The 121,538-nt window shown below is 43.7% G+C and overlaps 9 protein-coding genes and 1 long non-coding RNA gene across 15 annotated transcripts; 4 read left to right on the top strand and 6 right to left on the bottom strand.

The window, feature by feature from the left end:
* Positions 1 to 18,216: 18,216 nt before the first annotated feature.
* LOC118278604 (uncharacterized) lies at positions 18,217 to 23,650 on the bottom strand. Its single transcript, XM_035597892.2, has one exon. The coding sequence runs from the start codon at positions 23,608 to 23,610 to the stop codon at positions 22,168 to 22,170; it is 1,443 nt and encodes a 480-aa protein (XP_035453785.2). The 5' UTR covers positions 23,611 to 23,650; the 3' UTR covers positions 18,217 to 22,167.
* Positions 18,217 to 23,776, bottom strand: LOC118274893 (uncharacterized). Its single transcript, XR_004783525.2, has 2 exons — positions 23,648 to 23,776; positions 18,217 to 18,341 (listed from the first exon to the last, which is right to left on the bottom strand). It is a non-coding gene; the product is annotated as an uncharacterized LOC118274893 (long non-coding RNA).
* An 11,841-nt stretch (positions 23,777 to 35,617) lies between these two features.
* Positions 35,618 to 38,288, bottom strand: LOC118281889 (uncharacterized). The gene is made up of 3 exons (XM_035602659.2): positions 38,122 to 38,288; positions 36,271 to 36,372; positions 35,618 to 36,192 (listed from the first exon to the last, which is right to left on the bottom strand). The coding sequence occupies exons 1-3, from the start codon at positions 38,239 to 38,241 to the stop codon at positions 35,848 to 35,850; spliced, it is 567 nt and encodes a 188-aa protein (XP_035458552.2). The 5' UTR covers positions 38,242 to 38,288; the 3' UTR covers positions 35,618 to 35,847.
* A 7,750-nt stretch (positions 38,289 to 46,038) lies between these two features.
* On the top strand, positions 46,039 to 61,467 carry LOC118281890 (uncharacterized). 5 transcript variants are annotated; one of them, XM_035602661.2, is made up of 8 exons: positions 46,039 to 46,246; positions 57,526 to 57,788; positions 58,585 to 58,689; positions 58,879 to 59,148; positions 59,335 to 59,537; positions 59,614 to 59,692; positions 59,949 to 60,071; positions 60,930 to 61,467. In XM_035602661.2, exons 1-8 carry the CDS (start codon positions 46,054 to 46,056, stop codon positions 61,170 to 61,172), a joined length of 1,479 nt encoding a protein of 492 aa, XP_035458554.2. In that variant the 5' UTR covers positions 46,039 to 46,053; the 3' UTR covers positions 61,173 to 61,467. The 5 variants fall into 5 exon arrangements, with proteins under 5 accessions (XP_035458554.2, XP_035458556.2, XP_035458555.2 ...); XM_050700217.1 differs by lacking the exon at positions 46,039 to 46,246 and adding an exon at positions 46,449 to 46,730; XM_050700216.1 differs by lacking the exon at positions 46,039 to 46,246 and adding an exon at positions 55,100 to 55,116.
* A 2,517-nt stretch (positions 61,468 to 63,984) lies between these two features.
* LOC118278081 (actin-related protein 10) lies at positions 63,985 to 68,187 on the top strand. Its single transcript, XM_050700076.1, is given in 7 exon segments — positions 63,985 to 64,391; positions 65,590 to 65,742; positions 65,813 to 65,921; positions 66,369 to 66,477; positions 66,571 to 66,714; positions 67,417 to 67,677; positions 67,680 to 68,187. Coding segments are annotated over 7 exon segments (1,134 nt in total). The 5' UTR covers positions 63,985 to 64,314; the 3' UTR covers positions 67,961 to 68,187.
* Positions 68,188 to 69,539: 1,352 nt separating this feature from the next.
* On the top strand, positions 69,540 to 71,096 carry LOC118277932 (small glutamine-rich tetratricopeptide repeat-containing protein beta). Its single transcript, XM_035596954.2, has one exon. The coding sequence runs from the start codon at positions 69,680 to 69,682 to the stop codon at positions 70,553 to 70,555; it is 876 nt and encodes a 291-aa protein (XP_035452847.1). The 5' UTR covers positions 69,540 to 69,679; the 3' UTR covers positions 70,556 to 71,096.
* A 2,517-nt stretch (positions 71,097 to 73,613) lies between these two features.
* On the bottom strand, positions 73,614 to 88,372 carry LOC118278304 (EH domain-containing protein 3). The gene is made up of 3 exons (XM_035597537.2): positions 86,983 to 88,372; positions 76,029 to 76,199; positions 73,614 to 74,777 (listed from the first exon to the last, which is right to left on the bottom strand). The coding sequence occupies exons 1-3, from the start codon at positions 88,205 to 88,207 to the stop codon at positions 74,575 to 74,577; spliced, it is 1,599 nt and encodes a 532-aa protein (XP_035453430.1). The 5' UTR covers positions 88,208 to 88,372; the 3' UTR covers positions 73,614 to 74,574.
* A 542-nt stretch (positions 88,373 to 88,914) lies between these two features.
* On the top strand, positions 88,915 to 89,747 carry LOC118278303 (diphthamide biosynthesis protein 3). Its single transcript, XM_035597536.2, has 3 exons — positions 88,915 to 89,128; positions 89,281 to 89,355; positions 89,560 to 89,747. The coding sequence occupies exons 1-3, from the start codon at positions 89,021 to 89,023 to the stop codon at positions 89,626 to 89,628; spliced, it is 252 nt and encodes an 83-aa protein (XP_035453429.1). The 5' UTR covers positions 88,915 to 89,020; the 3' UTR covers positions 89,629 to 89,747.
* Positions 89,748 to 90,047: 300 nt separating this feature from the next.
* On the bottom strand, positions 90,048 to 95,407 carry LOC118278302 (arfaptin-2). Its single transcript, XM_035597535.2, has 6 exons — positions 95,131 to 95,407; positions 94,855 to 94,985; positions 93,651 to 93,812; positions 93,107 to 93,428; positions 91,885 to 92,035; positions 90,048 to 91,783 (listed from the first exon to the last, which is right to left on the bottom strand). The coding sequence occupies exons 1-6, from the start codon at positions 95,139 to 95,141 to the stop codon at positions 91,550 to 91,552; spliced, it is 1,011 nt and encodes a 336-aa protein (XP_035453428.1). The 5' UTR covers positions 95,142 to 95,407; the 3' UTR covers positions 90,048 to 91,549.
* An 831-nt stretch (positions 95,408 to 96,238) lies between these two features.
* On the bottom strand, positions 96,239 to 117,826 carry LOC118278082 (prostacyclin receptor). Of its 2 annotated transcripts, none has more exons than XM_035597149.2 (7): positions 117,619 to 117,826; positions 111,471 to 111,941; positions 109,274 to 109,450; positions 104,684 to 104,861; positions 104,057 to 104,301; positions 101,208 to 101,396; positions 96,239 to 98,336 (listed from the first exon to the last, which is right to left on the bottom strand). In XM_035597149.2, exons 2-7 carry the CDS (start codon positions 111,783 to 111,785, stop codon positions 98,187 to 98,189), a joined length of 1,254 nt encoding a protein of 417 aa, XP_035453042.2. In that variant the 5' UTR covers positions 111,786 to 111,941; positions 117,619 to 117,826; the 3' UTR covers positions 96,239 to 98,186. The 2 variants fall into 2 exon arrangements, with proteins under 2 accessions (XP_035453042.2, XP_035453043.2); XM_035597150.2 differs by having other exon boundaries at positions 111,471 to 111,936.
* Between the last annotated feature and the right edge of the window lie 3,712 nt (positions 117,827 to 121,538).

The raw sequence follows: 121,538 nt of genomic DNA, 5'->3' as shown, positions 1-121,538 counted from the left end.
CCTAACCCAACCTAACCTAACCTAACCTAACCTAACCTAACCTAACCTAACCTAACCTAACCTAACCTAACCTAACCTAACCTAACCTAACCTAACCTAACCTAACCTAACCTAACCTAACCTAACCTAACCTAACCTAACCTAACCTAACCTAACCTAACCTAACCTAACCTAACCTAACCTAACCTAACCTAACCTAACCTAACCTAACCTAACCTAACCTAACCTAACCTAACCTAACCTAACCTAACCTAACCTAACCTAACCTAACCTAACCTAACCTAACCTAACCTAACCTAACCTAACCTAACCTAACCTAACCTAACCTAACCTAACCTAACCTAACCTAACCTAACCTAACCTAACCTAACCTAACCTAACCTAACCTAACCTAACCTAACCTAACCTAACCTAACCTAACCTAACCTAACCTAACCTAACCTAACCTAACCTAACCTAACCTAACCTAACCTAACCTAACCTAACCTAACCTAACCTAACCTAACCTAACCTAACCTAACCTAACCTAACCTAACCTAACCTAACCTAACCTAACCTAACCTAACCTAACCTAACCTAACCTAACCTAACCTAACCTAACCTAACCTAACCTAACCTAACCTAACCTAACCTAACCTAACCTAACCTAACCTAACCTAACCTAACCTAACCTAACCTAACCTAACCTAACCTAACCTAACCTAACCTAACCTAACCTAACCTAACCTAACCTAACCTAACCTAACCTAACCTAACCTAACCTAACCTAACCCAACCTAACCTAACCTAACCTAACCTAACCTAACCTAACCTAACCTAACCTAACCTAACCTAACCTAACCTAACCTAACCTAACCTAACCTAACCTAACCTAACCTAACCTAACCTAACCTAACCTAACCTAACCTAACCTAACCTAACCTAACCTAACCTAACCTAACCTAACCTAACCTAACCTAACCTAACCTAACCTAACCTAACCTAACCTAACCTAACCTAACCTAACCTAACCTAACCTAACCTAACCTAACCTAACCTAACCTAACCTAACCTAACCTAACCTAACCTAACCTAACCTAACCTAACCTAACCTAACCTAACCTAACCTAACCTAACCTAACCTAACCTAACCTAACCTAACCTAACCTAACCTAACCTAACCTAACCTAACCTAACCTAACCTAACCTAACCTAACCTAACCTAACCTAACCTAACCTAACCTAACCTAACCTAACCTAACCTAACCTAACCTAACCTAACCTAACCTAACCTAACCTAACCTAACCTAACCTAACCTAACCTAACCTAACCTAACCTAACCTAACCTAACCTAACCTAACCTAACCTAACCTAACCTAACCTAACCTAACCTAACCTAACCTAACCTAACCTAACCTAACCTAACCTAACCTAACCTAACCTAACCTAACCTAACCTAACCTAACCTAACCTAACCTAACCTAACCTAACCTAACCTAACCTAACCTAACCTAACCTAACCTAACCTAACCTAACCTAACCTAACCTAACCTAACCTAACCTAACCTAACCTAACCTAACCTAACCTAACCTAACCTAACCTAACCTAACCTAACCTAACCTAACCTAACCTAACCTAACCTAACCTAACCTAACCTAACCTAACCTAACCTAACCTAACCTAACCTAACCTAACCTAACCTAACCTAACCTAACCTAACCTAACCTAACCTAACCTAACCTAACCTAACCTAACCTAACCTAACCTAACCTAACCTAACCTAACCTAACCTAACCTAACCTAACCTAACCTAACCTAACCTAACCTAACCTAACCTAACCTAACCTAACCTAACCTAACCTAACCTAACCTAACCTAACCTAACCTAACCTAACCTAACCTAACCTAACCTAACCTAACCTAACCTAACCTAACCTAACCTAACCTAACCTAACCTAACCTAACCTAACCTAACCTAACCTAACCTAACCTAACCTAACCTAACCTAACCTAACCTAACCTAACCTAACCTAACCTAACCTAACCTAACCTAACCTAACCTAACCTAACCTAACCTAACCTAACCTAACCTAACCTAACCTAACCTAACCTAACCTAACCTAACCTAACCTAACCTAACCTAACCTAACCTAACCTAACCTAACCTAACCTAACCTAACCTAACCTAACCTAACCTAACCTAACCTAACCTAACCTAACCTAACCTAACCTAACCTAACCTAACCTAACCTAACCTAACCTAACCTAACCTAACCTAACCTAACCTAACCTAACCTAACCTAACCTAACCTAACCTAACCTAACCTAACCTAACCTAACCTAACCTAACCTAACCTAACCTAACCTAACCTAACCTAACCTAACCTAACCTAACCTAACCTAACCTAACCTAACCTAACCTAACCTAACCTAACCTAACCTAACCTAACCTAACCTAACCTAACCTAACCTAACCTAACCTAACCTAACCTAACCTAACCTAACCTAACCTAACCTAACCTAACCTAACCTAACCTAACCTAACCTAACCTAACCTAACCTAACCTAACCTAACCTAACCTAACCTAACCTAACCTAACCTAACCTAACCTAACCTAACCTAACCTAACCTAACCTAACCTAACCTAACCTAACCTAACCTAACCTAACCTAACCTAACCTAACCTAACCTAACCTAACCTAACCTAACCTAACCTAACCTAACCTAACCTAACCTAACCTAACCTAACCTAACCTAACCTAACCTAACCTAACCTAACCTAACCTAACCTAACCTAACCTAACCTAACCTAACCTAACCTAACCTAACCTAACCTAACCTAACCTAACCTAACCTAACCTAACCTAACCTAACCTAACCTAACCTAACCTAACCTAACCTAACCTAACCTAACCTAACCTAACCTAACCTAACCTAACCTAACCTAACCTAACCTAACCTAACCTAACCTAACCTAACCTAACCTAACCTAACCTAACCTAACCTAACCTAACCTAACCTAACCTAACCTAACCTAACCTAACCTAACCTAACCTAACCTAACCTAACCTAACCTAACCTAACCTAACCTAACCTAACCTAACCTAACCTAACCTAACCTAACCTAACCTAACCTAACCTAACCTAACCTAACCTAACCTAACCTAACCTAACCTAACCTAACCTAACCTAACCTAACCTAACCTAACCTAACCTAACCTAACCTAACCTAACCTAACCTAACCTAACCTAACCTAACCTAACCTAACCTAACCTAACCTAACCTAACCTAACCTAACCTAACCTTTTTTTTTTTTTTTTTTTTTTTTTTTGACCCTGGGAAAAATACTTTATGTATCGTCCTCCCGTCGGGGGACGGGAGGGATATGTGGGACTCTCCGGTCGAAGCCGGCATACCCACTAAAAAACCCAGGAGCACACCCGCATCGCCAGTTAGGGGGTCTGGGAGACCGGCTGAACCTTTACTACCAGAACCCCCTCGGCGGAGCCCACCTGTGGTGGCAGGCCATTACAAGCCCCTCCCCAGCATGGGAAAGGGGCATCGGGAACGGTCGTGTGCCAACCGCTCCCGTCCCGCGAGAGGTGAGTAGTGCAATGCAGGTGTAGGCGCCCCCGCGCCTAGCACCCGCTACTCACCCCCGGGAGGGAGAAGACGGTTGTATTATCGTCTTCTCCTGCCGACTCTTCTTCGTCGGAGCGCTGGAGCGAGGGCGTCTTCCTCTCGCTCACGCTCCGCCACCTCCTTCTGCGATATTACGCACTCGCAGAAAGAGGCGACCGCCGCCCATGCCTCCTCACTCCCCAGCATAGCGCGAACAATGGAAGGGAGCGAGAGGTCTGCTCCGACCGCCGCAACCAAATTCTGCCGCGGCTCGGACCACGATGGGCACTCCTCCAGAGTATGCCGCACCGTGTCCGCTGTTGCGCCACAGTGGTGGCACGACGGGCTCTCCTCCCGCCCGATGCGGTGCAGGTATGAGCCAAAGCAGCCATGGCCTGTCATCACCTGCACCAGGCGGAAGGAGAGGAAACCAAACGGCCGCTCGAGCCAAGCCTGGAGGACTGGCCCGATGGCGTCCAGCGTTCGTCTGCCAAAGGCAGCAGCGGCAAGGTCGTCCGCCCAATGGACGACTATGGCCTCCTTGGCCTCCTGCCGCACGGCCTCCCTCACCTCATGAGCCGGGTGCTCTCCGCGCGCCCTCCGCTCTGCCGTCCAATCATAGACTCTGGCGAGCACCCACGCCTCCAGCTCCCACGGAGGTGTGCCCGCCAGTGCGCATGCCGCCGCGAAGCCCACTGTGCGGTAGGCCCGCGCCACCCGCTGAGCGATAGCCCTTTGGGGCACACGAAGGGCGGTGGCATTCTCCCTTCTGTGTAGGGAGTCCGCCCAAATCGGAGCCCCATAAAGGGCCATGCTCCTGAGAATGCCGGCGTACAAACGCCGGCATCGCGCGCTGGGCCCCCCAGATTTGGCATAAGCCACGAGAGGGCATTCGCTGTTCTTAAAAGGCGCTTGGACAGCTCGGCAAAGTGCGGGCCGAAACGCCACCTGCTATCTAGAATGAGGCCCAGATATTTTATCTGGCCCTCTACGGCGACCCTGGTGCCGTCCACATAGATGTGGGCGTCGGGAGGGGGGCGCTGCCTCGGGCCGTGGAAGAACACGGCCTCGGTTTTGTGCAGCGCCACCGTCAGCCCCAGGCGGTGGATCCTGTTGGCAACCAGGGAGCCGCCCGCTGATGCCAGGTTGGCCGCCGTCGTGAAGCCCCCGCGGGCAGTGAGGAGAGTGTCATCCGCGTAACATATGACACTCGTCCCGCGGAGGAGCGTTCCCCGCAGGAGCCAGTCGAAACCAACGTTCCATAGGAGGGGTCCTAACACTGACCCCTGCGGAACGCCGGACTCCACGACGTAGCGCCGAACCTCTCCGTCTCTGTCGACAAGGACGACAGCCCTGTCTGCCAAGTAATCGGCCAGTAGGCTCCGAAGGTACCTAACCTGAGGCACCCCGTGGAATCGGAGCGCCTCAATGATGGTTGAATGGGGGATGGAGTTGAACGCGTTGGCTATATCAAACGACACAGCCAACAGTCCATCCCCTTCTTCCACGGCCTCCTTGACCTGGCCCTTGAGACGGGTCAGGGCATCTATTGTCGACCGCTGGGCTCGAAAACCGAACTGAGCGTCGGAGAGATCCGGTCCAACGTTGGCAAGATGGCGGTTGAGGCGGGCAGCTATGATCCCCTCGAACATTTTTCCGACCTCATCGAGCAGAACGATGGGCCGGTATGCCGAGGGGGAGTCCGCCGGGCGTCCGTCTTTGCGCAGCAGGCAAAGTTGCCCTCCTTCCAGGGTTTCGGAACCTCCCCGTTGCGAGACACGCGCTGAAGAGGTCCCGAAACCGCTCCTCCATTTGGGAGGCGGCAATGGCCACCACCCTTGCGGGGACACCGTCAGGGCCGGGAACCTAACCTAACCTAACCTAACCTAACCTAACCTAACCTAACCTAACCTAACCTAACCTAACCTAACCTAACCTAACCTAACCTAACCTGACCTAACCTGACCTAACCTGACCTAACCTGACCTAACCTGACCTAACCTGACCTAACCTGACCTAACCTGACCTAACCTGACCTAACCTGACCTAACCTGACCTAACCTGACCTAACCTGACCTAACCTGACCTAACCTGACCTAACCTGACCTAACCTGACCTAACCTGACCTAACCTGACCTAACCTGACCTAACCTGACCTAACCTGACCTAACCTGACCTAACCTGACCTAACCTGACCTAACCTGACCTAACCTGACCTAACCTGACCTAACCTGACCTAACCTGACCTAACCTGACCTAACCTGACCTAACCTGACCTAACCTGACCTAACCTGACCTAACCTGACCTAACCTGACCTAACCTGACCTAACCTGACCTAACCTAACCTAACCTAACCTAACCTAACCTAACCTAACCTAACCTAACCTAACCTAACCTAACCTAACCTAACCTAACCTAACCTGACCTAACCTGACCTAACCTGACCTAACCTGACCTAACCTGACCTAACCTGACCTAACCTGACCTAACCTGACCTAACCTGACCTAACCTGACCTAACCTGACCTAACCTGACCTAACCTGACCTAACCTGACCTAACCTGACCTAACCTGACCTAACCTGACCTAACCTGACCTAACCTGACCTAACCTGACCTAACCTGACCTAACCTGACCTAACCTGACCTAACCTGACCTAACCTGACCTAACCTGACCTAACCTGACCTAACCTGACCTAACCTGACCTAACCTGACCTAACCTGACCTAACCTGACCTAACCTGACCTAACCTGACCTAACCTGACCTAACCTGACCTAACCTGACCTAACCTGACCTAACCTGACCTAACCTGACCTAACCTGACCTAACCTGACCTAACCTGACCTAACCTGACCTAACCTGACCTAACCTGACCTAACCTGACCTAACCTGACCTAACCTGACCTAACCTGACCTAACCTGACCTAACCTGACCTAACCTGACCTAACCTGACCTAACCTGACCTAACCTGACCTAACCTGACCTAACCTGACCTAACCTGACCTAACCTGACCTAACCTGACCTAACCTGACCTAACCTGACCTAACCTATGCAATTTTGACAAATGTTATTTTGATAGATGTCATTGTGACAGATATTATTATGACCGAATTCATTTTGACAAATGCCAACAGACGTCATTTTGACAGAGGTCATGTTGACAGATATCGTTTTGACCAATGTAATTTTGACAGATATCGTAAGTGACCCGGTTTTGGTCACTTTAAGAATTTTGTCGACTTTGAGGCTTTCTTAACTTATAGTTTTTGTTTTCACGAACATATTACTTGTAAAAAGTCATTTAACTTGTATTAACCTTGCCTAAGAAAACCCCTTTTTTAAAGAACGTCCAAAAGAAAAATAACTGTATAAAAAAGAAAAAAAGGGAGTTTGTGCCATTTTAAAAATACTATAAAAGTAATCAAAATTTATTAATTAAATTGAACATTTTACAAACAATGATTTTTATTTAGTTTGGAAAATATAAAATATTATTACTTCACTTTAATTTAACTTACAAATAAAGAGATCAACATTTATATGACGTTGGTAAAAGCTGCAAAGTAAACTGACCTTCCCTTTGTGTGAAGGCAATTTATTGCATCTCTGAAAATGAAAAATATGTATTTGTTGATATGTAAAGCCAAAAAAAAAAAGCCACTATAAAATAAAGGAGAAGAAGTGGGGTGTCTATGTACTCCAGTTTTGGCCAGCCATGTGGCCAAAGATGTTGATATGAAACATTAGTGGCCACCTTCTAAAAACCTCACTTTAGAAACATATGGCGACAAAACAACTTTAGTTTCACTTAGACAATATATTCTTCATGTAGTATTAACATAAACATCCAAACAATAAGCAAAGATTTAAAAAATAAAAACGAAATCCTCACCCGCTCGCCTTAGCCTTTTTGTTAAGATCTTAACAATTTCACCCTCAACTAAAAAGAATGACTTGTTGCATCGAAGTGAAGTTTGACACATTAAAGCTGCCAACGGTATCAGTGTCTCTAATATTCAATATTTTAAATAATGTACATCACAGAGTAATTTATTTGTCCATGCCTTAGTTATAAATATTTGAAGGCCCAAATGGCCACAAAGGGGTCTACCTTTATTAGCAGAATTTTTTTGGTCATAATTTTATTTTGCATAACAACGCATGGCAGAAACTTCATTTCGCAGAAAATCATTTGGTATACTATCATTTGTAATACATTAAAAACGCATAATTTTGTAAATCAGAAACATCTTTAGGCATAAATTGATACGCATAATAATTGAAAGGTAGAACCATCATATTGCAGAATATTCACTGTCAGAATCGTCTTTTGGCATAAATTTCATAACCATAATAATTAAAAAGTAGAACCATCATATCTCAGAATGTTCACAGTTAGAATCGTCTTTTGGCATACTTTTAATATCCATAATAATTGAAAGACTCATCTATCACGCAAGCATGCAGCATGCAAGCAAGCAAACAAGCAAGCAACATGCAAGCAAACTCACTATCGCAACTTCGGCTTGTTGGCCGGCTTCACCGGCCAGCCTCAGCTGCGGCGGCTCGCTCGTAGCCGCCTGCTCCTCAGCCCGCGGGCCACCTCGCCCCTCCGCGCCTACGCGATTTTAAATTGCACTCTAGGGGTAGGACAGATAAGACTACGTGCAGTCGGTTTTGCAGCGATTCGGTCCTGTCACTTCACTAACTTTTATTCTACCATCTTCTTAATATACCAAGTGAAATTATGCCAAACAATCGTCGCTCTAAATAAACGTTATGTGAAACAAAATTATGCAAAATTAAGCTTTGCCAAACGTAATTATGCCAAATAAAATTCTACCATCTTAAAAGTATGCCTTTGTAAATTCGGACATATAAATATTCGACAAAACAATAATTATATTAAATGATTTTTATGCCATATGTATATTCGTTTAAAGAAGATTCTGCCAAGTGTGTTATGCTAAACAAATTTCGGAGCATTAAAATTCTACCAGATAGAGGGAACCCGCCACAAAGGGGTCGATGGCCACAACCGGGTCACTTGCCCTACATTTTAGGAGATGTAATGTGACAATGTCATTCAGACAGATTGCAGTGTAACAGTGGTTATATTGACTGCGGACTTTAAAAAACACATTAAGGTTCTAAAACCATTTTTCGTCAAAATCTATTGTTTGAAAGATAGACGCTTCCAAAGTGATGTCGTTGCAAAAAAGTATCCCCACCTCCTCGCCCTCTAACTTTAAAAATAGGAGTAAGAAGCTTAAAAAAAAATTACATGCAGTAGATTTCAATGGAAACATTAAACGAAAATTGGTTTGAACGAGATATTATTATTAGTTTATAAGAAATAATACATATTCAAAAAACGCAAATATACAATGTGATAGGGGTGAGACTTCTAACCCGTTAAGGCTGAGTACTACATCTAATTTTATCGACAAAAAAAAATATGGGGTGTTGAACCCCTCCCCCTAAAAATTGTATGCGTCGTGATATCAAAGATTGTATGCGTCGTAGAAACGACAAACGGTGGCTAACTAATTCATTACTTTTTTAATATGTTTGATAATGTTTTGGTGATAATAAAAATCATTTCTGAATTATTTTACCGAAAAAATCACTATTTTTCAATATTTTCTATTGGGAGTTCAAATCCCCATTTTTTTTTGTCGGTTAAATTAGATGTAGTACTCAGCCTTAGCGGGTTAGAAGACCCACCCTTATCACATTGTATAACTTTGTCGTTTATACAAACACTATTTCCCCCCCCCCCGCTGACCCCGCAGCGAACGGTTGTGTTGTAATTAGCTCCGTGAAAATAAATACAGAAAAGTGTTTCCCGAAGTAATATTGCAAGACAAGTGCTTTAAAGCTAACCTTAGACTGTAATACAAGTGCGAACTAAACCTTACACGGACAAACAAAGTGCAAGTGAGCATAATTTGCTAAAAAGTTTAATTTTACTTCGAACAAAGAAAGACATAAACCAGTGATTGTGATTGTGAAGTACCCACTGACAAAATTATAAATTAAAGTACCAATGACATAACCACAAATTGATCTACATACAGTGCGTTAATTTCAACCTCGATGCGTGTGGCAAAGTAGCGCTACTACAAACAGTGCGACCTGCCAAGCAGCAAGTCGCTAGTTCAAACCCGGCCTGCAACCAAAACTTTTTGAACATTTTATTTTTGTTTTTTCTTTTTTTCTGAACTGATGCACAGTGTTAACGTGCTCGTATTCCTTTTAGCCGGAGTTATAAATATAAATTAACTTTTTATAATCAGTTTTACCAAATAAAATCACCAGAAACAGTAAGCTACGAAAACAACAAGGGATTATTGATAAATAATAATTGTCATAATAATAAATAAATTAATTAATTCTCCCACGCCGTCCATCCGTGTGTCATAATTACTCTCTCTGCACGCCATTGACTGTCATAGTAATCATCAAAAATGGATAAGTCACTCTCGGAGTCTAATCTAACCGGGAAAAGCTCGGATGAGAATCTTCTTACGCCACCCAACTTTGTCTCCCAACGTGGCAAAAGACGAAGAGAGGATGACCTTGACGTACTTAAAGAAGACATGATTGCAATGATAAAATCGATGTTATTGGTGCAGGAAAATGAGCTCAAAAAATCACCCCAACGCTTATGGACATAAAACAGACCAACTCAAACATAGAAAACTCTGTGGCTTACCTTACTGCGCAGAATGAAGAATTTAAAAAGAAAATAGAACGAATGGAGATACAAGCGAAAGAAGACAGGGAGTATATAACCGTCCTGGAGGAAAAGGTTGAAGACCTGCAGCGAGGCAGTCGCAAATGTAGCATCGAAATAAAAAATGTCCCTAAGCAGCAAAAAGAAACTAAAGAAGACTTGATTAATATGTCGACGCTGGAAAGGCAAAATGTATTAAGCGCCACTTTGGTCGAAAATGAGTTATATATACCGTTGGAATCGCCTGATTTTTCTCTTTCGAATGGTCTATGTCACGCCTTAATTTGAGCACTTTGATGGCGGTTAATACACCGGTGATTTTAGACTTTTTCGTATATTTTTTTGTTTTAAATCCATTCATTTTTTTACTTTGGCTCATAAAGCGTACATGATAGTAACAAACTATTGATAAGTCATTTATACCTGCTTAAGTTTACAACAAGATTGGTTTTAAAACTCTTTACCTTTCCATTTTTATAAAAAATAACGCAATAAAACATTTTACAGATTGCCAATTATTTTAAAATCTAAACATAAGTCAATTTACTTGTAAATAAAATATATGTTTTTTGCGTTTAAAACATTTTACTTTTCTGCATGTTACAATTATTTGGACGTTAAAACAATTTTATCGAAAACATTTTATTACTAAAATGGTCGATAATACAATTTTACCTGAAGCTATTCTAATGTGTTTGTAGCACTTAAATTAATTTACCTAATGTAAAATTAATTGCATTTGTGAGTTAACCCTCCCAAAAAAGATTGATAAATACCAAACTATGGTGGTTAGACGGTAGTTCAAGACTGTCATTCACCGAGACCGCGGCTGTTAATCAGGGCCGAGAGCGTTGCGCGGGCGCTTCAGTCACCCATGCGCTGTCGACGAGGGAGTTCACGCTCGCTGTCGCAATACACTGTTCGTAAATATGAGGAGTACCTTAGTTTGCAAACGTGTAATGCCAAAAAGAATTTACCAGATATTGATATAGAAGATGTTGAATATACTTAGATATTTTTAATTTTCCAAAATGTGATTATTTTTTAATATTATATCGTCACGCTCTTTATCCCCGAAGGGATTGGCAGAGGTGCACATTATTGCACGTAACGCCACTGTATAATGTACATCCACTTTTCACAATTTATGTTGTAAGTCCCATGTAATAGGTGAGCCTATTGCCATACATCGGACACATTTCTAGATTCCATGCTATTACTGAGAAATTTTCGAAAAACCGAAAAAAGCCCAGCAATACTTCGCCCAACCCGGGAATTGCCCTTGCCCAGCAATCGCACTTGCAACCACTCGGCCAACGAGGCAGTCATTATTTTAATATTATAAGATTAAGTGAGATTATATTTTACACTTATAAGATGAATACTGATACAGAAGATGTTGATGAAATTTTATGTTATCTATGTCTTGAATATGTTTCCAAAGTCTGATTATTTTTCATTTTGTATTTGATTAGTATAAGTCTAAGTACAAGTGTACCTATTAACTTGTGATATCTGATCTCTACTAGGTATACTTAAAAGTATTGCCTTTCCATGTTCCGTACCAAAATGGCAAAAAACGAAACCCTTATAGATTCTTCATGACTGTCTATCCAATAGTCCGTCCGTCCGTATGTCACAGCCATTTGTTTCCAAAACTGTTGGGCCTACATAGTTGAAACTTTGTAGGTTGATGTAATCTGGTAACCGCTATTTGGATTTCGAATAACAATTAATAAATTAAAAGGGGCACCCCATACATGGAACTGATTCAAAAAGTTTTAACCTATTCGTGATGGGTGTCTATCGATAGGACTTTAAAAAAGACATTAAGGTTCCTAAACAACTTTTCGTCAAAATCAATTGTTTGAAAGATAGACGTTTCCAAAGTGGAAAAATGAGTGTCCCCCTCTAACATTTAAAATATGGGAGGGACAAAACTAAAAAAAAAAAATATGCTGTAAATTTCATTTGAAACTTTCAAAGAAAATTGGTTTGAACGAGATATCATTATTACTTTTTAAGAAATAATAATAATAGAACTCGTCCGTGAACGGTGGCGGTGTGTCCTGCATGGGCTGAGCACCGCCAAGTCCTCAGGGTTGTGGTCGGCGACGGCGACCTCTCGCGCCCGGCACTGGTTCAGGCCATGGTGCGGAGCGAGAGGGACTGGGATGCCGTCTCCTCTTTCTGCGAAGCAGTCATGCTAGCTCAGGAGGAGGCGGGGCGCGTGAGAGAACAAACCTCCTCACGCCCCAGCCGTCGCAAGAGACACTCTGGGCGTCGGGGATCGCGGGACGATCTCCGGCCACCGTAAGTACGGGTCTGCGGACGGCGAGCAAGGGTAGCTCGCCGTCCGACCAGAACCAGACCCGTGCGTGCGAAATGTATCCGTTCCAATATCGGATCATCTTGAGCTTCTGGGCGTAACTTTATCGCTTACACTAAACTTCGGCTCTTGTATAGAGTCGAAGGCGCATCTGGCTGGTAGAAAGTTGGGTATCCTCTGGTGGGTGAGACGGCACTTCACACCGAAACAACTGCTGAGCCTGTACCAAGCGCAGGTTCGGTCATGTATGGAGTACTGTTCTCACCTTTGGGACGGCTCGGCTAAATGCCAGATCAATGCTCTAGAAAACATCGAAAAGCGTACCAAGAAGCTCATCAATGATGATGCGCTTGTAGAGGCTCGGCTTCAAAGCCTTGAACACAGGCGCAAGGTTGCAAGCCTTTCCGTTTTTTACCAGATACATTTCGGAGAGTGTGCGGGGAATTGCACAACTTGATTCCCCCGAGTCCTTTCCATTATCGAACCACAAGACAATCGGCGAGGCGTCACCGTTTCATGGTAGATATCCCACCCACTCGCACGAAGCGCTTCACTCCAAACTTCCATGTGCGAACTGTTAGGGAGTGGGACTCTTTGCCGGAGTCTGTGTTTCCTGATGGGTATAACCTGGGTGTTTTCAAGGCCCGAGTGAATAGGTTGGTTATGGGCAGACGTGCTCCATCGTAGGCCGCGTCATCACTTACCACCAGGCAAGATAGCGGCTAAACGTCGACCCATCAAACGTAATAAAAAAGTGCATTTTCAAAAAACGCAAATATAACTTTCTCGTTCATACAAACACTATGTATAACGAAGTTATTTTATAAGTTTTATATTATGCCATCTACTTGCTGCTACGGAACCCCTCATGGGCGAGTCTGACTCGTACTTGGCCGGTTTTTAAGACTGATTGATCTCAGAAGTATGTGGTTTATAATTTTTCTTTATTTTACGATGAAAAGTCCTTTTAAATAATATTTTTGCGTTATTTAGTTTTACCCGTAACTTCCATTATTCATTAATATCTATATATATATAAAACTCTTCCGTTACTGAGTGACTGACTGACTGACTGACTGACTGACAGACAACGCACAGTCGAAACTACTGGTCGTAGACAGCTGAAATTTGGAATGTAGGTTCCTTGGGATATGTAGGGGAGCACTAAGAAAGGATTTTTGGAAATTCAACCCCCAAGGGGGGAAAAGGGGTAAAAACGTTTCTATGAAAAATCTTATTCCTTGGGTTTATAAACTTGAAACTTGGCATGAACACGTACATAGGCAAGTAAATATGTTTGACATTATAAGTTTTTTCAAACCTGTAAATTTGAGGTTTGCCCTTGATTTCCCTGGAATACCATCATCAGATCCTGACTAGGTAACAACGGGACCAACTTGAAAGTATACTCTACCGAACAAAAAAATAATCACGTAAATCGGTCCATAAATCTCGACGTAATCGGTATTCAAGATTTCAGCCTGTGGAAGAAAAAGCCCTGTCGAGATCATTAAAAAACGCTATATATAACCGAATTACACGTGGGCGAAGCCGCGGGCGGAAAGCTAGTTGTGAGATAATACTTAAAGCCCAGCGAAAACTTTAGCTTAATGCAAGATAAGACATTTTAGTTTTCATGGTCTGACTTGACCGGGTCTGATAAAACATTTTACTTAGACGTGTTAGTATGCTGTACAGAATATAACACATTTTTCTAGCTCAATTTTTGCAGCTTTTTGTTCGTTAAAACATGTTTTACCTGGACACGGTGAGTACGGTTAACTGACTTAAGTCAATTTTACCTAACCAAGATTATGGCCTGCATTGTATTAACTCCAAAATCTTGGACACCAAGATACCTAGATTATTTTCTATTATTACATTTCATAGTAAACGTTATTCGTAATAACTATTTTGAGTTTCAAAGAAAAAGCTCCAGTAATTAATTAGTTATGATTTTTTTGCAAAATTTGAAACTTCAAATCGCTCTACTGTACAATTCACTTAATGGCGGTTAATACATTTTGCCTTTCCAGCGTCGATGTTTCTTAGCTTAACTAAAACTGTAAACTGTGAGACTAAGAAATCTGACATACGAGATGTTTACAGAGTAAAGGGAAAGAATCAAGGAATGACGAATACCCCTATTATAGTGGAAATCTCTTCAACTCTTCTAAAAACCGATATAATAAAATCGTGTAAAACTTACAACACCAAATATAAAGGCAAGCTATGTGCTAATCACCTAGGTATTAAGACAGACACTCCCATTTATGTCTCAGAACAGCTTACAGCTAAAGGAGCACGACTACACTTCTTAGCACGAGATCTTGTTAAGACAAAGGGATACAAGTATTGCTGGACTGCCTACGGTAAAATTTATGTGAAAAAACAGGATGAATCACCGACTCACGTTATAAAATCTGAATCTCAAATTCAAGCTTTAATGCGAGAGATATGACTCAAGAAGAGGTATCTTTGCAACATTTTACAGACCGTATCTATGCTTGGATGGACAGTGAATTGTAATATTGTACTAGATATAAGTCATTCAGTCAGTCTTATTTTAACTTGCCTAAAATCAACCTATTTTTTAAATAACTTAATCGATGTAACATTTTTAATTTGCGTACACACCACACTTACATTAAAATTACATACACATCATGTTTTTTACAATACACAGAAACACACATTCACTCTTACATACATCATTCTATCATCAACACTATTTACATACACCCAGCGTACTTATGTACTTTCCAAAAACGTAATAAATATTGTAAAGGCGAATGGCAGGGTTGTATGGGAGTTTCGTACAGCAAAAAATTTTCGTGTTCCCGAATATTTTTGGCTTTAATTGGTAGTAAACATGATTGGAAAGCCCTATAAAAATTCTCAGATTTTTAGAAGTTGGGAGATAAGAGATATAACCAGTTTTATGTTTGAGGTTAGGTTTGTCTATGGTCAATGGAAATATTCTGTAAATATGGATATTTTACAAGATTTTCATATTATTTATATGGTAGAATTTACATATAGTAGGTATGGGCTTGTAGAGAAGCTTGTTGTTAATAATATCAAAAGCACAGGTCAATCGCCAAGGTTAAGCAACCCTTGCCGACTTTGGTGTGTGGATGGGTGACCATCATAGCAAGTCTCCTTCGTGTTTCGGAAGGAGAAAGAGTAGGAAGATAAGAAGTGACTTAATGGAACATTTATCTTATAATAAAGTAAGCTACTATCATCATTGTGTAGAGTTTGTTTCGCATTGGCATTGTATTTCGTTGAGTGAGTGAGGTTACCGGAGGCGCAACTACCCCTTCCCTAACAACCCTTAAATTCCGAACCCCCAAAAGGCCAGCAACGCACTTCTAACGCCTCAGGTGTACATGGGCGTCGGCGATTGCTTACCATCAGATGATCCGTCTGCTCGTTTACCAACTTATGCATGCATAAAAAAGGTACTTACCTAGTATAACTCCGAAACTCGACTTTTGACCTTAATTGTAGTACTTACTTTAGTAAGTTTATTGAGTTTGAGAATATTTATCTATAGAAGGGTGTCTCATTACTATTGAGAGTGGTCCCAACATTACTCATTGTCCTTTATCATGTGAAAGCACATAAACATTGTTTTAGTGAAAAATAATATAGGAAGTTAATTAAATGACATGACAATTTACCCATTCAGTAGAATGTTTAGGAGTGACCTATGTCAAGCAGCAATCTGCAATAGTTTGATAATGATTAAGTGCTGATGGAGTTTTGAGTGTAGGTAAATAAAGCAACTTAGTTTTTGTAGGAATACATTTACTTTATTTTCTTATAATTACTTGATTGATTCTTAATATTACTTCATCCAAGAAAGAGGCAGGTCGGGTCATACCCTCATAGCAAGCATAACTCAAATGCCAAAGAATGCTCATAATATGTGAGCAGCATCCCACTGTTCTTAAACCTACAATACAATTACAGCAATCACTTTTGATTGTGTCCCGGCTATTCATATTTGTTTCTGCAACTATGAAAACAAAATAAGTTCTAGGAGAAGAGTGGCAGGGCTTTATTTTAGCTTGAAGCAACATAGACTATCTGGAACATAGAAGCTCAAATTGCATACCTGGCCCCAGCAAACTTCACAAACTTAATTCATGGAAGGTGTCTGTAAATAAATAATATTCATGTTATTCAAAATTAAGCATTTATATATGATAGATGTAAATTGCGCAAAACATGACCAGGCTAGAGAATAAATCTCAACACACAATGATTGGTTTTTAACGAAGACCTTTCCAAAAATACTAAATATATTTATTGTTCACTGGAGTAGAGAATGGAAAGACCAGTATCCTTTTGTGGTTAGTAGAGCCAACATCATTAGTGTCTTACATTTAGCAACATAAAATTGTAATTGCTCTTTGCATTGCGTTTTTAGAAGCTAATTACTATAAATATATTATTTCATATTATTATATAACTGCTGGTGCTCCAACAAACAAGCAGTGTTGTTGGGAGTAAGACTTTGACCACATGCAGCACACATCAGTTCAGAATTATCACTTTCCTGCTGATTAGGTTCAATGGATTGAATATTTTCATTTAGTGAAGTATCCTTAGTTCTCACATCTTAACCAACACCGCACACAAGCTTTATCTTCAGGATGAAGCTAAAATAAATAATATAAATAAAGAAAAGCTTTCATTTAAACATACATGCTATTAGTGGAAAATATTTACATTGTTTTATTTCTTAGTTTATTTCAAATAAATATAATACTGAATTGATAAAAGTTATAATACATGTTCTTATTTATACCTGTTGTGGTTAGATCCAAGTAGGCATTGTGTAAGCCGTTCTTTATTCTTCTTCAATCAAAATTCTGCATTGCCTGATTCTTAGTATGGATTGTCCACATACAACACAAACACTGATGTCCTATGTGTCTTCTCGGCATATTATCAGAAGAACATGAATGACTAGCTAGCTGCTAGCATTCATGGTAAACATGGTCATCTGGTGTAATCTAGAAATAATTAAATGATTTTGAGTATGGCTCACCATTAAACAAAATAATAGGTACTAATAAATTATAACAGTGTTATGCAAACCAAGTAAGGCAAGTAAATAATACATGTTACCGATTACTTATGTGTTTATTTAATGTGATATCACACGTAAAAGTTATTGAAGTTCGTAACTATGGCCCATTCGTACACACAATGTTATGTGGAAACTACTTACATCTCTAAGATATGTCTACAGACGAATAGTGTTGACGATATCTTCACCGTCATTGGATAAAGCGTGTCTTCTTCTTCGGGACAAGCGAACATAGAATTGATGCATTGCAAACTCGTCATTTTCAATAAAACACGTACACACACACAATTAATAAAGCGTCCTTTCGCTAAAGTAGTATCAACAGATAGAGAACGGAGAAGCAGTTGCTCAACTCAACGTAGAAATGGCCAGATAATTGCTAAATTGTTGAGATGAAGTTACAAACTATTTTTTTTTTTTTTTTTTTTTATTTAAATTAATGGCATTCACATCTCTGTTGTGTGAGACGTATTTGGCCAACTACGACGTTTTGTTCAAAGTAGCACATTTGGAAAATGTTCGGTGCAATTCGAGGGGAAACAGGAGTTTGATCCAGGAAACCTAGAACAAATAACATTAAATGACGACACAGACATCACAAGACAGTTACAATATCATACAAAAATATAGATACAAGTTTTTATTAGTGGGACAAGGAAAATATTAGTAGGAAGAAAGAAAATAATCGACTACCTGCCTATATATAATAAAAAAAAGGGGTAAAACTATAACATTTTAAAACTTAAGTCTGTGGAAAGAGATATACTTAATTAAATATACTATAAAAGGGGAGTGAGAATAAGTGAGAAGAGACTGAAAGTTGATAGGTCGGGGTATATTTTGAGGAAGAATGTCGTATAGTGAGAATGCTAATTTAGGACAGTTGAAAAAGATATGATCTACCGTCCCATCGTCCAAACCGCACTCACAGAGAGAGCTATCACGTACTCGGATTTTAGCAAGAAAGACCGGCGTGCATGCGTGACCCAGACGAAGGCGACATATAGTGGATGTGGTTTGTTTGCAACCTTGTCGAAATCGGAAGAACCAGGGTTTCTGTGGTATCAAGGGTTGTATATCCCCATAGTAACGTCCTTTAGTGAGTCTTGATGAGTCCCATAAATCCTGCCAGTCATTTCTCAACTGCGAGTTGGCTAGAGAAAGCAAATCGGTATGGAACACTTCAGTGTAATTTTCAGTTCCGCTTATTGTAGCCTCTTTAGCCCAAGAATCCACCATTTCATTACCTGTGATACCGGAGTGACCAGGGATCCAAGCAAGGGTTATGTCTAGACCTTTTTGACTGCATTTAAATAATACTTCTTTAATTTTAAAAATAATAGGAAGCTTAATTTTCATTCTGAATTGGTTACTACAAATTTTTTGTAAGCAACTTCTACAGTCTGTAAAAATAATAGTTTTGGAAAAATTATGTGTGTCAGCGAATAGAAGTGCTTCATAAAGGGCAATAGCTTCACCGGTGAAAACGGATGTCTGAGAAGGACATTTAAAGCATAAAGTGACGTTGAATTTTGGAATCCAAACGGCAGCTCCAACGTTACCGTTGGGGGATACTTTGGAAGCATCAGTGAAAATTGGTATCCAGTCTTGCCAATCAGACAGGAGTCTAATAAAATTTTGGTTAGCTGCAGGGTCATCTTTTCCAACTCCAAAACTCAAAATGACCCTAGGGGTAAATACTAATGCAGAATAATCAGTTTGAAATAAAGGATTGCCATTACAACTATAGACAGGTGCAGAAAGATCTCTAACCTTTATAAAGCTCTTAATAATTTTGGGGGTTTCCTTATGATGCCAATATTGATTATTTGAGACCTCTTCAGATAGACCCTCCAGACGAGGAATAAGTGGATGTGATGAGCATGACATGACCTTAAAGATGAATCTGTCAGACAGATATTGTCTGCGAAGGGATAATGGAGGGTCTAAGCACTCCACTTGCAACGCGTTTTTTGGTGAGGATTTCATTGCACCAAGGATAATACGCATGCACTTAGCCTGTATGTTATCAAATTTTTTTAAGGCTGTTTTATTGCATGGTTCCAAAATGAATGAGCCATAGTCCATGCGGCTGCGAATAAGTGCATTGTACTGCAATTTTTGATTATATGGATGGGAACCCCACCAAACACCAGAGAGAGCACGGAGGACATTAATGCCTTTTTCACATTTGTTGACTATATAATTTAAGTGAGGAACACCAGTCATTTTGGAATCCAGGAAAACTCCAAGAAACTTTGCGGAGGGTTCGTTGCTGATAGTATGTCCTTCATATGTAATGTTGGCAAATGGAGTGACCCTTGAGCGGGAGAACACAACAACTGTACTTTTAGATGGGGACAATGAGAGGCCATGTTCATCCAACCAGACACTCAAGTAACTCAGCGCTTCATTTATATGGGATGTTGCTGTATCAATACAACTAGCGGAAGTATATAAGGCAATATCATCTGCGTATTGTAGGATATTACAAAAAGGAAGGACCGCCTGTTCAAGATCATAGGTGTAAATGCTGTATAGCAAAGGGCTCAATACCGACCCCTGCGGAATGCCTCGCCATAGAGTTCTAGGCGGAAGGAGAAAGCCACCGTTTCTTATTTTAATAATTCTGCCCATAAGAAGATTACATATATAGTGTACGATTCTCACTGGAACACTCAGCTCTAGCATTTTTGCTCTGAGCACCGGAATATTGACACTGTCATATGCAGCCGAAACATCTAGAAAGCATCCCACAAGGTGTTCTTTTTTGGAAAGAGCAAGGCGGATATCAGTGGTAAGAATATTCAGACTATCCATAGTGCCTTTGCCTTTACGAAAACCAAACTGACTCTTCGCTAGAGACCCATTACTTTCCAAAAACCATTCTAAGCGATTTTTAATGAGATGTTCTACAATTTTGCCCAAGGTTGATGAAAGAGCAATCGGCCTATATGAGCTAGCTTTCTCTGGGTCTTTATTTGGTTTCAAAACCGGGATAATGATTTGGCATTTCCAATCTGCAGGTATTTCTCCCGTTATAAAAATGTCATTTATTATTTCCAAAAGGTAATTGAGACTAGAAGTATCTAATTTGGTAATAAAACTATATGGGATACCATCTTCACCCGGAGAGGTATCTCTCAAGCCCATGAGTGCCGTATTTAGCTCATCAAAAGTAAACCTTTCATCAAAGGAAGATAGATTAGAAGGGGGAATAGAAAGAGGGAAATCACAAGGGACATAAGGGATGGCTAGGCTATCTGCGAAGTCCTCCAGCCAAACCGAGGAATCATAAGAGTGAAGAGAGTCAGGCTTCAACGAACCTCTGAACCGTTTCAAATTTCTCCATACAAGTGATGGGGGAGTTCTGGGGGATAAACTCTCACAAAATCCCTTCCATCCTCTCCTCTTCTTTTTGGAAAGTAACCTTTTGGTACGGGCAGAAATTTTTTGAAGATTTTGAAAATCATCGAGGTTCAGAGACACATTAAAGGTGTCCTCAGCACGTTCTCTTTCTTTTACTGCGGAAGTGCATTCAGAATCCCACCAAGGAGGAGAAGAAAGTTTAGAAGGATAAGGTTTTTTCCTGGGGATGAATAGGTTGGCAGCTTCAATTAATGTATCGCGAAAATGTAAGTAATTTTGGGAAGGAGGGTTTTGGTTAGAATTATTTAAATTATATTTAACATGTAAAGAAAATTTTTCCCAATCAGCCTGTTGTATTTTATGTTTCAGGAGAGGATCAGGAGCAGGGATTGGGATTACTGAAGAGGGCTTTGATATTAAAATAGGGAAGTGATCGCTGCCAAAGGAGTGGGATAACACATTCCAGTTGAGTAGACAAGAAAGTTCTGGAGAGCAAGCAGAAATATCGACAGCAGATTTAGGGTTTTGGCCAGGGTATACACGACGAGTAGGAGAGCCATCATTTATGACACAGACATTAATGTCATTAAAGAGATCCATCAACCAGGGGGAAAAAGAATCTGTATAATATGAACCCCAGGAACTATGGTGCGAGTTGAAGTCTCCTAACACAATAAGTGGAGGAGGGACTGAAAACAAGAGTGTAGAAAGGTCAGGGATTAAAGTGAGTTTAGGGTCGGGGATATAGACAGAAATATAATTAATATTGGCTATGCGAGCTGCTACAGCATTGATTTCTTGGGAAAGAGGAGGGAGTGGGATAACGGAAAACGGGAGAGTTCTTCTAATTAACAATGCACATCCTGCCCTGCCATCGTCACGATCATCCCGCAGACAGGCAAACCCCGGGACTCTAAAATGAGTCCCAGGTCTCAACCAAGTCTCCGAGATGGCCGCAACAGATACAGAATGAGCATTAATCAAATTAAATAAGTCGGGTTTTTTAGGGACAATACTTCTAGCATTCCATTGTAGGATTCGGGTTGAACCCGGAGGGGCCATTTGATACAATTTCAGAGAGTCTTACGAGTAAAGGAGCAACGTCGTACGGTAACACATCACTAAATTTAGCGATGATATTTGTGATGAGCATTACCAGTAGTTCTGGTAAGTTTTCATTGGGCAATGTGTGAGCTTTATTTAGTCCACAACCATTAGGGAGAGATGGTGTCGGTTCCCTAATTAGGTCGTAATGAGCACGACGGTCATAACCCTCCGGAAGGGGAGTCCTCTCACGGCGGGGAATTTGGACTGTTTTGCGGTAAGACATCTTTTGAGGGGTGGAACTAGGAGTTGTGTAGGGAGATGATGGGATCTGTATAGGTTGGGGTGGAGATGGGGCAAACAGGGTTTTAGCAACGTCAGAGTAGGCCCGTCTTATAGACGGTTCCTGTGCAGAGGCTTCCATGTACGAGATACTCTGTTCTGACATTATTTTTTTGATGCGCTTTTGTCTGTCGAATTCAGGGCAGGATGGGTCAGTGGCTAGATGTCTCCCTGTACACAGGAGGCATCTGACACGGTCAGGGGAAATATCACAGTTGTCTCCTGAATGTGACTGTCCACACTTGAAACAACGGGCATTTGATCGGCAAACACTCTGTACATGGCCGAATCTAAGGCATTTTCTGCATTGGATGGTCGGGAGTTGGTATACCTCCACAACCAAAGAGGTGTAAAATGCAAAGACTTTTTTGGGGAGGGATTGGCCCTCAAATGTCAGCACCACAGACTGTGTGGGCAGCCAAGAAGATGACCCATCGTCTTTTTTTATTTTTCTATTGAGTCTGCGCGCTTTGACTATTTTACCATAGCCTTCTTTATAGTCTGTGGCACCTACGAATTCCTCCATTGTCCATTCTGTTGGGACGCCACGAACCAAACCCAGTCGGGAAACATTGTATGAAGGTATCTCCGCTTTAAGTCTGTGTCTATCCAATAATTTGTGGTCTAAAAACTCGTTAGCTGCCTTAGCGGAGTTAAATTCAACCGATAATCTATTACGGCCAACAGCTCTGATACCATCTTTTTTAACGCTTTCTACACCACCCTCCACCAGAAACGCTCCTAACCTTATAGGTTTTAAACTAACACCTGAATTTGGGGAGTCAGCAACGCGGGACACATGTACAATAAACGGGCCAGAATCTTCGACATTGTATCTACGATTACTAGTGTCGAGAGATGGGTGTTTGTAGATGTTGGATACTGAACCAAGACCACTCTCTGGGTCAGTAATAGTACGCTTGGACAATGGCTCGGCATTCACATTGTCAGCAGTCCTTTTCCGGGAAGATGTTTGTAGTGCAGTTGCACAAGCCTGAGAACCTTCAGTCTCCATCACACATTCATACTCACCACCCCCCTTATCAGGGGGCTTCAAGCGCTCGTCTCCATCCATGGCCGCAGTGGCCCACAGTAGGGCAAGATTCACTCACCTAAGCGAACTTAAAATTAACTACCACCACACAAAAACACAAGGGAATAATTGGATTTACGGGAAGATAACCTCAAAACGAACAAAACCGCACGGCACGTCAAACGTCCCGTCCTATCCGATAACAAGTTACAAACTACAATCCAAAACAAAACAACGGCAAAAAACTGGACGACTTTGAAAGATTAAGGATTTTACAAACCTGTCAATAAATGATTGCCATTACAAAAGAAAAAAATATTGATGGCAAAAATAATTCCTATAAATATAAAGATTCTATGCATATATATGCATTAATTATATATTCTAAGGTATAACCTGTAATTGGTTAATTATATTTACTATTATTTCTATTTCAAAATATTTATTTATCATTTCGAGCCTTCTGATATTTTATTAATGGCAACTAACTAAACGTGTCTTTTACGTTTCGTTTCATTATATTACGTTTCGTTACTAAAATCTTTTAATTGATATATTTGCTAAACCCCAGCTTCTAAAAATATTATTTTTACAGAAAAATGAATGGTTTAGTTGCCTCAATAAGTGGTACAAATTTTATCAGGGAACACCAAAAAAAGTATGCTGTACGAATTCTGCCATTCTCCTTTAATAACTCGTATAACTAAAAAACCAAATAACTTATCACCATATTACTTATGTTTAATCCGTTGCATAGGTCTAAAAAATGTTTCGATTCTCATACTCAACAAGGTTGATGCTTGTATAACGTGTATATTATTAAACCCTAGATTATTTAACGATCTTTCTAAATGAATGATGCACTCAAAATTATGCAAGAAATCGATGATATAGCTGTGGCAAAATCTAGTAGACTCCAAATTGAGGAATTCTCAAAAAACATCACTGTACGAAATTCAGACTTCACTATTATCTCGCAAAATATCAGAAGCATCTATAGCAACCTTAATGACTTACAAATTACTTTAACCAACTTTAAGTTTGATTCCGACGTAATAATCTTGAGTGAATGTAGGCTTGACGAGTACAAATCCATCCCCCATATTCAAGATTTTCTGTCCTTCTCCACAACTAATCACATTAATCGCTGCGATGGCGTAGTAGCTTATGTTAAGGACACGCACATTGTTAGGGTAAAAGAGGTAATATTGGCTCAAGCGTCATGTCTACAAATATGCCTGCCCGATCTTACAATCTTAGGTATATATCGCTCACCATCAAACAGCAATGCTGACAACTTTATAACCTCCCTTAATGATCACCTAAGATCCTTGAAGCCATGCGCAAATATTGTAATCACTGGCGATATTAATATAAATATTATAAATAAAACTCATGAACAGACTCACGAGCGTACAAATAGACATAACTACTTAAACATGCTGGCAATGCATGGTTTATTGGCAGGTCATTCACTACCAACTAGAGGTGATAACAGTTTGGATCATTTTATTTTGAAACTGGACAAAAACAAAAAAGCTGCCTCTGTTGTTGTTCTGGATACTACCGTAACGGACCACTCGATGATATTCATGAAGTTATGTAATGTCACAATGGCGCATAATTGCGCTAAAACTAAAACTATTGTTGACTTTGAGAAAGCGTTAATGACCTTAAAAGAAAGTAATATTTGTGAACTAAACTTTATAAAGGATCCTGTTGCACTTGCTGAACTCTTAATTGGAAAACTTAGATATTGTCTACAACAAAATACCATAACAACTGTAATCCCACGAAATAAACGCATAATTAAACCATGGATATCTGTGGGGATCTTGCGGTGTATTCGGAACAGAAACGATATGCAGAGAAAACTACGCCTAGATTCAAATAACGATATCCTGAAAATAACATATAGAAGATATTGTAATCATTGTAACAATCTTATCAAAAAACTTAAAAGAAAATATGACAAAGAACAGATAGATAAAGCTAAAAATGATAGTAAAAAAATATGGAAAGCTATTAATAACATCACGCATCGGAAACAGCTAATAACCCCCAATTTGAATCTATTAAATATAAAAGAAACTCCACATGAGGCAGTGAATCACGTCAATGATTACTTCGCTAACATTGGCAAGTCTCTGGCTGAGGACATCATCTCTACCAATCTATCACAAGATTGTGAAACTCCCTACTTGACGAACTCACAGATTTCATCCTTTGCGCTCTTAGAAACTGATCCTCGGGAAGTCCATGCTATATTGATGAGCCTTAAAAGTGATAGTGCACCTGGTTGGGACAATATACCAACCAATTTTCTCAAATCTGCTCATGACGAGGTGGTACCAATAATCGCACATCTTGCTAACCTATGTTTTGCCCAGGGTATTTTTCCACCCGCACTAAAACAAGCCATAATTACACCTGTCTACAAGGGTGGAGACAGAGACGATGTGAGCAACTATAGGCCCATCTCGGTACTGAATGCGATTTCAAAAATCATAGAAAGATTAATTAACACCCGTCTGATAAATTATATGAACAAACATAATATAATATCTGAATGTCAATGTGGTTTTAGGCAAGGATTATCCACTGAGGATGCAGTCTTGGGATTGACTTCTCATATTGTTGGAAACGTGGACAAGGGCAAAAAGTGTTTAACTGTTTTCTTAGACCTAAAAAAGGCCTTTGACACCGTCTCTGTTCCTATCCTTGTACGTAGTTTGGAACACATAGGTATTAGAGGAGTCCCTTTGGCTTTGCTAAACGACTATCTTCAGCACAGGTACCAATGTGTGAAGTTAGCAGACCATGTCAGTGATGAATTAAATGTTAGCTTCGGCGTCCCGCAGGGCAGTGTTCTGGGGCCAACGCTTTTCCTTATTTTCATTAATGAGTTGTGCAATATGAAGCTCGACAATGGGCGTGTCTTTTCCTATGCGGACGACACTGCTATTGTTTTCACTGGTGACTCATGGGAATCTGTACATGAGTATTCGGAAAAAGGACTAATGAGGGTCTCGAAATGGTTAAATTATTTTCTACTAACACTTAACATCTCTAAAACTAAGTATATAGCATTCACTAACTACAATAATAGCCAACCAGAACCAAATCATAACCTTAGAATACATAGCTGTAATAATCCTTCCCACAATAACTGTTCATGCACTAAAATAGGAAAAGTAAGTCACATAAAATATCTAGAGTTATGTTGGACCAACGATTGTCTTGGCACTTACACGCTGATATGGTGATGTCTAGAACTAGGAAACTCATTTGGATTTTTAGAACTCTAAGATATGTTACATCAAAACTCCTTTTGAATCAGATATACATCTCATTGGCTCAGTCCGTCTTAGTATATTGTATACCGGTATGGGGCGGAGCTATTAAGACCAAATTTTTGGAACTGGAAAGGGCGCAAAGGTCTCTATTGAAAGTGATGTATTTCAAACAGTACAGATACCCTACTGAAGACCTTTACTCACTTAGTGGTCTTCTTACAGTTCGAAAATTGTACATACTCCATGCTGTTTTAAAATTACACAAAACCCTTCCCTATGATCCGAGTCACAATAAAAAACGGAGACACTATATTGTTGCACCGGAAGTGCTGGTTAAAACCTCATATGCAAAAAGGCAATTTACCAGGCAATCTGCTAGCATCTATAACAAACTAAACAAAACACTTAATATTTATCCGATGCGTTATCGTGAATGCAAAAAAAAGTGTAATAGATTGGCTAAAATCCAAGAGTTATGGCGATATCGAAAATCTTTTAAAAAGTACATAAAATGAGACAACATACTCTTGATCACGCGTACATACATAAGTGCACTCACACCGTTCAAACACACATACACTCACTCACACATACACTCACTTACATATACACACATACTCACTCACCCACACAAACACATTTAGTATAATTTGTCTTCCTAAATTTAAGTTTCATTTATTTTCCTAGATTTGGGTTAAATTTATTTTGTGAACATACGCACTTCAACACTAAAATTGTTTGTAATTCTAGAAGGGCGGGGCCTCCTAGCACAGGTATTTATTTTACTTAAAAGGAGGCCTCTATGTAATGCTTATATTTTGTGTAAGTTTAAGATGTTAACGAAATAAATTTATTATTTATTTATAACTATAACTTGGTTTTACATAGTAATATATGTAAAACCAAGTTATTTTATAACTTACTAGCTGCTTCCGCGCGGTTTCACCCGCTCTGCTCGGCTCCTATTGGTCATAGCGTGATGTTTTATAGCCTATAGCCTTCCTCGATAAATGCACTACCCAACACAAAACGAATTATTCAAATCGGACCAGTAGTTCCGGAGATTAGCGCGTTCAAACAAACAAACAAACAAACTCTTCAGCTTTATAATATTAGTATAGATAAATATTATGATCGGCTTACTCACGTAAATGTTTGACGAGGAACTCGACTAGTTTCAAGCAATGTAAGAGGCTCATATTCATTACTTTTATTCTATTTTATAACTTTTATATTAAGTCATCTACTTGCTGCTACGGAACCCTTCATGAGCGAAACCGACTCGTACTTGGGCGGTTTTTTTGATGACGGTTTTTTCGTAGCCGATTGTGTATTTAGTTGGTTATAGTTGATCGAAGTGCAACTTCAATGGTTCCTACTAGGGGTGAAATAAAACTCGTGTGTTTGTACTACAATATATTTAATATAATTAGGTACACGTTGAGCAATGTAGCAGTCCCCACGATGCGTGGCGGTGGGTCGCACTTGAGGGTGAGTCGTGGTCACGTAAACATCTCACGTACTTGTCAATGTTGACGAGTGAAAACTGTAGTTATGGTATACAGACGCATAGCTCCCGGTCTATGAAGTCACGATTAGGTTTATATTATATATTTTTGGAAACATGGCAGTGGTCGGGAAGGTGCCCTCGGCGGGTGCCACGCACGGCGCTACTGGTGCAGCGGTGCACCGCGAGCGACGCGGAGTGCGCGCTTGTGAGTAGTAGTGCAGTGTCGGTGGAGGCAGACACTGCGGGGCTGCCCTCAGCGGCGCCGCACCTCGTTGTCCGCGGGCACGGGGGCCGCCGTGCTGGTGGTGGTAGTGGTGGTGGTGGTGGTAGCCGGGTCGAGGCCCTTGATTTCGAAGGGTCCCCGGAACAGTGGCCGGAAGAGTCTTAAGAAGGTCTGGTAACGCACCGCGGAGTTCTGTAACAGGGCAAGCAGTGAGTACAGCGCTACGATGGGTGGGGGGTCGGGGGGGGGTAGTGTGCTTTCCTCACCTGTATGACGTCGCCGATAATCTTAGTAGTGCGGATGAGCAGCGACACGGAGGGCCCAAACAGGCTCCCCGGCACGTCCAGGCTGACCTTGTTCCGGTCGAACACGGGGATGTCGTCGCTCTGGCGGCGCGTGCGCGTGCTCAGCGAGCGGCGCGACCACGATGGGTGCGCCGTACCCGGCGTGACCGGTGTCCGCGCCAGCTCCCGGCGCCTCGACGTAGAGCCACTCTGAGACAGCGGGCCACTGAGCATCGCGTCGCGCGGCCCGCGCCTCGCCTCGCCTCGCCTCGCCTCCTCTTGTATGTGTTGTGTGCGTTTGCTTTGTTCGAGTGTGGGTCAGTATTTGTGTCGGTCGACTTCAATTATATTATTAAAGAATATTGTGTAAAACACAGCTTGCATCGTATTCCTCAAACGTGATAGTTCTGTTAGCTTGAAGATGGCGCCACTGTATTCGCGCAATTAGAAAGATAGGTAACGGCTGCGGCGTAAATAAGATAGTACAAATAAATGTCGGCATCGTGTTTATTATACATATACATGAGTACATATACTTATACATTGACACATTACATACGAGTTCGGTACATACATCCATACATACATATGTTGGAAAGATTGTTTTTCTAGTTTGTAAACACAACCTATATTTATCATAAAGTAGAACTGGTCGCTATAAAAAAAAAAAAAAAAAAAAGTTAACTGTCATTATTGACAGCCGGTATTTTTTCCTTAGTCTATGCTCGTATCTCTTGTATGAAAGTTTCTATAATCGGTTGAAGAACAATTAAATCTGCTGAAATATCCACAATCTTTTTCATTTACCACGTTAATTTCCAACATGGTAGCAGAGCGTGGTTGGTAAAAGTGAAAAATACTCATATTTTGGTAAGATTCATCATACTTGGAATAATTACCGGCACAACGCAACGTGTCCCGGCATTCAAGAAAAGATGGCTTCAACGGCGATTGCGTTCGGGCAAACCGGCATTGAGAAACTAAAAGGTGCAGAAAACTATTCCACGTGGAAGTTTACAATGCGCATGTTGCTTATCCACGAGGAATTATGGAATTGCGTGGAAGCAGAACCCAGCGAAGATGGCGACAAGAAAAAAGTTGACAAAGCGTTGGCGCGCATTGCGCTTTCCGTGACACCGGCTGTAATTCCATATATTCGTACAGCGAAGAGTGCACATGAAGCGTGGAAAATACTGCAAAAAGCCTACGAGGGACGTGGCCTGAGCAGAAGGCTAGGTTTACTGCGTAGCCTCTTCAGTACTAAGCTGTCGGAGAATAGTTCAATGGAAGTCTACTTGAACAAAATAAAAGAAATTTCACATCAACTCCATGAAATTGAATCGCCACTGGACGACGAATTCGTTGCAGTCATCATGCTGAGTGGGCTCACAGATGACTACGACCCACTGATCATGGCGATTGAGCATTCAACTTCCAAACTATCTACGGAAATCATCTCACAAAAATTACTTCAGGAAACCCAAAGACGAGAAGAAAAATCTGAAGAAACAGCACTCATCACACAGAAGCAACCTAAGTGTTTCGGTTGCGGTGCCAAGGGACATATGATAAGGAACTGTCCGAAGAAAAAAGGACCAGCCAAAGTACAAAACCAAGAGAATGACCCACCGACCCAGAGAAATCCAGTGAAGAAGTCAGCGAGGAACAAAAAGACCCTTCTGACGGCTCTCTCGGTGAAAGTGAATAGTGATGTGTGGTACATAGACTCTGGAGCGACAAATCATATGTGTAATAGTGAAAAAGTGATGAAGTGCAACCGTAGTAAATCCGTAGATGTAAGCATAGCAAACGGTGAAAGGTTAACAACAGCGGGCTTAGGGGAAGTGCAGATTAAATTGAAAGACTGCGTAAGGACAATAAGTGATACTTATTATGTACCTAATTTAAGTACTAACCTGTTGTCTGTCAGTGCTATGACCAAAAAGGGATATGTTGTCACTTTTAATAGTAATTCATGTACTATTTGCGACAATGATGAAATTTTAGCTACTGGTACGCAAGTCAATGGTATGTATCAGCTTGATACCGTGTCAGACAGCGGCTGTTCTGTGGAACAGGAGTGTTCTATGATGGCATCAGCAGCAGTGGATTTATCATCCCAGGAGTTGTGGCACAGACGTCTCGGCCACCTGAATTCCAGAAGTATGCAACTACTTCAAAAAGGTATGGCAAATGGCATTTCTTTTAACACTTCTAATTTTCAGCAGTGTGTTGCATGTGTAGAAGGGAAGCAGAGTAAGCTTCCTTTTCCCAAAAGGTCGTGTAGTAGAGCTACAGAGGTACTTGGTTTGGTTCATACAGACCTTTGTGGTCCCATGCAACAGTCATCTCTAGGTGGTGCTAAATATTTTCTCAGTTTCATTGATGATTACACAAGGAAGCAGTTTATTTATTTTTTGAAATCGAAAGATGAGACTTTTGAATATTTCAAACAATTTAAAGCCCTTGTCGAAAATGAAACAGGAAAGAAATTAAAAGTACTCAGAAGTGATAGAGGCGGAGAATATATGAGTTCTAAGTTTCAGGAATACGTCAAGACATGTGGAATCAAGCATCAGAAAACGATACCAGACTGTCCACAACAGAATGGCGTTGCAGAACGCGCCAACAGGACCGTTATGGAGAAGGCTAGATGTCTTCTGCGAGATGCTGGACTCGGAATGAAATTCTGGGCTGAGGCGGTCAACACAGCAGTTTACCTAAAGAACAGAAGTCCTACGAAAGCTGTTGCTGGAGTAACCCCTGAAGAGAAATGGACTAGTAAAAAGGTAAATCTAAACCATTTAAGAATTTTTGGTTGTGTTGCATATTCTATTGTGAAGAATAGAAGAAAACTTGATTCTAAAAGTAAACCATACATATTTGTGGGTTACAATGAAGAGTCCAAGGGATACCGATTAATTGATCCTGATAATCCCATAAAATGTGTCAATTCTCGTAATGTCGTATTTTTAGAAAATAAATTCTGTAACAAAAAAATGTCACATGATGAAAATGTTGATCAGCATACAATTGTTGACTTCAACAATCTGAATTCAGATGAAATTCAGCAATCAGAGTCATCCAGTGTGAGTTCTGATGTTTCTGATGACATGAGATTATCACAGAATGAGCAAAGAGTCAGCACATACACAATAAATGACTCTGATAGCGAAGACCTAAGTGATGAAACAGAGAATTGTTTGGATGAAACTTATATTCCAGGTGAAGACTCAATAGCTGAGGCGGAGCAGTCAGACACCTCCTATGAAGCAGCTCCTGAGTCTCCCCTGCAGGCTAATTTTGTGGGACCGGTCGACAGTAACCCTGATGAACCTCAGACTGCAACCGAGGCGCTGAATGGACCAGATTCAGACAGCTGGCGCAGGGCAATGACTGATGAGTATGACTCATTTATTAAAAATAAATGTTGGACTCTGACAAAACGTGACCCAAGCCATAAGCCCGTTCAATGCAAATGGATTTTTAAAAAGAAGTATGGTACTGATGGTGAGCTATTGAAATTTAAAGCTCGTTTGGTTGCAAAAGGGTATACACAGAAATATGGGATAGATTACCAAGATACCTTTTCACCGGTTGTGCGATACTCAACAATCAGGATGCTGCTTGCAATGGCGGCAGAGTATAACTTAGACATAGAACACCTGGATGTAAAAACAGCCTTCCTAAATGGAGACCTGGAAGAAACAGTATACATGGAGCAGCCAGAATGTTTCAAGGTCAAAGGGAGTGAAGAAATGGTATATAAGCTGAATAAGGCTGTTTATGGCCTTAAACAGGCATCCAAATCATGGTATGACAAGATTACCAAGGTTCTATGTAACAAGTTGAAGTTCAAACGCTTGACTTCTGAGCCCTGTGTTTACTCTAAGAGTGAAAATGGATTGATGATGATCATAGCATTGTATGTAGACGATCTGATTATATTTTCCTCCCCGAATTTCCCAGGGAAAGATAATATAAAGAAAGAATTGCAGGATGAGTTTGACATCACTGATCTTGGGCCAGCTAAGCTTATAATTGGAATGAAGTTGATGAGGAAAGATGATAAAATTTACCTCAATCAATCAAACTACATACAGAAGATATTGAAGAAGTTTCGAATGGAGGATTGTAACGCTATTGCGACACCCATGGAGACAGGATTGAAACTTGCCAAGGAACCTAAACAAGAAGGAACCTACGACTACAGAGGTTTGATAGGTTCGCTAATGTATGTGGCAGTTTGCACAAGGCCTGATATAAGTCATGCAGTCGGCTATCTCAGCCAATTCAACGATTGCTTCGGCGAAAGTCACTGGAAGGCTGCCAAAAGAATCCTACGATATTTGAAAGGTACAATTAACTTTAATCTTGTTTTTTCTAAAACAGGCATGAACATTTCAGCTTATGCTGATGCGGACTGGGCGTCAGACAACATAGACCGTAAGTCCTACACAGGCTTTGTTTTCACTGTTGGTGAGTCTGTCGTCGCTTGGGAGAGTCGTAAGCAACGCACTGTTGCTCTATCTAGTACCGAGGCAGAGTACATGGCATTGTCAGACACATGTAAGGAAGCTCTTTTCATTAGACAGTTCATATTCGAAATATTTGGTACCAAGCCTAAAATCACGATTTATAATGATAATCAATCAGCTATAAAACTGTGTAAAAACTTTATATTTCATTCTAGAACAAAGCACATTGACATACGTCATCATTTTATTAAGGAGATTGTAACTAAAGGTATTGTTGAAATTAAATACTTGTCAACTATAGTTATGTTAGCGGATGTACTAACCAAAGCACTTTGTAAAGAGAAACATAACAAGTTTGTAAGCCAGATGCTAACTGTAATTTAAGTTCCTTTTGTTGGTTTTATAACTGAATATATTTTCTTTTGAGTTTGTTTTAATTGATAAAACTGTAACATATGAGAATGTATCTCAGTCCGAGTGTTATGTTTTATGCAAGTCTTAACTGTGTAACTTATATGTAATACTGATGTTAGATGTATGTTAATTGGTGAGATGTGAACCATGGTTAGGAAATATGCCTTTGTTGTTTTTCTTTTATATTGTGAAATATAGTTCAGCTTGTGTTTAAGGGCCAGTGTTGGAAAGATTGTTTTTCTAGTTTGTAAACACAACCTATATTTATCATAAAGTAGAACTGGTCGCTATAAAAAAAAAAAAAAAAAAAAAAAGTTAACTGTCATTATTGACAGCCGGTATTTTTTCCTCAGTCTATGCTCGTATCTCTTGTATGAAAGTTTCTATAATCGGTTGAAGAACAATTAAATCTGCTGAAATATCCACAATCTTTTTCATTTACCACGTTAATTTCCAACAACATATTGTTATATTTCCGCAAATTGTGCTCGGTCGCAGCGGAACCTCAACAATCATAGAACCGACTGTATAACTGGAGTGACGCCATGACGGGTAAAGCAGTGATGGGAGAGTGAGTCAGTGAGTGAGAGACAGAGAGAGAGGGAGGCGTGAGTTATGACGTGTCCCGGTGTGCAGTAACATCATAATCGAGTTGCATACTAGCAAACTGTCTGTGGTTCACTACTGGTGTACGGAGCACACAACGTTGTCGTCCGACCACTTCACTGATACCGCCGCGAGCTGCAGCAGTCTTACTTAGATGTATATTGTACAGCAACGGAAGGCAACAAATTGTATCAGAGCCATTATTGAATGGCTCTGACTCCCTGATAAATACTCAATTATAAATGTGAGACTGGGTCCTTAGCTGACAAAACAAAATCAATGAACTTCTGAATGAATCTTCAAAAACTCGGCGTGAACAATAATCGTGGCTGGTTGTAAGGACGGTCGGGCGCGGCGGCAGTGGCGGAGTGTCGTGGGGCGTGTGTGTGCGTGTGCGAGGGACTACGGGCTACGGGCTACGGGCTACAGGCTACGGGCTACGGGAACTTACTACGACACAGCTACGGTGCGCCACTGCGTGACGAGTACACTATACAGTGCTGAGACCCGGCGTGGTGCGTGCTTCGATACGATAACAGTCCCGCGCCCGATACACCGGGCGCAGTGCCGCGCTACGCAGCAGTGCTTCTACACACTGTCACCGGTGCAAACTACTCCATGCAGTAAACGCTACATAATTATTTACAAACATACATCATTCACAAACACGGCATGACTAAAAAGCTTAATTTATTTTTCATACAAACAGTTACAACGGCTCGCAGACATCGCCGTAGCTGGCACATTGAGGCAGACTAGAAGAGGTAAGTGGGACGGTCTACGTACATAATACGTTGTACGAGCCAAAGCTATAATAAATAAATAAGTTACACGATTGCGAGTATTCACAAGTGGGAGAGGGACTAGTGGTGTGAGTGCAGACAGTACAGGCAGAGCAGGGCGGCAACGTTAGTGTAACAGCTGCACGGAGTGGCGCGACCTCGGCCGCTCGGTAATTGTATGCTGGCCACCTACTTAGCTGTCCGGTTTGCAAACCACACCGGATATATTAAATAATTTACGCAAACACTGGCAATAAACCAAACTTGGCAAATGACTAACTTGATGTAACTGGCGACTGCAGCGCACTCCTCGCTGCAACTCGAAGTAGACTAGCGGCGGACTACACGACACATACAGCTAGACCAGGTATTGTACTTGCAGGCAGGAACCGAAGTATTATGTACAAGCGGGCAGCTGGTGGACATGCGGTGCAGCGTGCAGTAAAACAACACTAGTTCCGAGGAATCATTTAATATCACCAACGCTCACCTAAACCTATTTACAATATAAATACAAAACGTAGAGGGCGGCGCGCCGCCGGCACGGGGGGGGGCCGCGGACTGTACAGGCGGCCCAAGGGGGAGGGAGCGACACAGTCGGACTCGTACAGGCGGGGTGCACTACGCTAGCAGTGCGGAGGGGGCGCTCCGCCTGTACAAGGACTGTGCTGGACAAGGCGCGGCGATCACGAGTCGTCCTCCTCAGAGGAGTCGATGGTCTCGACGGTGCCGCCGGCGCCGCCGCCCGAGGAGGAGCCCGACAGCGAGGTGACGAGCGAGATGATGGAGCCGAGCCCGCCCCCACCTGAGCCGCCGGAGCCGCCGGACGCGCCGCCCAGCAGCCCCGTCACCGCCTGGATCTTAGGCCCCAGCAGCTGCAGCTTGGGCCCGATGACCTGGCCCACGATGCCGCTGAGCGACGCGAGTCCGTTCTGCGGCGCCTCGATGCCGTACTGTTTGTTCAGCTCGATGTTCTGTTTGTCCAGCGTGTCCACCAATCGTGTCTTCGCGTCAATCAGCGAGTTGATTTTCTACAACAGAGAGGGAGCGAGTGACGCGGCGATGCGGTGACATGTCGGAGGGCGGGAGGGAGCGCGGCCTGTACTTACCCCGAACACGAATCCGAGGACTGCGTTCTTGATGCCGAACTTGGCCTGCGTGACGCCTTCCAGCTTGCGCTTCTCCCTCGTCTGGTCGTCACCGGCGCCGTCCTGCAGACACACACCGCGGTCACTACACTACACTACACACCACACCACACACACCACACCACACTACACATCGCCGCCACCACACTCCATCACCACGGCCCGCCACCCCCACCACAACCTGCCACCTGCCACCCTGCCTCCCCCTGTACGGGGCAGATGTTAACGCCCGGGAGCTACCACGTCTGCCGTGTGTCACCGACTCCTGCAGCAGCGCTACTCTGGGTACTGCACGCGTCTCCCACGAGTGCACCCACCTGTACTCAGTACCGCGCGCTAGGTGCGACGTGTGGCTCCGCCTGATCTATATTTCGAGTCGCTTCCAGTCGGTCGCAACATGTTGCAGTCGATGGTTCAATCTCTGTCCGCCATAACTTTTACAATATTGTATTCGCAGCTTGTGCTAGACACAGCCAGGACATCGTGGGCTCTGTAGGGCCGGTCGAGGCCGCCCGCCTCTCACGGCGCGTGCGCGGGCGCCGCAGTAGCACGCGACGAGTGCTGCGCCTCTCCAGCGGCGACGCGCCGGAGGTCACACAATCTCGCCAGATGAGACGATCACTGGCCGAAGGTTACAGTTACCTACTCGCTGCCATGTTCGAGCTGATTTACGAAATATGTAATGATGAAACATAACCGCGGCGGACACACGACACGACGTATGTAATGTGATAACCACATACACACATTACTTGTGTACACGAGGTACGGTATTACTGTATGCGCCGTACCCGCAGCCCGTGGGAGACTACCCGCGGCGATACACTTGTACTCGCACATAGTTCCGAAATATATAAAAAACCAAAGAAATTTAGTTGTAACTCGAACAATGAGAGTTGGCCAACTCCGCGCGTGAGAACATGCAGCACCCGGCCTGCCTACAGACTGCCACATTACACGCATGCGCAGAATGCCCAAGTGGCTCTTGTCCCTCGCACCGAGCAGCACTACGTCTGCAGGTGACTCCGCAGGGCGGGACTAGTCGGTCGCGGTGCCACTACCTCGTCTACCAACAATGCGCAAGCTGGTTGTCGTATGAACTTATCTTATTTTGAATCATCTTTAGTAAAATTACCGAATAATATCGCATTAAGTGGGACAGCGGCGCTAATGTAAACTATTCACGTAATGTGCGCTCAGCTCGTGTCCTTGAGCGCACGCAACGTACGCCGCGGCCCGGCCGACCCGCGAGTACCGAGCGCGCACGAACATTGGCCGACACTTGTGCTGGCACTCTGAGGCTGGAGCGAGTGCGTGCATGCCCGGTATGCTCATGTACGCAGTCAACCGAAACGGAAATGTTAAGTGATGAATGTTTCAAGCGTTATGAATGAAGCGAGTCGAGCGGAGAGAGCGAGGCGAGGCGAGGCGACTGCGACGCGCTGTGAACAAAGACACGGAACAAACCACAAGAGGCGGCGAGACGCGCCGCGACGCGTGCGAACCGGGACAATGTCGCGCGGAGCACCGACTTACATAAGGGCCGCGGGTCGCACGCGTCTCGTTACGTCACCGCAGCGCCGCCGCTTACTCCGCGGCGGACGGAGCGCTCTGCTGACCCCATCAGCCGGCGCGGATTCATCTCGTTGAGACAAGCGCGGTCGGGTTAGTAGCTAGTATATCGCATGTACAGTAGGTCGCGCTGGGTCAGCGACGTGCTAATGTGACCTATTGCGCCACGCGCGCTGCAACACTGCGCTGCAGCGCTGCAGCGCGGGCCTGTTAGTGGGGCGTTAGAGAGTGCGCACGTACCTCGATGGGCTGCAGCGCGTCGTCGTCGATGAGCTGGCGGCGCATGCGCGGGTGCGGCGCGGCGGCGGCCAGCGCCAGCAGCAGCAGCAGCGCGAGCGACGTGAGGCGGGGGGCGACCATCGTGCGAGCGAGCAGAGACGAGACTGGCGCAGGCAGCGCGCGCGGCCGCCGCGGTGCGCCCCACGCGCCCCACGCGCCCCACGCGCCGCGCCCCCACCGCGCGCTCCCACTCCCGCGCGGCAGGACTCAGGAGCCGCACACCGCACTACGGCCCGCGATTGCTCGGCTCGTCATACAACACGCAATAACGGCCGCACTGTACTCGGCGGCCGATGTTTGTGTACATTGTTTACATAAGTCTGACACAAGATCTGTAACAGCCCAAGCACACATCTTCCCATGTCGCCTTCCGAGCGATGTCCGCAGAGCATGCGGCGACAGTGGCAGCGACACAGAGTCTGCGCGCGCACTGTGCAGGTTGCAGCCGACAATGGCCGGCGCGACACGTGGTGGGCTGTTTATTGTGTTATGGTAATGTCACACGCTGCTCACTGCGCCTTCCGCGCGGAACTAAACTAAATCACTCACAATTTCAAAATACTTCAACATACAATGTGTAGCAGTAACCATTTTTAAAATAGAACTATAAATATACCGTACTACAAAATATCGAAGTTGTCATACTTAGCTTAAATTCGAAAATAACGACATCACTCGGGCATGATCATAATTACGGTACAACCTCATTAACAAGTTCAAACGACGTTGTTTACGCGTGTGATATAATATTGTTCATTTGAGTTTTGCAATGTGTCCGCTGTCCGCGTCATACCCTCACAATAACAACAAGAGCGCGTTGATGTCTTTTGTATGAACATTATTCTTGACAAATCAGTCGTGATTTTTTGTCAATAATTTCCTTGTATGGGAACATGAATTTGTAACAGAAACAGAGTGTGGGAACGGGACGAGTATGACGGTCAGTGGACGGCGGGCGGAGGTGAGCAGGTGAGCAGGTGAGGTGGTGAGGCGGTGTCGCAACGCTTGTCCTTCGTGGCCGGTAATGTGTGCATTAGAAAGATAAGTAACATGACATGCGCTATAAGTGCGAGCCGCTAATTACGCGCGCCGCGAGGCCGCGCATGCGCACCGCGCACAAAGTAAAGCGCAAGGAAACGTCCTTTCTAAATCCGTTCGAATGGCGGGTATGGGCGCCACTCGCCGGCGCATGCGCAGAACATCCACTACAATATTCCAACTTTATAGAATTATGTAAGTCCGAGCGTCTCAATAAATCGTTGCGAGACACAAACATAGACAATATCGCAACCGCCGCTATTCACCGCGCAGGTCGCGCGTCGCTCGCCGCAATGTATTGCTCATCGAACGTTTCCTTTTTACAAAAATATGTTGTGCAAAGCTATAATTTTGCGCGGCTTGACTCACATCAAAATCCCACACTATCTCCGCCAAGACGAGCGCGAGGCAAACACTGCCGCACCGTGCCGTGAAGCATGCTTCACTGGAACCATTTCGCAGCATTTCAGGCCCCTGTCTATCAGTCATCTAGTAAGCTCTACTCACATATGTACTTAGGTATTTAAAATCCAAAATTTCGAGTCTCTCGTTCATTTAGTTCCGAAGTTAAGCGAAACCAAAGTTCCCCATTTATATCACACTCGCTCATGAACTAGTAATGGAACTGTAATGAGCTGTAATGTATGTAGTGCTGCTAGTAACGCTGGTTCCTGTTCCCCGGGCTATGTGCGCATGGGCACGTGGGGCACACAGTTTGCTAATTCACTGGGCTTTTACTTTTTGAAAGGGTTGGCCATGCAATGCTTTCTTTTGGCTTGGGTGAGGTGACTAGGAGTGTCAGACTCTTAATTACTAAAAAACACTCGTCACTCCTGCCCTTCGAGCCTGAGATCCGGTAATCCGGCAAGTCTTCCGCGGCTTCGTATCGGGCATCAGCCCTACTGGACCCCATCTGCCGTGGTCTGATCTTTGAAGCGCGCGCGGAACGCGACACGCCGCACACACGGGTCTGGTTCTGGTTTGGTTCGATATCTGGTTAAATTTGGAGCAAAGGCAGATTATATCCTGGAACAACGCGTAGGCTAGTTTGTAAAAGGCCGAGCACGCGGGCGCAGCCGCTGGTAGAAGCTAGCTATGAATGTGTTATTGTTTGCGCAATGGCAGTTCGATGGCAGGTCGATGAGTGTGCCACATTAGCCAAATGATCGACTGAACGTTGCACAATACGAGCCATCAGTTTGGTTCTCGGTAGTGATTTGAACTCGTTACGTAACCACTTGATCATAATTCCCACTAAGTAGGTGCATAACTAATGAATTATTAGGTAAGTGACCCACGACCGCCATCCGCGTGCGACTCTACTGCTTCTGTCACACAATGTATACTTTGCCCGACCCGAGGCTCTAACGCAGGACCTCACGCTAGTCTAACTGAAGTGTATTCACTGAATATATCGTGCACTACATGTGATACTGTGAGTACGTAAGACAAGATACTCTGCGCCGCGCATGCGCCGTGTGTGCGCGGCCGGTGCAGTCGAGGGTCAATGTCGCGCGTGTCGCGCACTCGACACTCGACACGTAATGTGTGCTCGCGGGAGTCGCGACATTCCGGCATTGTGGACCTTACTGCAGGTTCCTCGCTATCTCAGTAATGTGCACACAACGCGGGTAGTGTACGCACACGGGCACACATAGACACGGGCCAGGTCTACAACTACTGACTCCTGTACCTGCCTACTCCTCAGCCTGCGTCGTCCAGTACCAGGACATGCAGGCAGCGTCTCCAATAAACAGGCTCCTGCGCTGTCACGGTGTAGGACGGTCCCGAAGTAGAGCATAATGTGTGTGTGTGTGTGTGTGTGTGTGTGTGGCTGGGAACTAGTTTGTCTCGGGTCGGACACTCGCAGTGAAGGAGGTCAATCAATGTCCAGTACTTTCAGTTATTGTATAACAATAAATTGTCGCCGTGCAGGGGACTGCGAGCGATCTACTTTAGCGAAGTATTATGTAGTTTGTGAAGACTTCCTGGTGCCAGCTCACATCGGCACATTACATGTATTACTACTTCGCGTTTATTGTTTAATTTGTCTGATTGACTTCCTTTGGAGATGAGTGTGCCTCGTGGGGCTGCAATGAAGAGGCTCCAGGGAGCAGTAATGCGATGTCTCGTCCTATTCGTTAGTATTATTACGCTACCCATAGGGGAGGTGCTACGAGACTTATTTATAAATTTTAATTTTAAGTTGTAAATATTTCAGTTTTTATATTAATTAATCATTATTATTTGAAAACGTATATTTGTTTCTTTAAGTTTAAATAATTTTAGTTTAATTGAAATAAAATGGTCATGCATTGTTGAATATATTGGCGCCAGCTCTTACGCCACATAACTTACACTCACGAATAACACACTACTCCGAGCTCGCGCAGTATAATGACATAATGAGCAACACTTGCACTGCAGGCCGTCAGCTACAGTACTACAGTAGTACTGTTGCACGTGCGTCGACAGCATGCACTGCATCGATATGTCCCGTTGTGCACGTCTGCCGGGAAGGTCGGTCGGTATCCGGCTTAGTGTTGCAATGTTTTGGGATTGGGCAGGCACAAGTTAGATTTTTTTATGTTATAAGCCGGTAAACGAGCAAATGGATCACCTGATGGTAAGCAATCGCCGCCCATGGTTATCGAAACACCAGAGGTATTATAAGTACGTTGCCAGCCTTTTAGGGGTTAGGAATTTAAGGGTTGTTGGGGAATCGTGGATTGGGAAGATTGGGAATGGGATAAAAATGTATTATGTGTTGTAATAGTAATGTTTTATATATTATACGGTACCAATGTCACTAACTTGACACTAACTTCTGCCAGCTGCTGCGCCTGCGTGACTCGGCCGGAAAGTAGTGCTTGTGTTGTTCCGGACTACAATAATGCATCTCTGCAAGTTTCATTACTACCCATTTACAATATTAGTTGGACAATGTAACAACAAGACACATTACGTGTTTTCTCTTATATAGCTGTTATCAGGAAAATACTGCTCATAATACATGTACATTGTGCAATATCAATAAATAAATAAAACACTCAAATCGTTTCACATGAACGCAATGAAACCTGAGAGTCCAAGACCATTTCAAAAATTAACCTTCCGAACCAGTAGCGCCCTCTATACAGGGGTCCGAGATTCATTGCATCCTGAAGAAGTAACTGTTTGAATTAGTCTGATCTCTGCCTTCGAGGAGTGCGGTCGAGGCAGGATGTGTTCGTCCAGTCGAGTGCAACAACACGTCGGCAGGGCGCTTGCGTAACACTCGCAACTAAACCATGATGTGTGGCAACACTTGCTTTGATACCGGCTAGTAACATAATTATGTGAATTACACAAAGGTCGCAGTGCGCACCAAATAAATATGTAATTAGAACGCAGCGCCGAGTCCGGTATGAGGACGATAACTGATATATGTTGATCATGTCCGTTCAGGTGTTGCACAAGTTTCACATCTCAGAGCGAGACGAGTGCTACCTGCACGCTTTGTGAATCTATCTCCCTGACTAGTCTAATCTACCAGTTAGGAGTTCATTCCGAATCAATATCTACTTAAAAGTTTAATTTATTTCTATGTCTACTACAAAATGTACTTTTACTTGTTATGTCAGTGGTGTGTAGGTCAATGAGAAGTACATGCTCTGCAGGTTTCCATTTCGTTGAGGTTGTAAGCATAACATTTCACAAATGTCAGAATGCCAACCATTGTATTATTGTACAAACTTTTATTTGCTCAGTAACTGGCCTTCCACCAGTCGCATCGTATTATTTGTGCCTGATGTTGTATCTGAGGGAAACTGTTTCTTCTATGCGGGCGAGTGTCTGCGGATGCAGGCAGATGCAGGCGGATGCAGGCGGGTGCAGGCGGATGCGGGCGGATGCAGGCGTGCGAGGTGCCGGGGCTGCAGGCGCTACGAGTGACGAGCGCTCGCTAGGACACTTTAACCTGTTTACTGGAAATTAGGTTAACCAGTGATAGTTGCCGACGGTCACCGCTAGAGGTCGCATATATTACCACTAAACACTCTCCTTTCGTACGACCATTGACTATATAATTAGGCAGTTAATTATTAACAATATGCTAATTAATGGAACTGCGAAACCAATTCGTGAACACAAAAAAATGTAAAGACGATTTTCAAACACAGTGCCCACGTAATATGTACACTTACATAGAAATAATGTTTGTTTAAGTCTTATATACCCTAGGATACGAGTATCTAGAGATTACATTGGAATTAGGACGTGGACCTGTGGGAGAGCCATGCTTCGGCTCGAATGGGCCGGCTCGACGTGAGTGAGATTACCGAAGGCCCAATTACCCCCCTACCCAATCTCCGATTCCCAAACAACCGGTAAATTCCTAACCCCCAAAAGGCCGGCAACGCATCTGTAACGCTTCTTGTGTTTCGGGTGTCCATGGGCGGCGGTGATTGCTTACATCAGGTGATCCGTCTGTTGTTTACAGGTTTAAACCATAAAAAATAGAATATAAACAAATTCTTGTTAGTTTACGTAACTACTGATCGTATTATTTTGCGTATTGTCCAGTGGAGCCGCACCAACATGCCGCCAAGCATTCCTATCTTCAATATAATCTGACAGTTCATAACATGCCTGTTCACATAGTTTACGCTTTAGACAAGGTTTACATTTTTTTCATTTTTGCCCTCTCCAAAATCTATTTATCATTTATCAGAATCGATAGGATTTCTTTATTGTTTGATCGAAAATTTGTTAAAGTCCCGGGATTTTTCCACGTAGTTCCCGTTCTCGTGGAGTTTTGAAAAAAATATAATTATCTTATACACCTTACGAATAAAATGTTATACATCTCAGTTGTATATTGCTCGAATAGCTGGCTTTTGCAAAATAAAAATGTATTCTACACAGCAAAATGCCGTGAAAATAACTAAAATAGACAAGCCTTGCTGTATAGTTTACCATACTGCGTGAGCAGCTGAGCTTATTCTCCCCCAAAGTGGGGCCAAGGGGGGTTTATAGGGGATTATATATTATAATCTATCATCTAATGTGATACTTGGAAAAATTATCTCGTAATCAATTTCCAACGTTTGTCCGTTCGTCACATTCGTTGCTTGCACGTCTGGCGGCGCCTCGCGGGACATACATGAACTACTGTGGGCTCTCAGGACTAATACTAGTATCGAGCAATAAAAGTTATTTTTACCTTTAGTTTGTTTTTGATATTTTATCGCATTTTTTTTTATTGTTGTTAAAATGAATGATGCATCGTCCGCCAACCACACCGTTTTGGTTTATTTGCGAACACGAGTATAAGTGGCAATTCGTTGATGCAGACTAAATCCAGGAAAGCGCCCAATGTTGAACGTTGTCGCACTCGCCGGGACATGCGAGGCAGCGCCCCCTGGCGACGTGGCAATGTAGTGTGGCACTGCTGGGTGCTTGCTCAACTGTAGCCGCCGCTGTATTAAAATAATATCGCAACGTTATCTATCATCTGTAATTAATTAGCCGTAAACTGAGAAAACTAAGCCAAGGCGTGGCGCGCGGCGGGGCGGAGGGGGGGGGGCATGCGGTGAAACTGTGACAATCAATGGCGATGTAAATGTCGATACTGGGAGTCCGTAGCGCCGGCGCCCGGTACATGCCCGGGCAGGCTGCAGGCACCCTGCCCGGGCACCGAGTGTGTGGCCTCGCGGCGAGGTCGGGGCTGGGGTGGCTCGGGCGCAATGTTAATTGACGTGACATATGTCGCGGCGGCCCCGACCTGCGCCCGCGCCGCCATTACGCCGCGCGTTGCGTGCGCACGCGACCCGCGACCTGTGACCCGCCGCCTGCGCCTGCGCCGCGACGCTCGGCGTCTTCATTACTTGCCACATTCACACCGCTAATTATTGCGCAGTCTCACTAAATGATTTACGATGACTTATCTCACACAGGGTCGAATCTGTACAAAGTTCTAAGGGGTCATACAATTACAATATTTAGTTAGGCAAGTGCACGCTTGGCGCGCGCCGCTCAGCAGCACGGTGGCAGAGGTCCAGGCGAGCATGTCCTCGCTGGGCGCTGGTACCTCCCTGTACCTCACTGTACTTCCCTGTACCTCACTGTACCTCACTGTACTGCTTTGTGAACATTCGCATCATTTTGTGCTCATTGAGTTACTTACTCGTGGCCCCTGACCCCTGACTCGCTCGGACGTACAAGAGTAGAGATTATACTTTGTAGAGTAATCGCAACCTGAAACCGTGAGCACTGTCGGTCAATCAGTCCGTCAGTCAGTCAGTCAGTCAGTCAGTCATGTAGGTAGGTACATCATGCACATTATTCAACATCTCCCGGCAGCTAGGTCACCAGACAAACAGTCCTCTCTGACCTCTCTCACTTTGTTTTACTTATGGCTGGACTTTAACAAGCGACCGTGACCTCTGAGTTGGTTTCAATGTTTCTTCTCAGAATAATTCGAGACAAACCGAACTCCTCTACTTTTATTTTACACGTCAACATTAAAAGCGATACTTTGTTTTAAACGCCGCGCAGATAGTGGCCAACAAGTACAGGCTGTCTATATGGAACTGTAGCTGCGAGTACATGTGTGTGGCACATACTGACCAGTAGTAGAGCCTGCTGCTGCTTGTGTATACTGCCGTCAACCTCTACACCTGCTGGTCGGTTAAGGATCTCAGACTTGTCTGTGTCTACATGTCTGTTTAAGTAACCGCAGTGGCAGTCTTACTGTGGAATAGTTTGTCCCCGAGCAAGGTCTCGATGGACTTTACCCGAGCTCGCACATAGCTCAGCCCGCGCTACTCGGTAGGACACTGTACTATGGTCTCCTAGCGAGGAGCGGGGAAAACCATGCAACGCCTCTGTGCTGCGGAAAACTTACAGCACAGTGAGAGGCGGGCCAGCGGGGGAGGGGAGTGGCGCGCGGGGAGGGGGGCGCTGGGCTGGCGCGGCGCCGGCGCCGGCCGCTGCGGCACTCGGTCGCGCGCGCCCGCTCCGATCACTCGCGTCCCCGGACTCCCGCGCCAGCAGCAGTGCACCTCCCGTAAGTGTCCGCCGCCCGCAGCCGCTCGGTAACGTACCCGCACACACACACACACACACACCAACACACTGCCGCTTGCATAAGTGCAGAGTTTCCGCCTTGCTCCTTATGAAACAGAAAGTGCTCGAGTCTACTCCTCGTCAGACGTCCCTGTAGCTCTGTGGCGAATTCGTCGCAGAACTGAATGTAGTGCAACATTGAAGTCCGTTGCCACACCGGGGCCGCGCCGGCGCAACCTCGCTGCCCGACATTGGGCGAGTTTCGACACAACTTCGATCTATCGCACTATCGAAACCGATTTCGCTAACATTGAGCCCCAGGCTCGCGCTCGTGCTGCCGTCGGCGCGGGCGCAGACTGACCGATGTAAACAAACAGACGGCGTGACGTCACACGCGTGCGCGTCCGTCGCGCGACTCCGCCGGCTTCCTCGTCCAAGTGGGTCACTCGAGTCACTCGACTCACTCGACTCACTCGACTCGTTATGTAAGCGACGGTTTGGTGTCCAAACGATTTCATGTCATCTTATCTAACACTTCATCAACTAAACATATACAACTTGGAAAGAAAGTAGCACGCCAGTCGCGGTCAAGGTCGTCACTTAACCGGATGACCCCGCTTCACCCCCCTCCCCCCCCCTCTCCTGCACATACTACACTACGCCTTACTTCCATCCGATCAGCAGAGGTACAATTTGTAGGAAAGCGTTTTCGATGGTCGATACTATTGTTATATTTTGTATATTATTTTGTATGTGATCCTCACCAGATGCTGTTCTTATTCTGTTTGTCGAGTGTTCCATGAGTACAAGTGTACTTCTAGCGGACGAGACTCCGACATGTAACATGTAACTTGTAGCTTGTAACATGTGTCACACGGTTGTTTTCCTTTGCTTCGAACTGTCTAGCGCTATGCTATACTAGCTTCTATCTTCTAGCTGCCGGCTTCTATCCGCGATAGATACATAAATCCCCGTTCCGTGGGAATTAGGGAGCACTCCATAACATTTTCTAAAGCCATGACATAATAGCTTATTGTATGTAATTTTATTGACATTAAAAACGCCCTGAATTTGGGTCATCGAATGACGACTCAGCAACACTACATCTAGTCTGTATACTTGCATTCAGTTTTTGAGTCGTACAATATCTGTAGACCATTACCACTTTTGATTATTGTAATAATCAATATTGGCCGAACGTCTATCTATAACATAGCAGGCGAATGAAATATGTGCACCGCGAGCTGACTGTAGCACGTGTCGCGCCCGCGGCCGCTGTACCGCTAGAAGCACTGGAACTATCGACGGAGACACGAGCTCGGCATCCGCGCACTAGTTAACGTGGGGTCAGCAGTAATGTTCTCATTTCGAGTCAGTTGTCATTGCCACTAATTATGTATCGCACAATAAATGAAGTGGAAACGAGAACAAGGATATCGAGCGCCAACCGCTGCCGCCGCGCTCTGTCGTCACCTGCTTGACATTTGCCAGCCGCGAAGGTCACGGGGGTCGCAGAGGTCGCGGAGGTCGCGGCCACTGCAGCGCCTGCATGCACGGCCCGCGCAGCGTGCACGGCCCGCGCAGCATGCACAGCCCGCGCAGCATGCACGGCCCGCGCAGCATGCACAGCCCGCGCAGCATGCACGGCCCGCCAGCCGTCAGCGCACAGGCACGGTGCAAGCAATGGAAGAGATCAGAGGCAAGTGTCCGCGGGTGCGCGCCCTTGAACTTGCTCATCCCACGCTATTGTCGCGCGCGGTGCAAATGTAAGCGCTACACGTCACGTGGCGCGCGCTCCCACTGCGAGCTGCCAAACAATGAGATTCAATGATGACAAGTAGCTACTACTGTCGTCTGTACTGATACCGGCTTCGTGTCTAACAACTGGAACAAATCGATCGCACTTTGTATAAACCGGAGGAAGGATCACCGATGTGGATCAGGTCACGCCGGACGACGGTGACGCGACCCGCAAACCACAAGTTGCGCAACATGTCGTGGGAACGTACTCGCACAGGTCACATGTCGCTCGGTTGCTCGCGTGGACCACAACAGAGCTGGGCGGTTGCAATACGGAACACAGGTCGAAGTGATAGTAGAGCACAGAGGTCGCGGGGCCACATGATCGATGAGCCAGCGTTGCACCATCCCGGCAATAGGTCCACGCGGGCTGTTACATAAACTGACCCGATATGTAACCGATACTGTGCTCTCAATGGAAGTGAAGGCGGCGGGTGCACCTCGTTGCACAACTGCCTGCAGCCCACGGGCGGAGCGGGTGCAGCAGGAGGCTGACACGAGCACGTGTCGCTGTACTGCGACGCCATGACGTGTACCGTGTTTACTTTCACGCTCTGCTAACTGCTTAGCATTCTAACGACGTAAAGTAAACAGCCAGGTAAGTGCTAACTACTGAGCACACAGCGCGACACACACACACACAGCGCGACACGCACACATACGTCGACAAGTACTTGAGATACGTTCCAGGCTTCGCTGAGAACATAACGAACTCAATGTGTCCTGGCTCTCACCGCCGCGCGCCGTGCCATTGGTTTAACAGTTTGTTGACAAGTTAGATTATATTTATACTGATACTAACTTCTGCTCGCGACTTCGTCCGCGGAAAATTAAAAAAAAATAGGGTTGTACTACCCCTAACAATTAGGGGGATGAAAAACAGATGTTGGCCGATTCTCATAGATACCGGATAAGCACAAAAAAAATCATCAAAATCGCTCAAGCCGTTTCGGAGGAGTATGGCAACGAAAACTGTGACACGAGAATTTTATATATTAGATTAACATGTATTCACTCCGACCCGGCGAGCGGTTAATCCATTTAAAGCAATATAGATGTAGGGCCTGAGCTTGTCGAGTTCTTTATGTCGGCCTACTAGTGATATGCCGCGTGATAGTGCGGGAGGCGCGGAGTGACGTCTGTAGATCTGATTCTTGGCACAATCACGCTGACTGTCACTTGAGCCGCGCGGCCGGCCCCACGACTCTACACATCCGCCAGTTTTGTCACGCTACACAAAAACAGCAAGATGTTCCGGTGTTCGTCACGTGCTGACATTGAGGCCCTCGACGTGTCATTCCCCCACTGCTCGCCCTGCCTAGGTCACACAGCTTCGTCTCAACAGTCTGGACTTCGAACCGGATGTACTCAGCACAAGTTACGAAATGAAATGCAATCTCCAAGCATGACCGGCGCGAGCAGCAGTAGCGCGAGGCAGCGCAGGCAGTAACTCGATCGCCCGACCGTCGGTTATATCACCGACCGGTCGCCGCCGGCGCCGCTCCACCAGTTGTTTTGCTCCCTGTTATCCAATTCGCTGGAGACTAATACAATTCACTTTAAAATCTTTCACTTAAATCAGAATATAATTGCGGAAGCTCAGATCGTCGCTCGTAGCCTTCAGCCAATATTGTGTGGACGGACGACATGTTACATAATGTCAATACATACGCCTCAAAACAATCAAAGTCGTTACATTAGCAGGTGTAATCAGAGCACGTAACACACGGCGTGCGCGTGTGTGTGTGTCGTGGCACAGCGTGCGCGTGTGTGTGTGTCGCGCCACAGCCTGCCAGCGCCGGCAGTGCGCCAATACTGTCGCCCGAACGTACTCATCTTCAGAGAACTGAACTCGCTTCAGTGACACAAACATACTGACAATGTAATAACGCGACCATCAGCAACCAATGACTAGCGTCTTGTTCGTTGGATCACTGGCTGCATCTGTAGCTGTGTCCGGGCTGGGGCCGCGCCGCTCTTGCATTACTTGAATATGAATAGAAATAAATGTGATTCAGTAATAGTCAGTCAGTTAAGCAACTGTATGTGTGCATGCTGTGGCTTGCGCGTGCGCCACTTTCGCCGGCGGAAGGAGGTCGCGCGCGCGCGCCGAAAGGCGAAAGGAAACGCACACAGACGCGACACTGTGCCAAACACAAACACAGACACAACTGCAAACGTCAAGTTACGTGCGCGTGCGCCAGGTTGAGGCAGACATACACACACACTCACACAGGCACGGCATACAGGCCCGAGCCCTGTACGTGTATGTGTGCGTGCCATTACATTAACACTTGGACCTTTCGCGAAAGCTTACGTAAGCACTAAGCACTAGCTAAGTCTGCGCAACAGATCGGCAAAATATTAAAACCGAAATATTTAATCAAAGCGACCGCCCGGCCGTGACCCGCGCACAAGGCCGCCTCCGCCACTACGCGCACGGTTCAGCTTTCTCAGTCCTTGTGCAATTTCTCAGCACATTTAATTTAATTACATTACTTATACAGGAAATGCAAGCCGCGTCCTCAAGTCCCATTGATTGTAATGTTCTTATGATCACCACGAACCCTATGCACCAATATAGTAACATAACCAGTTACTAGGAGTCGGCACAGACTAATGTTCCTCGCAAACTTCCGTCAATCACAATCACAAACCCAGTTTTCTTTCTTCCTTCTTTGTACTTGTACACTTAGGTTCAGACCTCGAGCTGTCACATTCATTCCGAGAGTGCATGACCTGTAGTAACCCACGCCAAGCAGAGATTACTTCCAACCTGTGTGTCCCGTCACTACACAGAGATCTATATCAATGCCAGTACCGATTCTCAGCACATCCACGTGGATCCTTCTATCATTTTCAATTTTCGTTTTTGTATATCCACATAAAAAGTTAAGTCTAATAAAATAAAAAATTGTGAGTAAAGTTATCGGAAGCCTAATTACTCTCAAAAGGCTGGCAACGCACTTGTAACGCTTCTGATGTTTCGGGTGTCCTTGGGTGGCGGCGATTGCTTACCATCAGGTGATCCGTGATCCGTCTGCTCGTTTACCGCGCCATAAAAACAAATGGCATTCGACAATGAAGAAAGGAGATTTTTTGCGGAAATTAATAAAAGAACATTTTTCAGTAGATAATAATATACAGTGCATAATAATATTTCAGTTGACTACTTCCACATATTATACACACACATACACACACCAACAACCTACAAATGGCCACTGCTGACCGAAATCTTCTTCTTAAAACGGTTGGAGCATTAATCACCACGGTTGCCAAACGGGTTGGTGATTTCATGCTTATAATTAGAAATAATAAGCCCAGGTTTCCTCACGATGTTTTCCTTCTCCATTTGTCAGTGGTGTCAGAATAATCTTTATGTGTAACTCGGAAACAATCCCATTGGTACTTGACACGTTTGGACCACGCACCCTCATGCATGAGAATCGGGCGACTTAAACGAAGGCTTCTATTATAATTCCGTATAATATTATCAGACGTATATTTGCTATTTATACAAAGAATGGCATATATCGACATAAATTGTGAAAAGTGGGTATACATTGTACAGTATTAAAGGCCAGCAACGCCTATGACTCCTCCTATGACTATGACTCCTCTGGTGTCGCGGGTGCCCATGGACGGCGCTGATCGCTTACCATCAGGTGACACGTATTTCATAAAAAAAGAGTGGCATTACGTGTCATAATGTGCACCTTTGCCTACCCCTTCGGGGATAAAGGGCGTGAAGATATATATATATATATGTATGAATGGCCGCATTTACTACATTCTCATTCTCATAAACTTCTAATGTAGATCACGCCAACAACGATGCTTAGCAAGTCCTACAAATAACAATACACGCGCGTTGATGTCTTTTATTCGGAGAGTTGAGCTATAAGAAAAAACTCGAGTTAAAATAAATATTTTTTATTTATTTATTTACTGTGTTTGTACTTGTCGTGGACTAATCGTGTTTTTATGAAAGTGGAATGTATCGGGCGTCGGTCGCGGTGTGAGAACGACTCGTTACTCCGTGCTGCGCAATCCGATCACTTCTTGTAATACTCGACTCGGCGCACAATACGCCTGCGCATGCTTGCTGCACTCACGTTTTTCATCATGCCACTGTAGTGTGGGAACTTCAAGTGTGTGGGAAGCTGATCTCGCAGTGCCGCCGATATCATAAAATATGTGTAAAATTAAATGAACCTTAAGCAAACGTTAAAACAATCAAAAATTTCATCAAATTGTTCACATGTTTTGCTAACTTGAATGCAACCTAAGTATACAATACATATTTTATTAAGGAGTAGGTTACTGCTTGGATTTATTGCTCGAAATATTTCTAGAAACGTCAGCGAACACATTCACGTGCTCGCGGTGTATACTGGCCGGGACCGTTACGTGGCTCCAGCGGCGTGCACTGACTTGTTGATTTGTTTATAATTAGACATTATTTACTTTAAGTAGTAACTCAATCTGGTTGCGACGTGTTGCAAGAGACTGGGCAGACTCCGAGTGGAAGGCACACAGAGACGTTACACGTTGCAGCCGAGCGTTGCGTGTTGCGAGCGCGTCGTTGCGTGTTGCGTCGTGTTGCCAATGCGAGCGAGTGCAGCTTTTACCGGCGACCTCGGCGCGCCGCTCACTGCTCACACTCACTAACCTTTTTGGAAATATTTTATGACAAACGTGCGTCATATTACTTTAACTGGACGCTAGCATGCAACATTACGGCGAGGTCGCAGCAATACTAGCGGCGGCATCCAACGCCCGTGCTTGTGAAACATATCGGCGCACGCGCACAGCCGCTTGCCACACCGCGCCGCTCTTATTAATAAGTTAGATGATGTATACGTGACACACGTACGTATACATGTACATAGTACGTATACATGTACATAGTACGTATACATGTACATAGTACGTATACATGCACATAGCGGGCGGAGCAGAGCGACACCAGTCAGACCATCGCGTGCTGCAGGAGTCCAGTCTACTGCTGTTCCTGTAATGATTTATAAAAGAAATCAGAAAGTCAAGCTGTCCTGTATACGTCAGACAGACTAGAAGTAAAATCGTCCTTAAAGTGGGTGACGAGAAGTATCTTGAAACGGGGATGAAGGCAACAAATAATAATGAGGTCCACTGCAGTATTACTGTGGTTGTAGACAATTAACGCGATGACGTCACGCGCAGCTGCCTTCCAGTGGGCGGCGTCGAAGGGCGCTCGAGGACGTTCACATTCTCCAGGTTTTGTGTTTTTCCTCAATGCGTCAGCCGGCGACCGGCCGGTGAAAGGGTGTTGTGCAAACTGCAACCAGTACCCGCGCCTCCCCCTCCCTCCTCTCCCAGCCCATCGACAACGCATATCGTATTGCTTATGTTGATACTGATAGGCCTAATTTTATTTGAAAATAACACTTGTGTTGAGCTCTGGGCATCGGACGTGAGTCGCTTTGTGCAACTACTGCCGGAGCAAGTAATGGCAGTTGAGCAAAGCCCCGCGCTATCGGCGACTGGAAGTTGCCCTCACCGACGTCCGGCCGACAGTTGCGCCACTGACGCGAACACTCCCGCGCTAAGGTTAAAACAACAGCTACGGAGAAGGTCATATATTAAAATATATTTCCCTGTCGACGCACGTTCACCAACACAAGGAAGTGCTCGAGCACTCGTTAACATGTTTTACAGCAAAACGTTTAAATGGCATGGAGTTGTTTACGTGAGTGCGCGGAGTGCCACTCGGAGTAACAAGTTGTGACTTCCGCGGAGTGAAGGCCTCGCCTGCAGGAGCCTCTGACCCGAGCCGCGAGATGTCGCGTGTGTTGCGTCACGCGGCGCGTAATGAGACGCGGTTACAGATAATATACTCCAACAACAACGTTACGAAAAAAGCGGCGAGCTATCAGATTGTCGCAACACACTGACACACACACGCAGATGCCGTAATAACTTCTACTGCTATGGAAATATTTCAGCGCGACTTAACCTCGTTTGTTGCGATTAAAGGCCCACAGCGTCCATATTAATTAGACACGGCCAGGTAGCAGGGGGCGCCACGTGGTCCGCTCGTGCTACAGATAGTGCTCCAGTCTCTGCGGGAGTACGAGGAGGAGGTGGTATGGGGAGCATGCACGAGGAGTGCGGGAGTGGCCAACAAACAAGGAAGTCCAGCGACTGTTCCGCTGTCCTAAACAAAGCGCAAGTTGCGCGCACGCACTGGTGCGACATCGTTACGCCACGGTCGCCCAATTCTTCGGAGGCGCATAGAACAATCGTCACTTTCGCTAACATTACGTGCGGGCACGGAACTAGACAGTGAGCGCGCACAATGCCGGCGTTACACACAACATATGTAATTGCAGCCATTACTCGGGACTCCCGAGCCTGCGCACGCGCACTTTACTCAGATGCCGTATTCCGTTACAAAAGTAAAGTTATGTATGTCGACAGACAACGCGACATACGTATACATACATATATACAGCACGCTATGTATGTCTGTCACTTGCACTAGAGTAAAATCAAAACTTTAATGCATCTGCAGTGTACAGAGTGCTGTATAATATGCGCCGACTGTGCGTCCACAGTGCATCTACTACTACTCGGTGCTCAAGGCGCGGGTATCACACACAATACTTTGAAAATATGTTTAATATACTACGATTTGTTTTTTTTTTTTTCGTTTGCGTAAGATTGTAGGAGACGCGAGAGATATGCGCGCGCGCATTACATCACGCGCTAGGAACTAATTACAATAGCAGCGAGCACACGGTAGTGTCGGACACTCAGCAACGTGCTGTTGATGTAATTACGTATACAGCCGACACCCGTACTACCGCCGCCACTGCCGCACGCTGTGTCGCGCGACAGGCCGGAGTAGGCCCACGCGACGGTTGCGACACCGTCACTGCGACGTCGCTCGGCATAATGCCGCGAAGATTATCGGTAATGGCGCACATTACAGGTAATGCGCGAGTTAGGCGCACGCGCACGATACATAAGGCGCGCCGCCGCCACGGGCCGCCACTCGCCGCGCCGCCACCCGCCCGCCAATAGGTATGTCTCACACTACACATCTCGTAGCCGCCTCGTAGCCGTGCGCCTACGCGCTACGCGCTACGAGACTACGCGCCACCCGCGTACTGTGACACATGTGACTACGTATCAACTTTACATGTTATGTAAATAGTATTGATTCGAAAAAATGAAGATTGTGTAAAAGTGTTGGATTGTTGTTGTTTTATTTGTCAATAGTACTCATTATACATATATAGATGATGTTTGTTAACATATTATTTGCATAATAGGTTTTCGTCACTAAAATAAAACACCGACACACGTAACACAGTCAAGAACGGACCTGTTACAAAGCCTGCTCACGCTGCACGGGGACACGTGCTGAGCAGTGCTGGCGGTGAGACACGAACATCCTCAATTACCTATCAATTGATATAATTGCCGGCTGCTCTCTGTTTGCAAACAATGAGCACGTGCGCACGCGCAGCCCTCCCACGAATCGATTTGTTTGAGTCTACTCCGGCCTTGATCTGATATTAAATTACATGAAATGTATTGAAACCGTCGACTGTGAAACTACACATAAATTAACAATTACAAATTGACCGTGAGGTCATGACTAAACATTCTAATAAACCGTTCAATGCAATCAAACATTATGGACTAGCTTCTGTCCGCGGCTTCGTCCGCATGCAATACAATTGTGGACTTGTGCTCTCCGCACGTGAGCGTGAAATCCTTCGATCAGTTTCTTTTGCTGCGCTCTGTGTACAGAGATGGGATTGGGGAAGCCGAGCATCCTGCCGCGGCCGGTGACTGGCCGGACTGTCTCGTTGCACGCTGTGCCGGATATTGGCTGCGGTTGCAGCAGCGCCTGCGCAACCGTTGCCTCACCAATCACCAGTCAGCGCTCAGCGCGCGGCAGATCATGATTTAGTTAGGCTCAACGGCCGGCGCGGGGCCACCTGGCTGAGTCATATTTATAAAAAAAAATTAAAATTTACTGCGTGATTTGTATTCTTTTTATATGATTGTTTACAAATATACATTATTTTGTTACCAACCATATGTGCAGTACAAAATTAAAACTAAACGTCGGTACTAGGGAAGTGGCTGTACCACAGAGATCATGTGTCTGCCGTCAGTCACCAACACGTGGGACTCTACCTCAATTTAGTATTTTGCTCAAAGTTGACTCTGTTGCGAGAACAGCATGGTGTACTACATATACTATGTATTTATACTATATACATGTAGCATGGTGACTGATTTGCATAATTTAAAGAGTTGATTGAGCAAGTTCGACCACCGCTTACGAAATTTAATATCGTTCATTTCAAATTCAAATGTTGCCTTACGGAGAGACGTGACCTAATAAATAAATACAACGACACTTCACTGACCGAGCTGCACACACACACGCGCGTGTGTATGTGTGTGTGTGTGTTACATGCACATATTGTACGTCCCGGTATAAGGTCGGGGTACATCGGCGGCTGCCAGCAATTTAAGAGAATGGACAGAAACATACATGTAATTACAATGATACGTTCAAACTGCTCAAGCACTTACGACATAATTGCATACTAGAGATTAGCTAATTTGCTGGTTACGTGTTACATACAATGTACAGCATTACGGCAGATAGCCGCCATTAGTAGTGGCGACACTGATTGGCTCCGGCAGTGTGTGCTGCCTGCGCCTGCGCCGCGCTCACCTTAACCTCGAGCAAATGAATTGGTCGCTCGAGTTCTGACCGTCGGCCACTGACTGTGTGTTGCAATCTCCACCGCGGCGGAGTGATGCTTCGCGGCTCCGCCGGCGATAAGGACGTGCCCTCGCCGCGTCCTCACTAAACATTATAATATATCCTCTTACCACCACTACGGTAACCAAAATACAATAATTAAAAAATAGGCCGTATGATAATATTATGTTAAATTGGTGAGAATCTCGTGAGGCAATCGCCAGCACGCACAGGTGCACGCACGAGCGCACGCACCGTGCTCACTGCACAATCGCTACATGTTGCAGTCCTGCACCTGCGACGGTCCACGTTCTGTCGAGAGGTGTATTGCCCGACTACTGGAAAATGATGAGACACAACATATAGCACACAGTACACACATATTGTCGAGTTGTCAAACTGTAACAAAGGCCGCAGTCACCGTTGGCGCAATCCTCCGCGGGCTGCACACACTAACACATCACAAACACACACACACACACACACACACACACACACACGTACGTGCGGGTGCCGACAAGTGCTCAAATCATTGTTTTATTGAGATCAATCGACAGCTTCCACTCCACAACTGATGGAGAAGCTTACAATAAACAAAATGAATTTAGTACTTGTGATGAGTTGTTTGTGATGCTAATGAGTGCATCATTCCCATTGAATGCAAGCAGCGTGCGATGTAACCAAACAACGCGCCGTTGCAGGTCCCAACAAAGTTAGCAACGTTGAGAACGAGCAGGCAGTGTGGTGTCAGTCGCAGTCAGCACGAGATCCAGACACAGCACGCAGCATGAGGAGCTCCCTGTACCTGGTGGCGCTGTGTGCGCTGGTGGCGGCCCGCGCCGCGCCCGCGCCCGACGCGGCGCCCGACGCGGCGCCCGAGCCCGCGCCGCAGCCCGCCGCCGCCGCCGCGGCTGACGACAGACCAGAGATCATCGAGATCATCGCGCCCGCCGCCAGTGCGCAGGTACCACGGCCGCCAAACCCTATCCATTTCAGTGTTGTTCATCCTTCGCGTTTAGTTTTTTCGATTACTTCAGCATATCTGGTCCGATTTGTATGATGCTTTTTGTTTGTGTTCAGTAGGGTATACTTTCAAGTTGGTACTGTTACCACCTCGTGACCATCTGATGATGAGGTCCTAGTGAAGTCGAGGGCAACCCTCAAGTTATAAGCACTTATCATGTTTATTATGACAATTTCATAAAGCATTTAACCATTTACGTCTAAAGATCAACATTTCATGTCAATGAGCTGAAGATGGAAGGTACAACAACTCCTCAAGGATTACGAGTTCCAAAAATATCTGACGAAAGTATACTTACTACTACTACTACTTATGGATCAAGAATAGTATTCTTTGAGTCGGTGCACAATCTCATGCCACAGTATAACTTACCGAAATAGGTATTACTTCGGTTTTAATCTAATTTTAATTAAAAGTACTTGGGGCGTCATCTTAGAAACTATCAGTGGGAAGGCAATACAATGAAGAATACCTAATATTATTTTGGTTTAAGCTTTTTAGTTTATAATTACTTACTTACCTACATAGAACATTGAATATAACTCGTCTCTTAAATAATAGTCGAACGAGACAAGTGGCGGCAAGGGTCAGCGTCGCGTGGCCCTAATCACCTCTATCAATAAATAATTACGTAATTGCCTCGCGATGTATTAGGAGGCCGCGGCACGGTCCCGCCGCACGCGACCGGCGCGCCGCGCGCTGCTCGCAGCCTCCACTCAGCCGCTGTTTGTTACAGGAGACGCTGGCGACGCTGAACCTCGGCGCGCCCGGCTCCGAGCTCAGCGAGAGGAACAAGAGGACCATCGGCATCCTGCGCCAGCTGTTCCCCTCTCTAACGCAGGTAGGTCTCGCAGAGTGCGGCCCACTAACCTCTAGTACTTGCATTCCCTGACAGTGACAGCAGCTGGTGTCGCCCCCGGACGGCGCGCTCGCAGGAGGAGCCGCGCGCCTGCCTTGTCTCTTGGACGTGGCCGCGAACTGTTGTGTGTTGTAGTCGCTGCGGCGACGCTAAGGGCCGTGTATGTTCTAGATAATCGAACAGAAGGTACAGCAACTAACGAGCATGGTGCTGCAAACGTTCGGGCCCGTGGTACTGCGCCTGTTCCTCGGCAACCGGAACGGCGGCGGCAACACCGGCGGCGGCACCGTCGAACTAGACGATGACGACGACGACGATGACGATGACGACGAGCCCGCCAGCAGCACCAGCAGCGCCGGCCCGAGCAGCACGAGCAGCACGAGCGCGCCGCTCACCAGCGCGCCCAGCACGCGGCGCCGGCGCGCACTGTTCTTCCTGCCGGTATGAGGTCCGCATGCGCACTCTCAGCCTGCCCGCGGACGGCAGTGCGGGCGCGCGCAGACCGCGCGCCTCCATCGTCATCGTCATCGCATCGCCATCGTCACCTCACGCATGGACACGTCACGGCCACACTAACGATCACCCGCCACCCTGCCACCGCGCGCTCTGACCACCCTGCTCTTACAGAACGCGCTGGCTGAGGAGAACCAGCTCCTGTCCGGCGCCGAGTCGCAGCAAGCCGAGGTGCGCGTCGCGTTCGGCGAAGGCCAGGCGGACCAGCAGGTGGCCGCCAGCGACGACCAGCAGACCGCTGCGCAGACCAACGCGGCCAGCATCGACGAGATCACACTCGACGACGCGGACAACAGCGAAGAAAACAGAAATAAGAGGTGAGCCGCGGCCATGCCGGCATGCAGGGTGTGCCACACCCAGTGGTAGATCGTGCTGACACGCCAACTGTTCCAGGTTCCTGAGCTTCGGTGGAAGCGCGGGCGCCGGCGCGTCCGGAGGCGGCTCGGGCAACTTCCTCTTCGACATCGTCAGGGTAAGAGTCTCACATGTCTTCAATAACAGTTTCCCTCATACATGACTCACATGGTCTACATACTCGTACACCGACATGTTTTGATAGTTTCTGAATCTTGTTAAACATTTACTGGACGAACACACGAAACGTGTGGCAAGCGTGTGCTAGTGATGGATTCGGCGGTGCGACCACCGAGCGACCACCGAGCGCCCACTGAGCGACCACTGAGCACTAGTCGCGTAACAGTTGCGAGTGAGCAGATTTGATTTTGCAGCGCGCTCCCGAGGCGATGGCCCGCGCGGCCGGCACGGCGTTCCGTCTGTTCGCGGGCACGGACTCGCTAAACGTGGGCCTGACCGCCTCGCACACGGCCACCCTGGACCCTAACGACCCTCAAGTATACACACACATTGTGCATGTAGTTAGCGCACAGTGACCAGGCTGCGACTCGTAGACTAGCGCTGAACTAGAACTCACCACGAGACACGACGCATACCTCTCGCCTCCTGCACCTTAGGAACCACTAACTTGTATTGTGTACCCACCTAACCGCAGTACCAACTAGACTAACCCGTAGCTGTAGTGTCGTAAGTAGCAAGTAAAGTACGCGTACGTAAGCAGTCGTATACAATTTGTTCGCTTGCACACGTTGCGGCGGCGCGGCGCACAGAGTACCTACTGAAGTTCTGCGCCATCGCATTAGGATTCCTACTACAACATTACTACTACAACATTCAAAACCACGGATTACTATAGCAATAGTAGTAAAGTAGTATTTGTCGATACTCGATAGCGACGATGACGTCAAAATGTTAACACTAGAGGCGCTGCAATCGATTTAATAATATGTACAATATGTATTTGCGTGAAGCTGACGGTAGAACTACTGCTGACTGCTAGTAGACGTCAATTATTATGAAACTTGTTTCAATAATTTATTCAAACTGCGGGCGAGACACGATGGTTTGCAGAGTACACTGACACGGTCACGGTAAGTTAGGTGTTGCGGGTTTGACGCCCAGCTCGTGTCAATATATATAACAAGATTATAAAAATGTTATATACAAATATTTAGTGGATCTGTTGCCTAATTCTAGAAAGAACGTTCTTCTACACAGCTTCATCACGCCATTCAGTACTCGCTACGTATAAACTGTTTTCGTATACATCACCTGCCTGGAGTAATAACTTGTAGATCACATACAAATTGCGAGACAAACTGCAGGCGGCTGACTGACGCCCCGTTGTGTTACAGCTAGTGGCGGGCTCGTCCTCGGGCTCCTCCAGCGGCGACGCCGGCGCGTCTGCCGACGGAGACGACGCCGGCGCCGCCAAGGGCGACAACCTGACCGAAGGAGTGCCCGGCCCCATCACGAGGCTGTTCATCATCGCCAACCGCGGTATCGCCAACCTCATTCAGGACCTGATCCTCCGGATCGCCCAGACCTCCGAGAGGATAGTCAACTTCAAGGCGCGACTGATCACCTCCATCATTTAATGCGCGCGCATGTAGATCAATATTTTAGTGTAGGTAGTAGTGTAGAGGCCAGCGGCAGAGGTCGCTGTGCCACAGAGTGCGCCGCGCGCGCGTGACGTCACGCCCGGGCGGCGTGACGCCACGGCGCGAGAGTGCGGCGCACGCGGGGCGGCGGCGTGGCGCGGCCCGCGGACCGCCCGGCGCCGCCGCCGTTCCTGCTCAAGCTTTTTTATACCGCAATATTCTTGATTCGTTTTTACGTTTGTAAATATGTATTATAGCGGAATTTGTATAAAATAAATAAATAGTTAAATTATTGTCATCTTTCACTTTTGTTATATTTTAGAGCAATCCTTCCCCAATCCCCAAATGCCCCAAATTAAAATTACATGGGTTAAGTAACCAAAAGGTTTGTTATCAAAATCGTTACTAATGCACGCTACATTTAACAGTACAGTTTCTATTCTTGATTCGATTCAGTAGAAACAGTACAGTTCAACTGTTTGCTCTGCACACTGCGGTATAACTGCACAGTTAAATCGTGCAATATGTGGCGTGCATACGTTGATAAGTAATCATTTGTCTCTCAGTTCGGCAGCTACTTGAATATTGTGTAGTTTTGGGTAGTTCTGTATAAACCTAGTACCTAATGTAACACCATGCCAGAGTATCAGTTTGCACCATCAAGGCCACAAGACAGGTACAAAATAAATATTACTAAATCAATTATTAGGTACACAATTTCGTATTTGTAATAACTAATTATGTATACCATTTAAGCTGCTAAAGTAATGTTTAGCCCTTATTTCTTATAATGTAAGAGTAATTTTGAATTATCAGTATCTTGTATATGATACAGTCATTGTGATTAAGTAGTTATTACACATCAAGACTGGCCATTGTATGGAAAAGCCAAATTCACTAGACATTGTAATAAATTAATCACCATATCTGGACATTATTCATATTGAACTGAACTCAGAGGGTCCAGAGGGATTTAAACTTCACAAACACCACTGTTACTGCACTCACATATTTATTATTACCGCTAGGGGGTTTGTTTGTACTCGCCCGGCGTCAAATTGACGCCGAACCTAACTAAATTGAGATAACGAAACCATAGCGCGATCTATTTCGATTTTACTGCCATCTATTGAGCGTTGTGACAACTCGAGTAATAATAATAATTTTAACATATAATAATATGTAGAACGCGCTATGATTCCGTTACTGCTCCCAACACATATTTTAATACAATAGCGCGTCAAAGTTAGACAAAGTAATAATACATGTGTATGTCATAAGAGCCTTACTTGTAAGAATAAATAACACTTATGGCTTGGTTCATTAATGTCAGTTCCTTTTAAAACTCTGTGTTTTTAATTTATAGCCCGTGAAGGTATCCTTTCACTTGTGCATAATGTTCTGTCCTAATATAACGATTTTGGCATCATTTGTTTTGGTATAAAGGACCCGTGAAGGTATCCTTTCACTTGTGCATAATGTTCTGTCCTAATATAACGATTTTGGCATCATTTGTTTTGGTATAAAGGACATTACCTATTTTGGTCCAATTTCGAAAGACGTGGTTCGTTCCTCCTCCTTAGTTAGCATGACTGCTTCGCAAAAGGTGGAGACGGCATCCCAGTCCTTCTCGCTCAATCATACTCAGGAGGTAGCGAAATTCACATAGCGTGCAAGACAACGTTACTTTCGGTACGAAAGTAAGACAGATAAGAAATGCGCGGCGACGGCTCCGCTACTTGGGCGCCGAGCCTAATGCGGCAGGCAACTCGGGCGCTGCTCACGTCCCAGAGGCCATCCGGGCGATCCGTGGATATCGCACGATCTTCGGGGAGGCGGCGAACCTTCTTCCCGGATAACCAGCATAGGATCTGGAGCCGAAAGTGCTCCTGCGCGTCTTCAGTTTGCGCAGTGATGTGCGTCGTCGCAGATTAGTGCGTGGTGGGACGAGGTCCGGCGCGATCTCATAACGAAATGGCAGACACGACTGTCACTACCGAGGGCTCCTCTTGACCGCCTGCCATAGATGCTTATTAGAAATGGAATGGCCTTTCGATAGGTATCTGTTTCTGATAGGGTGGGAGGAAACGTCTAGATGTAGTCGGCGATATAACCGGATGCCACAGTCATCGTAGGATACGATCTCCGGCCATCGTAAGCACAGGCCTTGGGTGAGGCGGAAAGCAGTGTCAGACTATTACTGATTATCCAAGTCTTCAAAGATATTATATAAAATTGCTAGTTAATGTGATTAATTTTCTGTCAATTATCACTTTATCTAAATTGAGTAGACATTATATATTATGGCTAGACAGTATATATGTTACAGCCAAAGTAATAAAGCTGGATATTAATATTATACTACATATTATATTAACTAGCAATTTTATATAATATCTTCGAAGACTTGGATAATGTAATAAAACGAGCAGCATGCAAGCAAGTATGCAGTAGGCAGGGTTTCTGTGATGGCTCCGGCCTTGCGGGCCTCTGGCAGTCCCACGCGTGCAGACAGCTAGATTCTGGATGTCGAATCCAGAATCTATGGTTTAGATAAAGTACTACATATTATAAAGTACCATTCTGTGCATGGAGAATTTTCAAGTCTCCTTCATTCTTTTTTTCAAGCGTGTATGCCGTGTATGCACATGTAATGGCGTAACGATGAACAGAGGTACTGCGCACGAATCATGCACAACACCGCTCCGCTCGTGCTGTTTCCATTGCTAAGCTCCTCTCCGCTTCACTCCGCGTCAGTGGAAACACACCCTTACTGTCAAAAGCGTATTTGTCAAAATTAAATGTCATTTGTCATTATTGTCAACGTCAAATCAAACAAACATTGCACATCGCGTTTTATTGTAGAGCAGACTTTAGCAAACTTATTAATTTATCTACCAACAGACGCCTACCAACCTTACTTATATTTGCAGTGCCTGACTGCAAATATAATTTTATCAAGTTGCAGCAGTCAAGTCGCCGGCATGGTGGCGGCTGTTTTCTTGTGGCGGTGGAAGTGAACATTCTTATGAGGTGATTCAGTGACTGCTGGTGTTGCTGACTGTTGGTCACTAGTAGTGTTGGTCCACATGACTTGGACTGAAACATTCAACACAAGTGCTACAAACAGGCAGTAGACATGGCGCTGTACGAGGGGATAGCGCTGATACAAGAGAAGCAAGCTGTCGTGTTGGACCTCGGCACTGACTACACAAAGTGAGTACGGCGATGATAGACCGGCCGAATTTAAACACTACATAACGTTCACACTTTTACAAAAGCTCTAAAATATAATGTATAACTTAGATAATATGTATACAATAATTCATAATTAAGTTGTGGTTACTGTATGTTCAGAAATGCTGATCACAGTTATTTAATTATTTGCACGTATGATGACAAAACTCAATGTACAGCGTAGCCCGTACAGTTACTGAGTACATGAACAGAGGTACTGCGCACGAATCATGCTGTAGCCTGTTGTAACCAGCTCAAATTAGTTATTAAGTATGTTTCTCGGACAGTGGAACAAATAATGTAACCCACAGGATATGTAATAAAAGAATCTATTCTGTTATATATCAATTGTTGGTAGCTGAAATAAACAACTTTTTGAAAATTAGTAAGTTGCAAAAATATGACAATGAGAATGTCATAATTTAATAAAATTCTAAACTCACCTCACTATTGAGAATATCCTTGTGTTCTTGTGTTATACTTATTTGAATAAATTGTTATGGAACTGAAAATGTTTGTTAATTGTTTTTGTTTAATTTGTTCTATTGCCGAGTAATAGTAGCTGATAAGAAAAGTCCACTCTTGTACAAAGTCAAAAAATAAAATACATTGATATCTCTGTTCATTTTTTGTTTGTTGGCCAGGGCACAGGGTCCATGAAACTAACATTGTTGTAACGTGTTTTGCAATTTACAGCTTGATATTGGTTAGTATGATGATAAAATACATATTCGCAATAGTGAAATGTATGTATTCACACAATATGGTAGTTCAGTACTAGTCAAATTCAATACTTTTATCAAAATGTCACAAACATTACTTTTCTATGAATTTTTTAGGAGATTGATGTCATAATTTTTTTGTGTTAAATAGTATACTTACTTCTTTAAAATTAGCTAGAAAAATTAAATATCTAAATATGTTCAATTTAATGAATGAAAGTACGATTATTTTGGAATATTTTATTACACTTAAATATCAAAATAATTTATTTTTGACCTAGGAAACTACCCAATTATAAATGTTGTAACTACAAACATTACTCTGTAACTTACAGAAGTTGTACAACATCAAGTTTTACCAAAATGGTACATTGTGGAACACTATAACATTGTGTTCACTAATTTGTAGAGTTTTGGGGAATGTGTTGAAGTAGTGTTGTTGTTCATTTGTGCAGGTTCGGGTTCACAGGCGAGGCGGCGCCGCGCTGCATCGTGCGCTCGGAGTTCTGGTGCCCGGCCACGCGGCGCTACCGGCGCCTGCACGACTACAGCTCGGCCGCCGAGCTCTACGACAACCTCGTGCACATGCTGCACCAGCTCTACTTCAGGTCTGCTGGCCGCGTCACTCGGCTCCTACTGCAACACTACCGCTTGTCTTACATGAAAATATTCCCACAGGCATGTGCTGGTCAACCCCAAAGAACGTAAAGTTGTAGTGGTGGAGTCTCTGCTTACCCCCACCCTGTTTCGGGAGACGCTGGCTAAAGTGCTCTTCATACATTATGAGGTAATTATACAATCTTATTGTAATAATAATAATTGTTAATCTTGGAGGACTAAGGAGGAGGCCTTTGTTCAGCAGTGTATGTCTCTCGACTGATGATGATGATGGTTTTGTTGCAATATTTTTGTTTTTTTTTTCTTTTAATCCTTTATTATTTTAGAAGTTCTTTACATATAATTAATTTATAATTATTGTAAAAACATGCTACATGGATGCAGATGAAAATGTAATTAATTAAAATAATGATTTTAACAGACACAAAATAATTCTCACAAAAAAATGGTAGATAAGTCACTGTAATGTAAAATGTATATTTTTCTGATAACTGTGTTCCATTTGAATGTGACTTCTGGTGTTCCTGAAGGCACATTTAGAATGTCTTCTGCATAATATATGTATACATATATTATATCATAATGTTTGGTATGTAACAGTGATGAGTGTGTGTAGGTGTCGGGCGTGGTGTGGGCCGACAGTCCGCGCCTGTGCGCGCTGACGCTGGGCGCGCCCGCCGTGCTCGTCGTCAGCATCGGCGCGAAAGACATAGAAGTTGCCGCAGGTAAACTCCATTACTTTGGAATTTTACTAGATCGCATAAACTTGTTGCTAAAGTTGAGCAACAACCTAAACATTGTATGGGTCGTGTCGGCAGTGGTGCACTCGTGCGTGGTCCTGCACGCGCTGCAGTCGCAGCCGCTGGGCGCGCGCGCCGTGCACGCCGAGCTGGCGCGTCTGCTGGACGAGCACAACGGGGGGCCGCTGCAGCTGGACGACCAGGTCATCGAGGACATCAAAGGTATTCATAGCGCAGTCCATTTCAATCGCGACAAGTGTGGGAGAGTCATACTTCAGCACGAATGAACCGGCTCCACCGGAGTAATACCACGGCCTCACAGAAAACAGACATGAAACAACGCTTGCGTTGTGTGAGTTAGCTTACCGGAGGCTCAATTACTCTCCCCAATCTTCCCAATCCCCGATTCCCCAACAACCCTTAAATTCCTAACCAAAAAGCCAGCTAAACTCTTGTAACACCTCTCGCTACTAACTTGCGACGTCGATTGCTTACCTTAAGGTGATCTGTCCGCTCGTTTTAGTATGGGAGCCCACGATGCTAAATTTGGATTTACTCGAGTGTCGTAGGGAGCTACTTATTGGATTTTGATCATATGGTGATAGAAAGAAAAAATGGTTTACATAGGTACATTACCCTTCAGAACTTTACGGAACTTCTTAATGGTTTTGTTTTTTTGTTGAATTTTTTTTAAACGCACTTCTTTTATTATGCTTTCGGCTTCTCTTCCCTTAATCTGATGAAACTGACTGGGTTTAGTTTACATTTATTTTCATTTTTTATTCCCCCGTCTAATCATATCGGGTATATGGTGGGTATATTCATCATGACACTAGGTACTCCCCATATGTTAATCTGACGCTTATTGGCTTCTACCATAAAAAAAATGGGAACCGTTTGAAAGGCATCGCCCTTCGTTCCCAGTGAAGACGTGTTTCGTGACGACGCGGGAGCGCGCGGCGCAGTGGGCGACGGACCGTCCGCCGGCGGCGGCGCGCGACGTGCGCTACGGCCGCGTCACGGTGCCGGGGCGCGCGCGCGAGCTGGCGGCCGAGGTGATGTTCCAGCGCGACCACGAGCTGGCGTCGCTGGCGGACGCCGTGCTGCAGTGCGTGGCGGCGTGCCCGCGCGACGTGCGCCGCGCGCTGGCCGCCGGCGTGCTGGTCACGGGCGGCGGCGCGGCGCTGCCGGGCTGCGCGCGCGCCTCAAGGCCGAGCTGCTGCACCTGCTGACGCAGCCGCCGTACTGCGACACGCTGCACGTGCGCGAGTTCAAGTTCCACGCGGCGCCGGCGCCGAACAACGCGGTGGCGTGGCTGGGCGGCGCCGTGCTGGGCGCGGGCGAGGCGGGCGCGGGCCGCGTGCTGGCGCGCGAGCAGTACGCGCGCGAGCCGCGCCTGCGGGACTGGGTCTGTCTGCTCGACAACACGCCGCCCGCGCACCCGCACCGCGCCTACCTCGACATATAGCGACAGTAGCCGACATATAGCCGACATGTAGTCGACATATAGCCGACATATAGGCGACATGTACCCGACGTCTGCTGCTTTAGTGTATTAATACTCAAACACAGTTGATAATGTTTGTGTAACCCTGTTGCAGGAACTATTGTTCCAACTCGCACGAGCATCTTTAATATTGTCTTAATATTTCCACTAAGATGAACATTAAATTAAAAAATAAATATTTATTGTTACTTAAGTCTAAATTCTTACAATAACAACTTACGAGTTTTTATTTATTTATTATAAAAATAATGTATTAAAAAAGTCTTTCTTTGTGCTTCTCAACTTATAGAAGGCGGAAAACTAACCGATCACCTGATGGCAAGCAATCGACGCCGTTAGGACACCCACAAAACCAGAGGAGTTCTAAGTCCATTGCTGTCCTGAGTCTGAGACTCAGTCCCTTCTGTCAAACCGCAGGACTTGGCTATCTCACGTGGCATGCGGTATTTTTAATAATTGCAATAAAGCATAATATGATATTGGAATGAATATTGGTATGTAACCGCTTCTGAAGTATACAACCTTGGTCCTTGTATTCATTTATAATTCATGGAAGAATTGCAGCTAATAAAAAACATAACTAACAATGAGCCGACGTTTGGCCTCTATCTCGCCTGATGGTAAGTGATGATGCGGCCTACGATGGAGCACGTCTGCCCATAACTACTTATCGTTTGTAAACCGTGATAACATAATAATAATAAATAAATAATCGAAGACCCACTGGCAAAAAAATATAGTTTGCTATTTTAAAAGATGTTATAAAGTTATACAATAAGCAGACAATATGAATGTAAGTAGTGGCATAGCGAGCCTTGGCCCCCGGACAAAAATTTGTTTTGGACGGGGGATAGTAATCATCCTATGACTTGCTTCCGCACGTAATTTCTGCTTGCACGCACAACGAGTGCATCAGAAGTAACGCTGCAACTTACAGAAGGAAGATCGACTGCGTTAAATTTTGCGGGTTGTCTTGAAGCACGACCGTATGATGAAATATAAGAGTTCAGTTTGGCCAAGACTAAGCGTTGCAATAAGATCCCATTTCCCATACCGCTTAATACTTACACATTAACATAATTTTACTATCAACTAAATTAAATTTACCCACGACTAGAAGAAGACACCCGTTCACGGGTATGACGTATGTGTCAGCAATTGGTCCGGTTAACCATTTTGTTGGTAAAGGAAAAACCCAACACAGCGCCACTGACTATAGGACGTTTAAGTGTGCATGACGCCTCAGCCCTTGTTGCATCAGCCCACGCGACAAGGGCTGAGTGCAACAAGAAGTCCAAGTCGTAGACTCCAGCAGAGCTTACAGAAGCCAAATTTGTTCCAAGGAACATTCCTCGCCCATCTTCAACTTTCCATCAATAATAATATTTTTGGTAAAACAACAGACGGAAAAGTTGTTTTTATTTTTTATATTCCAGAACTTCGAATCATAGACAATAATAGATTCATTTTTGTAACACCAGCACTACGATTTGACGAACGTCACAAATTATTGTCTATGTTTTTTATGTCATGACTGTCATTTTCATTTTGTCAACTGTCAGATTGTCTTAATTTGTCTTTTTGTCATCATCATAGGTTGAAAAATCTAAAAATACTAGAAATTACCAATCGTTTCTTATACTAACAGGTTTTTACCAACAATAGCCTAGTTCCTGCATCATGTCGGATATAAAAATAGTAGCAGCGAGTATTGTAAACTTTTTAAAACGACAGCTAGAAGGCGACTCGCTCAGCGTGGACTCGCGCGAGAGCGTCGAAGTCGGCGTGCAGTGCATCGAGACCGCATTTGAGCTGGGCCCTGAGGATGCCGCTCGAGGTGTCGACCTGCTGCAGCTCGTCCGTGCGCAGGTGCGTCCTACGTCGCTCGCGGCGCCGCCTACACGCTCTGAGGCTGAGAAGCTTAAAAATGAAGGTAATGAGTTTATGAAGAGTGACCGCCATCAAGAGGCATTAGAGAAATACACACGCGCCATCGAGCTGGACCCAACCAATCCCGTGTACTTCTGTAACCGTGCTGCCGCACACTTCAAGCTCGGAGACAACGAAGGCGCTGTGGCCGACTGCACAGCCGCACTGACCCTGCAACCAGACTACAGCAAGGCGCACAGTCGCCTCGGCCTGGCGCTCACGGCTTTGGAGCGACACCGCGAGGCTCGCGCGGCCTACGCCCGCGCCGTGCAACTGGAGCCTGAGAACGAGTCATATCGCCAGAACCTGCGCCTCGCTGACGAGCAGCTGGCGGCGCACGGCGAGCGACCGCCACTAGATCTGGGCGGGCTCCTCCAGAATCCAGCTCTGTTAAATATGGCCACTGAAATGTTGGCAGACCCCAACATGCAGAATCTTATTTCTGGGCTCATGAGTGGCGCCGGCGGCGCGGGCGGCGGCGGCGGCCAGGCCGGCGGCGCGGGGGGCATGTCCGCGCTGCTGGAGGCGGGACAGGCGCTGGCGCAGCACATGCAGGCTGCCAACCCCGAGCTGGTGGAGCAGCTGCGTCGCCAGGTGCGTCCGCCCGGCCCCAACCCACCGCAGTGAGGCCACGCACTTTGCTCCTTGCATGTTATTCCTTGGGGAAGATTGTTTAATCTTTTAAGATGTAATATAATTTTATTTTATTCACATTTACTGATTATGGAAATGAGTTCATGAACTTTTATGTTTACTAGAAGATACTGTGCCTACACTTGGCTGAGGACTCACTTGTAACAATGGATAGTCTCGCACGCTGTACCTCGTGTGTTGATTGATATGGGTTCTAGTTTGTGAGGACATAGCTACCAATGCAGGCACATGCTACCAAACATTACAATATGCATTTATTCTCTGTCAATGACAGCAAATAGGTACTTATCAAAATGGAAGTTATGTCACTGAATCGTTAGTTAGACTTAAATTGTATAAAGTGAATCCTGTAGAGGGTAAAATGCATGGAGGCCATGCTCTTATAATGTAAAATAATATAATATGTGTGGAATGTTAAATGAGAGGGAAGCATCAAGAGTTTATCTCCGTTTAGCCCAAATTATTAAAAGCTAAGGTTTCAAGATTGGTATTGTTAATAAATTTATTTAAATAACATTGGTTTTTTCCTGTCACAGGGTCACTGGATGGTCTTAGATCTCTTGTTATGTACAAGTTTTTCGCCGCTGACGTGACGACGTGTACGACGGCGAATTAACTGTAGATTTTCACGGCGAAAAACCGTGTGTACAAGAGGTCTTAGTTACTGTTCCGTTACCCAGCAATATGTCAATTTACTATGGTATACATATAAGAATATTGTTCAAAAACATGTTTTTACAGACAGGGTCAGACATAACAACCAGTCAACCAGTTGTCAACAAGTAATCATTTATACTAATTAACTGTAGGGTGATATAAAAATAATTGATCAAACATGATCAATATCAACATCACTCAAAAAACTAGTACTTACCTATACATAAATACTTATTAAGTTAAACGGTTTAATGACCCCTATTCTACCAATCCAGCCCCTTCGTTTGATATCCACAATGGAGGTAGTTGTAGAAATTTTATTGTATTCTATTGTACATCCAGTTACCAAATATCAGATCGGTTTGTCGTCCGTGAGTAAAATTCCAATTACTAAAGACCCAATCAAACAGAAGGCCTAGGTACTCTAATTCAACGAAAAACTAATGTAATCTATAAGTTTCGTCCGAAACTTCGCAAATTTCGTACTAAAATTCTATTTATTGCGAACTTTCGTGAACAAAAATGAACGAATGAAATGAAGATAAATAAATAAATAGGTTTTGATTTGAAATTAAAAATAATACGTTATTTTAAGTAATTTAATTAGTAAATCAATGAAACCTACGGCCAAAGATTAAACGAAACTTCGCATCCGAGAACCGGAGTAGCCCTCCAGGTCAAGATAAACAAACCAAAAATGAATATTTGGCCACAAAAAAGAATGCTCACTACGTAGTGCGGTCGTCACTATCTAGCGAAGATGCACCTTCACTGACCATGGAATCGAACCCTGCGGCCACTCGATCAATGCGAGATTGTCTTTTACTTAAATACCCATGGTCTAGCTAGAAGTACGTAAATAGGTACCTACTTGAGTTTTTTTTTTGTAATACAATAATGATAATTTTGTCATAGTCCTAGTGAATCCATAAGACATACAATTTCTGGTTGTGGTCGTTTGGCTAATAGTGAATATTTGCATAGACATAATCAGGTGGCCAAGATTATCCACCAGCAACTTGCTTTGCACTATCAACTTGTTGAGTTTGAGGTCCATAAGACAAGTACACCCAGTTCTTGAAAACGGCCATATCACGTTGTACTGGGATCGGTCTATCATCACTGATATGGACTATTGTATAAACCTGATATAGTGGTGATAGACCGACAAACGCCACGATGATAATCGATGTCGCCATCCATGACGAACTCGTGCTGAGAAAGATAAACAAATATCTTGATTCGGCTCACGAAGTTGTCGACATGTGGAATGTGGATTCGGCTATCGTTGTGCCGATAGTCGTGTCGGCCAACGGATTAATACCCAACAGTCTCGACAACCACCTTAGGAGGCTGGGTGTTCTGGCTTTCTGAAAATCCTCAGTCCGGAGTTCGAAGAGGGATACCATTCATTAGGTAACGTACCTACGGGTGAAAACATAGACCGATGTTTGGAAGGCCGGGCGCTGCATTGTAATCACAACTCATCAAAGTATTTTCAAACTAAGAAATCATTTAGGTATAAACAAAGCTTTATCGATAACACAAATAGTAGTCCGTACGGGAATCGAACCCGCGACACTTCGGCAACAGACAGCTGCGTAACGAGCAGTCAGTTGCCCAGCCACTATGTTGATCGTGCAGGTGTTGAAAGCTTGTTGATACTTTAATAGGCTGGGCCTTGTCGTGGGTTCCGAAATACTTACGCTGTTGCACACGATTGGTCAGGAAAATGATGAGTTTTCTATATTTTGAATTTTTGAAGGAGCATTTTGATCAGAACAGCTAAAGTATGGAAAACTGGTATAATCTTGGTGTCTTCGAGGCTAAAGTGAAAAAGAAAGCCGCATTCATCACTGAGGTGCCACTAGACGAGATGGCGGCCAAACGTCGACCCATTTCCAAAATAAACTTTTAGTTAACTATTTATACTATGCTTATGCACAAGTTTTACGGAAGAACGTTCCCCAGCAACCGCACGCATCTCTATATTCGAGTCAGCAGGCAGTTAGTGTGGCCCCTCGCAGTTGACGCCAAGCTTCAAACCCAGAAGCTCAAGAAAAGGTAAAATGAATGTATGCGGTTAGCAACGGACTGCATGTGTCAATGTTACTCGACTCTAGTAAAACCTGCACACATACGTAATTGCAATATCGACTCCGCACGACATTGTGGACACCTCATATCAATCAGGAATACGACTGTAGGACGATGTATATAAATTGATGATACATGCAATTGAATATCGAGTAGGAGCGTGTGGGCGCTGTGCGGCAGTCTGGTGGATGTCAGCCTAAGTTTACCTACCTAAAAGTAAAATATAAAAGTTCGGTGTGAAGGCGGTGTCTTATTGTATTGAAATAAAACCAACTCATTGCTTCTTAACTATTTATTAAACTCTATAATTATATAATTTATGATAATAATATTGTATTCAATTTACATATCTTTATGTACATACAGTTATTAGCAAAATGTAAAAGACGCGAGTGGCGGCGCCGCGCGGCCGCGTCATGTCACCTGTGACGTCACGTGGCAGCGCAGTGGCGCCAACCACAAGCTAAAATACATTTCAAAAATCTAGCCAATATAAAACTCTGTATTTACACAAACCCCACGAAAGTCCAACTCGCAGTTAGTACCCAGTATACACGCGACGGTAGCAGCGGGCCGCCACACAAAGCTTTACACCTAAATAACATTAAAGCGAAGGCACCGTGCGCATGCGCAGCGGGAGCGCATACAACCACCACTCAGTAACATAGCCCACAGCTCTAGTAGGAACAACTCAACTACGGAACCAGAAAGTCCGTTCTAGACACAATTACACTATTCCATCATTTACGAATACATTTTAGAAAATAAAGATGTACTTAACGAATACAGTTAACAAAATAAGTTAAGACGCAGCCCGCAGCCCGCACTTACAGTAATTTAAGTAAATAAAGCTAATACATTGGATGCAGCTATTTGGTCATTTTCAACCTAATTTCACGTATAAATAAAAACTTACAAATACATGCAAGCTAATAAATAGTGTAAAAATATTTGTAAAGTAAATACATTCATGTTCAGGAAATACATCGACACATTAACTTTGAATGTTGTTGTATGTCTCCCTACCACACAAAACTAGCTCGTCGCGAGGTATGGCGGACAGAGCGCAGACATACAGTCGTACAGGCAAACATTCTGTATTAAGAAATGCTCTCGTTCGACTCGGCGCCTAATAAATAACTTTCAAATTTCGTATAAGTGCATAAACGTGAAGAAGACATCGAGATGTACTTGTGTAGCAACCGGACAAGTTGATAAATACCTTGTTGCGCGCCCGCTCAGTTCCGCTTGGAGGGCGGCACGAGGTGCGCGGGCAGCTCGGCCGGCAGGTCGTGCCCGTCGATCTTCACGTGGATGAGGTGCATGGCCAGCGCGAACTCGTCCTCGTCCAGGAACCCGTCCTTGTCGATGTCCGACAGTTTCCAGATCTTGCCGAGCACCGAGTTCGGCAGCTTAGACTTCACCATCTCCGTCTTGGCGGCTGTCGACAAACATCACCGGGTCAGCTTAGCAGGCTTGCCACCGATACACGAGCACGCGAATCAAACAAAACAAGAGCAAGCGACAAGTCACTACATTCCTTACCAAGTAATATTGATAGAACTACGATAGAACTAAAAATATACAATGTCAGTAGCTTCATTAGATGACAGCCAGTGCAATCTGATAGGAGTAGGGACAGGAATAAGGAAGGTCGTGTGCTACATACAACAATGTGAAGCGAGGACTGCGAGGTGGCCTACACTGCGGTACACAACACTCGACTATCGTTAGTTAGAATTTTGGAAAACAAAGTAATAGTATCTAAGATCAAGACTCACTCTAAGACGCGAATACATTTGTAACCTCAACCACCTCAACGACTTCACTCGAAGACTAAACCGAAATCTCGAAATCATCGTAGGGACTCGACAAGGCACTCGGCACTCTTAGCATAATAAATATTTTAAAATTGCCATTACTTATACAGCATGGCAACACTTCGTCTATTATGGCAGAGTGCTCGTTAACTTGGCAACAAAATACTTGAGCATGTTAGCGATATTTTCTCTGTAGAGCAGCTCGACAGCTGACTGTATTCTGACCGGCTGCTGCTCCAGGCCAAAGGTAACATGTTTAGCTTTCTCCCACCAAGTGTTCGGAGAGCTGTCCACGTAAAATTCGAGGTACCTCTCGCCTGTGAACACGTACACCAGCGAGACGAATAGAATCTCGGTCGTTATTATTAGCGTGACGAGGTTCAGCGCAAGAAGAACCAGAAACTGGACCGTGGTCCACAGCGGCCCCGCCCTGTGCGCGGGACTCGGCGGCGCGCGCCCGCTCTCGGACTGAGTGTCGGCCTCGCTGTCGTCGTGGCTGTCGTCTGCTTCTCCATCATACCGGGGGTTGTCACCTCCGCGTTTGTCGGTCGCGTCGCCGTCCAGGCTGCCAGTCACACTGTGTATGGACACGACGGGCGACTCGCAACCGCTGGGGACCGCGGCTGCCTCGAGACTCAGAAGGAACTGTGTAATTAGCTGACAGTTTTGAGTAGCACTAAAGAGAGAATCAACGAGTTGCGTATAACTATGATTATCGTCTTGGTCTTTGAGATGCAAGCACAGATCGGTGATGTGAGAGCAGTTTTGTGTGGTAGAGAGGAGAGCGTCGAGAGCCTTGTGTACCGCGAAGTGGTAGGACGTTGCGTTCCGTCGGCGCGGCTGTGTTGGGAACATGTAAGGAAGCTGCGTACCGGCGCCTGTGACCTTGCCGTCGATGGGGTTCAGCGCCTGGAAGATCTGATCGTAGCGCGGCTTCTCCTTGCTGCAGATCCACTCGGGGTCGCCGTGGCCCGCGTCCACGCCCTCTCCTCGTCCGTAGCCGAATGGTGACACTTGGTCTTCCACGCCTTCGAATGCACCACCTGGAAACGTAATACAGTAAACATTAATCATTTGAAATCAAATCCGAATGGACTAATTCGAGGTTATAGTCATTTACAAATATTTTGGTATTTATCATAGTCATCAATATCAAAAAATAAATCTGTAGGTAGCAATAATAACTGGCACATAAAATATTGTAAGAGGAAATATAATTGTGATGTAGGTACGGTGTGTATATACGTATTAGGTGACGATTATATTTTCCAGCAATTCGGCACGATGAACAATACTTTCGCTACAACACGGATGTAGCGGACGGACAGTGGGTGTATTGGTGTCTGTTTATGTGATATCAGTGGGGTATCGTTTACAATAATACTACAGTAATGTTACAATTAGACAACTAAATGTAAGGGGAACAATTTCTGTAAGCACGACATATGTTATCACAACACTTTTCAATGGAAATATTAAAAAAGGCGTATGCTTTTTTTCTATCAAGAAGTGAACGGAAATAGTGTCGCACGCAACATTCCGGAAGGTCATGTAACTAAAATATTGGACCTCTTAGCAAACTACTCTAAGTACATTGGCTACATCTGGATTTTGGATACAACATACTACATACCTATATACCGGAGAGATATCAGAACTGTAGCTGCCACTTTTTTTTTGCAAATAGTTTATAAAATAACACTTTTACACGTCAATCTCTTAAATAACTAGATGAGGCCGGCATTTCCTATCGGACTACTCTGAGAAGAAATACCGAAACAAACTCAGAGGTCATAGTCTCTTTTAAAGTCCAGACAAAATCAATTAAAGATGTCGGAGAATACTAATAAAGAATAGTCTTCGATATACTACTGTAAAATGTTCGCTTCTTACCGATAGGCAGAGAACTTATGTACGTCTAGTCAGTGTAATGGTTATAAGTAGTTACGTATGGAGCAGCGAGTCTATTATTTAGACTAGTTGTGAAGATGTATCGTGTAACTAAATCACACTTGCGAGGGACGTTAATAGTATTGTCAGCGCGCATATCATCTGCATACCAAATGTATTTAATTACGTTCGTACGGCATATACACAAGTTGTGTGTGTTGTGTCATCTCCACGCGAGACCAAGTGCGATACTTATTTTGTGGGTGGTAATTATGCCCCAGTTATATTTCACCCAATATGGGGGCACGCTCAAGCTAAGCAACAAAAACACACACTACTTTGTTGAATTATTTAAATGAAAGGTGATAACGAATAGGCACTAGATTCGTGAACAAGTTGAGGAAAGTGTAATTAATTATAGTACATGTGCATAAGTTGGCGTGGAATCATTAAGGGGAACAAATGGGACTGGGATCACTGGGATGCAGAACAAAACTGACGAGAAGTGATTGTTACATTGAAATAGATTTCTGTCGGTCCCTGTAGCAAACAAAACGCGTTAAGTAACACTGATCTCTACTGATGCACAGATCAGCTGACAAGCTGTAAATTAAAGACGAGGACGAGGACAAGCCTATTGAATACTATTGATGCAGAGTCTGTCCGCTCGACAGAGCGTGCCGGTGGCCGCTACTTTTTCTTCGGCAAAGAAATCCAGTAAGCTCGACTCGTCACCACTCTAATACAATACCTTGTCAATATCAAATTGATCAATGCTCACTAGGTCAGTTCTTTGTTGGCTAGATTAGGTAACAATGATGACTGATGTAATAATATTGTTGCCAGCTAAGATCAAAGCGAAGTGGTAAATGTTGCACGGAATAACAGTTTTCTTCATCCACAGGCGAGGGGGAAGACACCCACGACACAATGCTGACGAAAACAGGCAGGCTGCCTGTATCTGTGTCCCAGCGGTGGCGCTAGCAAACGTAGTAACGGATTGGGCGGTCGCCGTGGCTTTCACAATTACACTGTTTTATGTATTTAGATATTAAACGTCCAAAACATTATAGTTTACTTTTCCTAAGGAAATGTATGGCTAGTATTTATTAAACAATTACGTTACTTCAAGTTCAAACAACGTTCAGATGTTTGTTTCCGAATTATGCAAAATCAGTTATACAAATGTTAGAAATAAAGACTAACACTACCCCAAACGAAGGAAATCCTCATGGAGGACGAAAGGGACTGTCAGATTCTTACTGAATAACACCCACCCTGGTGTCTTGTCTCACACGTGAGTATGAGGGTGCGGGAAACCAAATTCTTCCGCAAACCCCGAACTTGTGGCGGCCTGCCTTGCCAGGCCCCACGTCAAGATGCACAGAGAAGTGGAATATTGATTTTCTCCGTGTTAAGTCTCAACACGCGCCACCATCTCGGGTCCTTTAGAACGGGAAGTCCCCGTCCCGGACCCATGTAGGGGGTCGAAAAAGAGCATTTTTTTCTTCTCCTTCGACGCCCGGTGCGCTTGCTGCACGAAGGTACATTTCCTCTCCGCAGCCTCCTTCTGTGACATGACATCTTCGCAGAAGCACACCAGTGCATCCTACGACTCTGTACTGCTGACCATTTTCTGAAGAGTAATACCTAAGGCAGAGTTAATTTCCCATTTCCGAGTCAGGAGATCCTTCACCCTCTATGGGGATGAAACCCCGATGATGGCAGGGCAGGCTGTCAGCTAGTCACTGCGGCATTTTGAGAATATGAAAAATCATGAAATTACTCCTCCCGCCCTGGGCGAGGTAGGAGGTAGTATCATTCTTACGGACTAAAAACCATCCGTGCCAACTCCTTCGCCGATACCGCGAGACACGCCATATTGCTAGTTACGCTCGTGGCCCCAGCTAGCATCGACCCGAGTACGTATAATGCGATGCGCTGTACACTCAGCAGTAACTGCGCCTACCATGCACTCATATTAACACTAGTAGCCGCAAGGTATGTCTCGAGACAACATATAGCGAATGTGACGTCATAATCCACATTGTCAGCGATGGGAAGTCGCCAGATGAAGAACCAGCAGTGAATGATGCAATAATCTAGATCGGGCACATGTAAGTGAAAGTGTAGGACGCGCGCTGCTCGCCCGTGTTGACGCGCCGGTCAATGGTTGCAGCCTGCCAGTGCCTGCAGTGCCTACTGCTATACAATTATGTACATGCAGGCTACTTGTGTGTCGTTGTCATTAATGCGAGCACTCACTTCATCCTGCAAACGTTAGGGTGTAATCGTTAACGTAACGTCTCAACATTTGATAAGTTTCAGTGCTCTATTATGACTTACGTCTGCTATTTGTCGACACATTCGGACTCGGATGATCTTGCAAGCAAACCGTCAATATAAATAATATATTAGTATGATGAAAATGACTCCTTCTATAGAAACCCTGTTATTGAACAAAAATATTCGAGTTCCAGTCGTGTCAGTTGTCTCACGCACAAAGTAGTGTAGGTATATCTAGATATGGCTTTCCATGAGCAAGATAACGCAAGCGATGACATCGTCAAAGTAAACTAAGTTATCACGAATTAACACTTTGTATTTGGAGCTGTTGGACAAACAACTGCGTTAGTACAGTCCAACAACGGAGTAGCTAACGGAGGCTAACACTAGAAGCAAACCTTGACTTTATCAGGGGAGTAAGAAAACAATGACGACTTATTTATACATAAGATAATTTAGTTTACGTGGGCTCATGATCCCGAGATGAGATCTGAAGAATGAAGTCAAGTTGTTGAAGTACAAATTGTACTTCAGTGTTGACCTTAACTTGTCACTAGTGCACCGCTCGATGGCTGGCGATACAGAGAGAACACCTTGAACAGCGCGAACCTTCAACCTTCTAACAAAAAAGGCTGGCAGCTAACATGCTTTCTGTTTTGTTGTCAGGCGTAATAATTGCCGTTGAATAACAGTAATTCGCGTCTATGTGTGGTGTCTCACTTGGCCGTCGCGTGTCCAAGTGTCGCAGGGGAGCCGCAACGAAATTAATTAATTTGGGTGTTCCCCGCTGCGCCAAGGTCCCAGTCCAGCGCAGGATACCTGGATCGCCGCGGTAAGGAGGATGTGCATCCGTCGCAGCCCACGCAGCGCCGGTCAGCCGCGACACTAGTGACCTGGCGCTCCACCGCCGCGCTCCACTTCCTACACTGTCCTCACTCGCAGCACTGTCGCAGACTACATTCTTTATCCTTTCTCCAGCTCAGTGTTTCCCTTAACTAATACGTACTTTATGATTGGTTCTAGATCATTTTAAGAAATTAATATTTAAGGCACGAGGCACGACAGAAAATCACATATTATGTGTATTGCTAAGCTAAATACCTAAAACTCACACACTACATCGACACATCTTTTCTTTCTTTCTTTCCCGCGCTTATCTCTGAAATGTCCTAACTCTTAAGAGGTCATCTCTGAGGTAGACCATGTGTGTTGTGTTATGAAAGTGACGGGGTGCATTAAGAATATAATGAAGATGTTGCCTCAAAATACCATCGAATATACCTCTTCCTCCCCTCCCGCGATCCCGTACATCACACCAAGTTAACAACACGGTGTAACATAATATTTATAATAACATATTCCAATCATGGTGTCAAGAAAAAAGTAGGTTAGGGAGAAAAAGTATGACAGATATAGCATTCAAAAAGTAGGTTACAGAGCAGAGCCATCTCCTAATGGTGAGGTCTGTTCTTTACAAGAACGGAGCGTACCGTACCGTATTGTAACTGTTGCGCGTCCAGATGTAATGTCAAGCAGAGCATAAAATAATGATGAGTTGGATTAAACGCCGGAGGCTCTATCCAGCAGCGAGTGCATACACTCACGTGCATATGCAAGGCACGTCCTGCGCATGCGACTGTCACCCGGGAGCCATCATTATTTGATTGTATGGTAGTTTTTAACTGCAATATGTATGTTGTTATCCAGTTCTTTATTGAACTGTTATTATCATTGATGTAGATGTATGTGCATCGTCGTGGCATCATGTTACCTTAACTATGTTTAACTAGTGGTTTCAATCTCAAAGCATTTCATAGCACCCCTGATTTCTGAAGGAAATGCTATTTTCGTATCTTGCAACTAAGTGAACGAAATAGATGTCGTGAATGACTCGTCTGATGGAGTGAGCCAGCAGACCAGCAACGCGTCCCCTTGGTGGTGTCGGCGTGCCCGCGCCGGCCAACATTCGCATGCAGCGCACGCGTGGCCCACATCGGCCGCTTCCGAACCTTATCACACACCAACAACAACCATTTCATTTGTTCTGCTGGCACGTCCGCACCACTGCCGCGTCTTTAGCTTTTACCGTCAAAACGAAAGTGTGACAATGAGAACGTCAACAATCAGCGGTTCGCGAGTTCAAAATGTCGACATAATCGAGTTTATCAGGATCGGTTGACAAAAGCGAGAAGAACAAACAGATGATCCGACATTGTCGTCTGTTCGTGGTTGAGTCGGGCAGTTGTACCGTGATGCGAGCACAATGAGCCGCCATTGAGCCACAAGTGGGTCGGCGCAGACACAATGGATGCTGCTCAGATGTGGCAGAGCGGCCACATCGGGTGATGTCACAGCGGACGCGGAACAATAGCCACCACAATTAACGTCGCCAGTGTGCGCCCCGCGTCCGATGTAAACATTGGACTTACACAAATCATTACTATTTCGTAAAAAGCAACCTCTACCACTGTACTGCGACTGCGTACTCTGCGTAGTGTTGCACTGGCGCCAATGTGTGCTATGATCATTCGTAATGCTAAAAGTAGCATTTTAAATAGAAAACCGATAAATAACCTGCATAGTTGCGTAACATCAAATTATGAGTGGCAAGGAAGCGATATTATTGTTGCAACGTTTTGCGACACTTCCTCGCAAGCACACGCGATTTGCCCACGACGCGACGCGTGCCAATGCCGATGCACCGCTGATAGGATGCCCACGCCAACCCATCGGAATTTCGAATCTAGAATGTTTGCTGTAAGTAAATCTAAAGAAAAACCGCTCTAGTTACAAACTTACAACACCGCTGCAGACTTCCGAATTATGAAATTTAATATTTTTAAGTACAGATAGGTATTTGCCTATTACATTTGAGATTGCGATAATTTCAATAAGGTATCGTTATCAAGTGGAGTGGCTAAGTCGCCTTGAATTAACTAACACACAAGTTACACCCGAATGTCTAGGTCACTAACAACGAATGGATAAAGCAACAGTCATGCGTCGCGCGGCGACTGCAAGTACCTACGCTACCGCAGTAAGCGTGGCTCATGCCCATTTTCTATTGTAATCATGATTAATCTAGACTAACGAGCGCGGCGAAAGTGCCGCCGCCGCAGTCGGGGCTGGTCGCGCTCCCATTGCCGCTTGTAGGTATCGGTAGTTCGACTCGTCACTCCGCGAAACCGAAATATCAAGTCACATCGATTTAGTGGCTAATCACTATTGATATGCAATACTGAATGTTTCATCCAGTGGCACGCACGTGGCCGACATGTCGCACTCGTACCGAACACCAAGTTCTGAGTGAGTAGTTAGCACGAGCTGTGGCGGCCGGCAGTTTGTTAAACTTGTCGAGTCGGCGGTCGGCGCGTCCCTAATAATGTTTCCGTATTAACACAAGTTTAGTCATCACTCATCAAGTATACGCATGCGCGTGCGGCGCAGTGACCGAGTCTGTCGTTATCAAAGTTAGTGTTTCCTGAGCCTGAGTGGCCAGGCAGCTCGCCTGGGTTCAAGGCTCGATGCAGACAGGTGCACTCTGCGATTGGCCTCGAACAAACAATAATAATTTATCGATTCCACATGTACAACATCGGGTAACTATTAAATAACTGCCTCGCAGGAATTGTCACTGGGCCACACTCCACACAATGCAACATTTAATTAACTTTCTCGGATTTGTACTATAATATAAACTAGGAAATCTATGAAAAACAAAATACAAGTCCCATCATGTCACGCGGTAGGTGGAAGACAGACAGTTCACCTCGCGACGTGCTCCTCACTTAGATTGACTCTTAACCCTAACAAGGAAACTGGTTATAATTACTTATTCGAAATAATAATATTACTTAGGCATTAGCTGCAATAATTACCCTGTGGGCTTAATGGTCGAGCGAAGGTTATGAAAATAAAGTCAATAATGTCGGAAGCATCACGACACGCCTATGGATATGAGCACGTAGTAAGAACATGCAACGATTGCTGATTCAGTAACGGTGTATCGCAAAATTATAAACCTACTTAGTTTCATTAGCGATGACTAACTGACTGATGACGCACAGTACAGTACAAAGAAAAAGATTTGAGAGATTCTGTGGCTGTGTGGAACTGTGTAGTAGCGAGCTAGCCGATGGACCCGAGCCACAGCACGGGCTGGGTCCTGGGTGCTGATGCGGCGCGGTGTGATATAATACGACGCGATAGCCGAGATAATGCTCGCACTGTAGCTGTGGATATATGAATACACATACATACAGTGACACCGGGCGGTGTCAGCGAACAGATTAGCGGCATGATAACGCTGGCGCAGCAGATAACAATTACTACGTGCCGATTGCGTAACGTGTTTCTCATATTGATTGCTTCACTCAGGTGCTACGTCAACCACCTAATTACAGGTTTGTGCGCGGTCATATTGCTCACGGCCGCGCGTCGTGTACAACATCATGCATGCCATCAAACGCCATGTGCTTGTGTACCGTCCACACAGCTGACAGGTGACCGAGCTCATCGTATTCGATAGAGGCCGGTACACCTGTATATAATGTAACACCAAGTATGTTTTCAGGTGCATGCAACTAAGGTGAGCAATTCATAACGAATATACTGCACCATTTCAGACTCTTGATCTCCATTTACGTTTGCGACCACTCGACCAACGAGGTTCGAGGTAGTGGCGCTGATCCACACTAGGGCGCGCGGGGCGGTCAAATGGAGCACCGCGTCTTTTAAACAACTAAATAAAAGCTTGTAAAAGGAAGGAATAACGTCTAGACGCAATTAGGTACATTTCGTACTGTGTGGGGGAAGTCAAGTGCTTATATTCGAAACTAAATGAGGAACTAACAATACCCTTCCTACAGTCGGGTACAAAGGCAGTAACTCACAAAGGAGATGGATCAGGATTGCTCCACGTCCATCGATTTGGAAACTGACAACTGCTGAACTGAAAACCAACCTGAAGGTTTGAAATTGTAATGGCGGCCTCTTTGTTATTATTCTTTGGATAATTCGTCAATTTTAATGCATTCCAAAAATTTGATGCTTATAAACGATATGTCATTAATCTAGGCAGTCCCACGCTATTTCGGAAGTTCTTGAGAAATGATTTGGGGGCACGGCAGTGCCCCTGCCAAGTCGAGCAAAAAAAAGCGGCACGGCCGTACCATCTCTTTCTCGAAGTCATTCAGGCCAATTTCGACCGTAAACAATATAATATAAGAAATCTCAACAAAAGTATGAATACTTGTGTTTTCATGCGATGGCAAAGTCAATCTATTTCAAAACGTAAAATAAATGAAATATTGATATGATAACAATTCACATAATAACTTAAGACAGAATGTCCCTTAAGAGGGACTAAATAAAATAACCGACTTGGTATTACATGGATCTCACAACTTGTTACGGCAGAAAAACTGATGGGGTGCGAGACTTGGGCTTTTTTACAGGATTTTTTTGATGGTATTAACTATATTTTCTGATCCGGTGATTACGAACTCTAATTATTTTAACTCGATATGACTTAGGAATTGGTCACAAACGAAACCGATTTTACCACTAGATGGCAGCAGTCAGAGTTGGCCCTTATTGTGACGCCTTGTAAGTAGTAGTGTATGGTTATTAGACCGGCCGTAGTGGGAAGGATGCTGCGTCACAAATGGGACCAAGTTGCTACTGCCAAGTCGTATTTCGCTGCACCACGCAAATAATGAAGTAACAGTGAGCATTGACCGTCAAGTTGTCGTAGCACGTACGTACCGCTCGCACTCGTACGGTTTGCAGGGCTTAGTACCCATTATCTGCTGATATCACGTTAGATACGGTTGTACAAGTTGCACAAACAAGTACCTAGCTGGTATTCACCTTGTCCCCGAGCCAAGATGTCACCTAAGTGTAATACGGTGAAGGTGACTGCGAGCTGCTAGTGCTAGTCATACATTAGGTGTGAGTCTAGGCCCCATAGGTAACTTCGACTACTATTGTAACCATCAGATGGTAGGCAGGTGGAAGTATGTAGTAGAATAATAGACTCGCAAACAAAAGACGGCATACAATCTCCTGAAACGATATTGCGGCAGTAAACATGATGCTAATAAATAATTCAAGTGAACGCGATCGTATCGGCTGCCCAATGTATGAGTCAGAGGTCAATTGCTAACTGACGCGGACGCGGTGCTAACTACTTCGGAACCAATATCTAGGTATGTAGTCCATGGTGAATACAGTCCATCATGAAGGCACATCGAAACGAAAATACATACATACGCCAGATATTCCCGGTCGTCAGTCCCGAGCGTGTGATATACATATATGTATGTATATGTATGAACGTTGACCGCGGTCAAACGGATCAGATAAGACATTCTGCAGGCGGATTAAACAAGCATCCAATCATCGAATACCTAATCGCTAGTTAGTGCTACCGATGCTACCAGACAATTACATTTGCGGTGGACAAATAATGTTAAAAAATGGCAGCAGTGGCATCGGCACTTTCTCCAAGGTTCAATTGGTTCAAGTTGAATGCAAGTAGTCGAGCCGCGCGCGCCGCTGTTCACATCGCGACACCGCGCAGTGTCTGAGTACGACCAATCACGTACAATACAATACCATGTTTAGCAATGATTTCTTTACGTAATTACCCACATTATCCTGATATTTTTCAAATGATTTATCAGAATACAGAATGATTCATATTGAATACTGATGTGAACAAATTTTTGTATGTATTGAGGTAAAATTAAATGAATCACTTTGTGTGTGATTTATGAAATAACATATCTACATAAATGATAGTGCCTATTTTAATATACACTACTAACTACTATAAATTATTGGTATCATTTCGAGGATATCACAGGAGGAGTTTCATAAGAATTTTTTTAGTAGGTTTCGAGTGTGACAACAATTGAGACATTTAATGAATAGCTTGATGATTCTAGCACCCGTGTCTCCGGTAACACATCAATATAGTGCTACATATAATACGTAAGTTTGAGGAAGTTGCTCTGTCAGTAACTAACTAATGTACTTCCAAATCATGAGGTCAGACATAATAATTGGATAATTTCTAATTATAGAGTTTGCCTAGCACACTTACAATTATGTTAGTAAATTCCTGGCAAAGTGTTATCATTCTGATAAGAAATCAGGTCAATATCTTGAGATAGTAAGTACCTACCTACATGTAATATGATACTCACTTGATATATTTCTTAGATTTGTACTCTTCATTATATTATTTATAAAAAACACTACTATTCTGGCTGTCAATGGTTTGAATACAAGTCAATTCCAGTGATTTATGTAACCAGGATAAATTATTGGCACAGTCATCATAGTAGTTAGTAGCCTGTTGTACAGTACAACAAAGTGTAGTTATTGGAATACAAATGCTTCACAAAAATGTGTCATGCATTTCATTTGATAATTTTTTTTTCAAATTTAATATTGTGTATTTTGTCACATGAAAATATGATAACCACACCTGTAAAAGTATCAAACTTTATCAGAGTGACTAAGGAAGTTGTAATGCACTAAATGTCAAGTGAGAATTGACTACAACAACAATAATTATGTGAACACTCCACAGCTCTCCACTTGAGAGCAACACACCTCTATTACAAGTAGAAATAGACTCACCTTTGATGAGTGGCTCGGACACAATGTTCACATCTTCCTGAGGAATCATGTCCATGAGGCGAGCAATGTCGGTGGCCAGCATGTGGTCCACTACTTCAAGTAACTTGGGTTTCAGGGGGTGGAACTTGGTGAAGTCGTGGTTAGCCAAAGTTTCCTGCATCTTCTTAATGTCGGGGAAGTCGCCAGGTGATATTTGCTGCTCTCTCTGGATACGGTCATACACCTGACCCAAATTCTTTATTAATTCCTTCTTTTTACCATCTTTTCCAAAGACAGAAGGCATTTCTTTCCTCAGCTCACTGACAATGTATGCATGAACCTTGGCGAGGCGAGCTCTCTTGATTAAGTCATTAAGTTTTCTCAAAGCAGCGTTTCGTGGTAAGGACTGCATGTCTCTGAAGAGATCCTGCTCTTCATCCTCAAACAATCGCCTGTTCACATCATAGCGTAAGGGCTGGTCCCAAAAAGATCCAATGTACACTCTGGCAACCTCAGGTGTCTGCAGCACCTTGCCCAGTGACCACATGAGGGCACCATAAACACGCATCAGCTGCTGGTGATCTATCATATCAGCTTTGTTCAGAACAATACGAATTTTATCATCGTGCCCCCTCAAGGCCTCAATGCTGCGTCTGAATTCATCTGATATGTCGAGCTTGTGTGCGTCAAACAGTAAAATGATGCGGTCGACGCGCTCGGCGAACCATTCCAACACACCAGTGAAGTCGTAGCCGCGGTCGACGCGCTGCTTCTCTCCCGACAGGATGCCGGGTGTGTCCACGATGGAGATGCCCTTCAGCACTGGCGAGCTGACCGTGGAGCACTGGAACCGATTCAGAAATGCATTGCCGAACTTGCTCAGGGGGCGAAACTGTTTCTTGGGATCTACGACGAGTGCATTGCCAGGTATCACTCCTTCCTTTTCATCATACATCACGGCGATGAATCTGTCGGTAGTAGGTTCAGGACCTATTCTTATACCCGGGAAGTCCCGCTCCAACAGATATTTAATGAATGTAGTTTTACCGGTGGAGTATTGACCAACGAGCAGGATCATAGGTTTGGCGTCGAAGTCTGGTTCTTCAAGCTGCGGTGAATGGAAGTCGTGGAACTGGTAGTGAAGCTCCAATGGTAAAAGTTTTGTTTTATATATTCTTTTGAGACCCTCCACGACATTTTCAATACTTTCGGATTTTTCACCTTCTTTCTTTAGCCAACTGAACATTGTGCTAGCAATTCGTTATGTCAAGATGGTAAACGGGATGTCACAGGCACTCGGACACTCACTGTAACACTGGAGATTACTTTTGCAACTATTTTAATATTATGATGAAACGAGCATGATCTTCCTCCCTCGGTCAGAAATAAAATGTCAAATGACGTGTGACGTGACTGACGTGAGAGACATGTCACACGTAAGTGACGTAACCACAGATTGTAATATAATACGTCTTATTATTTTATCAAATTCTCTATTTCAAATATTTTAACTTCATACTCAAATAATTAATATTAAATACACCTTAAAATTCAGACCTTTAACACGTTTACATCAAAATATATCTGTATCAGTTTAGCATTTCCTAACCAAATTGGTAAGAATAAACCAACGAGGGAGAGACTGTGAGAGTCATACTCCAAGAATATAATAAGTATAGATCATTCATGCTTCAGCGTCGGCTAGAATATCATATCATAGCTAGATTGTCCTATTATCTGGTTTTTAAGTCAGCTACATGCTCCTGTGCAACGAGGTACTGTTTACTAACATAGTGTTATAAGTTGTTGTGGTACTAACTAATTTTTAATTTTTTAATTTGTGTTTTTATAGATTTTTCTGAAATAAAAAGATTATTATTATAGCTGGCAGCATTAGCTTAGCATAGGGAACGTAAAATTAAAATCATAGACATTTAAAGATTCTGACATTGACAGTGACACTACTGAGTTATTGTCAGATGCATGACTGATCAATCATTGTTTTAGGAATATTTCCATTTAATTTAGTGATTGAACATGATTGTAAAATACATAAATAATGACGACATTTCATGATGAAATAGAAATTGAGGACTTCGAATATGAGGAAGATGAAAATATGTATTACTATCCCTGTCCCTGTGGCGATAGGTTTCAAATAAGCAAGGTTAGCAGTTACTTTAAAGCTGATTTAGTACAATATCCAATAGTTGTAAGACGTAGGGTTATCTTGTCACGTGGTATTGTTTAATTACTAGTTTAACACATAAATAAACGAAAACAGAAAATGAATGATGTACCATCGTGCAATTGTTGCAGGAGGAGCTGCTGGATGGTGAGGAACTTGCAACCTGTCCAAGCTGTTCACTGGTGGTTAGGGTTATCTACGATGTAGTTAGTATTCGTTATTCCACTGTGCTCATAACCAGTTCTCTAAAGTACAATTATAGACTTTGTTATTAAAAAGTTATTCAGTGTACTAATAGACATGAAAGTAATTCTATTAATGTACTAATTACCTTATCAATATTGATTTATTGATATAAATAAATATGAATTATCTGTCAGAGTTCTTGAGTAGCATTATTGTATTTACAGGAAAAGTTGAAGGCAGAAAATGAAGAAAAACACAAAGCTGACAGCAACCGAGAAGCAGTGAGAGCATAACATCCCCAGCAGACCTGAAGCAGTGTACATATGGTTCGCAGTGACCGTGTGAGCAGGCAATGCAGTGACTGGCACGTGCCAGTACTAGTTGGGGGACCTAATACAGTTGCTCAACTATGGTCACTAGTTTCATTCATGATACCTCTTTTAACCATCCTTTGATATTTTCTTAAAACTTCATCCTTTAATTGCAAAAATCAAAACTAATTCACTTATGTTTAAAAACGTGGTAGACATTGATAATATTTTGGCCACAACAGTTAGTGTACAACATAAGGGTCGCAGGTTGAAACTCTTTGTTTTTGGGTTTTTCAAAGCTTATAAATTGCTGTAGTGTATTTATATTAGTACATGTACAATGTACTTAATATAATGTAATATATACCTATATAAATATTTAGAGGTGTAAATAAAACAGCTTAAAGAGGCCAGTGATCTATTTAACACTTCCTATAAAATATGATAAACACATTGTCATACATTTATAATAATAGTGTATAATTAGTTCTCTAAAATAATATTACAGTCACATGGACATACAATCAACTAAACAATAACTTGACTAGCTACACGAGCATGTGCTCCAGATCCTACCTATGATACTCGAGCTACCTCGGTGCAATATTGTCATCACTGTCACTGTCTGGAATCCCATCCATTGGCACTTTTAACGATTTTTTGATTACTTGACTCATGAGAGAATATAAATGTATGAGATCGACTTATGAGATTCAGTCTTAATCAACTTGGTTTTCGTTTAAACTGCAAATGAACAGGATTGAACATGAACAATTTAAAATCATAAAACTAATATTCATTTGATAGACATTCAGTAATAACAATAAATTACAAAACTCACTCCATTAGTGGTATTGCTACGAGCAGGACAAGCTGAAGGTCGCATTAAGGAATGTGGGCTTGTATAAAAGATTATACAGTGTTTTAATATAAAAATGACTTATGATTTAACACGTTGACTGTCCGTGCATTAATCAGTGGCAATTGAACTGCGTTTACTGCACTGGACGTGTGAGCTAGAACTTTATTTTTCTAGGGACGTATGAACAGACTAGACAAAAATAAAACTCAATGTCCCATCGAAAATTGTTATTTTTTTAATCAGTAGAACATTTTAAGTATGGTACCATTGGACGTACCACGAGATTATCCAAAATAGATGGGACAGTCAATGTGTTAAGATCTGAGTAATCCTGACCCGATACGCTTTAGATATGAGAACGTGCGCAGTAGTACCGGTGACATTACTCATCCAGGCCACCATCATAATATACTCTAACTAATTCCCTATACACTTGCTTGATACATCAGAAAATGGTCACATTGCAGGGTACCTCTCATGGAAGATTAGATTGAACTCTTTTAATAACTAGGTAAGCATAAAGCAATACATATACAATACATAATACTGTAATTAAATAAGAATTAACAATTGTCTACGAGACTTATAAATAATAATAAATTAGTCTATTTGATAATGTATAATACCAGTTATTTGATACAGGTGTAACTTGCATTATGTGCAAAAATACTCTTACGACCTAAGCAACTTGTTAGATTAGAGCTTACTTACAAGAAGCAGTTGATTTAGTAATTGTTGAGATCCTCAAAAACAGTTAAACATTGATGCATAGAAAGAGCTACGTCAGTGGGACATGTAGTAGTGAGCACTCATCTCGCGGCCTTCGTGACGATATAGTCACAGTGGGACGCACGAAGCATGCCCGGCACCTCACTGTGAGTACTTAGTCAGAACTAAGGGCAAACAAGATGATGTGTCACATTCACATTAACTGCAAGGTCTTCCTATCATTCATATGTCGTTAGACTATTGTTCAATAGAAAGACGTTATATTAATGTTAGTGAAACAAAAAGGCGCGTGAGTGCTGGAGAGGACGCGCACTACGCGGGGCGCGGCGCGGGGGGCGCGGACAGGGGTGCGGGCGGGGGCGCGGACAGGGGCGCGGCCGCCGGGGGCGAGGACAGCGGCGGCAGGGGCGCGGGCGCGGGGGCGGGCGCCGGCGCCGGCGTGATGTTGAAGTGGCGCACGGTGGCCTCCAGCGCCACGTGGTTCCCGCTGAAGTAGGCCGACACCGCGTTGTGGAACAACAGCAGCTGCTTGTTCATCACCTTCACCTGCAACACACACACGTCAGCGAGCTGGCGGGCCGGGCCGGGCCGGGCCGGGCCGGGCGGGGCGGGGCGGGGCGGGGCGGGGCTCGGCCTGTGTCACTGACCCGGTTCTCGTGCAGCAGCTTGAGTTTGACGGCGGAGTCGTCCCGCAGGCGCTCGTAGTGGCGCCGGTGTCGCTCGATGTTGGCCAGCAACAGTTCGGGCGGGTTGCCGCCGCTGGCCTCCAGCTCGCTGCGGTAGGCGTCGTACTCCACCCTGCACACGATACACGCCGCACTTCAAATACTTGTTCATCAAATATCATTACGACTAGGAGACGATTAGACTAGTAGGTGTATTGTATTATACAGCCACAGGTTATCCCTCTGTCCCACGAAGCAATTTTTTTTTGAGAGGGGTAATCATCCAATGACTTCTCTCGCCTTAGTCGAGGCGAGAGGTCCGGTAAGCATCTGCTTCAGGAAGTAGGAGAGGACGCCGTGGAGCCTCACAAGCCACTCCTCAAAGAGGGGACTTACTGCTGCAATGACAGCGAGCCCAGTCCCACGACGCATGTAGGGAAAAGTTCCTTAAGTACTGTTAAAATAGAAATGAACAATTTTGTTGACTACAGCCTTAATTTTACTTACACCTTATCACACTTCACACTGATATTATAGATATGAAAGTTTGTTTATTTCGATGTTTGCCCGTTAATCGCGCTCAATGTACGTACTGAACGGATTTGGATGAAATTTGGTAGACAGACAGTGTATGAGCTGACTTGGCCTGTTAGAATATCACGGGAACACGGGCGGAGCCGCTGACAAAAGCTAGTAGATAAGAGAAAAAACTGAAACATACATCATAAAGGATTTATCTACTTATGACATAAAAATAAGTCGGGTTTTCCTTCCTGACGCTATAACTCCAGGACGCACGAACTGATTTCCATGGTTTGCATTTACAGAACCGTCTCGGGTGTCTCGGGCTCCGTGAGGTTTATAGCAAAGAAAATTCAGGAAAAATTTAAGAGAAAAGTAGGAAAACAGGGAAAATCATTGGTGGCGAAACGGAGTTCGCCGGGTTTGCTAGTTTGCTATAAAACTTTACACTCAATAGGCTGGTGAATACATAAGAAAGAAAGAGATACGATATAACTATAACTCCAGGTTTTGTTTGATTGCAGACTGTTTGTTTCCTAAATAAAATAAAATAAATATAACTTCACACTTTAGCCATACTTATTTATGTAATGTCTCTACTCAATATAGTCTAGCCACATTACACAAATATAACATCCACTCCTCCGGATCACTGGAGACTACAGAAACATGGCGGCGTTACCTGGCGGCCTCGTACTGGCGGATGGTGAGCAGCGTGTCCTCGATGGTCTTGTGCGTGAGCGTGGCGAGCGAGTTGTTGAAGAAGTGCAGCGCGGCCAGCAAGGTGTCGGCGTTGCGCGTGAGCGTGCGCTGCGTGTCGGCGTTGTACAGGAACTGCGTCTGCAGCTCGGGCGACTTCTGCGCCAGCTCCGCGAAGCACTCGCCCAGCGCGCGCTGCGTGCCCGCCGCCGCCGCCAGCTGCGCCGTCAGCGCGCCCGACAGCCGCAGCACGCCCGCGTACTTGCGCTGCGTCTCGCGCAGCATCTCGATCTGGGCCTCCAGCTCTGCAACGTACCACACTTTCATCTGGGCACTCGCGACACTAACCATTTTAGAAATTACACTTAAGAAAAACACATTGCAAGCCAATAGAAATTGGAAATTCCATTATGTTAGTTTAAGGTAGATACTGTCTGTGATGTGATGTGGTATGGTGTCAGTTTTTGTATAAATTAAAGGCAAAATTTCTAATTGAATGTAGTATATAATATAACTGCAGTCCTCACCTGTGTCCACAGTCCGCGAGCTTTTGCCGAGCTTCTCATAGAGTATCTGTTTGGTGCACTTGTATGTGGAGACGCCCCAGTTCCGGATGGCGTCCAGCTTGGACGAGCCGGCGCGCAGCAGCGTGCTGGACCCGGCGCCATTCTGCGACACGTCCGGGGGCGCTGCCAACAGTACACGTTATGTTAACATCTCCACAACAAATTAACATCACACTACAAACTAACATCACATAAGGATATACATTTGAGTAAAATTAGTCTTAAGAAAATTTAGAAAACAACACCATGTTCACTTGAGGCTACATTTGAACCACAACGTGATCTGTTATGAATCACAGAAATGTACACAATAAGTTTACTGTAGCCTTAAGGACACTCGCTGACTATACTTCCTACACATATATTCTCATCTATGCTTGGACACGAGACATTGCTATTTTAGTTTATTTACAACAAACAATCTTTATATTTTGATTATAACTTTCATGAGACATACTAAAATTAATTATTATGTTATCGGCTTACTGACATCTGTTTATCCACAAATTTTTTGTTTTCTTTTTCCACATTTCCAGAAAATATAACATGCATCATAGAATTAAGGAAGCTATCCTAAAATATCCACATAATAATAATTTAAATGTCAAATTATACTTGTTGTATTTGTATACAGTAGAACTCCAATAATCCGAACTCCGACTATCCGAATCGCCGATTATCCGAATCACAAAAATTGTCCAAAAAAGTCTAAGTGCGCTATTATTCTCCCCCCCCGCGAAGCCAGTGTTTACGTCAAATCTTGACTTGTCTTAACTTGCCGTTGTGCATACACTGACTTCCCCTCGCAATTTAATTCAATAAAAAAATAGTGCAATATCAAAACATAGCTTTTATTCTCTTCAATGGCATTTTTTTTTAAAAATCCGATTATCCGAATGGGTCCCGGTCCCCATTAATTCGGATAATTGGAGTTCTACTGTATTTAGTTCAATCACTGGAATATATACAAAATTCATTGTTTTTACATCTGTTATAAAAGCTTTAGGAAATCTAATAATAAAGTACCTACTGTTTAAAATCTATTTGATGCCTTTGGTTGATATTATGATACATTTGGTTGTAATTAGCAGAGACAACAAAGGTTGAGCCAGTGGAGTGTGGAGGGAAACTGAGGCAAGTGGAGGAGCGGTGTGGCGCGGCTTACCGTACGCTGGCGGGAAGGGCATGGAGCGCGACGTCGGGAACTTGGGCTCCGTGCCCGACGTGATGGAGTCGCTGGACTCGCGCAGCGGCGGAGTGTCTTTTAGCATCTCGTGGATGCTACGCTCCGATTGCCTACATGCATCATACAAAACAATTAGATCACATACAACTCACGCATATCAATCATTCCAAGTTTTTAAAAAGACTTAATTTATAAAAGGAGTCCTGTATAATTTTAAACAATGCAAAACATTTTAGTACTTCTCTACAAACACACCATTTAGACATCTTAATAGGATTTTTCTTCGAACAACTATTTTAGTCGATAACGGCAATATCCTCAATTAGTTTGTTATACGGTACACATCATATTGTTAGCAAAATACAGAAAAATTTAGGATTTGAACATTCAAGGCATTATAGCCGCTAGTAAACGTACAGACGTACACACTCTACTCTACACTTTGACACTTTGGAATTGACAATTGACTTATTATTTGACATGTTCATCTACCGAAGTGCCTTGTCAATGGTCTTATAAGCATAGAGTATTTATTGTGAAGTCTTTGGTCTGGGTCTGACTGTACTTGAAAAGAATGAGTGTACCTTTCGTGGCTTGGCCTGCTGGACTGGATCGATTGATGATACCACAGCCTCGCAGACACCAAAGTAAGGGCGAGGCCCTATTAGTCAGTTGCACTATATTGCGTCGTTGCAGACTTATCGTAGCGTCGTTTTCATATGTATTTTTTTATGACATGCTCCATTAGACCGCTCCGTTGTTGCGCGCGACATTTCAACGGATCAACGGACAACAGACAAACCGGGAGATAGGGTGATGCGCTGCGTTGCGTCGCCGGACAGTCGTCACGTTTGTATCTATCTATTGCAGAGGATAAACTGATATGCAGTGCCGGCGTAAGGGCCTCTGATACCCTGGGCGAAAATATTGTGGCCATCCACTTGAGGGAAGCAATATCAAGTGTTAGTTTTTTGCGGATCCCATTGGCGGCGGCATCGGCGCCCCCCCAGAATTTGTCGCCCTGGGCCATTGGCCCATCACGCCCCCCCTAACGCCGGCACTGCTGATATGCAACTGCGACGTCGTACTTCGTCGCAACCCTGGTGAACCGTACAACGGTTATTCCGTTGCGATGACATGACGCATCGCACTAATGGAGCCTAGCATTAACGCTGGTCACCCAGATAGGAATTTTCTTTCTAGATGATTTCTTCCATTATTATATTATTTGTGAACTTGATTGTAAATAGTGTTGCGGTAAAAATGTGAAATATTGTCAACATAGGATAGCAGGTAGCAGGTGGGTAGTTGGGATCAGGCGGCGTTGTTCTGTCGTTGAGTTCTTCCAAATAAAACAAACTGGTAGATGTATCTTAGAGGTTGTATTCAATAATTCGACCGATTATAAATAATATACTTACTAATCTATTAAAGCTTATGTACAATATTTCATGTCAACACATCACAAATAATATTGAGGTATACAATAGTTTATATTATGTCCGTGGTATGTCTATATGTATGTGGTTCCGAACCGAAGCTCTTATTACATTTGAAGGAAGGGGTTATTATAATAAATAGTAGGTACATGATTATCAAGCACCTATGTAGATATTGTATTTTGTTTCTATCTGTTTATGTTTTATGGTTTGACATGTCAAGATATTGTAATTGCAAGCGATTGAGAAATCCTTTTGCCATTTTACAAACAGGCACGTGTATTATAATTTTATTTTGAGTTCTATGTGTTATGTACCTTCCTTACTTACCGTAACAGAGAGTATATTATATTATAGAGTCATGTTCTACAATATAGGTACATTATTTTTTGTGGAGAAAGTAAAATCTATTACCTAACTTAATACTATGTACATAAAGCAACTATATGGTAACTACCTATTTGAGACTAGTCGGTTATTATATCTATTTATTTATTCGGTGAAAGTGTCTATGTGTTTATAGCTCTTTATTTACAGCATGCATGTAACAGCTGTTTTGTAGTTGGTCGTTTATCGTAAATCAACGAAATAATGAAGAAAATAAATAGAAGTTAAAAACTCCGCCTTATTGGTTGAACTAATGAACACTTAAGTGTTGTTTGGATTTCAGCAATTTATTTATTGATTCTTATAGCTCCACGTACCAATCAACCTTAAAGTCATAGTTCGTAGGTATTTTAGCATTTTTCTGTTTAAAGATGGACATTTCCCCGGATAATGAAAAATTAATACATTTTTATGCTCACTTAAAAAAACATTACTGTGTAATAAAATGACTGGTTATATTATTCGAAGGTATCGGCGACAAACTCTATATCCATAATTCAAAGTAGCAAAGAGAAAAAGAGCAGACAGGAAGATCACAGAGCCTGCAGAAGTAAGCAGGTAATACAGTACATCTTGGAGGTAGTCTTGGAGGTAGTTTAAATTTTGGACTATTTTATGTTTCGGACATTCAGTAATTTGTACCCAATATTTTAAGCTCATTGTAATCCGACATCGACACCCGAATTTATATCCCATTCAATGATTATAATTATACAAGTGCAAGGATTTTTGGAGGTCCTACTTCTACGTATATTCCGGAGGTGGGGATAAAAGAGTGGTCATATCGACCTGCATTAATACTCGGTGGCGCTACAGTAACAATTGTACCTACTTTATTGTAACTTTCCTTTATACATTGTATCCACCGTGGCGCCCCCTACATAGCCCATATCACTCTGTACTCCATGTATTAGGTACAGTATAAATTTAACTTTCTAGTAATTGAATAATACAAAAATAGAAAATACAATTTGTAAAACTATTACAATAACAATGATTATGTTTACTATATTTACAAAAATACTCTAATTAATTATCTTAACCTACAAACTAGGTACATAGCCTGTAACCTACTCATCCTAAGTTACCTACATATCCTGTATGACAGGGAACAATATCAATACTAGAGTCAGCAGATATGTCGGAGATGTGAGACGCTCCTGCAGTCCACAGTCCTCACAGCCAGGACAGTGGGAGAGAAATCGTCTGACTGCACACTGCACTGCTCTGAAGACTCGAGTGCGGGTTAAGGAAGTAGTATGAATATGATCTTTGGTTATGGAAATGCGGAATAAACACCTATATTCCAAGACACAATACTTAATACATTCTGCATTTTTTTTTACTTTTTACTTGTAATTAATTGTGTAGCAACCTTTTGCAGATGCATTCGTTTCCCGGAGAGTGTTTAAGTACCTATTGTTACTAGTAGATAGTCGTGATCAGATCTATCGTTTGGTTGGCGTGTCCCGCCGAGCGAGGCCGTCAGGCCGCGTGCTGCGAGTCGTAGGGCGCCAGCGACACGGGCGCGCGCAGCGGCCGCATCTCCGCGCCCGAGCTGTCGCTCACCACCAGCGTCTCTTGTGGACAGCACGATGCCTTCATCGACACTGACTCCGTCGACGTTTTATGGCTCTGTTGGTTTTAATATACATATATGTAAAGGGTATCCAACGGGATATTTATGTTTTAAAATATTTATTTTAGTTTTAAAATGAAAGAAGATATTATGGGAATTTTAGTTATTAAAAATAATGTCGTCTAAGTGAAGACTGTTTCTTCTACCACTTTTGTAAGCGGACCTTTAGTCATTATATTAATTTCTTCAAATAGTTCCCTGAGAGAATGCCTCGGACTAAGCTTATTAAATTGATCGAATGGCTCTCTTCTGCAGCACAAAAACAGACTGAATGTCAGCAGCATTCCCCCACGGGAGAATACCATATGACATGACACTATGGAATAACTAAAGTATACTAGACTAGGGTTATGCCTAAAAAGACAGTTGAATCTACAGGGTCCAATTCCTCGCCCTTGATTAGCACGCTGGTTTTGACATGTCTAACATTTGGTGTTGTGAATTTAATGCATTTAGTCTTTGATTCATTTAGTAACAAATTACAGTGAAACATCGTTAAGTGAGACATCAAGGGACCTTCAAATTGGTATCACTTATAGAGGTATTCTACTAACCCAGTTTCTCAGATAACCAGGAATAAATAAACATTTGTCTTATTTACAGAGGGTTCCATCAATGGAGGTGAACATACGGGTTATTTCACATAAAGAGGTGTGATTCTTAAATAAAACAATGTGTTATGTGCACATTATAAATGAATAAGAATAAGTAAATCAACAAACAAAACGATGTTGTCTCAGTTACTGAGGTTTATGCATTAAAATTCACTTGCTGTCTCAGTTATAGAGGTAACTAAGATGATAAATCGAAAGAACGAATCCCAGATAAAGAGGTTTGTTTGTCCCACTAATAGAGGTAATTCAGTGCCAATGGGTAGGGACCTCAGTATGAGTTCCATTTGTGGAGGTTTCTCACTTATCCAGGTCCCACTTAACCAAGTTTCACTGTATTTGCATTAAACCAGTGTACTATTTTTGAGAGAGCACTATTTACATGATCACTGACTAATTGTTCACGTTTGAGTTTAAATAATAGAGAGGTATCATCAGCAAACAGTACTATCTCATGGTTATCCTTTACAAGGTAAGGTAAGACATTAATATATATAAGAAATAGAAACGGACCGAGAATTGACCCCTGCGGAACACCCATCCTAACAACCCGGCAGAAATTTTCTCGTTAATCTCGACTCACTGAATTCTATTACTCAAGTAAGAGACAAGACGATCCGGAGAGCTGCCCCGCATTCCGTAATGGGATAGCTTCCTAATCAGTGTTTCATGAAGGACACAATCGAACGCCTTGGATAAGTCACAAAAAATACCCAACGCGTCGCCTGAGTCCTCCCACGCGTCATATATGTGATTAAGAAGTTCAACACCAGTTGATCAGTTGTAAATCCAAACTGGTTACCATGCAATAATTTATTTCTATTAAAAAATCTTTGCATCTGATTTAGAATACTTTTTAGGGTTCCGTAGCCAAATGGCAAAAAACGGAACCCTTATTTTCAAACATTTTACTGAATGTAGGTAGTACTGAAATAGGTCTAAAGTTAATGGGGTCAGAAGTACTACCCGATTTAAATAACGGAGTTATTTTACTATACTTCATGAGATCAGCAAACACACCACGATCGATACAGTTATTAAAAATTAAAGCTAATACAGGTGCTACAATAGCTATTACAGAGCTGGTAATGTACACAGAATTACTCCACAGGTCTGCAGTCTTTTTCTTATTCAAAGTATGGAACGTTTTGACTATATCTGTATAATCTATGTGTTCAAAAGTGAAACTTGAATGGCAAGCTACAACATTTTGGCAAGCTACAAGATTCTGCTACAGTGGGTGATGAATTCAAGGACCTGGTAGTGGAAACAGGAATGTCCGAAAAGAAGAAGCAACTTCAGCATCTGATTTAATTACATTATTATCAATTACAAGATTATATTAACTTCTTCTCCTTATAGATCTTCCTGCTTCACTGTTAATAATACTCCAGGTCGCTTTAATTACATTGTCACTGTTTTTTTTTATTTTGGAGCTCAAATATAGTGATTTAGCAATAGAGCAAACTTTTTTAAGCAATTTAGAATACTTCTTTACATATTCATTAAATTCAATTGTGTTTATAAATATCCTCTCGTTATAAAGCTCACAGAGGCGTTTCCTACTCTTATAGATGCCAGTGGTTGCCCATTGATTGAAAGACGCATTGCCATGAGCTGGTATGGTTTTAGGTGTGAAGGTAGATTTAAACTCGGTATGGTAAATATTTGTGGCGACACTCTGACAAGTGACAGATGACAGAAAGTCGCACATAGACTATCTACGAGCAAATCAACGGATGACGTCATAAATATCCTGCATCGCACATATGAAGTTTACATGCGAATTAACACGGATAGAAAATCCCAACGAACAACAGTTGGGCAGAAAGCCCGCCTGGCTGATCACCTCGCCTAGTCGGAGGATCCTCCTTTTCTTAGGGAAGTTTACTCTCTGTTCCCTAAATATTAAAAATTCATCACACAGGTTATTAGAGTTTTTATTCCTTAATAATAAAGGTATTTTGTCAGTGAGTTTAGATTTGAACGTTTCAATTCGTCTTTCAGTCTTTGGATTAACAATAATATGTGGTTTCAACACTTTATTTACTTTATGTCGATGGGTTTCCGATATTTCGGTACTGTTGCAGGCGCCATGATCACGGATGAACTGGAGTAAATGGGGGTGGATGTTCAAGAGCAGACAAAATATGTGTCTACCGTCTTTCGAAATATCGGAAACCCATCGACATAGATAAACATGGTAAATATCCCGTCTCAAGTTCTAATAATAACATGGGAGACATTAACACTCACCCGCTTGAAGCAGTGCGCGATGGAGTGGCAGAGGTTGGTGAGTGACAACCGCCTGCGCTGGCGCATCAGCACGTACAGGATGGGGTTGAGCACGTAGTTGAGCAGCATGAGGATGTCGGACAGGATGGACAGCGGGGACAGCCGCGGCCACGCGCGCGGGCCCAGCCCCAGGAACAGCGCCGACGTCAGCTGCGGAGCAGAGCACGGTCACCATTATACCGCGCTTACTATAGGCACGCGACACAGGGGCGTGAAAATTCCAATATTCATAGTGAACAGGAAATCTGATATCCTAAGCTAACTTCAGATGAAATTCCTACAAACATTGTATTTTAAGTATTGTCACAGCTCATGGTACATAACAATATTTTTATATTATGGAATCCTGAAAGTTAACTCACTAAGCAGCTGTCATTGACCGTTCCCGACAGGACACCAATGAAGGCAATTGATCAATTAACACCGGCATCGCCGGCGCCGACGACGACGGCTGCCCGGTCGCCGAGTCGAGCCAGTCTCGGACACAACTACCTACTTCACTATAATTTATGTATAAGATGCAGAGTTAGTATCGACTAATCTACTACGTAGGTAGTAAAAATAGGCTTTGTTACCCGCAATGTATAAATTCTATGCAATCTCGAATGCGATGCCAAAAATGTTTTAAAGTGCCAACATGGCCCTGGAGAGCTAAAATAGTCAATAATATTTTTTATATAAAAAACACAACTTGTGTCTGCAAGGTTTGAAGGAATCAAGGAGCCTGATCAAATCGTACGCCGACTGCTATTCAGTCAGTCAGTTTTTTTATCAGAACAACTTAATATAAAGTGGCGTTACTACCAAGTGTTGATTGTTTTATTTTTTAACGGTATCGAGAGGGAGTGGTTAGGAGGGTGAAGATAATGTGCCAACACAGACAGGTATTAGTATAATCTGGGAATTCGTCGATACGGCTTGAAATTAAGTAAGCGTATGTATTCATTGCGTGCGCCTTCTCTGGAATATAATTGTCTAATGTACGAAGCGGGCACTAGTTCTATATACGGACGTCGATGTAGGCTCATATGAATAAAATTCTAATTTGATTCGTTTACCATTTGAGAAACAATGAAATATTTTTCGCCAATGTTTGCGACGTGCGCTGCATGCTGATGGCACAGCGTAGAGGAATAGGAATGTTGTTGTTGGACAATGCTACAGATGTACAGTAAAGCACGTGGAGTAGGTGCTACTCTGGTGGTTTGGTCTCTCCATCTTGCTAGTATCTACTTTCGTAGTGACGAGACTTTAGTTGATACACGGGCGGGCGGTGGAGTACCAGGCAGTGGCACTCCACGGCGACGGCGACACATCGCCAGTCGATGCATGCTTCATTGCTTACAATGCTCAATTCCGTCGTTGCTCCTGAATATTGATGAGCTGATGGTGTATCGGCGCTAATAATATCGACTGCAGATTGTTTACGTTTATTGTTTGTTTACGATGACTAAGTAACACTTTTTTTGTGAAGGGATTATCATTCTACTTCTCCCGTCTTGGGGAGAGGGCGCAGCAGACTCTTATTGACCAAAATCTATCCCATTCCTACTTCTGGTTTGAACTGGAGCCGCTAAGTCTTCCGCAGCTCCAGGGTCTTTTGCAGCTTCAGAACCAAGTACTTAACTTAGCATTAGCAGAAGATTTCAATGTGTGGTTTCTCAGGTTGGTTTCAACATATTATTATATAGAGGTATATGTGAGCAATAGATAGTCAACTGTTACCAATTTTGATTTTGTTTTCGTAGTTAACAACTAAGTATGTTTCATTGTTTTAAATTATTAACTCTGCTGTTTATTTGGAATATGTTCATAGAACAAAACAAACTGCACATTATTTCCTGCGGCTGTTATGAAACGGATCTCATGCCAAATGAGAATAGTACAAAGTTGCAGGCGAAGGAGTGCTCGTGCCGCATCGCCGCGGTGAGTCACTGCATCTCGCGGACGTTACTGACGTTACGCGCGGCACCAGGAGTACTCCGGGCTCAAGGTCGGCAGCAGGTGGCAGTGTCACCCACCGCGAGCCGCGGGGACGCGTGCGGAATATAAATGCCGGCCAGTCGTGAGCCGGCCGGCACCGCGCCGGCACCGCGCCGGGCGAGCCGGATGACAGCCGCCGAGTGTTTATAATTGTAGACAGAGTAGCTGTCAAAGCAGGCCCATTGAAATGTCAGTATAAACGACTCTTAGCTTGAATAAAAAAAAAAGACTAGACTTCAAATAAGCAATAGAAAACTATTAATAGTCCAACGTACTGATAAGTCCCCCCACCCATTGATAGGTAGGATGTCGGTTGCTCCTATAATTTTTAAAAGTTGCCCCCGATTTCCGTAGGATCCCATCTTCAGATCCTTACGTGGTGAACATGACTACCTGTGAGGTATATGTATACCATTTCAAACAAAAAGAGAAATATTCAAATCGAATCACGCGTCTCCGAATAATCGGTGAACATTGTCATATCGTAATCGGTACATAAAAAAGCCGACGAATTATTGTTATCCTCCTTTTTTTTTTTAAGTCGGTTAAACACGAATCGTTGCCACTTTCGAGCGAAGTTTCAATATTTGGATGTGGCGCAACAGGCCACAGTGCTATGTCGTCGTATAGAGTTGTGTGTTCTTTATCTTCCATGAGTAGTAGCCTAACTAGTTATAGTTACGCAGAGCAATTTTGTTTGCAATATTATTCGCAAGCATCATTTGGAAAGGGAATGTTTTAGCGAGTCGCAAACTCGCGACTACCGAAGTCATCAAAGCTATGGTTTCCACAAATAGGAAATTGAAATAAGTTCATGAAGGACTCACCATCTGCGGCAGCCAGCAGATCATGAAGAGCACGGAGAGCGTGGCCATGAGGCGACTGAAGGCCACCTCCTCGGCGGTGGCGGCGTTGTGGTGGTGCGGCGCGGGCCCGGCGCGCGCGCGCTGCCGGCAGCTGGACTTGGACACGCGGCGCACCACGGGCTGCGAGCCGCGCGGCGCCGTGATGGCGTACAGCGCGCGGATCACCGCCAGGTTGCAGTACACCAGCACCAAGCACAGCACCGTTCCTGCCACACACACACACACACACATGTCAACTAATCAAAAAATGAGTTGTAGGTACACATTACCTACCCCTGGCCTAGGTACATATAGATTAGGAATTTCCATCCACGGACCCTCCTATTGTGGAATAACTCCCTGCCGAGGTGATCCCAGAGGGCTACAATTTGGGGTTCTTTAACACGCATGTAATGCCTTAGTGGGTTAGTATCTAAATTGAACCTGTACATAGGATATTATAATTTGATTGTGGGTCAATCGACTCGACTCGTCACAATGTTCAGGCTTTGATAAACTGAGTAGTTTCGTAGATAAGTGGAGCTGGTCAATTTGTACAAAAAGCTGGCCATTCCGCAGGTAACCGCTATTCCATAATATTAGACTGACCGAAGGCGACGTAGAAGACGGCGTAGGCGAAGTCGGTGGGAGTCTCGGCGTTCCTGTAGCGCACGCACTTGGAGTCGTCGTAGTAGAGGCCGAGCCCCAGGATGGGCGCGCACGTCAGGCACGCCGCCCAGAACCACGACACCAGCAGCGCCATGCGGATCACGTAGTACGTCACTTGCTGCAACAATACACCGCTTCATTGTATCCACTACTGAACAAGGTCTCCGCCACCACATGCGGGGCTCGTGTTGAAGTTATTCAACTAGCTTTCCAAAGTGGTGCCCAGTTACCTAGTATAAGCAGGCAGGCTGGTATTAGGCCGCATACATAAATACATGATGCAAACGATGACAAGTTTGAGAAACAGGACGGCCGGGATGCGACGATCACACAATTACAAATTCTAATCACTTTGTTACACAAGCGGCCGCGCCTGTTGTTGTTCTTGCAGCTAAACAGCTATTGGTCACTCGGTTCCTAAACACTTGAGAAGTACGTAGTACGCTGTGACGTCACGAGCACTATTTACTACGTCGTCACTTGGTCGGTAGGGTGTTGGTCGTTATTACTTAGTTTGCTTTCATCACGGAGCCTGGAGGGATGCAGTGGACCCCTAGGGCCCTGTTGCCCCCGCACTCGTCTCTATGCACTACGGAGTGCATGCGAGGAGTTTAGGTGGCTATTATTAACTGGATAAGTATGAAATATTACCAGGGACCAGGGAGAGAGGCATTGGGCATCCCACGCCTCTAGAGCAACCCCAGGAGTACAGTGAAGTCCTAACACATCCTTCCCCGAGTCTCTTCCTGCTTACCCTCTTGCATATCTTCACGCAAGCCAGCAACTGACGTAAGAACTGAATTTAGTTTGAACCTAGTGTCAGTAGTGTTGCCTGGCTTAACCAGCTCGGTCTACAATGGGCCTAATGTAACGGTTACTATAACAATATTGTACATCGACACAACAAATACATAATGCATCGAACATCAAAACGAGTGCTTTACATGTTCGCACGGCGCGGTAAGTTAGCAATGTAAACTAATCCGAGCAAATACTTTGTTCAATATATTTCAAGAGATTAGCATCTGGAGTGTTGTCCGCGTGAGATGTGTCGCACCGGTTCCCAGCGCAGTGCGCACGCGCAGCGGCGAGTAATGAATGGAACCAGGCCGGTATGGTAATACGGGCACACCTGCACTTCATATTACTTAATATGTAACATATAATGTTTTGACTCCACTTCCAATGTACAGGAGAGCTGACATAGCTGCAGACTTTAAAACTATGTCCCAAACGACGCGATCAGTAACTTGTTATGTACTTACGTTGCACTACGCTTTCAACGAATACTTGGCAAGTTGTGTAGCTATTAATTACGGTGTATCTGAATCAATTTGTCTCCCCCACCAATGTGAGAACAGAAGCGAAACCTGATCCCTCGATAGCCGTACAACTGTACAACATGTAAGTGGGTATATTTCTATTGTGAATTCCTTCTCCAGTGACCCGACTGACGAGTACCGAATCGATGTGTCACCTCTACTGGCCCATTTTTTATTGACAACAAGGAAACAATTTTTATGAGGTTCTCGTTTGTATTATTTTGTTTGTTTTCCTCGTATCAGTTTTGGTATCAAGCGAGTGACCTAAAAATATCGATCTGAACTCAATAACACATAAATCTCTTCGGAAGATATTCAAAAATAAAACTCGTTATTGTGTTGTTGGATCGTGCTACCGTGGTGCTACCTATCTATTTAGTGATTCAGATATAATGCGCTGTGCGATGTTGTACACTGCCGCCAGGGGGCGCGACACGCGCGGTCTACCACCAGGGATGAAACTGTGGCCAACAATGTTTAGGAATAATATTACCGGAACCAGACGATTAATAAGTTCAATTCATTTATTGATGTCGAAAAATTCTAACTAAAAATCCGCATAGAACCTAAAACTATAACCGATCTATGATGTGTTAACTAAATTGGTAAATCTAGGTTCGCATCCTATAAATCTAAGTTCGCCCCCTATAAATCTAGGTTCGCCCGCTATAAAGTACTAACTATTCAACATTCACCTACCTATGACATGTGAATAATATTTAAATTGAAAACTGTATGGTAACTGCCCTTATGGTATTTGACCACCATAATTACGCTGAATGTATTCCCCAAGAGTCAGTAGTTAGTATCTTGCTTCAGGCAATGTCGACAGGTACTTAGTATTTAACTATTTATTAAATTAGGCTACTACGCAGACATACTGTGCATTGGTTGGTAGAGACAGGGCATGGTAGGTCTTGGTACTGACAAATAAAATATAATGTGGTCTAGGTATCGTATAATGTGTAAGTTAGTACAAGTGTGGCGGCCGCGGGAGGTCGCGCACAATGCGCCATTCCTGGAGCTGATCGTGGTGATAACCGCTCGCACCTTATTGGGCGACACGAGAGAACTGCCCGCGCACACGTCAGCCGCGCCATTAACCCTAATGAACTGCCCCGCGCGGTATGTCACCTATTATCCAGAATGTCGCAAAGTAAGTACTTGCCCTCGCCACTCTATTACCTAGCTAAGTACTTAATAACAGAAATAGTTCCTAGAATGTCGTCGCCGTGAGGTGGAGACTCCCCCATTAAGGAGCCAGATAACGAGCTTTAATTGATTAATGTGCGACACACCTCACAGTCTCCACACAGCCAGCAACAAAGTGCTTAAATGGTTATTTTACTCGATAGGTAGGCAATAACAGTTTGTGTGATGGCCGTTACGTGGGACGTAGCAAAACAAACATGTGAATGAATCCCCGCACCCCGCACCCCTCACCCCTCACCCCGCCCAAGTATTCCAAGCTAAAAATAATAGCGTGTTTGATTTGATCGGGCTGTCAATGAGAGGCGCGGGTGTCGGCGCCGCGTGCACTCAGCTGGAACATTACATTAGCGGAGTGACAGCTACGAGGACGACCCTGCCCCCTCCCCCCCTGCACTGCTACACTGGGGTACGAGGCTTCGAAGACAAGGAAACTTACAAGCAATAACCAACACTTTAGACACAACGTACTATTTTGATCAAATAAGTTTGTGGTAAAGCTTTATGCAGAATTAGGTAGTCGTCGTGCGGCTAATACTGCAATTTGTATGTCCAAGTCATCGTTAGCTGATGATGTTGCTGCTATAGAGTCCGACCGAACTACTCCTTCGGAATACTATATTCCTTTAAGACTGTCTTGATATCTTAAAACAATCAGAATCAAATATCTGCTATAACGTGACTGCTGGAATAATGTGGATAAAATAAATATTTGAACACTTTAATAATGTAATACTAGGTATTATGTAGATACTGCATGATTACTACTTCGTGCCTAAATGGTAGAGCTGTGCCGGGCCCACAGCACACACCGGATTCCGGTAAAGAAATTAGAATCTGGAGAAATATTTAGATAAATTCAGTGAAACGTTGGTCCTGAGGTCCGGGGGCGACCAGCGACCTGCAGGCTCTTCTGACAAGTTAGTATTACTTACTGTTGGTTGACTACTTGACCATTCACTAAGTAAGGGACAGGTGCTGTAGTGCGAGCGTCCTACATAAACATAATGAGTGATACGTATGTACAGGTTGTACACAATATTATGTACGCACTCGTGTTATCTGCTGGCGACTAATCTCAGATTTTGCTAACAGACTTTGTAACAAGTATTGTTTGGCAAATCGATATGTAATGAATATCGTGAGCTCACGGCGGCGGCAGTAGCAGGCCGTCGCACATCACAATCGTTGATAATGACGGAGAAGCTATTGCTTTCTAGTTGTTGCTCGTAGAGTTTGGCAACAAGGTTTGGTGAAATACCTCCGGACACTATCGGTTAAGGTGAAATGATGACTATAATATATTCTAACTTTCTAAGCCGGACCTTTCAGCTTAGTAATGTTTCTAATCGAGTATGATAAGTACATTGAGGAACTTACTCGTGAACTTTAATAGTACCTAGGTATTTATTGTTTTTGTGCGATCAAGATTTGTCTCGTGAATAATGATGCAGGTCGACCCCGATAGTTCAGTGGGTATCTGAACCAGGCCAGCCGATTTGATCTCCATCAATCTGCAGCTACTCGTAAAAATAACAAATATTTTGATGATTTCATTCGCAGAGTCGAGTGACGTCCGTCCATCAAAACATTTTGCATATTTTATTGATACATTTTATTATTGTCTTAACATTCTAGTAATGTTATATCTCAATATTGAATCTATGATACACAGCTGTCTGTGGTACATACATACTACAGTACGCAGTGTGTTAGCAAATTACATATTATGTAGTACAGGCACTCGCCACTGCCGAGCGATGCGAACTGACTCTAAGATTGCTTCTCCCAAACCAGACTCAACCTTCCTTAGTTATCGCATCACACATAATCTGCTGAAATGATTTGCTATCTTTTTGCCATTGAAATATTTTACCGCTGGAGCCTGCATCACACGGGGTTTCTAAAATGAAAGTTGAGGAACTAACAAAACAAATGACTCACCGCGAAATTGAGAAAACGGACGGGTTGCTAGTAAAGTATAGAATAAATAACTTACTTTTTGGTAGAGGAAGGGGCGCGTGAGCGCGAGGTACCGCTCCAGCGCCATGGTGACGGCGATGCAGACGGAGCCGATGCCGAACACGCGCAGCACGACGCGCGCCGCGCAGTACGCGCGCGTGCTGCCCACGCCCGGCACGTGCTCCGCCACCAGCATCGCGCACATCATGCCCACCTGCCGGACAGAACGGAGAAGTAAGAATGAAATGAGAGAGGAAGATTGAAAGAAGAATGAAGACGAAGCCGCGGTGCCAGCACGGGTCTCTCTCTACTCTCGAATCCAGTTCATGTTGCCACAACCACACAGAGATAGCGTGGGAACACGGTGCACCAAAGTCCCAGACTAGTCGCGCTGTCATTTAGGTATTCGGTTTGAGATATTTCCAAATGAGAGCTCCGCCCTCGTCTGTCCCCAGTAACAATAAAGTACTTGGAGTAATAGTAATGGGCACGTAATCTACTGCTCATAGCTTTAATCAAATAAACAGCGGCAGCGGCCGTAAACGAGGCTCATCACGAAGCCTATCGCCTCAGTGCTAATATCGTGGCGGCACATGTACGCACTGTACGTAAATACCGCGCACTACACATACATCACATATTATATATTCATTACTACATCTACATGATGTGATGTACTGCTTTCAGTCCACTAGGCTCCGTACTCTTTCTCCCGAGGGTCGCTTATTGTGTCTGGGTGATTGTCAAGACTCAGAAATAGCTCGTATTATTTATTTTTTTCTTCTCTACACTTTTTGTTTATGTAAACAATGGTGGACCTGATTATTATCCATATCAACATCAGACGACTTAGTTGCCATTTGCCAACCGTATTATATTATATGGTATTGTAATATATTTCAGGGCTCCGTACTATAAAATATATGGTACGCAAAAATACTATATTTTCGTAAGGTGTTTTTTAAATTTTAAAAGATCAATTTTACTAGCTCATAAAGTTTTCACAAATGTGTATATAGTAACGTGAAAGAAATAACATCACATTCGTAGATGGTGTATAATAATGACAACTTTAAAATTAGCATTAGAACAACGTAAAAACGACCGTTTCTTTGGTTTTGAAATAGAATTTTTACATTTCTTGACGTTAATATTATCGAAAGTGATAAAACTCAAGAACTCATCGTCTTACTAGGAGCTTCAAGGACCGCCAGACTTATTTTATATGAACAAATTAGGCACCATTGAGTAGTGTATATGAAATTGGTCGTCGGCTCAGTTCAACTAGTAGTGTAGTAGTGTAATAGGCAATCGTTGACCACGCGGAGCACCACTCAATGGCGCGTAATTTGTTCATGAGTAAATAACTTACGTCCGTCCAGTCCTGGATCTTGGTCTATCTAGTCAAATGAGGGATTCATCTCGGTAGAGTATGAGATACAATAAGAGTCCTGTCTTACTTTCATTTTACTTTTCTAAATGTTGTGCCAAAAGTCCCATAAAAGCTCAGTCTGCGTCTCGTGGATTGTTGTTTTAGGCGAAAAGGTAATAAAGCCACACACTTTATAGGTACTAGTTTAATACCGTATTTTTTAAGTTTAAAAACGTGTGCTCTACCGTTCTACGTGTCTACGGTTTCTACTAGTGTTATCTATTATTTACAAAGAAATATTATGTTTATTATTAGCTGTTCTTCGTTTACGCTACAATGACTCTACATACTTACATTTATTTTTTACATCACACATCGTATTAATAGCCAATAAGTGGCCACCGCTGACCAAAGGCCTCTTCTCACACAGAGAAGGTTAGAGCATTAATCACCACGTATTTTTTACATGTACTTAACTTTTTGACTAGCTTTCCGTCTGGTTTGTAGCTTCGCCCGCGTACTACTCGTAAAGTCAGTCGCGAACATCGCGCAACAGTTTGAACATTAGATCCAAACCAAATGTGTAATAAACAAATATGACATCAGCTCCAAAACTTATGTCATAATTGTTTGTTATGTTATGTATAAATGAAATGTACCTACTTATTTATAGTGGATTGGTTAATGACCAGGTAGGCAGGCACTAAGTACGAATTATTCATGGAATTTAATAATAGTATTCCTCAAGTGACCTGTGCATGTTGCAGATTGTACACTGTGCGCAACTTATATTTTCAATGCAACTGTAGCAGACAGTGCAGAGAGTGCAGGCAGTCGTGACAAAGTACATCGAGTCACTCACCAGCGCCACGAGGTCGTTGGCCGCGAGCGAGGTGAGCAGCAGCAGGTGCTTCCTGTTGCGCACGCGGCGCTCCCCGCGGCGCAGCGCGATGATGGCGCACGCGTTGCCGACGATGCCGATGGCGTACACCACCTTCACCAGCACCCCGAACCCCCCCATGGCCTTGTGCGGCGCGCCCCCCGCGGTGCCGTTCCCCGCGTGGCTCAGGTTGCCCGCCATGGTGAACACCTCGGTCACGGTGTCCAGGTCCGCCAGTGAGGTCAGCGTGCTCATGGTGTCCAGTTCCGTCAGCGAGGCCAGCGTGGTGACTTCCATGTTGGCCGCGTGTTGCTTCGTATGTCTGTAGTTGTGGCCCGTGTGTCTCCTGCGTGCTACGGTCGGCTCTGTCTACCTGTGTCGTCGCGGACTCGTTGTGCCGGGGAAGCAGCTCGGAATGGTCGGACACATGGCACACGGCGGCTCGCCTCTACTCTGTCAACAAACACATCTCACTTATTGCGGTGTATGGAGGAGGTGCTTCCAATCACTTCGCCATCAATATTTGTACCGCACAACTTGCAAGCTCGTGTGGCGGTTTTGACTACAAAAGATGTTGGCAGGTGTATCTAAACGTAGGCTAAAAAACTATCATTACAAGTATTACAACTTCACGGGCAAAACGACTTATTTCTCATACACACACACACACTATGACATCACTAAATAGTAAGTTAGTAATACCCCAACACTATACAGCATGAGCTGCTGCCTGCGCACACCTCGTAGTGGAGCCCTCCATTCCGAAGTTAGTAAGCCACTCTACACACTACACACAAGCAACACATTAAACATTCTACATTACGACTACTTGCGAAATACTGCGATTTCCAACTTCTTATTGATGTGTAGTAGGTACTATATTGTCCCTTGGCTTACTTAGATCACTATTTACACATTTTACATTATAACTAGTTCTTTCCACTGCATTAGGGACTTTCGGAGAGGTTGCAAAACATCTCCCTTTTTTATAAAGATGTCTATATACTACTTAGACCCATTTTGCCCCTTATAGTCCACGTAACTTATTAAACACAAGTTATCTACTGTAAACTGTTAAAGATAGTTGACCGTAGTCCAGACTGTATAATTAAATTGTAGTGTTCATAAATATGTACGACACGCATTATTCACTCCTACTAAAAATTTCGAAAGTTCTCCTCAGTTTCCCTAGGATTCCATCATAAGATCCTGATTTAGTGGAAATAGGAAAGGGGGTCCCCTCTTGTGAGTTACAACCAACATCCGAACTTAGTACATCCTCCTTTTTTTTAGTCGGTATAAAATACCATTTGAAAAAACTAAATCAGTTGACTGACACAGAATCTCAAATTTCAGATTACTGAAGCACTATTCAGGATACCGTTAGCAAAAATACAGACGGAAAAATAAAGATTGTAGCAACAAGAGTCAAAAGACTGGCACAGGGTGCACATTTCCGTGGATAACACATAATTTACTGTAATTTAAAATTCTTAGACTTAGACGTTTTTTATATTTTTCTCATAACAGTGTGAGCCTTGCCATCATCATCTGTAGTCTTAATATGAGTTTGCTTTACTTTAAACGTAAAGCAAATTCGTACTAAGTATACTGGAGCCACTTGGACGACTTCAGGGACACTTGTATGATATACTAGCTACTTCCGCGCGGTTTCACCCGCTCTACTAGGCTCCTATTGGTCATAGCATGATGTTTATTAGCGTGATGATAAATGCACAAACAATCAAAACAAACAATCAAACAAACAAACTCTTCTGCTTTATATATTAAGTATAGAAGTATAGATACAATAACTGTTTGCGCTACGGAATGAGTCATCGAATTTCGTAGAAACAAGATTTTTGTAGTTTTTGTATCTATAATATTCCGATATCAAAAATAATAAGGAAAATACTAGATAATTAATACACCAAAACTAGTGTCCTTGTGGCGCATTAACATTTCTCACAAAGGTGAATTATTTATAACTTGTTATTTTTGTACATTTTTTTTTACTAAAAGCATTGAATACCTAAGCCAATGTATAATCTAACATTTAAATACTATTATGTAATCGTTTTTACAAATCTGTGTTATACAGGAGCCAGAGATTTGAATTGAAAAAATAAAAGCATCATACAATAACAGATAGAAAAGGACACTCACGAGGTATCCTTCACTAATTCTAATTCGTATGTAAATAGGGAACTACACTATACACAACCCTCGCAATTGGTTCCGATTTCCGCAACTATAGCTTTCCGATGCGCTAGAACAGGGATGGCGAACCATTGGCACGCAGCACAATATTTTGGGCACGCCATTGATCACAGAATCTGCCCTATGCCTGTCGCTATTTTCACATATGAATAACATTAAGGATTCAGAGATACACAAATGTCTCCAGTTCAGCGTGAATTTTTAACCAACTTCCCAAAAAGTAGGAGGTTCTCATTTCGGCCGGTATTCTCAATATTATACTCAATTCTTATTATATTGATGGCACATGTAGCACCTAAAACAACATTCCTTTAAAAAAATGGCACGTTTTCGCGTAAAGGTTCGCCATCTCTGCGCTAGTAGTTAGCGACAACTAAGTATAATGAACATGTCACCAGCGAACAGTGTTTATCCCTGAGATAAGAGTATTTATATCGCGGACAAATGCCGAGCTATTACTGTAAACGTTTGATCGTTGATCGCAGGACGACGCAGATGAGTATGCTAATACCTAGGCACAGGGTAACAGACCTAGTGTCGCTGCAACACCGGGCGACATGACGCGGCGACGACGCGGTGCGTGGACTCGGCCTCGGCGCTCAATTACTTGATGTTGTCCACAACACTCGAGCTGAGATCGATTTATTACTATATTAACTTAAACATCTCGACTTTTATGCTCCGAAGGTAGACAGGGGTCCATTTTAATGTACTTACTTAACACCTACTTTCGTCAGATACGTATGGTGTGAGAGATAATAACGCGTTGTGTGAGTCACGTGCCATCTTGTCTCAGCAGCCGCACTTTGCGATCAACTAAACTTGGCTAAGTTAAGAAATACGGGAAAACCATCTTACACAATCTACAAATAACAAAAAATCAATATGCATGTTTTTAAGGAAAAGACAAGAAAACCCAAATATAATTCTATTTAAATGTATTTAGTCTAAAAATAGCTACTTGAATTAATTTGTTGAATGACTGCACGGTTTACGTGGTGGCTGGGCAACTACTGTCGCGCAACGTGTAGCGGGTTCGATTCCCGCACGGAACAACTCTTTGTGTGATCCGCAAATGTTGTTTCGGGTAAACGCACCTACGACATAGGACAAAATCCTAGTGTGGGGCAACGTTTTTTTAACAATAAATTAAAATAATTGATATTTTAGACTAGAATTTTCTCGTCAGAGAGCCAGGGGATACTTCGCGGGTGACTCAAACAGACCGTCAGATAGCTGCTGCGATGATGTTAGTATATATCTGGATATAATCCACACGAAGACATTCTGACCTTAGCTACCGAATGTCCCCACGGTGGCAGAACGCGCCAGCACAGACTGTGATTGTACCAGCGCCGGCGCCGCTGTGTGCGCACCATTATGTGATCATTGGATAACGAGCGCAGACTGAGTACCCGCCTTGTTATCGGCAATCAGTCATTAGGGCAATGAGACAAATATTGTAATTACATAATAACTACTCGTTTAAGACATATTGATAAGTTTAGTCAATATTCATTATATCATTCGGCGAGAACTACTGATAGATCAATCACCCCTATTCAAATAGTACTTCTTTGTAAATAGTATGTAATACATAGTGTTCCAGCGGTCATTACATGGTCTGTTTCATTGGCGCTATCTTCCATAATAGTCCCGTATATACAGGCCATATAGAATATTCTTGAGATTTGAATAAAACTTTGGCTAAGATACTCGATTATTGTTATCAGTAACGTCGGGCTAATGCCCTAGACGAAGCACATCTAAACTGGAATACTAATGTGGTTGTGAACAGTACTCCTAACTATATTATTAAAACTAATTGTTGTTTTAACCTTGATAACTTTCTAAAGATTCAGCAGTTGAATGTTCGACACTAAATCAATTGAGATGGGAATCAAACGAAACGAGTGCCGTGTGTATGTGCCCGTGTACTGTGGACTGTGTACCGTACTGCTGTACATTACACGCAGTATGTACAGGAGTATGTACAGGCCGCGGCGGTCGCGTCCTCGAGGCTGCATTGATTGATGATGTTTGTTGACGCTCGAGTGTCAGCCGGTGCATGACCAACAATGTATTAATTACTATGGAATCCACGCAATTTGTTCCAATTTACAGTTTACGTCAATACTACAATTCATTGTAAAATTGTAATAGGTATACCTACCTTTGATAGGTAGGTAGTTGTTCCATTAGGAAAGTACTTGTAAGTGTAAGAGTTTACTTCAATTAAAGCTATTATGTTCACTACTACTGTACTACATTATGTATGAGTAAGTTGATGAGATTTAAATAGAAGCCGGAGCGCCGCCCGACGTGAGGCGGCATACTTTCGGCAGATTATAAGTTATGCGGTCTATAGTCTATACACGCAGCTCCTACGTCAGCAGATTCAAATCAAGCATTTTACAATTAATTTCATTGTGGACATTAAAAAACACCATCACAGCACACACAAACAGTTTTCGACTCTACGTCGGAATAATTTCAACTGAATATTGTTTTTCAGAAACAATTGAGATTCAAAGTGATGGAAAGTGAATGATTTACTACTTCGTAGTGTGACAGCTCGCAGATAATGTTAGTCTGGAGTTACAAGGGCGCGACGTCCTCGCGACTCCTTACATTTTCTGCACAATTACACACCATTCAGAGCTACAGCTTTAAGGATTTCCTATCGGACATTGAAGTAAGGGATCCATCGTTGTGAGTAAAGGATACTATATGAATGATATATGTAAGGGATATTGTATATTTGGAGATAACGAGGTGTCGGTGGCTGTGTATATGTATACGCATGTAAGGGCTGCACCATGTGTTGTCGCAAGTATTGTGCGGTGCGTGGCGCGGACAGCTGACGGCGCGATACATTATCTGTGGCGCGAGCGGAGCTTTGCCGCCAACTCGTTAAAGTTACGATATATTGATAATAAACGAGGTATCGAATCTTGCACATGTATCCCCAGATAACGACCGACAATATACACAATATCTGTTGCTTGTTATTGCTGTAGTACGCGATTTGCAAGTTACGTTGCCGATACTACGCCTACTCCAAAATTATAAACTGGACAACAGTATACGAGTATCAGGTAATTACTCTCTAATGACTCTAGAAGTATATGTATTATGTTCCCTCATTAAGTAAGTGTTGCAGGGCTTCACAGTTTCCTTATAAAGTAGATACACATACAAATTATATTTATCAACTGTCTGCCTGTACACTAAACACTGTTTACTTGCATGTTATCACACATGTTGTAAACATATCGGAGATAATACAATTAAGGGCTTTCTACGTGTTTATATGTACAGTACAGGTATAACACTCCTCATTTTTTAAACTTCTTAAAAGAGCATTAATTTCATGGAACATCTTTATATATATAATTCTTCTGTAAGTGTGTATGTCACTGAACTTCTCTTAAACGAGTGGACCGATTTTGATGAACTTTTTTGTGTGTGTTCAAGGGGATCTGAGAATGGTTTAGATTCACAATTTTGTCCGCTGGACAATGTTTTTTTAATTTATTAGTAGTTGTTGATTTTGGAATGTTTTACATTGGATCCGACAGACGGCGCTACCATCGCAGTGTCAAATATTAATGACGTTAGATATTGTCATAACATTTGAATAACAATTTTCATCAAAAAGGTCCAGAATGTTTTAGCTTATTAAAAAAAGTTAAAAATTTTCAAATTAAGACAACGTCTGTCGGGTCCGCTAGTTAAGTATAAAACTTAGAATAATAATTTAAAATTTAGTTATCAAAACTGTTACTGGTAAACTTAATTAAGTATATTTTACATACGACGAACTCAACACTTTGTACAATAAAAAGTTTGAGTGTTTCTTTTCAAGTACTAAATACGAAAAAATAAATAAAAAAAGTAAAAACAATACCAATTCAAGTGGAGCAGCACATCCAGAAGCCAGATATCCAAAGTTCGGGACAATATAGAACACTAACAGACGACAGGCGACAAGCGACAAGGCGACACAACGCTGTGTTGTTATTGTACGCAAGTGTTGCGGCTACGCGAGCGCTTGCATGCGGCGGCGACACGCGGGCGAACTCCGCCAACACTACACGACTACTGACTGACTGCCGAGCTTGTGCCGGCGCCTCGCAGGACCTGTACAAGTGTACAAGGCACGGAACAAGGAAAGCTCCGCTTCGTGCTAACAAGTGATGTGTAACACAGGTCCAACTTCTAACAGACACAGTAACTTCAGAACATAAAGACTTTTTATTTTTATGACAGACATTGCTAATTATTATCAAGTCCCGCCAGAGACCGGCGACAGGCACAGCTCACTTGTTCACAGTTCGTAGAGTAGCTGATACTAGGATGTTCTTCAACTTGAGGCACAGTAATTTATTACTATTAGGCTAAACGGCGAAGACTACTCGATTGACACTGATTGGGGGTTTCAAGCGGGTGTTCGATTCCCGTACGGGATTTTTTGAGCGAACCACGAATTGTTGTTCCGGATTTCGGTGTATTGTCTGTAAAATTGTAATTGATTTTTGCGTAATAAATATATTATGGTCATTATAAGATAGCATACTTATCAACATCAGTTATTTCAGACTAGGCCCACAGTAGCAGTGGTCTAACTCTAAATAAGTTTCATCATGTACGCTACTATACGACACCACGACACCAGTAGCACCAGTAGCATCGGGCGCGCGGCGGAGTTCTTGGAGATAGACAAGACACAGCCTATACAGGCGAGTTAAGCACCCTCGCGTAATCTTAATTAACGCGCGGCTAATCTTTCCGGGATTGTGATAAAATTATGTTCCTCGCGAGTCCGCCTGGCTGATTCCACTGAGTCTGCGCGGACACAGAGACACGCTGTTCCTGCTGTTATCTTATCCGACCCCGGTGCAAGTGGAGCAGCTAGTTGCAGTCGACGACGGGCCGCTACACGCTACTATTCGGGTGGTTGATAAACTTGGCGACCACACACAACTCGCATATTGTTGACCTTTCTCTCCGACCGACTCGCCAGCATTATACGTAGATAGTCAATACAAATATTATGCTACTCCGCCATATCTAAATATATAAGTTCTCAGTTTATGTAAATAGACCAGTCATCGTCATCTTTAATTATTCGGCAGCAACTAGTGGCAGCTCAATATTTGTATGTGGTTGTATCAGTCAAGCACGGCAGGGTGTCCCATACTCCTCTACTACTGCCCTAGAGTGTAGGGACCTCACACCTACAATGTTGGCACGGTGGCTCGGTGGCGGCGCATTGTGCGACGTTTCGCAAGCAACTTCAACATTTGAGTTATCCACAAAATTATTGCGGATCTGTGTGTAATGTGTTATTGTAAAAATTGTTATATTACAGTTATACTACTGAAAATATTCAAAACTGAAGAAGTTGTACACTGTATTGTTGTATTTTGCCCAACCCGGGAATCGAACCCGAGACTATTGTTTCCACTAGTTCAGCGAGATTGAAGGTTTCTCTATTTTATACAGTTAAGAATCTTACTTATTTTACATTATTTTGGTTTGCCTCCTGGCTTCGCTCGTGTCATTCGCCAACAAACTATATGTCCGGAGTGCGCAGTCACTGTGCCCAGTTCACTGCCAACCTTATGCCTCTTTATTTTAGTGCTACTTTGCATGAATACAATAGCGAGTCCTTTTCAGGAGCGCGTTCCATTGCTCGCTTCCTTTCCGGATAAGGCAGGGGCCGCCGTACAAGGCAAGTTATGGAGCCCCCGTGCGCTGTATGGCCACTTGTTTTTTACGACATTGCTAATCTTTAATTATGTTATCTTGATCTGTGCGAGCCTAATTGTTATTGTAGTGCGGGTGAGACTGTGTACAATAGGTAATATATTCCATTGACAGTCCGAGCGGTGCTAGTACATACACTGGGCACACACAAACACGCCGGTTACATAACGCGCTGCTAATTCCAAAAGTCTACTTGCACCCGCCGACAGCCGTCGCACCTCGACATATTCTGTGATATCGACATGCTCTGCCGCCGGGTTCTCTACACTATACAAGTACTAAATGCTAGGACCAGGCTTTTCAGAAAACAATAGGGCGACCGTTTCATAAAAAAATAAATACAGTATTTTATATCAACAGCGATGTTCCACAATAAAACTTTAAGTAAAGCTACTTCATTACCTTTTAGTTAATCCCTGTTGGACACGTGTAGTTTAATTAGCATACGGAGGTAGTTCGATGACAGTTACAATCCAAAATCGAACCTAGACCCGGAAGGCAGTGTACCAAAATAGCCTAACGTATATCCCGCAGTGTATGTAACTGCTGACTTTGAGCACTGTTTAAGTGTGGAAGAGCCATGCTTCGGCAGGAAGTAGCCGACTCGACCGGAGTGATACCACGGCCTCACAGATAACCGGCGTGAAACAACGCTTGCGTTGTGTTTGGTTGGGTAAGTAAGGTTACCGGAGGCCCAACTACCTTTCAATTCATAACCCTCAAAAGGCCGGCAACGCACTTGTAATGCCTCTGGTGTTTCGGGTGTCCACGGGCGGCGGCGGCGATTGCTTACCATCGGGTGATCCGTGTGCTCGTTTATCGGCTTACTCATATTTCATGAATAAAACTACTGTTGTTCTGAGAATTTTGAAAACAAAATGAATTAAATAACATTAATTAATAAATGATGTATAAGAGGTAAATGTAATTCGTGTGCATTGATGACGCGCGACCAATCACTGTAAGTTGTTATGAATGAACAACCACAAGTCGTAATCAATGTGCCGCGGACCGCAGGCCACACTGCCTACTTAGGCAGAGGGAGTTTGTACGCAGCTGTGGCGGTACCGGTGACGTGTTCGACTCCCGGGCCATTAGTGTATTAATTCTTGTCTTCGTTGACTCTACCTGTAACATATGTATCTAATATATAAAATTCTCGTGTCACAGTTTTCGTTGCCATACTCCTCCGAAACGGCTTGACCGATTTTGATGAAATTTTTTGTGCTTATCCCGGTATCTATGAGAATCGGACAACATCTATTTTCCATCCCCCTAAATGTTAGGGGTAGTACAACCCTATTTTTTTTAATTTTCCGCGGCCGTAGTCGCGGGCTGAAGCTAGTATCACGGCTTTTAACGGAATGGTTGGCAGAAGTGCTGCCAATACAATGACAAATTTATTTTCACAAGTTGTGTTAGAGACTAGAGTTCCAACTACTAGGGGGTGAGCCTATTGTCTCGACATTGAGGCTCCGTTTTATGGAGGAGGAAAACAAACAACTTTAAATATTACGCGGCCTTGGACTGGATCCCGTTTGTTCAGCAGTTGTACTTGCGACCAACGAGCCAGTCGCATGTAGACGTGTGAGGCTGGTGGTGACTCGTGTGATGTATTCTTCAGGGAAGTTTGATGACGTTATATATAATGCGACATATGCATATACAACTGCACATTACTTCTTTGGTTTTGGCCATACAGTACCTAATAGTACCTGTATATATGATAACTATTGGTCATGTAACAATGACTTATACTAAGAAACAATTCAATTATGTTATTGCAGGTATAATGAATAATATAAAGTACGAGTATGCGATGCACGAGGAAAATTGAAACATTTTTTTATAGTAAGTACAGGGCAGATGGATCACCTGGGGGTAAGTAAGAGTTCAGCCCACGAACAATGGGGTGTTCATTACAATACCAGAGGAATTACAAATACGTTGCCGACCTCATGTGACGGGGGTCGCGCCTCCAGTATCTTCACTTCACAGTTGTTGATGTTTCGTTCACGCCGGTTTCCTGTGAGGCCGTGGTATCACTCCCGTCGAGCC

This window comes from Spodoptera frugiperda, chromosome 18 (genome assembly GCF_023101765.2).
Source record: "Spodoptera frugiperda isolate SF20-4 chromosome 18, AGI-APGP_CSIRO_Sfru_2.0, whole genome shotgun sequence".
In the NCBI taxonomy this organism is placed as follows: Eukaryota; Metazoa; Arthropoda; class Insecta; order Lepidoptera; family Noctuidae; genus Spodoptera; species Spodoptera frugiperda.
The sequence above is the reverse complement of the archived record's forward strand: the minus strand, read 5'-3'. Positions and strand labels throughout refer to the sequence as shown.

Bases quoted from the DNA above. Each gene is read 5' to 3' on its own strand.
- LOC118278302 (XM_035597535.2), bottom strand. The intron at 93,429-93,650 runs GTGAGGACTGCA...GGTACGTTGCAG, and splicing joins CTCGCGGACTGTGGACACAG to AGCTGGAGGCCCAGATCGAG. The intron at 91,784-91,884 runs GTCAGTGACACA...TGTGTGTTGCAG, and splicing joins AGCTGCTGCACGAGAACCGG to GTGAAGGTGATGAACAAGCA.
- LOC118281890 (XM_035602661.2), top strand. From the start codon at position 46,054: ATGCAACGCCTCTGTGCTGCGGAAAACTTACAGCACAGTGAGAGGCGG. The intron at 57,789-58,584 runs GTACCACGGCCG...TGTTTGTTACAG, and splicing joins CGCCCGCCGCCAGTGCGCAG to GAGACGCTGGCGACGCTGAA. The intron at 59,693-59,948 runs GTAAGAGTCTCA...TTGATTTTGCAG, and splicing joins TCCTCTTCGACATCGTCAGG to CGCGCTCCCGAGGCGATGGC.
- LOC118278303 (XM_035597536.2), top strand. From the start codon at position 89,021: ATGACGACATTTCATGATGAAATAGAAATTGAGGACTTCGAATATGAG. The intron at 89,129-89,280 runs GTTAGCAGTTAC...CAATTGTTGCAG, and splicing joins ATAGGTTTCAAATAAGCAAG to GAGGAGCTGCTGGATGGTGA. The intron at 89,356-89,559 runs GTTAGTATTCGT...TTGTATTTACAG, and splicing joins TTAGGGTTATCTACGATGTA to GAAAAGTTGAAGGCAGAAAA.
- LOC118278304 (XM_035597537.2), bottom strand. From the start codon at position 88,207: ATGTTCAGTTGGCTAAAGAAAGAAGGTGAAAAATCCGAAAGTATTGAA. The intron at 76,200-86,982 runs GTGAGTCTATTT...TTACGTTTCCAG, and splicing joins GTCCGAGCCACTCATCAAAG to GTGGTGCATTCGAAGGCGTG. The intron at 74,778-76,028 runs GTACGCAGCTTC...GTTTGTCGACAG, and splicing joins CGGCAAGGTCACAGGCGCCG to CCGCCAAGACGGAGATGGTG.
- LOC118278604 (XM_035597892.2), bottom strand. From the start codon at position 23,610: ATGGATGGAGACGAGCGCTTGAAGCCCCCTGATAAGGGGGGTGGTGAG.
- LOC118281889 (XM_035602659.2), bottom strand. From the start codon at position 38,241: ATGGTCGCCCCCCGCCTCACGTCGCTCGCGCTGCTGCTGCTGCTGGCG. The intron at 36,373-38,121 runs GTACGTGCGCAC...GTGTGTCTGCAG, and splicing joins ACGCGCTGCAGCCCATCGAG to GACGGCGCCGGTGACGACCA. The intron at 36,193-36,270 runs GTAAGTACAGGC...TCTCTGTTGTAG, and splicing joins TCCTCGGATTCGTGTTCGGG to AAAATCAACTCGCTGATTGA.
- LOC118278082 (XM_035597149.2), bottom strand. From the start codon at position 111,785: ATGGAAGTCACCACGCTGGCCTCGCTGACGGAACTGGACACCATGAGC. The intron at 104,862-109,273 runs GTAAGTTATTTA...GTATTGTTGCAG, and splicing joins GCCCCTTCCTCTACCAAAAA to CAAGTGACGTACTACGTGAT. The intron at 101,397-104,056 runs GTGAGTCCTTCA...TCTGCTCCGCAG, and splicing joins TCTGCTGGCTGCCGCAGATG to CTGACGTCGGCGCTGTTCCT.
- LOC118277932 (XM_035596954.2), top strand. From the start codon at position 69,680: ATGTCGGATATAAAAATAGTAGCAGCGAGTATTGTAAACTTTTTAAAA.